The sequence below is a fragment of the Aplidium turbinatum genome, chromosome 1 (genome assembly GCF_918807975.1).
Source record: "Aplidium turbinatum chromosome 1, kaAplTurb1.1, whole genome shotgun sequence".
Taxonomy (NCBI): Eukaryota; Metazoa; Chordata; class Ascidiacea; order Aplousobranchia; family Polyclinidae; genus Aplidium; species Aplidium turbinatum.
Window position 1 is genome coordinate 14,158,506 of NC_137472.1, and position 144,179 is coordinate 14,302,684.

The following is a 144,179-nucleotide window of genomic DNA, read 5'->3' on the forward strand; positions in this document are numbered from 1 at the left end:
AAAATAATAATCATTATTTTGTGGTAAAAACGCTCTCTGCTTTGCACTTATTTGGTGTTTTTGATCTCAGAGTGTTTGTGCAGATAAGTGTGTTCTGCTTTCCATAGAGTGATATCTTAACAATACCTTGGGTAGGCTAAATTAGCTGTCTTGCAACAATTGAAAAACACACTGTGATGTTGTTTGTAAATCACAAACGATAAACAATGTTTGGCTGCATTCAGCAGTTGTTTTTCAACAAATTCTTCATTTCAATTAAAATATTTCCCCTGGAAAGTTATTTTTGTACTCATATAATTTTCTTTGTGGCTACGTCACTGCTTTCAACTCTGCACTATCGTATTATATAACTCAGGGCTTTCCAAACTGGGGGTCGCGACCCCGCAAGGGTTTGCGTAACGAACTTCAGGGGTCGCAGAGAGTATACCAATGTTACATAAAGTAGTACATATTATCCTATGGTACTTTTCAGACGTTTATTTTATAACGCAATTGTTAAAACTGATGTAACTGTTCAAAACATTGTTCTTAACTGAGTTGTAGATTCTGCGTATATAGGCCTAGCCCTGGTAGTGGGCTAACTTGAGGACTGCATGCTAGTAGCTAAATATTGAAAAAGTAAAACTAACCGAATCAATCGAAAGCTTCTTAAAAAAATCGAACGCTAACGATAATTTCGTCAATTTTTGCACGGAAGTGGAGCTATTTTGGAAGGACTGTGTTGGCATGTCTACTGAGGGAGCTTCTGCAATAACAGGACATACAGCTGGGTTTCATGCAAAAGTGCGATTTGCGAGTGATATATTGCATTTACTGTACACACCATGGGCTATGATTCATTGCGAGACCTTAATAGCTAAAAAACATATATACTGTATCTTCATCGAAATGCTATTGTGCAAGATGCTGTGAAAATATTAACTTTATTAAGAGTTGCGCGCTCAATATCCGCATTTTTGCAAGTTTATATGGTAAAACATAGGAATACGAAGCCGAGCAACGTTATCAAGTCATATTAAAGATTATCATATTTACAAAAAACACAAAACTACGCAACAATTAAATATCGAACGTTTTCGACATCACATTATGTCCTCTTCAGGAGTAACATATATAAAATTTTTACTACATCTGAATCAAATACAATGGTTATTATAACTATAAACAGGAAAAAGCAAAAACTGCACAGTACTTCTGACTTGCTCAAACTTAACGATACAGGCTCTGCGAGAATCAAAGGTTGCATCAAAAGGTGTTGAACAGATCACATGATGTGGTAGAAAGGCAAGGTGCGAAAAAAACTAATTTTAAAATACAGAGAGCAAGAAAGATGAGCCGCAAGCATACAATTGTCTGTTCAAAGGTGGATTGTTACGTTTTATGTACAAGGCTTCTAAGATTTTAGTTTGATACTCAGACCTGCCTCTGGACATAATCTCAAATTGTTTTATAGAAACGTTGTTTTTGCATACTGTACACGAGAAAATGTGATCTTTAATGGCACTTTTCTGTATGGAATTCAAATTCAAGTGTTCCCCAGCTCTAGTCGATAAATGTCTTGTTTGGCTTGCATCACGCAAACAACTGAATTTATACACAACATTAGAACATAGAGCAAAGGGCGTAAGTGACTTAAATTGGAAATATCTGCCTACTTTGAACGTTTTATATACAGGGTAAATGTCACAATCGAATTTCTTTTTTTTCTTTTTTTTTTCTGAAGAGGACATCGTGTGATGTCGAAAACGTTCGATATTTAATTGTTGCGTAGTTTTGTTTTTTTTGTAAATATAATAATCTTTAATATGTTAAACTTGATAACGTTGCTCGGCTTCGTATGCCTATGGTTCAACAAGACAAACTCTCTACCGAAGTTGTATTATATGGTAAAATGTAATGTGTGTACAGTTTAAATCCCTTTTACTGCATTGTGAAGTAAGATGGCTCTCAAAAACAAAACTTTAAAAATGCTATTAACATTGAAAAATGAAGTCGTGGTTTTTCCGACGGAAAATAATCAAACTTGGTCCGTCATTTCTGCAATGACATCTGACATTCAAAATTATGCTATTTGTATTGGAACTTAATTTATTCATCTAAGGAAAAAAACATCAATGTTTTTACATTGAAATTAAGAAATCAAAAACTTGAAGCGTTCGTTAAAAATTTAAACATCTAGAAAGAAGAAGTTGAAAATAATTCATTTGAAATTTTTTCATCTACAGTACTGTAGAGTTTTTGACTAACTGTGATGTGGAACCAAATGTTTAAGCCTGTGGTTATCGACCACTTGTCAAATCTGTTGAAACAGTGTTAACAGTATTTTCTTCCAGAATTAAACAATGCCAAATTAGATTGGATCCAAAACCTATTTGCAATACAAAAACAAAATACCGAGCACCTCTCTTCCAAATCTCAGGAATAGCCTAACATGTTGATCTATTTTCTGACTCTACGTTGCGGCTTGAATTTTCTGGAAAGTTTGGCACTTTTTGGCTGGTTAAAGTGGAATATTTATAGGCCTAATTATCTCACTCAGCAGTGGCTGCACTCCTGCCGTTTGTGTTCACGCGTCTGTGCGAGTCAACGTTATTAAAGTTGACGACAATCGCAAGAAAGTACCGTTCCAAACGAAGCAAGATTGAAACCGCCTTGAGGCCAGCAGTAACAAACATTGAGAAACGGCTGGATTTGCGTTGCAGCAGAAAGCAGTCGCACTCATCACACTGAATAAGTGTGTTTTCGGTTTTGTTTTGTTTCCAATAGGCTACCGTAGGCTACGTGTAAAGAAGCAGGTTCCGAGTATAGGTAGCTTGATGCTACTTCGAATTAAGCCTTTTAATGAATATCACAAATGTATATTTCGCACTGTTTATCATGTCAACTATAAAGGGTCGCGGAAAATTTTAGGAGATTAAAAGGGGTCGCGAGCAAAAAAGTTTGGGAAGCCCTGATATAACTTATATAAATTAAGATAAAATTAAATTCAAAATATACTTTCTACTTGCCACCTTATGTTTACAGATGCAATTTAATGAAGAATTGCGACAATTTGATCGATGAGTTAAATTGTTCATCTCTGACTCATTTTTACTGCGATGACGACAAAATATTTCTTCCAACTCATAAAGTGTTTGATGGAGTTTTTGATTGTGACGATTTCACCGACGAATGTCTTTTCACAAGCTCAAGTATTTCATCACAAACCGAACTTATTGGAAACATATCTTTTCGAGTTACTTTGTGGATCATAATGATATCAGCGGTGGTGGGAAACTTAATTGGAATCATCAAAACATCCGTGGACATTGGTGAAGCCAATCGAAACGCAAACGCTTCTTCAAGTACAGCTGGACTCTGTTTCAACATCATGCTCCTAAACTTAGCAGTGTCAGATTTCCTGATGGGGTTCTATCTTTTATTTATTGCCTCAAAGTCAGTTGAATTTTCTGGAAGGTATTGTGAGCAAAAACGAAATTGGTTGCTCAGCAATCAATGCGTGTTCGCTGGTGTCCTTGCTGTAGTTTCAAGTCAGATGTCGGTTTGCATGTTGATCGTGATGTCATCCTATCGATTGTATGTAGTTTGGAAACCTTTCAAAGCAAAGTTCATGAGTCGGAGGTGTCTCAGTTCCATAATTGCATGCTTGTGGGTCTTGTCAATACTTCTTGCTGTCATTCCAACTTTTCCATCAATCTCCAACAACTTGGCAACTGAAATTGTCATAGATCAACCTTACATACCACAGTCCGTCAGTACAAAGCAACTGCTGGAATTGATTGAAACCGCAAACAAGCTTCCTGGCGTAAGACAAACTGTTCTTGAAGTAACATCCCTGTCCATTTCAAGCTTTTGCAGTATATTCAACAAGTCTTCAGTTGTTCCTTATTATTGTGAGGAGCCCTCCCAAACCACATTTGGATCATTTGGATATTACAGCACAGATGGAGTTTGCTTGCCAAGGTAAGTGGCAAACTTTAACACCCTTCCTGACCAGCAGAAGGTGTTGGAAACAAAAACAACCGACTTGATTGAGGTCAGTAACTACTGCCAGTGCTGCCGGTGCAAGGCATCGAGGTCCCAGCGCAAGGGGGTCCGCATCGCTACATTCTATTGTAAAATATTTATGTTAAAACTAAAGTAAACTTCTTTTTTTTTATGAATCTGCACGCAGGCTGTCGTCTTTTTCGTCCAGGATTTTGTTTATTACTTTAGGTTTTTGTCGTAGCTAACTAGGGCCCCACTTCAGCCACTTACTGCTTCTGTTTGACTCGGCTCATTTTGTTCTCATGGAACCTATATGTTGATACCAAATCAAACAGCAGGTTCATTATTTGTAATTATTTTTTTGTGAAATAGTTACAATCACAAGTTTTCAATTTTTGGAACACGCTCGCTTTCATTTCGAATCTGACAGCAGCCTGCCTAAAACAACTGAGTTAAAGCTAGTGCAGGAGCCAGTTTACTACATTTGTTATTTCTTTTTAAGTTGTTATCTCTGCAGGGGTAATAGGTTTAAATTTATCAGCACCAATATTTTGATTGGTTATTTTTTTGGTATCCTGGCTTACACTTGATTGATGAGTTGACAATAGATCATATTTGAAATTTAGATAATTACAACAGTTACTGCAAATTTTAGTCGAGGCTTGACTAGAAATAATTGGCTGATTTTTGAACTAATTAATTGAAAATAGCCTTTTTGCGTAAAAAATGTGCAGAAAATTTGGCAACACTTTTGCATGAGACACTCTACTCTGAGAACCAAGATGGGGTAAGTTTTGTTTCCCGATACGTTCTTGATTTCCCTGAGTGGGATGGTTGGCGTTTTCAAGACAAACTACAGCTGATTCTTTGCCATGTTTGCCACTGTCGCACTAGCATGGGTTCCCAAACTTTCTGTTCATCGGTACCCTTTGGTCAATTTATAGATTCGCTCGTGTACCCCCAAAATTTTCTCATATTTTTGGCTTTAGAAAGTTTAGATATTGCAACAAATTAACAGTAGAGCTGCATTAGAAGACTGCATACTGTACTGTCTGTACATGATATTTTGTACCAATTAAAGCACACAAAGTTATTCATAACAATGTAATCCAAGGTTAAACAAACACTACAATCAATCAGTTTTGTCTTGTGTGCTGTGATTGGACAAAATAAGTCATGTGAACCTGGTGGTTACTGTAGTTGTAGTTAAAGCTTCTACTCGGGTGAAAATGTGACTTACTAAGGAGTTCTTAATCTCAGGTCTTCAAATTATTAACATCATCAGGTGATAAAAATATTTTAAGGCAGATTAGAAGTTATGGAAAGAATATGCTTATACTTAATCTATTGTACCCCTTGAAAAGTCGAAATGTACCACTGGGAGTACATGTACCCCAGTTTGGGAACCCCTGCACTAGAACATTGGAATTGATTCATATTGTTACATTTCGTAATTGTTAGAAATTTGCTTGCCTCAATACAAATACAGTCTCATCTCGTAACTTTGCCTTCATCTTTACCTCTGGCTTCAGGTAATTTCAATTGACAACTCGATACGTGTAAGTGAAGAGCCCGTTTCGATTTTAAGGGTCACGTGAAAAAGTTTTGAGAGAATTTTGTACTTTTCCTCCGACATCTCTTTGGAAACTAACTGTTGCAATTTATACCTAATTTTTTCTAACTATACCTATTAGCCTACTTATACTTCCGATACGTTTTTGTAAGCATGCATCTTTATTTTGCTATTCATCAGATATTACGGTGATTCAAACGAACCGGCATTCATCTACTCGTTTGGGATCCTAATGATGAATTTTGCAGCATTCTTCTACATGTTCATTGTTTATGTGATACTTTACTATTCTGCAAGTTACCAAAAGAAACAAGGTAATGCGTTTTTACTGGTAAATAATAATGAAGGTATTACTTATTTACTGTTGCATCGAACCTGCTGTTGTTATTTACGAGTGTCTCTTTTTCATTGGATTATATTTAAGATAGACAAACAAATCAAGGAAACTTTGCTCCACGACCCTTGTCAAACGTAATAACCTGTCTCTCCACCGGCAGTTATTCGCCTGTGGCTCATCGTTTCTTTTTTGTGGGTTCCAATTGTTTGTCACGTGCCTGTACTTTACACCTCGTGTGATCTGTTTCCGCCGTATAATTTACTTGTAATCATTCTTGTATCACTTGTTCAGTTTGTGGTTTTCAGTCCGGAGTGTCGTTACAGTTATGGTGCATAGTCAGATTTTGTTATAATTTTCATTTGATGTATATATATTGCAGATTTAAGTAATTTCTGATGAGGACACAATTACCCGTCGAAAACGTTTGAGTTGATGTTTTTAATTATGTTATATCTCTTTTTAATTAATCATGTTAAACCCGCTAAAGTTATTTTGTTTTGTTCAAATATTCAAATATTCAATCTTGTTCAAATATTCAATGTTTTTAAAATATTCAAATATTCAATCTTATTCAAATAGAATATACTCGTGATTCTATTTGAATAAGTTTATACCGATGAAGCCACACTTGTGTGGCGAAAGCTCTGTATTTAAATAAACCGATTCTTCTGATTTGGTGTGATATTGTTTACTTTATCTCTACCAAAGCTTTATCATATTTAAGATGTAAGACAATATTAACGAGATAACGACTTGTTCGCTCTGCTTCTCTTAAGAAGGTGCACAATTGGTAGCGGTTTTAAAGTTGTTGGTATGATCCGACATGGAATCGAATCTTGGTCCACTAGTATTATTTTCTGATCATAATTTAGTTATTAAACATTATTTTAATTCCACGAACAATCTTCCTGCCAAAGACTGCTTTGTATGTTCTGTTTTTCTTGGGTTTGCTTACTTGTTGTTTAATTTACATAAATATAAACAAAGTAATATACTCAACCTCCACTTATTATTATTATTATAGCTGCACCTAGACAAGGCAATGTCAACACCGTCAATCAAGCACAAGCCAAAAGAAGCAAAGACTTATCGGGAACAATTATGCGCATTATGATCACCGATTTCTTGTGTTGGATTCCTATTTGCATTATGTCCTTCCTGTCGTTTGGTGGATTTGAAATACCAGGCATGGCGTACCCGATAACTGCCATCTTTCTTATCCCGATCAACAGCGCAGTGAATCCTTGGATATATTCGTCGTTTCTAGCAAGAAAGATAAAGGAGATTCCGTCATTGATACGCATCCAAATGCAGCAAGCACAAAGTTCATGAGCAACAAATCACATGAACATGTTGATCACCTCTAGTCAAATTTAAAGTGTTCTTCATGGATATTGAAAAAACAAGCGTAATTAACAAGGTTTTCTAACGCGATACTGATGTTTTGCATGCAGATGCAAATATGTCTTCGGGATTACTTGTGGTTTACGTGATCAACAAATCACATGAACAAGTTGATCATCGATTTTTAAAACTAAAGATTTTGTTTACATTTAATGACAAACGATGCTTGATAACTAATATTTTATGACGTACCGTAATATTGATGCTTTGTACGCATGTTTATATATTGCTTCGAGATGGCTTGTTCTATATTAGTTTTCTTTACATTGTTGTAAAATAGATACATCGGAAATTGACAACTTGTTAAATTCAAAGTGCCAGTTTGCAAATGACGTCAAACCAATACAGACTATCGGTGCAAAATATCTTGTTCTGCGTAGGCTATAACTTCGTGGCAACTGATTTGAACAGCAATCAGGAACCAGCTTTACTTGGTTTGTTATTTATCGTCAAAGCCTTCATTGAAATGAAGTAAATAAGTGATACATTGTTTCTACTCTGCCTTTAATTTGTTGATGCAAGCTCACTCAACAATTCTGCCCCATTAAAGTCTAAGTTTTCTGATTCAGCAAAATATACCTAATGTCAAACACAATTTCGTTTCAATGATATTCATGATGCAATTCAAGTGCGTTCCATTTTAGTTTTTTTGCTCATCTTAGGTTGCACAACAATGGAACAGTCATTATTGTTATCGCTACCCTGAATCGAACCTGCGCAGACAAAGTCTCACCAATCATTCCAGAAAATGACCAATCCACAGAGCTCCAGACACTATTGAAGACCCCAAAACCTTTAGTACATGTAAGATGATCCACATATTGTACTGCTGTATCATTGTACAGTGTCATTCGCTTTGCTTTGTTGCATTTATTAATATTCGTCTATCGTTTCAATGCGTGCACACAAGGTCAACTGAAACATGGATGCATTGTGAGCTCACAATAATGCAGGAAGAACCACAATAGAAGGAAGAGACCTACTTGGTCAAAGCCACAGGAGGCGTCATTAATCACAACTTTTGGGAATGAGATCGATTCCAGGTGGGGTCATAACAAAGATTTTAAAAACGGTACAGATTGTGTTCTTTCTTGCATAATGCAGTGAGAATAAATCGGGTAATAATGTGATGACTAGGGCCATTTAAAGTCATTAAAGTCATATTTTTTTCTATGCATCAGTAAGTCGTGAAGTCAATTTTAATGCAAAAACCGCATCCCTATGAGGTATATTAAGAAAGTTATGAAGTCATATAAAGTCATATTTTCCTGGTTAGGTCATAAATCAGCTTTTTAAGTTATATAGTCATATTTTTGAGATATAAAGTCATACCGTTGTATACTTTAAATAAAAAATACCAATTTAAGCGGTGAAGCAATTAAGCACTAAGAAAGTAAGGCAATTTCTGATTGAACGAAGGCAAACTGTAGGATTAGCCTACATAACACTTATAGTCACAGACCTATATTTTATGAGGTCACACATTGAGGTCAACTTAATACTCAAAATGGAAAGTTGTACGTACACCATCAAAGAAGCCCATGCTGATCTAAATGCCCTTGATTTCGGAAAAGATCCGCTTGAGCTCAAAAATTACATTAAAGAAGCGATTGGACAAAAACGATGTGAAACAAATTATGGAGCTACAAAGACAAGACATTTCACCAGCGCTTTATGCAAAACTGCAGAAGTGTCAACCCACATCAGCGTCTGTGGAGCGCTCATTTTCCTTACTAAAGTCATTTTTACGTCCAAATCGTAACTTCAAAGACTCCAACATTCCACACTACTTGAAACTGTACTACAACAGTGGTTTAAAATAAAAATGGATGTGTATTACTGTTATGTTGCGTATGTTTTACTCTTTAGTTCCGTGAGTGACGTTGTTCGCATGTAAAAATAAAGATTTTCACATAAAGTCATATAAAGTCATATTTTCCAAAAAATAAAGTCATATTATTGATTTTTTAAGGTCATATAAAAATGGCCCTAGTGATGACATCGTAAACCTGATTTAAAAATGAGCCCTGTCCCTGTCGCTAAAAAACCTTAGCTGTTTTAGAGCGAGAATGAATAAAATCATAACATTATCATTAATTTGCAACCAAGCTGAGTCTAAAAAGGTTCTGAACCACTAGTTTAAACTTTGGCATGGTATATTTTGTGTTCTCAAATGTATGCTGTGATGTAATAAGCCTTCGTATGATTGCCTTGTTTTTTAGGAACTGAATCCAGAAATTACTCGGTCACTGAGCTGGTTCAGTCCATCAACGATAAATAACGTAAATGTGACGTGTAATAAAATCAATGGGATACATACCTAATTTTATTTTTGGACTCGAATAGTTTAGGATTTGAATCCATTAGTGCCCACCCCTAATACCAGTCCCGACTTCGGTGTCATCGCATCAAACGTCGGTATGAAAAGAAATGACAATTGTTAAAGCCGTTTTTTAGACAGAAACAAGTCCTTGGGATTTTCGTGCCAATTTAAAACGTGTGTTCATTAAATACAAGCCCCATTCCTTCCAGTGCTGCGGTGGAGAGACCTTTCTCCGCTGGGAAAGACATGCTGAAGCCAAAGCGGAAAGACTTAGCAACTCGCATTTAGAAATAATGCTGTTTTTGTAAGATGCGTAACAATAAACTTCACCTAGATTCCTAGAATGTGTTTTTTACAACAGCGTTGAAATGGCAGTGTAAACAAACAATATGGTCCCACAGGGATTACCACTTGACAGGACAAAAACTTTTTGTTTGGTGAATGCGTTTGACTCGCGGTTGAGCGCGGTCACTGTGTAAACTGTAAACAATGGGAAAGGCAATAGGCCTATGAGTCATTTTGTCGACGATTACCAAAATATGGAATTTAGACAAACTTTCTGCACAACCGGTGACAAAATGCTTATTGTGACGCACACAATCTTCCAAGAATAACCAAATCAGGTTTAAACAATGCGCAAAAAATAAAAGTCAGGACAAACCAGCGTTTTAGTAGGAACATTTTCTATGTAAAATTTTAAAGCTAGTGAAGGGAACGGTTTTTTTTTCCGTCTGATAGCAGGTCGAGTTAAATCGAACTTTTCTGTGAAAGTTTGAATATCAGGTGCAATTATAACTACTGTGTTTGCGTGTTTTCACGATGTTAAACGAAAACAGTTCAATGCATTGATGGGTTGGGTAAAGATCTCATAGTCATAGCCTACATAGTCATACAAACCCTTGTGTTGTAGGCTACGCTGGAAAGAGGTAGCCTAATCACTTTTTATAACCTATAGCAGGCATGGCCAAATGGCGGATCGCGATCCGGTTCCGGATCTTTTCAACTTTTTTTGTAGATCTGTCAAGTTGTCTCTGAAAAAAAATTCAAAGTAGCCTATTTATTTTAAAATTTGCTTAAATTTTTTTTTTAGTCTATAAGACCTATTTTTAAGGCTTTTATCAGGGTAACCTGTAAGAATCGCTATAAGTAGCAAGAAACCACGTTTCGATAGTATTGTGAAATCAAAGCCCATTCATCATTTTTCTCACTAATACCAGGCCTGTTTGTTACAGCACACGCTTTGTTTTAGATGTACACAAATAATTGCATGTTTTTTGTATGATGGCCTACAAAAGGAAAAATGCACATCTTCAGCTTATTGTGGATCTTTAAGTTGTCAGATTTGGCGGTAGTGGATCATGGCCAAAATTATTTGGCCATCCCTGACCTATAGTATAGGTTATTCTATTAAGAGCTTTTAAAGAGGTTATTCTTTTAAGAGCGACATTATTTCAAAGTAAGACGTTTCCCATCTATTGTACATCACTTTCCTGCTATTCAAAAAAAATTTATGGACCCATTCTATAGTTCACAGTAAAACTCAAAGGTCCGTGGAACCTCAATTGGGAACCCATGGACTGCCAGCACAAACTCAATACCGTAGCCTATTTCGCATTTGAATACATTATAAAGGTTAATGTTTTCCGTCTGAGACCTGCGTTCCACTCTTTCATTGTTTAGCAACTGATGTTACATAAAAATCCATGAATAAGATGTATCCGAACGATCGAATTTACAGAGAAGAGAATCTGCCACTTTATAAATTTATTTTTATAATACATTTAAGCCACTGCACAAGTTGGTTTGGTTTAGCATTTTAATCCTTGGACTGAAAAAAAAGTTTGGACCACTGACGCTGGGCATGTTACCGAAATTGGCAGACTGAAGCTTCCGATTATCGAAGTGTCAGTGAATTATTTTATAGGCCTGCAGTGGTTGCCGCTGAATGGAATTGGAGATCAGCGCTTTGAATACGTTGCTCAAGCGCAAACCTCGAGAGTCGAACCAGAACCGCTCAATCTTGAGGTTTCTTTGTGCACAAGTTCGGGAGCTTAACGAACTGAGCTATCGGGGCGGACGAGGCGGTTTCTCAGTATCTTGACTATCTGGTTGAAATAAAATAAAATTAATACTTCTATTTGAATAAGATATTGAACGGAAGCCGTTTTAAAAGCTGCAAAAGCTCATTAAAACAAATTACATGTAGCCTACGCGGCAGGTTCTCGAACATGTGTGATTTCATTGAATGTATCTTCGAGCTAGATAGAGTTAGCAGTTAGGTAATTTAACAGGCAATGCCCGTTGCCCAGGAGTAAACAACTCTTGAACAAACAATTCTATAAAGTGACTTTAACTGTTCACTTTCAGTTTGGAAAATTTAAACACACCGTGGTAGCCTATCTTGCGGTATTGAATCCACATGCAAAGGACATTATTCGTGAGCTAAGACAGACCGTTCAATCATTAACAATATAACTTTGTTTGCACTTCCAAAAGAATGAGTGATTAGAATTAATAGGTTTTGCTTACCTACAGCATTTCTGAATTTAATATCTCAGCATAGTGGTTCTTTGCAGAGGGTTAGCAGGTTTAACTTTTTACCGAAATTATTGGAACCTAGTGCTACTTTATGTTATTTGGGCTTCTATGCATTCTATCCTTCCACATCTACACTTTCAGATGTTAATTTATGAATCAAGTGCCTCGGTTGCCTAAATGCAGTTAGACTTTGGTCAGGAGTAGAGCACATCGCTGGCAGTTCTTACTTCAACTTAGATAAGTGATTTTTGCAGAGTCATGGAATATTTTACTTTCACTTATTTCAATTTGTATCGAAATAGGTCTTTAGTCTGGTGTCTTTTATATTTTTATTCTGTTTACCTCTACAAAACGCAAAACAGCAAACTCTTCTTTTACCTGACAACTAAAAGATGGACGGTAAAAAACGATCAAAACTCTGATGTAACCGGAAGACGCTGATGATGTCATAAATGCGTTTGTTAATACTTGGTTGGTGATAATGTTTTGAAAAACACCAACTTCATTAATACGTATTCTTGGAATGTCCCTGCTATTTCTAGTCTTGCATGCGAGTTTTCAAAGCAGAAAAGTCTCAAGGGCATGAATTGCACAATTTAGGGTATTGGTGACCCCCATACCCCTCCCCTAACATCCCCGATATTTCATAATTCAGAAAAATTTCAAATCAACTTCACGAAAAAAATGCTTTTTGAAATTTCAAACGACGCACAGAGAATCATTGTTGGCCAGGGGTGTCCAACTTTTTGGCCAAAGAGCCACGTGCGGTTTACGAATGAGTGCGTGAGCCACTTGAGTGTTTACTGCTAATTTACAATCTTAGAAATGGCTGTCTTATAATTTCTAAACAAAACCCTCACACCAAAATTTTAATCTTAGAAATGTGTATTATCCTCTTTTATAATTATAAGAACAATAAACACACCAAGGTATAGTACAGTCAACAAAGTTTTTACCACACGTCACCAGAAGTTATTTCACTGCTAAGCGCGTTTTGCGACGAGTTTCTGATGATGTCAGATGTACCTCAATGAAGCAAGAAAGCAAGAAATATTACTGACTCTTGAAGCATGACTACGATTGTGTAAAAAATGTGGACATAACAATGCGAAAAATGTGATGAGTAACAATGTGCAATGTGCATTGTGATGCAATAAAGTTAACTTGAACAGTTGTACTGGACAGGCAGCAAGCAATAAATGCCAATTTCTAGGAATGTAAGTTCGTCATAAATACCTAAGCGATTAAGTTGATAATTAAATATAAGTCATTTCAAAAAAAATACCGCGAGGGCCACGGAGAACCTTCCTGCGGACCACGGGTTGGACAATTGGACATCCCTGCTTTAGGCTAATACGCAAATAAAGCACAACCAATTTTTAAATGTCCTTATTTTTCACTCATGCTGCATATTCGGAAACTTTTGGGGACGTTTGAATTTTGAATACTTTCTTACCTTGTTCATTTTTTCAAACTTTGGCTAGGATATTGTTTAGACCAAAACTTTGCAACTCTAATACCTAGTTTTCGATGACGAAATCATAGATGTAAGAGCAAACTTCTTGTTCAACTTGTTTCTTGGAAATCGTTGCGAGTCTTTCAGCTCTAACCTTGCAGTTACTTATTTTGGCAATACGTCATTACAATACAGCCCAGTCCGCTTTGGGCATAAATGTTAGCTTGCTTAATATGGTCATTTGTCAGCAAGTCATGTGCCCAATTGGTTACGTTCATTCAACGTCTAACAACATCTTACCACAAGAAAAGTAATTTAGCAACGAAAAGTGCTTTCAGTATGAAGCAAAAGCTCCACATTCCAAGTCACAAGCAAATTTAAATGCTTATGCGAGCAACGAAATTAAATTTGCAAATATGACAAGACTTTGACCTGAATTTATATTTCATTCACTGTACTTTATGTTAGTGTTCTTTAATTTGCATCAGATTCTTTTGTATGTTTAATCCCAGTATAATTTTTCTGAGACTAGCGAGTGTGATGCATTGTTGTGTGCAGAGAAACTTTTTCACAATTGATCTGGGTTGGTCAACATTCAACTGACGCAATGGTCACATGTTTATACGCTTTAGCTCTGTCAACAAGAAACACATGAATATGAGTTGCAATTCCCGGTCTATGATATCACAGTTGCTCATCCTGAATGACAAACAGCACGCTCGTAAAAGTGTGCTAGTCTAATTCAAAACCGGATGCTTGGAATAATCATGTAATGCAATGAAGCCTATGCGCAGCCTACGTACTAAGCTGCTTTAAGTTAAGCCGCAGAACGTTAAGATGAGCAAGCAAGACTGAAGTTACAATTTAGCTATGTTTCAGAGTAGAATAAAAAAAAGTGTTTATTTCATCTGTTGTGAGGATAGTACAGCACAAGTATAATACAGCAGCATGAAAAAACAAAATTCCACAACAGACAGGAAGCAAGGAAGACCAGGCTTGAGGCTTATATCAGTCGTTTCTGCAATTACCACACTGCACTTGTTCAAATGCAACCCCAACTAGCAAAATCGGCCTTTTTTATGTCTTGTTAGCTGAAACAGTGATAGTAAGGGCCATTGAGATTGAGATATCTACCAGAGCATTAGGGCTAAGGCTAATGAGATGCTCATTTAGGCCCAGTACCAATGGCATCCGGTCCTCTAAAACAAGACACCGCAAAAACATGCACAATATCAAAATGCAGGCATTTTTTAAACATATTGGGGCCCCTCTAGAAACGCTTCGGTCCTTCGGACCTCAAAAATCATTCACGGTGCAAAAGTACCTTCTAAACCCCCTACCAACGTTACTGATGGGGGAGAATCCTATGGAAAGTTATATGTAATAATTGCATCCTGCTATGCTATACTGTATATACTTTGCATCAAAAACGAGTTAGTCGATCTATGGTATATGCATAGGTATATTTAGTGACATAGCCTACCACAAAAACTAGGGATGACGCTAATTTACAGGAACGGGAAAGTAACAAATAACTTTTGGTTGAAGAAGACGTTATGCACAATCGATCCGATGTAACCTAAGCCTGAAGCCTATGTAGGGGGTAAAAAGCAATATTTTGTATTGTGAAAAATGGTTCAAAATGAAGAAAGTCTGCATCGAAACGAAATGAAAATGTGTAAATATGTTTAGAACACCTTTATAGTTTTCAGCCTGCCAGCCTATATTACCTTTCTAGTTCATGGATATTCAGTTTAGGCTGTTTTTAAGCAAACAAGAAAGTTTGCTTAAAAACACAAGAAAGGGTTTAAGTGTAGACGTCCTGAAAATGTTTGATAACATACAAAATTAGATGACGTATGATGAAACCGTAAAGAAATTCAACTGTCTAATGTTAAATGCTGATACCACAAGCTAGTGTATTTTAATCGTGAAAGTAGGAAGTTATTTCAGTTTCAATATAGAAAATCAGCTTCAACGCCTCTACTGAAACTACAGCTTGCCTCACTTCCACTAAAATTTGTAGAAAAATAATAGCCTACGTTGAGGTCAGAGGTGCACAGGAGCCAGAGTTTTGGAGTATTTTGGATCCGGAGTCAGAGTGAAGCCGGAGTCGAAATTCTTGTCAAAAACAGGAGCCGGATTGGAGCAAGAATTTGATGTTTTGCCAGTTGATACTTTTGGCGTACAAATACTTTAGTTGTATAGCCTACTTGGCGCCGTTGTTATTTTTGTGTATTTCTATGGTTTTATTTGCCAAGCAGTAAGTCTTTCATTGAAAAATATGATTTTGTTTTCATGAAGGCATAGGCTAAGTGTTATACTATAAAAATTCTGGATTGTGATTTATGCTTTGCGTTTGAAATCGTATTGGAGTTTGGAGTCAATATTTCGAAATATTTGGAGCAGGAGTGGATTTTGAGTCACAAACTTTGGTGTTGAAGTGGAGCAGGAGTCTAAAAACATGGTCTCGAATATTAGCTAAAAGTCCTAAGTCGAAATTACATTGGTCTTCAGTCAGACCTCCAGTTCGCACGTTGTCAAAGCCTGTGTATATAGATCGCTATGGATCAGTGATGGATTGAGTGGTTAAATAGGTAACCAATTGGGCAAAAAGTAATCTTTTATTAAAAAGTAAGCTATTAATGAAAAGAGAAAATTGCTGCATTTTATGTAATTTAGGATTGTTAGCGTGTTATTTTTTCATGAAACATTCTCTGAATTGTTTAAACTACAGTATCAGCTAAAAGGCCAATTTAGGCGGTATAAGTGAACTGACTTTGGAATTAAATTAATTTCCACTGAGCTGGACAAGCCAAAAAGAACTGAGGAAAAGATCTACTTGCATCCGGAAAGCTGCCGTTGACTTTGGCTGTTGCTATCTGGGCAAAAAAAAATGATTCAGACAGAAGTTGAAAAAGAAGAAAATTGTCTTTGTGCGGAATGCTTTAGCCTTAACCCAGAATATGTCTCTCTTAACCTCGGTGTTTTCGTTTGCAAGAAATGTTCAAAATATCACAAAAAACTCAGCGTGGATAGAAATAATGTTGTCGCTGTCAGGACCCACATGTAAGTATTTAAATTGAAAAACATTTTAACTGGCTGTAGGATTCAATGATTTCAAACTGCATAACTCATGCAAACATAATTTTTAAAATGCTTTGTAACCGCAGACGTTGAATCAATGTAAAAATTACGGATTTTGCTGTCTGGGTACCCTCCTAACTAGTATAACGACATCTCTACGTTTAACGGCACCCAGTTGATGTTTTAGCTTAGACAGAACAAAACTTCACTTCCAAGTGAAAGCAAATTATAAGCTTCGAAAACCGGAATTACGTCAATGTTTCGAAACGTCTCCAAAATGAAGAAGTGACAGAAATATGCTTTGGACAGCTTGTATTCTTTTTCTTTTATACTAAATACTTTGACAATCATTCGAATAATTCTGTTTGATGGAACAGATATTATACAGTAGAACAAGGCCTTTAGATTTACGGCTAGCTATGCCACATTTTGTGAGCAATTTCTAAAAGGCCTACTTTTGTTTTCTTGATTTTTTTCAAAATTAAAGAGCTGTACCGTTTGCTGAGGCTACTAAAAACTTGAGCAACTTGTTGCAGTTGTTTTGACTTGATAATACAGCAAACAAAAATGGTAAAACTCCATGCATAACTAGCACCAATAGAGCACTGCCTGCAAATTCAAACAAATCTCGACCACTATAATGCAAAACAGGCAATCTACCGTAGCCTACGTGATTAAAAGGAAATTTCAAAAGTTTAGAAGGAAAATTTCAATTTTGTTGTATCTTAAAACCAGGATTAAAGTTAGATTTGAAAAAAAATGCTTCTTACTTCACCCATCCTACTGTAAGTGCAGATCCACTAAAAAATGATGTGCTATATTATAATTCATCATATCGATGTCACATAATCAAATATAAGTGATGTATAACCAAACTAAAATAACTACACAAGTTATGCGAACTGTTAGTAGTCTCACAAAACGCTACAGCTCTTTACTTTTAAAAAGATCAAGAAAACAAAATTAGGCCTTTTAGAAATTGCTCACAAAATGTGATATAGCTAGCCTTAACTCCAAAAGCCGTGAGTCGAAGCAATAAATTACGCAAACATGTTGCAATCAAGGTAAGCTCGTAAAGAGGTAGGGTTAACTCGAAAGCTCGTACAGAGTTTTATTCCATAAACCCTTTGTTTATCTCGTATCACTTATGATACATTTTTCAAACCTGTTTTTGCTCATTTTCCGATGTTGTCATCACGCATTTATCTAGTCATAATGTAATAAATATGACACTAGCAATGTCAACATACCGAGAAAAATGTAAATATAGTTATCTTTTCATTGCACTCCATTTAGTTTGTGTTTTAAAGAAAATATACTTAGTTAGCTCGGTTGGTTAGCGTATGACTTCGTGAACGAAGAAGCTTTAAAATCAAGCGGCGCTAGTTCGACTCTCGGGGTGTGCGCTTGAGCAAAGCGTTACAAGAAGTGCTCTCCACTCAGCGGCACCAATTGGATGAAATATTTGCTCGGCAACAAGACTTCAACAATCAACAATCGGAAACTTAACTCTGTCATTCTCGGTAACCGGGCCTGCGTCAGTAAGTGGTTCAAAGCCTCTACAAGTATGCGAAACTATTAGGATTAGCTCTCAACCAAGCTTTCCCAGTCTGAGGATAAGGATTCAATTGTTCAATCAAAAAATGTAAAAAGGTGAAAAGAGTTTAATCTTTGGCAGCTCGGTTTATGTCAATGGTAGGACGGTTGTTGCGTTTGAAGTTGTACAAACTGTCACCTCTGAACACGTCTTGTACGATTATGGGTGGTCAGAGATCTCCAATGTACATAAAGTAAGAGTAGAAATCTACATAAAAAACTCAAATTTAAAGCAGTCCTTTTTAAAGATGGACGACAAGCCAAGTCGAATTCATACAAAGTCGAGGAAACATTGTCGTCAACCAAACGTTTGAAAAGTATTTGCCCAAATATTATCACAGACCAGACCCTAATGATCCTACGTTAATTCGAGGTGGGTGTAGGTTTGTTTGTTTGTTTTTTCATTTATTTACCCTGCATTGCGGGAAAGCGGACTTGAGCGCTATGCATCGGTGTACGCCTTCCGACGCACACCTGACCCACGCTGCAGCCGACGACAATGTCTGTTTCCGGTTGTCTACTCTATGACTTAAATTTGGTACTACCCATTACTCGAAATCGATCACTGGGTAGAGGCAATAATCGTAAAGTTGCTTGCCCAGAGAAACAACAGCAAGTGCGGGTGGCTGGAGTCGAACATGCAGGCTCTCGACTGCGAGCCCAACGCGCTAACCACTCGGTCATTGCTGCCGACACTGCCGACATAGGTATTCTTGCTCATAGAGTAAATGTTTTTGAAAAGCAAAGTTTTCCATGAGAAGTAACTTTTTTATTGTGAACAGGTGATTGATGATGGTGAGTTAGTGTTGAGTAACACCATTCAAACAGTAGAAAAACGAACAATAAAACAAAATCGAACTTCACTCTGCTCCCAGGTCAAAACAGAAGTAGTGCGATAATAATCAAGTACTGTCCGGTCATTTAAAGAAAGCGGTAACTGCAAATAGCAAAATTCACGACAGCTCTGTGGTGTGGAGGCTACTTCTTAATAACGTCTGAAGGAGCAGGCATTTCTACACAACTTTATTTTAATGACAATGATGCTTGAAAGCACACAAATGTATTTTAGCTCTCAAAAAAAAAATGTTAGTTTAAAAAGTGACAAATGGGAAATAAAACTTTAAAATACTTTATGCAGTCAACTTTCTACTGTTTTTAAAGGGGTACTAAAGGAAAAACCTGACTTGGCGATTTTCCACGCTCTTTGTGTTTAACATGCTACCATAAAACGATTTTCAATAAAATTTTGCCCCATTGCGGTCTGACCACCATTGTGCGCGTGCTTTTGTCAGAGCTTTCAAAACGAGATTGAGCCTGAGCAACAAAGCGTGCGACTGTACAGTCTACGTCATAAAGGCTAGCAATCAACCGATCACGCAATAATTGTTACTGCGGGCGATTTGACTGTAGGCTATGTATGTATGTACATCAAAACAGCACATTTTAACATCAAAACAGCAGACAGTTTGCTCAAAACATCAGATGTGGTAACGTGGCTTTTGTTATTGCTGGCTTTTATGACGTATTCTCGAGCAGTGTTTGCACGTTTTGGTCATTTTAAAAAAAATGAAAATAAATGAAACACTGGACTTTGGGCCTTGCCAGCGCCATTGAAAACAATTTTTTTTCGGTAATTTTTTTTGAAATGTATTCTTGAATGTTCAGTTTACTCATTTTAATGCTTAATTCCGGTTTGAAATTTTCCTTTAGTATGCCTTTAACAAATTTCCTTATTCTGAATATGCGTAAGTTAAACCTTAAACATGCAAATAGGCCAATGTAGCTTAGATGGCGTTTTATGACACTATTTCTATGACCAGTGGCGTACGCAGGATTTTCTCAAGGGGGGGGGGGGGCATTGAGAGTAGCGTAGCCAGGAATTTTGAAAGGGGGGCTTTGACGACCGGCGGGCGAAGCCCGACAGCGTTTTCGCTTAAGACGACACCCAGCGGCGGGGAGTCTGGGGGGCCTCCCCCAGAAAATTTTGAAAAATTACTTTGAATTTGGTGCATTCTGAGAGCATTTTCAACAAAAATGTGGGTATAAATATTCCTGTAAAATGGTGCTGTCAGGTGGCATAGCAAAAGGATAAGATCATGTTTTCTTCGGCACTTTTCGGAAATAAAGCTAAGTCTCTATGTTTTCTTGTTGTTAATTCCTGGCTGAGATGTTTGAATGTTTGGTAATGGCAAAACTCGCTCTTTTAATGCAGTTTTGTTTAAAATTAGGCAAGTTTTTTTTAGACTGAAAGCATCCATCCCAAGCATAAAGAGACAAAGCATCATTCTCAATATCGTGACGTCACACGCGTGCCAAAGTGGGGTTGTAACCCCCCCCCCCCCCTTGGCTACGCCACTGGCCATTGATATCCCAGACGTCTTCATGATATCCCAGTATGGTTTTAGTTTAGACTTTATCCAATTCTGTCTCACTAATCACTATAATAGGCTTACAGAAAACTATTCTACATTGGCATACCTGGGGTGGGGTAGGTGGATTGGGCCATGTATTTCGTATTGGCTTAGTCTATAAAACAAAATTGTTACAGTGATTGCTTTGACAGAGCAATGCAAAACATATAAAATGCCTTAATCTACGTCGTTAACTACTAAACCATTTTTAAGGAGGGGGGGCATGGCCCAATGCCCCCCCCCCTGCGTACGCCACTGTCTATGACTGACAATGGGACGCAGCTCAATTTTGTAACTAGTTTAATCTCTGTTTTTAAAGCTACAGCTTTTAAAGCAATTTTAGTCTAATTGTTAAAATACTTTCTAGAATTCAGGGCTTCCCAAACTTTTTTGGTCGCGACCCCTTTTAATCTCCTAAAACGTTTCGCGGCCCCTTACGATTAAACCGATGAACAATGGGAAATATACATTTGTGATATTTATTGAAAAGCTTAAATCTAGCGAAAACTAAAAACAATTTACCGTTCTCAGTTCAGTTTGTTTTCATTTATTTCTGACCATAACAACAAAGCCTATGGGCACTGGGCAGCCTATTAGAAACAAAACAAAAAAGCAAACACATTTATTCAGTGTGAACAAAGCAAGTCCAGCCGTGGCTCAGTGTTTGTTAATGCAGGTCTCAAGGCGGTTTCAGTGTTATTTAGGCTGGTACGGTAGGTGAAGTGAGAACATTTTAGACAAATCATTTTGAAATGTTTGTTTCAAGATGTTCAATTTTCTTATGAACGCATCAATTTTAGATGTCAATGCTAAATATTGATGTTTTCTCCTAGGAGGTACAAATTAAATTCGTTCAGTTTTTCAAGCAAATCTGACATTTTGCATAATTTCAAAAGCTAGAAGTCATTGCAAAATGGTGGAGCAAGACTGAATTTTATTCTGTTGGAAAAATCACGATTTCGGTTTTCAACGCTAATTGGCTAACCATTTTAAAGCTTTGACTTTTGAAAGCAACCTCACTTCGTGACGCAGTAAAAGAGTTTTTAACTCCGATTCCATTTCACCTCATAAATTTTCAAAAATGCGGGCAGCCTATTGAGTGCCCGACTCTTAATAAAGATAATAACTGTCACAGCATTTCGCACGCTAGTGTTAATATTGTTAATCAGGGTCCCTGTTGTTAATACGCAGTAGCCTACCTTGTGCAAATTGGTATACTTTCTGCGACCCCTGAAGTTCGTTATGCGACCCCTTGGGGGTCGTGACCCCCAGTTTGGGAAGCCCTGATCTAGATTCTAGAAACTTCCCATAGCTTACTAACCGTTTTGTAGCCCATACAACGTTGTAACTGATATCCATAAAAGATATATAATGATCATAGTATTAGCACAATTTACAATTTCTTTGGGGCATTCACATTTCAAGCAATTGTAAATAAACTGTGCTAATAGTGAGATCTCTATAAAGTTACATATTATCAGATATCGTTGCTTGAAATAAATAAATACACCTTCATAAATGGTCAAAATAACTAGTTTGGGCATAGACATTTATTTTGACCTTATTGTATAAACATGTAGCCTGCCCAGCCTATTTAGCTATTTCAAGTAACGGAAAAGAGTAGGCGTTGGACTGTAAAATGTTGAGATAGTGGGGCACTACCAGCAGTTCTTTCAAGCGCCATAGCTTATACGCAGTTACGAAAGCCCATTAATAAGTGGCTTATCATTGAATCACTTGCCCTGTTTTTCGTATAAGAGTAACTTGAATAAAATATAACAGTCAGTTTCTTGCTTTTTAACGTTGAATTCACGTTTTTACGAAGATTCTACTAACAGCTAAACAAGTTATCAAGCATTCATAAACAATTCGGTGCTTGCCAATGAAGCAGCCAGCGTGATTGTTTTCCACGTCACGCGTCATTGCACAGAGCTGCGGGAAAGGTCTATTCTTATTGGCATTGTGTATTTTTAGAGCAATTCATTAAAGCAAAATACGAAAGAGAAGAATTCAAAGATACTCATAAGCAAAAAGGCTACAACGAAGGCTCCAAGTCCGGTGTTCTGTTCAAACGTGGAAAAGACAACGATAAGTAGGCCTACGCTGTGTTTGTGACAACGTTGAAAAATGTGGAAAACAAGAAAGTTTATTCTGCAATATGTTTGCATTGCGTGTACACCATGCATTAGTTTCCATTTTACTGTAATAACGAGATAGTAAATAATGGTAAAACGCTGGAAATTTAAATTTAGAAATTTTAGTAATCAATTTTTTTCGATATATATTTATAAAGCCCTGAAACAGATGTGGGCACTGCTAACCCTATATTATGTTTTAATCTCTTGGTGCAGCATGATTGTGTTGACGTAATAAAAAAGTGAGTCAGTTTTAACACGGCTTTTTAAAGGATCTGCAAAGGTGTTTTAAATCGTAGCCTACCTGGATAGGGCATCTCTAGCTGAGAAGAAAAGTGTTAGCCTTTCTGACGTACTGAAAGTGAAACAAAAATATGTCTTTTGCGTGCAAAATGTGATCAATCAGCTCCTTTAAGGTATATTTTTGACTTTTTGACACGCACCTCTACTTTTTCTACTGCAAAACAGTAGATCATTGATAATGCTTGATTTGTCGTAGTGGAATAAACGTTTGGGCAGAAGATCTATAATTTTGCTACGCCATGTTGGCAATGTTTCACGCACTATTCTTAGAGGCTGCAGAAAAAAAAAGTTTTTGTATTGAAAAGAAGTAGGCATTCTGATTCACCTGGTGAGCGTGGTATGACGCAAACGATTTGTAATATTGTTTAAATAATATTTTTCACATCTTTGCTCAGATTTCTTCAGCGTAAGTTCGTTCTGAAAGAACCAGAAGGCGTCTTGGAATATTACATAAGATCCACTGACAAGTCACCAAAAGACATGATCATTGTCAGAGTAAGTGGTTAAAAAGCACTTTGACACACAATTGAAAAAAGTAAATATTTTTGCAAAAAAAAAACGGCAACATTTCAACCGAATATTTGATAGATTGTCTTTAATTATGAGAATGTTTATCCTCGAACTGAGAAAACGTCTTTGAGAGCTTTATCCTGGCAGTTTCGCATATACTTGTAGACGTAAAGACTTTGAACCGCTTACTCAGGCCCGATCACCGAGCATGACAGAGTGAAGATTCCGCTTGTTGAAGTGTTGTTACTATTAAATTATTCCATTCACTAGGTGCTGCATGATGGAACGTTGTTTTTGAATGGATTGCCCAAGCACATATCTTGGAAGTCGAACCAGCGTCGCTTGCTCTAGTTACTGTTCCGTTCACAAAGTCAAAAGCTCGACTATGTATTACTTCTAGAGAAGCCTAGAAGTACATGGTTCAACAAACTGAGCTATTTTAATTGTCATTTATTTGGTTTTTTCATCGATCGATGGCAGCTGGTTTATAATATTGACTTTGTGTAAGAAGAATTCTTGTGTAGCATATGCTTTTGTAATTTGTAACACGTTAGAAGCGAGAAATTCAATTAACTTGAAAACTATTCGTTGTTTTTTATCTTTCACTGAGTATGGAGTTTGTCAACTGATATTTTTAGTTCCTTCATTTTTTCCACTGTTCATAGATTTTAGCCCCTTGTTAAATCTTACTTGGTATCTTATTTCAGTCTCTAGCACGTCTTCTTTTTTCATTTTTTGTTGCTTTTACTTTTTTAGATGTTTGCTGTTTCATGGAAAGCATAAGATCTTGTTTGGCCATCAGAAACATAATCTTTACAATTTATTCAAAATATAAAGAAAAAGATCTCCTTTTTTATTGAATTAACTTCTATAGACTTTGACGGAACGTAACAAATTTCGAACAATGAAAGTTTACTGGTTGTAACCTGTTGTCATATTATTGTTATTTATGTTTTGTTCTTCCGCTTTACAGATTGATCTTGTGACGGGATTTTCAATCTGTAGTTGTGTTGTGAGTTGGTTTGTTAACCGCATACAACATTTTCAATCTAGTCTATATTTTGCATCACTATTATGTATTTTTATCAACACAGAATCTTGTCAACATTTTTGTGGTCCCAGAAAAAGTCGGAAACACAAATGGGATGCAAGTTACCTATGAGAAGGATGGCGTGAGGAGAAACTTGTTTCTTTATGGAGAAAACGCGAAAGAAGCCTCAGGTAAGAAAGGAGGCAGAATGCAAGTCTGCAGTGTATAAATGGCAATAACATAGTGGCAAATAGCTTCTGGTATTTTTGGCCTCGACGGAAATGTGCGGTGAATGAGATAAAAAGCTAGGTATGAGACTTGATGAATACGGAATGGTATTTTGTTGGAGAACCAATTTTATTTTTATTTTCTACTGTATTTTGAAACACTTCTATAACATGCCTTGCTAATCGGTAGACCTACTGAGTTTATTTTAACATGGCTCTCAACTACAGTGACGGAATTTTCAAACGATTGACCCACCACAGAGAAACTAAACTCCTTTTCAGAAACCACTACGAATCTATCTAGTAGCCTATATATTCATTTTTAGTGTTATGAATGGCAAATTTCCTGGATTCAATTTGAAGCGTTTGCAAACGTCAGTTTAGATTCTGCTTTTTGGGCTTTTTGTTTATTCAGATTGAGCATCTCAACCATTTTACATCTAAGTTATCAACTTTTTTCTTTTGTGAGAACGAATACTACATAAGGTCATATACTTCATCTTGGTTTGTTGTAGACTGGTATCACGCCATTCGCGCCTCTATGGTACGCCACAAGTTTCAAAATTTTCCTGACGAGCAAATGAAGAAATACTTGAACACCAAAATAATTCGGGTGAGCGTTGACAAAGAACGTAATATGTATTTGAAAGGGATTGGAAACATGGGACTTCGTTGTTTCTCATAGTGATTCAAACCACTTGATGACAAACCGCTGAGTGCTCTGCTTTGTGGCTTTGAAGAATATAAATATTAACAAATGTTAAACATTTCAACAGCAAGTTAGTACATCTATAGAATTTAGTGTTCTTTATATTCATAGTGACGGAAGTGTAGTATTAATAGAAAGTGTTCATTTACTGTAACTTAATATTAAAAGTAATATAATTTTCGTCACGATTAATTATCATTAACTTCATTAATCATCATTTTTTATTGTTAATATTATTACTGCAGCGGTATTATTATTATTCTAGGAGGGTTGGATGAGCAAAACAGGACCCAAGCGTCAAGAAAAGTTTCGAAAGCGGTATTTTAGTCTTGTGGGGACCATGGTGTGGTATTACACAGCCCCATTGGATGCTCACCCCCTTGGATTCATTCCGTTGGGTTCTCGTACGTTTGGATATGGAGTAATGAAAGGATTGCCTTCCGGTATCAAAGTAGATGGTAAGAATACAGGGATATCGATAAGAATATTTCTGCAATGTTTCTTGTCAGTTGAAAGAAGACTGAGTGACTTTTAAGAGAAGTGGGTGTTTATTTTGTTTGTTTATTTTGCTATTCGAAAGTGCGTGGGCTAAGTCTACAGTAGGCTACAGTAGCACATATCGTATAATTAACTATTTCCTGGCTGGAAGTCTTAAAAGTAGATAATCAAAATGCTAAAATGTCTTACTCAAAAAGCATTGTCACAGTTTTGGAGTAAGTTTAAATGCTTTAATTCAGTGTGATGTTTGCGACTTTATCTGCAGCTTTGTACTATAAAAGCATCTGGACTCACATATTATGTTAAGGTAGTCATGTTAAGCCCACATCTGGTAGTTGCAGATTTTAACCAAATGTGCCTTCAAGCATATCTTTAAAGTATTTTGTCTAGGCACAGGCTAATGCCTTTGAGTGGTGTCAAAGCGACTCCCTTCAATAGAAAGGCGCATCCATCAATAGGTCATGCAGCATACACTGTAAAGTAACGTTGAAACAGTGCTGGATTTGGTGATATTTTACTGAAAATAGTCAATCACTTAAACATTGTAATATGCTACAACTACATATTTTTGAGCAGAAAATTCAACGTTTTTTGTACAGAATTGTCGCTAGCCCGCCATTAATCATAACCAACAGGCTTACAAAACTTATTCAAATTACTCAAATACCACATCACATTTTACAGTTGAATTTATCGATTTTTAGGCTACGGTCTGACCATACACACGCCTGAGAGGATATACGCACTCAATTGCGCAAGCCTCAAGTCACGTGATGATTGGGTGAAATGTGTCATTGATGTAAGTATGTTTTACATCTATTATAATTCAAACTGCAGTAGGCTATTTGTGCGTTGGCTTACGTTTTACGTTAGCTTACGTTCTGCGTGGCCTTGACGTTTGGCATTGGTCTACGTTCTAAGACGCTTTTCATTCGCTTAACGTTTTACGTTGGATTACTTTCTGGCTCTGTTTCGTTGCTTTGCAGTTTTTATGATAGTGGAGTTGATCGCACTTATAAGCATATGTGCTGAGCCTGAGTTTAACCTAAGATTATTCAGCGTAACCTATTTTATACAATAGTTAATTTATTGAGAGTTGTGATATGTGAGTGGAGCATAACATACAACACATGTTATAATCTAAGTGTAAAAAAATGTACATGTAAGATCTAGGATCTGATTAAAAGTTGTATCACGTGGAAAAAGTGGGCTTAAAGGGCCCAATAGTCTTGTGGGCTTAAAGGGCCCAAACGTGCCGAACCCTTAACAAAAGAAAATCCAAGTTCTTCTTTACTGAAAGGGATTTTTACCGGTCTGAATATACCCATGCTAAATCTAACACAACGCTCCTCCTAGCGACATCGATCTGTACATCGATCTGTAAGTTTTTTTTTAACTTATCGGTGTTTCAATTAGAAGCTTTCTTTATGTAGCACTCCTTGCCGCTTTCAATGCAATAGTTTGCTTTTCTACTTTTAAAGCAGAAAAAGTTTTTGTCAAAGCATAGAAACATATCTTGAGTATGCACAAGCTTAACCTGAAACCTATCTGATCTAGTATTAAGTAATTTTATAGGTTGTCCTGATTTTATTTAAATCTGCTTGACTGGTGATGATTTGGCAGATGAAAATCCATATCTAGCCAAGTAACTTTAAACTGACCACAATAGAATGAAAATAAAATTAATTGTAATAGTTTAAAAAATTATAAAGTTTGGAACACATACTAACACAAAGTTTAAATTTTGTTACAAGTTTTGTTTTATGGCAAGGTAAGTTTTCTACAAGTGTAAATTTTGATGTTTTGTTTCGAGTTTTGCTATAAAATCGTGCAGCAGCAGCGTATTTCTCACCTTTAATACCGCAAAGCCTTTCAACAAGTCACAGTTGTTGTTATAAGAACATACATTTCGGTGAAATGGTAAAATGATTCATCATATCTCTCAGGACGTGATGTATTTCATTATGATTAGGTGGTACACCTTATATGAACTGGGGTCGTCAAAACCCTGGTATGCTGCGTTAACATACTTTTGTAAAATCAAAACAACTTGTTTTTCGTCTTCTGTATCTGCTTTTCTCTTAAAACGATTGCTAATAATTATAGCATAATGAGGAGTCGAAAGATACAGCTCCCCTTTATGACATTGTGACGTCACAACAATGGAATATTATGGTTATTATTGATACATGATGACGTCACACATGTCTCAGAAGCTGAGTGATGACCCTCCATCTCCATGGTTACGCTACTCCATAGACAGTAACGTCGGTGTGACGTCACGATAACTGGATCTGCTATAACAATATTGTTATTATTATTATTATTAATCCAATATGATGACGTCACATACTCTTAAAAGCGGAAAGAAGGGTGATGGTAACTTCAACTCCCCTGGCAATACTACTACATAGATGTGGTAACCTTCTTCTCCAACAGATTGGTCATGTTGTGATCTCCCATATGAACTGCCTCCATTTTGCTCTGTCTTTTTTTATTAGTGCTTCCGGCATGCTTTTTATTCTCGTAATTTAATACCTTGTGGTAACCTAGATGAATAAAAATCTGAGTTTATCGAATTTAATTCTAGATGTAGCTGGAGATGTTCAAGTGGAAGTCATACGTTCTTGTTGAGACACGTTGATAAGATAAATTTATATCTGCTTTGAAATAAAACTAAATGTTTTTGAATGGGGTGGCGTCGTAAAAGGATCTTTTAAAGTGCCATAGAGATTTTCAATCTTAGCATCACTATTATTGTAATGGCAATTTTTTTATGTATTTTCTCTTCCACGGAACAAAAAGGAATCATCTGCTATTTATCACAACCACACAGATTGAAAAAAAATGTAAAATTACAGTTTTTCATGTTATGGTTCTAGATATTGGATTCTTGTACTACAGTTTGGTCGCAACCAGGAGTTGGGAGACTTGGAAGTGAAAAAAAGAAATTAAATTCTATCAATCCGGATAGTGACCCAAATGCTTCTTCCCAAACCAACAAGCTATCAAGCAACTATGTAGATAGCTCGAGTTAGTGTAAACTGTTTTTCGAATAAGCTAAAAGAAAACAAGAAACAAAATTATATTTAATGAATAGTTTTCTAACACATTTAGCTAGTTGGTGTAGTAAATTAGGCCGAACGCACACATCTTGCAAGCTGGATATTCGCTTTTTATTTTGATGGGAATCAGCCATCAGTGTTTGTGCTGTACTTGAATAGGTATAGTTGTGTTTTAACTGACGTAGCAGGCTTGGTTACCCTGATACAATACTGTACATCATTGGCAGAAGCGTAGTCGGGTGGAGGCAAAGAAGGCAATTGCCCCCCCCAAAAAATTTTAGATAAAAATATCACACTTTATTACAACATCACTTGACTAAGTTTTACTATTGCTTTAGGCTTAAAGTGCTCCTAGAATGTGCAATTTTAAGGCATTTTTTCAACATTACATACACTTATTCACCCCCACCTCGAAATTTTGTACTGGCTACTCCCCTGGTCATCGACCAAGTTCAAACGATTCCTTATCTGCCTTACCAAACCACAGTTGTGTGTTATCGATGGCTGTCCAACTTACTTTCTTTTGAGCGTCGACTTTTAAATGTCTTCATCACTTCCTATACTATAGCTTTCTTTAATCTATCTGTATGACATAGGCCAGGGCTACTCAACTGGCGGACCGCGGTCCGAATCCGGACCTTCTGGGTGTTGAAGGTGGACCTCGGGCTTCTGGAAGAATAATCTCATTGCCACATTTTAGGGCCTCTTTAAACAGACTTCCATTAGGGAAAACACTTTTTTGTAATTATCCAAGGAGCTAGGGGCTTCGCCCCCAGACCCCCCAACGCTTTGCCGTCTTCTCTGATGTGCGATCCACACAGCTACACTACAAAGAAACACAATACATTTTTCCCTTTTTTATTTCTTTGTTTGTGTCAGACAAAAATCCAAGTCGTGTTACATACTACCTGAAAAGTGCTTCGGTGCTCGTAGGCTACTGGTTCTTTAATTTTCGTGGTTGCATATGAAATATTCACCGGACCGCAAAAATATTCAACTTGTCAAAATGGACCTTTGCTAACATTAGTTGAGTAGGTTTCTCGGCAGCCGATTTGTAGCAAGAATTAGTTGAGTAGCCCTGATATAGGCTAACCGGTGCGGATTTTCCGTTTCCATAATGATTCTTTAAGCATCCTTTTCTTGTAAACTCACGTATTCCATGTCCTCAATGTTTCTTCTATTTTCGTTTTGGTCGTCTGCTTTTATTTCTCACTTTTTTCACCAAGTTACCAATTTAAAAGCATTAGAACTTTGTATACACAAGTAGGGTTAATTGTAAAATACTGTTGTCTTGTATATTTTTGCTCAACATCTTTATTTTTTATTTTAGATTCATCTGCACCTTCTTCTTCAGGCAGTCCAAATTCTTCAACAAAAAAGCCATTGTTTGAAAAGGTAAGAATGAGTCTAATCGAAGTTGATCCGGAAAAGAATTTTTATCATTATCATAAGATAAACGGTGTATCATTTTATAGTGCTGTGCAATAAACGTTTTTTTCTGTTAATTTTTTTTTACTAGGCTATACCCCATTAAAATCTCTGTACAGTTATTTTTAACAAACAATTTTGCAGTAACAACGACATTTGTTAGATTCAACGTTGTTAGATATCGAATATATAACTAGAGGTTTTGAATTAAAATGCGCTGTCTAAGCTTTTGCTTGGTGACAAAAATTATATTAGTCTGATCCCGTCTTCCTTTCCAGCTTACCATTACGAGGTTTACCAAGACATGTGTTAATTGTTTCTTACGGGAGTCGATCACAAGTTAGGCAGCATAAGTTATCTGCCTTTTTATCAGAAATTAACGCACCCAAAAGCTTTGTAAAACACAGCCATGTTAGATTGTTAGTGTCAACAATAAAAAAAACTGATATTTTGATGTCTATACCGAGGTCAAGTCTGTTTCGAGGTTAATGGTAGAACATCAAGCGTAAAACATCAAGTAGATGGGAGCTGCTCAGCTTTATTCCCTAACGGTTCTTGTTCAAGTTCATAAACGAGAACGTCTGCTCACACAAATATGTTGAAGCGAACAAGCTCAACATTTTTTTTTCTGCTAACTTTTGCATTTCTGGAAATTTGTTTTATCCAGCCGCTGGTAAAAAGGTACGAGAGAAGGATGTCGCTGTCGGCTTCGCAAAGAAGCTCAATTAGCAGCGGTCGTTGAATTTGCTGACAAGAAAATGAATGAATGCTCGACTGTATCACTTATTACAACACTCTCAGGCAATAATAGTTGATTTTACGATGATGAGACATCAATAATTAATTTTTTTCGCCTGAATTTAAGGGTGAAAAAATACTGTCTTCAACAATTTAAAAAAAATGCAAATTGAATTTGCATGTGTCTGCCGGCCAAAAATAACACATTGTGCAAAATTAGGGGTGGGCTGCACAAAAAGTATCGTAGGCCGGACTTTGGACAATGGACACCCCTGCTTTAGAGTATATAAAATCCAATTTGAAGTTTTCAATGTTACAACAATTTGGCGTTAATGTTTAGAAGACAAATAAAAATGCTGCTGTTGGAAAATACACCAAAGCAAAGGAAAGCCTGGAGCGGAAAAGAAGTGCAAAAAAGATTCAAGATAATCAATGTTTTGATGGTAAATAGCTCTATTAGAGTATTTTTGGGTGCGCTGTAAACGATCATATTACTGTATAGGCCTAATGCATTAAATTATTTCCAACGCAGTAAATATGCCCCTTGATGCTCTGAAAAAGTGACTAAGCATGTTTTTTTGTCAAAGCATCAATATTGTTGTGTCATTTTAATTTTTTTGCTTGATCAAAAGTGTCATTTTGAGACTTAAATATTTCTGAAACTACACTCCTCAATTGGAAAGGTTGCGAGGTATATAGAAAAACATAAATTAATGTCGTAATTAAAATGGTCACATCTTAAAATGATTAACAATTCAGAAAGCGATGGTTACTAAATACTCTTGTTTATTGGAGGGCAACGAAATCAAACGTCATATTATTCTGAAGTGATAATTGAAAAGCAATGAAATTATTCAGCTGATGACCAATATGAAGACGATCAGTCTGTGGAAGAACGAGAAATCGTTGCTCCAAACTCTTCAAGGGGTAACAGTGATGATTCTGATGATAATTCCGGTGATCATGACTGGAGCGGACATGATTCTTCTTCTTCCTCTGACAGTGATGAGTCGGAGACTTACATTGTGATGTCAACGTCGTCATCAGGTAAGAAAATAAGTTGAAAGGCTATTCCAGGGAAAGGCTATACAAGGGCAAGTGCAGAGAATGGAACTCGACAAATTCAACTGTAAAAATGGTTCTGTCATGAATCTTGTGCATATCATTGACATGTGTAATTTAAAAATGAAATATTGCGTATGGTTTTTTGATATAATATAATTTTGGGAGAGAGTTTGCTTTCTTGTATCAAAGACAGGCAAGACACAACAATACAACAGAGTTGAGCATTGTAACAAAATATTTTACATATTTACAAATAGTGTAACAGTCAAACGTTTTCGGCTTAACTTAAGCCCTCATCAGGAACCTGAAAATATTTATAAAAATGCAATAAATTTCAACTTCTTGTCGGTAACTAGCTAACTGACTATAAACACCAAGAAAGACGCATCGATTAAAAGCAATAGTGTAGAAAACTAATGCTCAACCCTGTTGTATTGTTGTGTCTTGCCTGTCTTTTTTGATAATGTTTACACTGATGAATGTTTTCGGGTGTAGCCTACTTGATTATGTTTACCTGACTAGAAGCAGTGGTGTGTCATTGTGTCAAAACCTTCAGAGTTTACTTTTGAATTTGTTTGAATAACGTTATTCAACTTAATGCCTTTGTGCTTCAATCACCTTTGTCATAAAGCTAAATTATTTCTGAAGTTATAGGCTTACATATAATGCTTTGTTAGAAATCGCTAAAGCAGACGACTTTGATCTTATGAACGAAATTGAAACTGCAAATCCGTCAACTAAAGCTCCTATAAAGCCTCCAAGACAGCGGACACCACAGCCAGGTTCATCTGATGCTGCCACCAGTGATGCTGACAGTGCATCTATGACATCACAAGCTAGGTACAAAACTGCTAACACGTTGAAGAAATCGACATAGCTAGAGGTTTGTCCTGAAGGGAGGGCGGCCTTGCTGTAACAAACCTACTACCGCATTTAGTCAACTGCAAACCCCGTTTTGGAAACTTTTTTTGTGATAATTTATGCGGCTTATATTCGGGGCGGTTTTTATAAAAAAAAAATTCGGTACCGTAATCAATTTCGTTTTTTGTTCATTATCGCAAACATAAGCAGCCACAATAATCTACTGCATAGTGCATATTATATAATATTATATGGTATTGTAACGATAACTATTACCACAAATCTAGGGAAACGAATACTACCAAACTCATTTAACTTTTAATATTGACTTTCTTCGTGTATAATGTTTTGCCTTTCTTGGTTGATATGTTTAAGCATAAGCGGAGTACGGAGGTTAAAGCAAGTGCAAAAATAAATGATATATACATTGTAGGCCTACAGGGTTGAATAACTATGCTATTGTACTAATATTAAATGCACATGTATTGTTCGTGATGAAGTCCAAGAAGAAAGTGACCAGATGTCTTGGTTTTGTCTGACAACTAATTACCTTAATGCTGTTTAACCACATAAACAGCTGAGATATCAATAATGCTTTTGTTTTCTATGTGTTCAGAACTACAGACTTAGCTGTAGAAAATGAAAATCCGTATTCTTTTGCTGGTAAGTAGCCTATTCTATGCTTTCAAAATAACGTAGAATATTTGGTGTGACATGGAAATAGTAAAACAGTAGCGTGTTGAATTTCAATAGCATCTGAAGACATCTATATAACACGACAATTGGAAGTTTAATCAAATGAACTCACTCAGCTATCTTCAAGTGTTCTGTCTAGGGACGGTACATTACGGGACGCGCAACTCCGTTGTTCCTTCAACATTAGAAGGGTCAATTGCCAATTTGACATTTTTTTACGCTTTACTGCAGGCCTGCTTTCAACTAAAAACATTAAATTACTTTAAAACCAACTTAACTCTTCTTATATAACCCATAAAAAGTAAAATATTTTGTAAATTAGGAAAAAACGTAACCCTTCTAATGTTGCGGATAAGCCAAAAGCGGATGAAGTTTCGCATCCCTATGATTTACAATCCCTAGTTTTGTCGAGCAATAGCTAATCGATAAAAATTGGGAGCACGTAATCAATGTCCCCCTGCTATCGTTGCTGGGAAACACAAGTACTGTTGATATTATCCTTAAGTGTTTCGTTTATTGAGTGAACAATCGAGTGAATATCTTATACGTCACAAATCGTCGTCGTCGTCGTGTGAGCCTCTCAGGCCGAGAGTCTATCCTTTTACCACCCCAGATTTACGATGTTCCCGGACTACACTGGAAGGCTGCTAGAGAGCAGCCGGTCTTTGGTTTCATCATTCATGGCATGCAGACCTTCCACTCCGTTAGGTGGCTTGAAGATGGAACAGTCATTGATGATGTGGTCTGCGGTCTGTTCCTCGGCACCACATTCACAGGAGGAGGAAGAGGCCATTCCCCATTGGTGCATGGTTGAGCGGAAAAGCCCGACGCCCGTACGGAGACAGTTGAGGCGCACCCATGCCTGTCTTGGTAGTGTTAGGCCGATGGGGCGTGTGTCGGCGTCGGGGATGAACGAATAGAGTCTGGTGGCGCTTAACTTCCATTCAGAACTCCATTCACAAATGAAACAATATAAATGCAACAACCAAACTATGCTGGAAATCATTGGGAAATAAAAAGACGGAGGGCGACCACCAAAATCTCGTAACACTCAACCTACAGAGTGCGATACAGCTTTATCACGTTTAAAGAATATGGCAAAACATCGAAACCTATCGGGTTATCCATGATTCCTCAGATAAGGATGTGTGAAATAAGATTTAAAAGTCCTTGGGAACAACGAACAATAATAAATACAAATAAATAAATGATTTGATAGTATGGATGATTTTAATCATAATTAAATAAATACAATATTTTTAGATTGCAATACATGGTATATTTATACACCATACACTAGATATAAAATACAATTATGCAGATTCTATGTCATCGCAACCGTCTGCTGAAGCTTCAACAGAAACAGACAATATGAAAAAAGATTGGAAAAGAGCTACTTTCTCACAATCCGTGCGTAACATAGGAGGACATCAGGTGTGTGACATATTAAAAGTTCTTACCGGCAATGCATTCTGTTTAGTGACTTAACACTTCAAGATTGCCAACCACGTTAACAATACAGTAGGTTTTTTATTTCTTGTAAGATTAAATTATTCCTTTTTTTTACAATGTTGCAGAGTGTCCAGCTTTCTGTTGCTGTAAATCACATTATATATTTCTTTTCATAGGTAGGCTACTTATTTAAAATACTTGGCCCAAGGACATCGAGTGATTGAGAATGAGTTTCTTACTGTTTTATTTATTGCTAAAAGCGTAGAAACTGTTTATAGCCTATGTAGCCTACTAGCTTACATATGCTTGATAATTTAAAAGATTTTTACTTTAGAATTTTTTTATAAATTTTTGTAGCCAACAATTAATTAACTTTGATTTTCATTATCATCAACATGTTTTTTTCCTCGTATTGAGGGTTGATGAGATGATGACAATGCGCCATTGTTCACGGTCATGAGCTTTTCGTACCTCACTTTCCCAATTAAATTTTGTCCTTTTAGAGATGTTAGTTGTGCTTTATTCAACTTTAAATCAATGTAAATGTGTGTCCTTTTGTTTTAAAAGAGCAAAAACATTTTTTTATCCATATATATGATGTTATTGACGTTTAGAGAATATCGGTGAAGCAGAAGGTCCCTCAGCGCGACAACTCCATCTCTAAGGTTACGTCATCGGTCAGCGGTGACTCGAAGGAGCCCAAACCAAAGCCAGTGGACGTGACATTAACAAACTGTAAGTATGGCATAGCCTTCGATTTATGATTAGCCTACTTGCTTCAACGCCAATACATATGCATTTTACTTTTGTAACTGGAGTGCTATAAATGTTCACAAATCATTGTAGGCTATGGCTATAAAGTAAATTAATAATTATTATTGCATTGTAAAAAGTACTTTTGAAATAAAAATTTATAGCCTACATATAGCAATTGTTATACATGTATACAGTATATATATCATTTGATGTTTTCTTTTGGTGTTATCGCTGATACCAAGAGTACCCAACTTGTATGATATGTTCTATATGTCACATGTTTATTTTAGAACTTTTTATTGTGCTATTACTAACACCGAATGTGTGGAATAGACGTACACATTCCAATATGCCAATCTGCCATATTTTTTTCGGCAGCCGATTGTAGCAAGAATTGTCAGCGATAGATATCGTGTTTCGCCCATGAGTCCACTTCGCCTATTTTTAACGCTAAGTGGAAGCACAGGTTTTATATTTGCTATATGGAGACGGTTTGGCTTTCAAAGTCTTGTTAGCTAAGTTTTTGCATGGAATATGTTGTGTGTCTATCTCTGTCACCAAGATTTATAAACTAGGCTGCCTCAGCATTAGCAACACGAGATTAGACTATAATGAACGTGCATTCTGTAATATTGATAGCACAGTATAAAATACGTAGAAAGTGCATCAATATTAACTAAAGAAAGAGTGAAAAATAACGTAGGAGCACGCTAACATGACTGAGATGGTATTGTCGAACCAAACGTATTGGCGATAAGTAGCGAAGTAAATTAAACGTTGTGAAAGTCCCAATGCGCAATTGGATGCAGTATGACATATGACTCGAAACAAATTTTGCTTTGAAGCAAATCGTTTTTGTATTCCTTTTACTTTTTATTTACGTTTTGGTTTTGGTTTTACTTTATTTCAGTCAAATAAAACTTGCATCAAATACCCCTAAAACACCATTGGTGGAACACAAGTGTTTGATATCCCAACCATAAAAAAGAGACATCACGTTTTTCTTATGAACCAAAAAAGTTATTGCGTTGCATTTCAGATACAGAAAAGGAAACATGGTTCGTTTTGTTTCAAAGTGAAGTTGAAATTGACGAAGAAGAAAGTTACATTACACCTTGGATTGGGGGCCAAATAGCAGAGGTAAGTCAAGTGGCTCTAATCCAGGACGGCAAAGTATACCCAATATTGTCTTTTTTGGGACTTTATAAGAAGTATTTAATGTTTATGTAGAAACTAAATACAAGATTTATCGGATATAATTAAAATCGTGGGGCTGCATAGCCGAGTGGTGAGAACCCTGGAACGGCAATCGAAAGGGCGCCGGTTCGACACCGCTCAAGAGCATGCGGCTGTGTCTGTGGCAGGACACTTAAAGGCATGCTTGAAGGTGGACACGAAGATTGGCTTCCTTGCCTTCCCGTCCACTTAATCTAAATCTTCAACCACCGGGTGTAAGCCTGGATACGGCAAACAAAAAAATTGAAATATAATTAAGATTTTTTGCTTTTTTTTGTCCTATCAAGGCCCGTTGTTTAAAGATTTCGATTTAAGTGGAAGAAAGACGAGGAAGCCAATTTTTGTGTCCTTCGTCAGGCACGCCAGGACACGAAGATTGGCTTCCTTGCCTTCCCGTCCACTTAATCTAAATCTTCAACCACCGGGTGTAAGCCTGGATACGACAAACAAAAAAATTAAAATATAATTAAAATTTTTTGCTTTTTTTTTGTCCTATCAAGGCCCGTTGTTTAAAGATTTCGATTTAAGTGGAAGAAAGACGAGGAAGCCAATTTTTGTGTCCTTCTTCAAGCACGCCAGGACACGAAGATTGGCTTCCTTGCCTTCCCGTCCACTTAATCTAAATCTTCAACCACCGGGTGTAAGCCTGGATACGACAAACAAAAGTATTAAAATATAATTAAAATTTTTTGCTTTTTTTTTGTCCTATCCAGGCTTACACCCGGTGGTTGAAGATTTAGATTAAGTGGACGGGAAGGCAAGGAAGCCAATTTTTGTGTCCTTCTTCAGGCACGCCTTTAAGTGTCCTGCCAAATACATAATTGCCTGTTCTTGAGTTCATAATCATGCTCCTGATGGGTATCGAACCAATAACCTTGTACCACCGTGCAGACGCTCTCATCACCCAGCCACGAAGTTGACAATCCAGTTGATAATGACGACACATGTTGTATGATAAGAGAATAATAGTCCAGTTTTATTCTACATTGTTTTAACGTCTCCAGGCTTTAAACCAATGCACAAATCATCAAGTTTTTTATCTGAAAGAATTCATCATTTTGCAGTCTCCAGCATCGGTAGGTCCGATGAGGATTCCTCCAGGAATTGAAATTGCTGTAATAGACACTGCGCCTGGGGTGTTTGGACTTTTGAGAACAACTGGGCCCTTCTTTGCTGAAGCAGGGGACGTTTGGGAGATTGAGATAATCGAAGATGGAAAATCACCTCCAGAATTATTTTTCCGTAATTTATTAAATTACTGTTCCTATTTTTTATTGCTAAGTTTTGTAAAAACAATAGTGGGGTAAAAATTACCCATTTAACGTAATGACGCACAGTTGACGTACACAAAATTATGTAAAGGCGTAAAGATGCAAATTTAGCGTAATGTGGCAAAAGTAGTCGAGTGAAGTAACGAATCTAAATGTCAGATACTTAACACCAAGTCAAGTTAATTTTGCTAGTTTTGAAGCAAGTTTGTTTTTGTTTGTTTTATTATCTTTATCCTGCATTGCGGGAAAGCGGACTTGAGCGCTATGCATCGGTGTACGCCTTCCGACGTACACCTGACCCACGCTGTAGCCGACGGCAATGTCTGTTTCCGGTTGTCTACTCTACTTATGACTGAAATTTGGTACTACCCATTACTCGAAATCGATCACTGGGTAGAGGCAATTATCGTAAAGTTTCTTGCCCAGAGAAACAACAGCAAGTGCGGGTGGCTGGAGTCGAACATGCAGGCTCTCGACTGCGAGCCCAACGCGCTAACCACTCGACCACCACTTGTTAAAGAAAACAACTGATTTGGTTCGCTCAGAGCTACACTGGCAAATAACACTGTCAAGAGTTGTCATCGTATTATATACTGTAAACACCAACTGTGTTTCTCCAGCTAATCAATGTTGTTACTGCTCTTCAGATGAAGGAATGCAAACGGACGATGGGAGCGTGTTAGTTTATGCTAATGCAGACAACGTCAAAAGTTGCGAAGTCGCTGTCTTTAAAAATGGAAGAAAACTTTTCAGCAGAAAAAACGTCAAGGCCGGAGAAGCCGTAAGCTTGAAAATGAAGCAAGCACTTCACTTTATGGCTGTAAGTTTTCTTGGTTGTAGCTGTCATCACCTTAGCTGTAAAAACAGATACGACTTATATTTCCAAGTAAAATGTGTCACTTAACTGAAATCCACAAGGTGAAATGTTTCATTGATACAAAATTAGGAAGCCAAAGGGTTAAAAATATAATCGAAATGGTAAATGTTGAAAAACCTGAACAATGCTCTACCTATACTAAACATAACATCTTTTCAAACGCATGATACACGCATCTAACAGATGGACAGATGGAAAAGACCGTGGTGAAATCTCCGTTGCCGTTGCATATTGAGTTGCTAGTTGTTATTCAATGTTTTTTCAAAACATTAGCATCTTCCTTTGGGGGTGATTTGAATGTAGGAAATCATGTACAAACTCACCATGGCCATTAACTTGAACTGAACTACTAGGGCGCGTACTTCACCAGCACCCACGCCAAAAGGGACTTAGTTTTAATGACTTATTGGACAGGAATTTAAATCGATTTTTTTCAGGTGGATGAAGACACTTTCCATGATATCGAAGAACAAGATCTCAATGCCAGCGAGTACATTAAAAAGTCCTCTTCGATTGATATTGACTTCCGACAACCTCGGATGAAAATCAAGATGAAAAAGAATGACGAAGATATAATTTTCACCAAGTAAAATACTTTACTAAGAAAGAATTAAAACTATAAATTAAATTTAACTTAATTTAATTTGCAACGTAGTTAGAAGTTAAACAGCAAAAAAAATTTCTTGGTTCAAAAATCGTGTCGAAAATTAATCCACTTTTTTTTCGCTTTCAACAATAATAACAACCAATTTTCATTGGCCGAAACACGTATTTTATATCGCCATTCTTGCTTCGTTATAGACTACATTTGACTACCAAGCACAATCTATTTTCCGGCACCTAGTTGTAAAATATCTTAAATATTTTTGAAAGCAACAGTGACACATTGGCCTAAAAGAGTTAAATTGAATTTTTTCACTGAAGATGGCAATTGCCTGTTAGACCGAGAGCCTACGACAGAAGATTTCACCCCATAAGGTACAAAAGGTTTGACCCCTTGAAGTTACTGGGGTCAACCATGTCACTCACAAAAAGTATGGAAGATTGACCGCACCGGGTGGATCTGGACCCTAGAGCCCCCTAAAAAGCCCAAAAAGGGGGTTAATTTCACCCCATAAGGTACATGGACCAAACTTGGTGAAAACGAAGTTCTATGTCAGGACATCACAAAAATATCAAATCTAACAATATTTTCGAGTGGAAAGGTGATGTAAGACTCCCCCCAAAGTGACCTCCCAGGGGGTTAATTTCACCCCATAAGGTACATGGACCAAACTTGGTCAAAACGAAGTCTTATGTCAGGACATCACAAAAATATCAAATCTAACAATATTTTCGGGTGGAAAGGTGATGTAAGATGCCTTCAAAGTGACTTCCCTTAATGTGACCCCCTCGGAAGGTTTATTCCACCCCATAAGGTACATGGACCAAACTTGGTCAAAATGAAGTCTTATGTCAGGACATCACAAAAATATCAAATCTAACAATATTTTCGGGTGGAAAGGTGATGTAAGATGCCTTCAAAGTGACTTCCCTTAATGTGACCCCCTCGGAAGGTTTATTCCACCCCATAAGGTACATGGACCAAACTTGGTCAAAATGAAGTCTTATGTCAGGACATCACAAAAATATCAAATCTAACAATATTTTCGGGTGGAAAGGTGGTGTAAGATGACTTCAAAGTGACTTTCCTTAATGTGACCCCCTCGGAAGGTGTATTTCACCCCGTAAAGTACATGGACCAAACTTGGTCAAAACGAAGTCTTATGTCAGGACATCACAAAAATATCAAATCTAACAATATTTTCGGGTGGAAAGGTGATGTAAGATGTCATCAAAGTGACCCCCAGAGGGTTTATTTCACCATAGAGTACATGGACCAAACGTGGTCAAAACGAAGTCTTCTAGGGCACCACAAAATATCAAATCTAACAATACTCTCAGTTGGAAAGGTGATAAAAGACCTACCCAAAAGTGAATCTCCTCCTATAGTTTAATTTACTTCATCCCTTTCTCGAACCAACCTTGGTGTAACGAAAGTGCTATGCCAGGATAGTACGAATGGATTAAATTTAAAAATATTTTTATATAGGTTTTGATGAAATACATTCACAAGCTGTCCCATGATGCATGAAATGGAACTATAGCCTACTTTACAAAAAGTTTTTGTATAAATCATATTAAGTCAATCGAAAAAAGGCAACAGGACATGACAATACATGGCTTTGTAACACCAAAAACAGAAAGTACGTAAGAAGCATATAGGCTACAGTAGCCAGAAAATTGATCCAAGATCTTGATACCACCACTAAATGTGGACTTAATCGAACAACTGACTATCCAAATCAAAACGTTTCGAAATGAATCATTTGGAACGTTAATTTAGGCAGTAATGAACATTTTCCAGCTGCTACAATAAATAACCCAATAAACCCAATGTAGTAAATTTTTGTTTAATGCCATTTGCTTCATGTCTCCAATCAGTTATTGTAACTGTTCATTCATAAACAGAGATTGTTTGTGTAAATGTAAACGGTAACTCAATTGGTTAGCGCGTCACTTCTGGAACGAAGAAGCTTCAAGATCAATAGCGGCGCTGGTTCGACTCTCGGGGTGTGCGCTTGAGCAACGCACGTTAAGGGCTGCTCTCCATTCAGCGGCATCTAATGGATGGAATAATTCCCCGACAACAAGCCTTCAACAATCGGAAACTTCACTCTGTCAATCTCGGTGACCGGGCCTGCGCCAGTGATTCAAAGCCTCTACAAGTATGCGAAACTGCCAGGATTAAGCTCTGCAAGAAGCTTTCCCAGTCCGAGGATAAAGATTCAATCAATCAATCAATCACTGGTGTCGCTTTTACTTTCTTCGTCTTATTCTTCAGATTCATACAATTCTCCTGTTATATACAGAGAAATAAAGACTGTACGAAACAATTGCTATTATGCACTACAGATATGCGTAACATACAATAGTAATTTTATTATCTTTTACAGACGTCTATTTTTCTTCGAATAATGCAACATTGCAACTTACTATTAACTGGAAAAAGTTCAACATTTATTTGTTATTTAGTGCACCCAGGCATTTTTCTCAAGATTGCAGAAACTATTGGTTATAGGTTCCTAAAACGAAACTTTACAGCCAGTTATTGGCTAATGTTTACAGTAAGAAAGTAAACGACTGATAGACCAGGAGAAAGTTTTATATTTATAAAGGGTAACCCAAGCGACATCCAATGCTGTTTACCTTCTTCTTGACTTTCCTGGATGAGATCAGATTCCACGCAGAGACATCTAAAGATGCTTTATACCTTTACCTTCAAACCACACCACTTTATAAGAACCTCCTTCTTCTTTCCAGCCATACTCTAGCAGCAACGTTGCTGCTTGTTCACTTCTAGTTGAAGATAACCACCATCTTGTGATGAGATGTGTGCGCCTTGTCTTCTGGAGAAGTACTCGTAAACAAAGTGGTAGAGTACTACTATCTACAGTAGCTTCTGGTATGCATGATATCCTTTCATTTTCTTTTTTGGGTTTGTAGCCGTCTAAAAACATTTGTAAACGGACTTCGTTGACATAATTAATTTTCTTGTTTTTGTACATGTTACACACAAAGTTCTCTATGGCGATGATAGTGTCTTCACTAATTTCTTTGTCGTGTCCGAGTTGGCTAAAAGCTGCCTGCGCTTCGTGGTTTCCTTGGAGTAATTTCAGCGGCCGCACTTTCCCTTTCCTGCTAAATGACGAGGTGTAATCAGAATCTGTAAAGGCATGATATGCAGGTAAACACTTGCAAATCGTCACTCCAAGTGCGGTAGGCCTATGCAGCTGGTTGATGTTGATGTACCGCTGCGTGTTATTGCTTTGCAAGCCAGCTTCTATCCATATCTTTAATGAAGGATCAAAAGTTCCATAGCAACCTAAGCCAATTACAAGACAGTCAGTGTCAGACGTGCGGATAACCACATTGCTTGGGGCTGGTACATCGCAGACAGCTTGCTTTATCTCTGTATATAACAGGAGAATTGTATGAATCTGAAGAATAAGATGAAGAAAGTGAAAGCGACAGCAGTGACAATGAAGAATAAAGAAACGACCGTTTACATTTACACGAACAATCTCTGTTTATGAATGAACAGTTACGATAACTGATTGGAGACATGAAGCAAATGGCATTAAATAAAAATTTACTGCATTGGGTTTATTAGGTTATTTATTGTAGCAGCTGGAAAATGTTCATTACTGCCTAAATTAACGTTCCAAATGATTCATTTCGAAACGTTTTGATTTGGATAGTCAGCTGTTCGATTAAGTCCACATTTAGTGGTGGTATCAAGATCTTGGATCAATTTTCTGGCTACTGTAGCCTATATGCTTCTTGTGTACTTTCTGTTTTTGGTGTTACAAAGCCATGTATTGTCATGTCCTGTTGCCTTTTTTCGATTGACTTAATATGATTTATACAAAAACTTTTTGTAAAGTAGGCTATAGTTCCATTTCATGCATCATGGGACAGCTTGTGAATGTATTTCATCAAAACCTATATAAAAATATTTTTAAATTTAATCCATTCGTACTGTCCTGGCATAGCACTTTCGTTACACCAAGGTTGGTTCGAGAAAGGGATGAAGTAAATTAAACTATAGGAGGAGATTCACTTTTGGGTAGGTCTTTTATCACCTTTCCAACTGAGAGTATTGTTAGATTTGATATTTTGTGGTGCCCTAGAAGACTTCGTTTTGACCACGTTTGGTCCATGTACTCTATGGTGAAATAAACCCTCTGGGGGTCACTTTGATGACATCTTACATCACCTTTCCACCCGAAAATATTGTTAGATTTGATATTTTTGTGATGTCCTGACATAAGACTTCGTTTTGACCAAGTTTGGTCCATGTACTTTATGGGGTGAAATACACCTTCCGAGGGGGTCACATTAAGGAAAGTCACTTTGAAGTCATCTTACACCACCTTTCCACCCGAAAATATTGTTAGATTTGATATTTTTGTGATGTCCTGACATAAGACTTCATTTTGACCAAGTTTGGTCCATGTACCTTATGGGGTGGAATAAACCTTCCGAGGGGGTCACATTAAGGGAAGTCACTTTGAAGGCATCTTACATCACCTTTCCACCCGAAAATATTGTTAGATTTGATATTTTTGTGATGTCCTGACATAAGACTTCGTTTTGACCAACTTTGGTCCATGTACCTTATGGGGTGAAATTAACCCCCTGGGGGGTCACTTTGGGGGGAGTCTTACATCACCTTTCCACTCGAAAATATTGTTAGATTTGATATTTTTGTGATGTCCTGACATAGAACTTCGTTTTCACCAAGTTTGGTCCATGTACCTTATGGGGTGAAATTAACCCCCTTTTTGGGCTTTTTAGGGGGCTCTAGGGTCCAGATCCACCCGGTGCGGTCAATCTTCCATACTTTTTGTGAGTGACATGGTTGACCCCAGTAACTTCAAGGGGTCAAACCTTTTGTACCTTATGGGGTGAAATCTTCTGTCGTAGGCTCCCAGACTATGTGGTCTTGGTAATATTTCACTTCGTATGATATTTTTAGCTTTCTTTGTTCAATTTTGTTTCACAAAACGCTGCAACTATGCATTATTTCTAATACCAGTAATTTATAGTTTTCTGTTTGAGGTATGGAATTCACTCCCATTATATGCAGCTTGAATATTGTAGCTATAGTGATACATTTTCCTTTTAAAGTTTATGTGTTTGTTGGCATTTTATTTGCGACAAAGTAGCAGTAAAGTTTAATTCGGGAGAACACAAGACTATGTGAAGCCTAGAACCTACAACTATATTCGAAAAACTTTGGGTTGGCCTACAGATGTAAAAATTAGCTTAACACAATGGGTGAAAGTAGGTTTATCATTTGAAAATACCAGGCCTGTCTTTTTATGCATTTAATTCCATTTAACTCGCAAATCAACTGTTTATTCTTTTATCAGACTCTCTCCACTAACGAAAGTAAAACTTGGGTTTAAAGGTATTGGCTTGAAAGAAGCGCTGTACGATGTCTCGATGACAAAATAGGTTTTGATAATAATTCTGTTATAATAAACCAAGCTCAAGTTCGACTTCACCTTACCTTTTCAGACAATGCGATACGGCCTAAAATATAAATTAAAACATCTAAAATTGTAAATGCAGGCTAGTGATGATAAAATGCTTCCTCGTTTGCTTTTAGATCCTAATACCGGGGAATTTTCAAAGCAAAAAGGAAGAATTGAGGATGACAAAAAAAGAACAATATTTTGCGAAACAAAGTTTTACAAGTTTTTATTTGCAAAATGTCCGAGTGTGAATTTTATTCTTGATTGTATTTTGACCTGCGTATCCACAACCTATTTCAGTGTTTGTGATTAAAGGTGATTGAAAAATATATCTTTATCATTCGGTTTTAGTCGTCAGTGATGTTTGCTCGTTTAATCGTTAGTGGTGTTTGCCTATTTTTGTGGTCTTTTGATGTCACTGTCAATGAGCATGGCAGTTTTCTTTTTTGCATTTGTAAGTAAGTTACAACAACCTATCAAATTGAAACTTGAGCTATTTCCTATGTACATATTAGGTGGCTTGTGCAATCTTTTTTCCTTTAATTTATGCACTATGAATCAATGTTAACATATTCGTAAAGTAAGCGTATTCTCAGTTTTTATTATGACGTAACTTACAACATCGGTACAGCTGGAACATCACACAACTAAGACGAAAGAACCATGTCCATTGAGTCCTGTCTTTGTCATGAGTTACCAAGGGGGGTGGGGGGGGGGGGACTTATATACCAGTCCCAGGTATACAAGTTCTCTCATTTTTGCAAATCATCATTTTTTCCCGATTAGTTTTCTTTTTTCAATTTCTCTTTCGCCAGAGTTGTGTGATGTTCTAAGTTTTTCCTACAACATCCTGTTCTAAACTTATATCGTACAAACTAAAAGAAAAGTAAACTGAATGTGTTAAGAATATGCCATTTGATATAAAATGAAAAAGGTTTAAGAAACACTGTGTATCAGTTCATGGTTTTACTTTCAAAACCTTTGATTTGTCTTTTTACCACTCTATTTTATCCATCTTTTCTTTGTTATTAAAATCATAGGATAGCTGCCTTAGTAAAAAAGGAAATCTCTATTCGGAAAACTGAAGTTTAATGTTTAGATGAAAAGTAATCGGATGTTAAGTTTCCAAACAGAAACAAACTTTTCAAGTAGTTATGCCATTCACACAGGTAATTTTCCATTGAAATGAGGACCTTTGTCGTTTCTTTATTAACGATTTCTTTAGCTGGCCCATTGAAGAAAATTGACAAACCTAGCTTTGTAAACTTACACTCATACCCAGACAGATCAACCATTTTTTACATTGATTCAACGTCTGCAGACGTTAAATCAATGTAAAATGCTTGATTAAATGTTCGGGTACTTTCATTCTTTCACAGGGTTGTGTTTTGTTCATAATTAGGTACGGTACCGTTTTAATAAACATTAAAACTAATGGTTGCACAATGCACATGGCACGTAGCCTACTGGATCAACAAAAGCTTACTCACGTATTTCTAGAAGCTCTGTTTTGGTAAATATGGTAAGTTAGTTGTCTTAGACTTAAAATATCTTGTGATGACATGCGAGCAAAACAGTTCTTTGTGACGGAATAAAAAAAGGCAGAAGACAAGTTAGTTGATATCGAGATTTTTTTTGCCCGATGTATCGATAGATTGTAAGAATCTTTATCCTTTAAGCTTTCTCAGATTGAGAAAGCTTCTTTAGGCTAAGAGTTAATTCTGTCAGTTTCGTATTGCTTACTTGCAGAGGCTTTGAACCAGTAGCGCACCCAGCATGGGGCTAAGGGGGCTCAAGCCCCCCCCAAACCCGCCACAAAAAATAAAGTTTTTGTATGTTCTCCATTTAAGTTATACCTTTTGCTTACAGGTTAGATACGAATAAGACACAACAATACAACAGGGCTGAGCATTATAACAATATATTTTACATATTTCCAAATAGTTTTAACAGTCGAACGTTTACGGCTTAACTTTAAGCTCTCATCAGAAATCTGAAAATAAGTTAATTAAAAAATGCAATAAATTTCAACTTCTTCAAGGTAAATTTACATTAGGAAAAAGCAACAACATAAATAACTACAAAAAAATGTGCACCACAGGGAACGTAATATATCAAGTAAATGTTAAGGAAAATGGACGCGCCTCCAGCAAATAATTGTTTGTTTGAATTTGGGTTGTAGCGTTAACAGTGCTTCCTGAATTTTGGTGTCAAATTGGGATTTGCCTTTGCGTAAAATTTTAAATGAGTCAGCAGAGAATTTTTGATCTATGCAAAAAGAACTCTCCATGGTATGGTCTTTGATGGCACCTTTCTTCAACTCTATCTTAATACGAGCTGTTTTCGTATTCGGTTAGCACGTCACGGGTTATCTTAGTCCCGGGCTAATTAATCGCTAATAACGGGAGCTATGAAAATCACAGAGCCAAAATATTTTACAATAACGATGTGTATTGTGCGTATAGAAATTAAATTTTTACCCAACAAATTTATTGAAATAAATTGTTTGAGATGAAAAGACGTCAGAAAGTCGGTTTTTATTCTATTTTCCCAAAAATAGCTTCAAAATTGAAAGTTTTGAATTATAACATAAAGTAATGCTATACTAAACAAAAAATTACTTTTGCTCATAAATATAAGGCATTTTTGGGCGTTTTTACATTTCAAAGTAATTGCAGTAACATTTATATTGCATTTACATTAAATTATATATATCTAGCATTGCACGAAAATTTCTATAGCCACCTGAGACGAAATGCTTATTGTGAAATGACCAGTGTAGGTTTAAAAAATTCGCAAAGAACAAAAACTAAAAGTCAAGAAGTTTCACATTTCTAGCATATTTCCTTTTGAGAAATATTTCACTACTAGAGTGGGGCGTCCTAATTAAACCCTGTATCGCTACAGCTAGGGTTAACTCCCTAAAGTTCAGATGCTCCCGTACTCTCGTGGTGTAAACCTGTATACGACATTGGAGCAGAGAGACGAAGGCGTCTGGAACTTTAATTGAAAATACGAACTAATTTTGAATGTTTTGTAAGTAGGAAAAATGTCCACATCAAATTTACTGTAAAATTAGTGTTTTGTTCAAACTGTTTTCGCACTTATTTGTGTTGGCAAACGGAAAGCTAATTCTATTTTGTCAACATGACGAAAAAGTCGAGATATATAGAAGATTGCGAGAGTGGACGTAGGAATGAGGATGCTGATGGTGCTAGTAGCATGGGGTTCACTAGGCCAACTTGTAATCTGATTGAGAGAACGAATCTTGATGTATCGGCAACCGGTGGGTTGTGGGCCGTGAGTGCCTTTAAATATTAATCAAAAAGATGGGCATTGGCCTACTGTCAGTATTGTCGCAAATCACTCGGCCTAGATTTCTGAATTAGCCCCCCCCTAAATTTTTTTCTGGGTGCGCTACTGCTTTGAACAGTGGTTTTCAAACTGTGGTACGCGGAAGTCTTCCAGGTAGTACTCGAGAAACTCACTAAAATTGATAATACCGGTAGTTTGTTTGTTTTATTATCTTTATCCTGCATTGCGAGAAAGCGGACTTGAGCGCTATGCATCGGTCTACGCCTTCCGACGTAGGGGGAGAGTGGGGCTAGTCGGAAAGATTTTTTTTTAAAGTAAAATTTAAAGCAATTGGTGCATAACCTGACAACTTGAAGCGGCTTAAACTATCACCTATGGTGTCCTCTATCATACAACCAAAAATAAGTATTGAGTCAATTAAGCTTTTAATAAAAATTTTAAATAAACAAACATACAATTGATTTTTCAACTAACCCCATGCCTGGGGTTAGTTGAAAAACGTCAGTTTGATGCCCACCAATGAACTGGATACTATTTTTTCAACCAATAAACATTTACATGGAGTTGTAAGCAAATATGTTAACTTGCTTTAAAATCAAAATGCAATGAATTCTACATCAAATGCTCGTAAAAACATTTTTTAATAAACGCATTGTTAAAACTTGTGATGCCGCATATATAGCACTTTCCAAGTTATTCAAATTAAAATTTTACAATGTATGTCTGCTTAAAACAAGTACATTGGAGCTTATACTACTTATTATCATACCACGACGATATACTCGTATCGTACTACATAGTCATACCGTTATCAAAACGTTTTCCAACTAACTCCACCCACTATTTTCCAACTAGCCCCATTAACATACGACAAACTATTTTCTTAAAATATTGAAGCATGGTGCGTTGGACTAAAATTTGTTTATTTCTTAGTGTTGTAGAACACCTACAGCTGACACACACCAAAAAACTTCTGCCTATCTTTAACGATATCGACGCATAAGATGTTTTTCAATACGCCAAAAATTTTACTTCGAAAGTAAGAAAATACAAAATTGTCAGCCAAACAGGTATACCTTGACTCAACAAATCGAAACTAACATGGATTATGTGTTTTTATAAACTACTTCACATGTTGGCAGTAAATATTTAAAAAAGTTCTCGAGAGTTAAAAAAATGACCACTTTTCAACTAACCCCGCCTTCCAACTAACCCCACTCTCCCCCTACACCTGACCCACGCTGTAGCCGACTGCAATGTCTGTTTCCGGTTGTCTACTCTATTTATAACTTAAATTTGGTACTAAAATAAAATACCGGTAATAGAATTTGCTCACTTTCCGATTACACAATGTACATTATTGTGTCATAAAGACTCATAATTAATTTCATTCTGAGGAGGATTCAAGCGTTTATGACGCAATATTTTAGTCAGTGATTCTCAAACTTTTTTCGTTGTCACGCTTTTTGAAAAGTTTGTTTGATTTGCCACCTGACCAGATATAGGAATGTCATTCATTTTTATTTGCTACAGTTTGAATGATGATGAGTTCTAATGCACAATTGCACATGGGAATAATAGACTAAATCCAGGGTTGCCAGATCCACTTATGGAAAAAATGCCAAACAACTGGCCAAAAAATGCCAAATGACCTAAAAAAATGCCAAATAGACAAAACGCTGCAAAATCGAAGGCTTCTTCATTAATAAGTAATGGATTCGGTAAAAAATGGACCGTGAAAATGGGTAAAACTGCAACAAAGCTCAGCCTACACTTGCTGCAATTGCACAACCTAGTTATCTTCATTCTTGAGAGTATTCTTCAGAAAAAAGAATTTTGAAAAATAGCCAAACAGGATTTTTTCATGCCAAACAACATAAAAAAATGCCAAATTCGTGAAATGTGGCATTAAAAATGCCAACTAATTAAAACTAATGCCATTAAAAATGCCAACCTAGCATCCCTGATGCCAACAACAATAAAAAGGAGTAGGCACTTTAACCACACTACAGTCTCTATATAAAGACTAATATAGAGACTGTGCTTTAACAAGCAGATTTCTAATAAACCACGAACCAATCAGAAGCTACGCTGTTCTTGACGTCATCAAGGTTGCGTACAGGAAGAATAAAGGAAAGAAGCAAATTCTAGCTAAATTAAATCAATGCTTTGCCATCGGTTGACTTGGCGCATTGGGTTAGGGCGGTGGTAGTCATTACATTGACGTGGGTTTGATTCCCACCTCTGCTATTGCTCTTTTTTCTTCTGTAATTTCCAAACAAAGTTCAAAGTAATAATTAATTCTCTGGCTGAATGCTGGAATGGTCACTATTGGACAGACAACGTAGCATCTGATTGGTTCGTGACTGGATTGGACAGAAGTCCATGGATTGGATATCTGCATGTTAAAATGCCTTCCATGAAAAGGCCAAAAATATGCCAAACTATGACGTAGGCTATATGCCAAACAGCATTTTTCGATGCCAAACCACTTTAATCAAGGCCAAATTTGTGGAATTTGGCATAAAATATGCCAACCTGGTAATCCTGCTAATATCTGTAAGCATTATTTTACAACAATTGATTTTAAATAAGTTACGAAAGGAATCGATAGGATAGGAAGACTTATAGGACAAGCTCCTTGATCGCAGGAGTAGCAAGTGTTTTCGACAGCCTTGAGAGACGCTCCAGATGTTTTTTTTCTTTGAAGTAGCAAACTTTGAGGCAACAGTCTCATCATTTTTCTACGTCGGATTGGATTTGGCTTGGAGTATGGCAGTGTTGGGCGCGATAACTCATTTTTCAGTTAAGCGATAACGATAATCGATAAACGAAAAATGCCTAAAGCGATAACGATAAACGATAAATCAAAAAAAAGTTAAGCGATAACGATAAACGATAAATTATCGCCGATAATGTCCGATAACGATAATTTTTTTTCTCGATTGGCGCTGCCCCATCCCATGCAGCACGAACTGTTTTCATCAACATGACGAAAAATCGAACATAATATACTGTAAAGGGACAAAACTTTTTGTAAGTTATGCATGAATAGAATCGCAACAGCGGCAGTAGGTATCAATCTTCAACCTCTTGATTCAGAATCAAACCACTGAGGTAACCGCCGTGCTTATAATTATACCTTCAGATACCAGTTGGATGCTTTTATCAATTGGGTTACACTGCCGCTTACGTGCAGTAGGCAAAATAATTAAATCAAATGAAACTACCATAAAAAATTTCAAACTTTGTATTTTGCTTTCTGCTTAAAGGGCTGTTTACAGCAAAGTCAGCAATAATTAAAAAAATTCCAAAAAACGCAAAATGCTTGAAAATTTATCAGTAATCTTAAGCGTTATTGGTAGTAAAAATATGCATACTGTGAAATCCATCAAACTTGTCAAATTAGTCGTGTTTGTTCAAGAACAATAACATAATTATCGTAATATACTGATAATCTCAGATAAATTTTTCTGTTTTCTTTGTGAACACCATCAAACAATGGCAGAACGCTGAGTTGTTGAAATAAGAATTACAATATAGGCACTGTATTATTAGTGGAAATAAAAATATTTGATTGAGCGTTGGCTATGTCGCATAGGTAAATCATCGTCGTATTCAGGTTTACGCCCGGTGGTTGAAGATTTAGATTAAGTAGACGGGAAGGCAAGGAAGCCAATCTTCATGTCCACCTTCAGGCATGCCTTTAAGTGTCCTGCCCTTTCGATTGCCGTTCCAGCGCTCTCACCACTCGGCTATGCAGCATAAGTAAATGAGAAAGGTTATACTGTATTTAGCATAATTTTACCACGCAACTCGATACGCAACTGTATGCTCATGAGCGGTGTCGAACCGGCGCCCTTTCGATTGCCGTTCCAGCGCTGTCACCACTCGTCTATGCAGCGTAGGTAAATGAGAAAGGTTATACTGTATTTAGCATAATTTTACCACGCAACTCGAACTCGATGCGCCTATTGTAATGCAAAAACTACTACAAGATGCAAAAAGTGTGATGTCGGTCTGCATGTCAAATGCTTCAAGCAATATCATATTCTGCAATGACTTGTTTCAGTGATGGTGGTGCGAAAGACCATGTTTCCGATGTAAAAGCGGCCTCGTATTGCGACACTTTCATAAACCACTTGCCAATTTTTTTCGCTTCGCTTCAAAGGAATCTGTACCGCCTGTGCGCTTACATTTTAATTGTAAAATTCACTCGCGATTGCCGATTGCAGCAAAACAACTAGAGACTTGTTGCATGCATTTCATTGCATTGCAATTTGCAACTCTAAAAATTATTGTGTTGTCAGGGCCGTCGCTGCAGGGGGCGTGCTCCTCCCATGACAACGACCTGTACACACACACTTCACGCACTGAAGATGAACTGGTTTTAATTTTAGTTTCATGAACTAGGTGGCTAGTAAAAGTATTACTTTTCATTGTCTTTCCACTTGTGTGTTGATCCGAAATAAAATTTATCGGCGATTAATTATCGGCGATAATCAAATATTGCCTTTGGCGATAACGATAACTGAAAAAAATAATTAAGCGATAACGATAAACGATAAAAATTTATCGCCGATAATTATCGCCGATAATGCCCATCACTGGAGTATGGTTTATGGAGTAGCAGTGGAATCGAAATCTCAAAAATCACCTCCCTTAACACTGAAACAATTACTGCATAGAAGTGTTGCCAACCTTGCGGTTTTCTTGCGTTTGGGGTTGTTGTTTCCGAGTTTGCGTAAATTTTTGAATTTGTCGGTTGGTTGTTTTTGGGCTTGTTTTTTTGTCAGTTTAGCTTTTTCTAAACTTGTTTTTGATACTGAAATTAACAGTTTTTTTATTGTAATCAACATTGCATCCTTTTTTATATAGTCATTGGCTCATTGCATATAATTGTCATTCCTGAAATAAACGTGATGTATGAACTTCAAAAGTTATGTTTCAAATTTTTAATTATCAAACTGCGTGCTTGATATTGATTGGTATTTGTTGTAAATTATTGGACTTGTTTTTGTACGGTAATGATTTGCCTGTTTTGGGGTTGCTATTTAGATTCACCGAGGCTTGTAGGTTTTAAGCCACCCATTTTATGAAAGAGGAATACAAAAGAGACGTTGCCAACCATTGGGCGCGGGTGGCTTAAAACCTACAAGCGCCGAAAAAAATATTACTGAATTCCAAATGACATGTCAGTTGGAGATGAGTAGCCTAGGAGCTGTATTTCCAAAGCCGGAGTTGGCAGCTCATCCATTCCATCACCCACCAGGACAAGAAACAATAACTTAAACTGGATATCAAACCTCAATCGTCTTAGGCTACTGTGTGATGTGCAGTCTAACCATAGAAAGAGCTCAACACCTGCTCTCCTGGGCCACATCGAAACGGGCTTTTGCCTGAGGATGGGTTTCTTTTATGTCCGGTTTTCTTTCTCCATCCTATTATTATTATTACGACTGCTCATCCACATCAATATTGGAACTGGCAAATTCAATCCACAACACTTTTCATTAGGCTGTCATTCACTACTACATGTGTGCTTCTCTCTGTTTTTGTTTTATTTTTTGCTATTTGTTTTTTTGGTTTTGTGGCCGTGCTAACTACTGATATATAGCCTACTACATAATTTTTCATTCAGGCACGTTTTAAACCTTTCAAGGTTTTGCCACCTTTTCCCGTTCATTAACGTGCTGGTAGGTCTATACTATATCGATTTTTGTAGTTAGTATCTTTTTCGTCCCGGACGCGTTAATGACGAAAAATAAAATGATTAATTGATTGATTGTTTTCAACCGGAGCCTAAATTTTTGTTATAAAATTGGAGCCGGAGTGGATGCAAACATACTGATTAATTCTTTCTAGTCTTGTCAACCGCGCATGAAAATCTGAGGATATGAACAAAACTAAACAAGATGTTGTTTTAAAAATCACATATGCTCACCTGGAAACACAACTTTTGAAATATTGTTGTCTCCTCTGGCAACGCTGCTATTTTTATTTTTACAATACAGTAATAGTAATATTTGATGTTGTAAGCACTGAGGTGCTTTTTCATCATTCTGATATACATTACGCAATACGCATTTGCTGTTAATTTTATGATGCAAAGTTTGCAACTTGCCAGTGTTGAGTGAAAGGTTTCAGTTTTCAGCAACATTCGGTTATTCCATTCAAAGGCAAAGTTTTGAAGGGAATGATGTAAATTGGTTGGTTTGGTTTTTGAAATTTTATCCTCGGACTGACAAAGCCTTGATTGGTTATTCCTGGTAGTTTCACATTCTTGTAGAGGCTCTTGATGCAGGGCCGGTTATCGAGATTAGCAGAGTGAAGCCTTCAGTTTGTAGAAGTGTTGTTGCCAGGGAATTATTCCATTCACCAGGTGCCGCTGAATGGAGAGCAGTCCTGAAATGCGTTGCTTAAGCGCACACCCCGAAAGTCGAACCAGCGCTGCTTGATCTTGAAGCTTTTGCGTTCACAAAGTTATGCTAACTGAGTTACTTCATTATGGAGGTAAGTTTTGCCCCAAACAACAGGATGCGGAGCACATGTGGAGTGAGTTAAGTTCAGAACCGGAGCAGATGCGTGGCCTGAAAATCCAGACTCCGAATCTCTGATGTCAATGTGCAAATTTAACATCCATGTCAATGTCATTTAAAACTCAAGTGCACACCGAAACTAGGGACAGTAGAATATTGGGACGACTCACTTTACTGATTTTTCCTACGAAGTAGACAACTGGAGGGTTACTAAGAAGTTCAAAAATTAGCATAACTGCACAACGTTTTCTTTTCTTTTAGGTAAATTCATTCTCATCAAATGAATTGCTATATTTGGTTAAAATTTTGGATGCAAGAAAATCTGCAAAACCTCACTGCAGGAGTTTGAGGCTACCTACTGTTGCGTGAAGTCTGTTCCTGCATTATCATGACTTGAATACTATGAAATGAACATGATATCACATATTCCCTACATTTATTTTGGCGATACACATTTTGTACACATGTGGGCAGGTCATATAAACTGCACCTGAGTATGCGACTTATGGCAGTAGACCTCAAGCTGTAGTTGCATCAAATTTTGTCGTAACATTGTGACCCTCCAATTGTCCACCTTACTTTTGAGTGAGCAATCCCCTGCTTCTACCATCCCTAACCGAAACTATAGCTCACTTCATGTCATGTAGCTTGTATAGGCTACTTATGAGGAGTAAAATCTGGCTAAGTTCTTAAATAGTTTTATGCACTGTTTTCAACATTTGATCAGCTGCAAAAATTTTGAATCCTGTCCTGATCCTGCTTTTTCCCGAAAATCAAGATATATCCTGATCTTGCCAACTTTCAATGATCCTGCCTGATCCTGTGAATATCTCTGCTATATAATATAGCTTCTTCTACCAAAAACTTATGCACTGAACACTGTACGGTCCGTATACATAGGCCTAGTCAGTAGTCACTTCCCAATAGCTTAACTTATTTTGTAGCTTAACATTTGTGGTATATTTACTATTTTTGCTTTCATTAGGTTTATTTGTAATATAACAACCATAGATATTATCCTATATATATTTCCAATATGTTCATTTCATTAATTCGTCCAATTTCATTGTCATCTTCCAAAGCGAAGGAAAAAGCACTCAGAGCAAGTGACTGTGAGGTGTTCTTGGAAACTGTGCACTCATCTGAAACAGCAGCATCTAATGGATTGTATGTATTAGAATGAATTACTTTATTTTATCTGGAATATGTATTTTACTATGTAATTTATGAGTCATTTCATTAAAATTTTAAGAGAATTCATGATTCCTTCCCTATTTAACCAGGGCTGCTTTTTGTATGATCATTTCTGTGTATGCAATAAATTCAATTTCGCTTTTAGTAACATAAACGTTGCTTACTTCACAATGTAGATATTAGCAACCTGTTTTAGCCTGATGCTGCGAGTTCGTTGTGTGTTGTGGTAATAGCGAATTGCACTAGCTTTCGGAACATAGTGTTGAAGTCATAACAATGCAGAAACTCAACAGACAGCAGCCTCAAGCCAAACAAAAGAACCACATAGACCCACTGACTTCAACACCATTCGTCATAGCACTTGACTAGGAAACTGTGTTTCGAAAGCTAGTGCTATTCACTATTACCACAGCGAACCCGCAGCATCAGGCTAAAACAGGTCAGTATTATCTACATTGTGAAGTATTTCTTCGTATATATTAAAATTGAATAGAATGTTGGACTGTTGGTTCATCAAAAGAATAGCCTACGTAGCTAAAGAAAGTTTGAGACCCTCTAGTCTAGACCTAGACTAACTTATGGTTGAAATGTGTTAGGTTTTGTATCAACCAATTAATAACTAGATGTCACACATTTAAGAAATTTTTGCCCGAGTTCAAATCATACCAGGAACACACTTTATTCTAACTGTTGTACTGTATACTATATAATAGTTATGCTGGTACAAATTTTTAGTCACAAACCAGTATGGTATCTTGAGCTTAACTGTGAAAACAGAAATAGAAAAAAATATGAGACTTTGATGTTGTTTTTTAAAACAATGGAATAGTTTGAAACAAAAGGAGTCGTGGATGTTGTGCAAAGTGCTCTGTATTCAATACTAATCAAAACAAATTAACACTGCATTTCATTCTATTTGAATAAGCTTGAAAAAGATGCTATTACTATAGCGAAATTGGTTCTTAATAAATTACTGTACGGTACTCTAAGAGGTTAGATTGTTGTGCAAATGCCAGCATTCGATGAATGCAAAATAGTATTTCATTGTGATTGCAAAATTCTTTGATTTAAACTCAAGAAATATATTTAGTGCTACTTACACTTCGATTTTATTCAGGAAAAGTTTGCCTTACGTGGAAGGCGTGACTTCAGCAAGAGAAAGCAAACAGGCAGTTATTGATTTCATTTCCCAAGTAAGTTTTTTTTAGTGTTCAGGCAAGAGCGTTGAATTTTATAGACTCCACTTTCTGAAGTTCTTTGAGTGGAGTGTTCTACTCAATTCTATCTTTTTTTTTATCTCTGCTAGTCTTTGTCAGCTGCTGAAGCCTAGGTTCTATCCTTTAACACCCCAGTTTCACAATGTTTGGCATATTGTTTTCGGTTGTGATGGTCATCATCATGTGCCGTCTTCAAGCAGAATTTGTCTGTTGATGCTTCCACATGTCACGTTCTTTGCTACTCTTTTTGCTTCTCCGATGCTTAAAAAGTCTGCCCTTTGTTGTACATCATCTCCCCAAGTTCGTCTCCTTCTTCCCCTGCACCTCTTTCCTTCTACCATTCTTTCAATAACCAATTGATGTAGCTGACCTATCGATCCTTTCAAAATATGTCTCGTAAATGACTGATAGTCACAAATCAACAGAAAGTGTTATTGAAAGATCTTCAGAATCCATACCACCACGTTTTCTTTTTTATAATATTATATATATGTGAATACAGTAGCATCAAAAAAGATCCTGAAAAAAGTAACATATCAAAAAATAAAGCCCAAAGTGTAGATTCTAAACTCATGTTAGCTGAACATGAGTTTAGTAGGCTATCCACATTTTAGGCTCTTTATTTTTTGATTAGATTAACTAGGCGTTCCGACCATTTTTCTCCAAAGTAACATATGTGTTAGTTTAAGTACATTGCTACAAAAGCTATTTGTTTTGTTTACATTTGATCCATGGTGAAATACTACATTTACTAAATTTTTAATTTTGTAGATATGGTATTGGTCTTGTCTTATGAAATATGAATCATCGCATTGTTCAATTTTACCTTAGTTTGTCTGGTAATACTTTGGTGTCACCGCAATCATTCCGCAAATAAAAGTCATTGGTTGCTTCTTAAACTATTTACATACAGTATATACCTTGTATTGACAGAAAACATATTCCAAAAGCAATGCAATACCAGGACTCAAAGTGAAGAAAGTCATCCTTGCTGAAGTACCAGTAGCTCAGGTGCTGAATGTTATAGTTTTAAAAAACTAAAAAAAAAAAAAAACTTATTTTTACCTACAATTCTTTTAAGTTTGCAGTAAAAAAACTTTTTTTTTCCAGTTTTTTCTTGCAATATCTAGGAGGTGGGCAATGTTACATTTCTTAACTGATACTTGTAATTAAATACCCAACACCACTGTCCTGGAACGTTTTTACTCCCTGAGCATGCACCTTCTCCTCTGCCAGCGACGTCTACGCTGGTTGGGGCTTGTATCCAGAATGAAGGATGGGCGCATTCCATAGGACATTCTGTACAGTGAACTTGCCACAGAGAAACGCCCAGTAGGACGACCTGCACTGCGTTACAGAGACGTTTGCAAACGAGACCTGAAGCTAACTGACATAGACCCTGCCAGCTGGGAACTGATCGCAGCAAACCGCAACAGATGGCGCTACGAAGTCAGTGCGGGTCTAGCAAAGGGTCAGTCGAGGCAGAGGAAGCAACTAGAGCAAAGAAGACAAAGAAGAAAAGAGAGCCAGCAGCCTCAGAACTCCTCTGATTTCATATGTCCAAACTGTGGACGAGACTGCCACGCCAGGATTGGACTTCAGTGCCACATGAGAAGCTGCTGTACCCAGAGTGCTACCATCATCTGAAAAGATGGAAGGATGCCTACTACTACTTGTCTACTACTTGTAATTCAACAATTGATTGCTTAAGTTTAAGAATTATCTACTTAAATTTAGAAGAGAGTTTTTGAAAAAAATCAATGTTTTTCAAGTTATAGCGAGTAACATATTGAATGACATAGTAGCCTATGATTCGATGTGACAAAATCAATCCATTTACAAACAATGTTCACATGGGAAGAAGTTTTTAAAATAAAATAGGCTAGTGTAGGTAAATGATAACTCGAAATTCTCGTAAATGATAACTCGAAATTGCAATTATGCGACTCGAGTAATTAAAAAATAGAGAGCCCAAAATGCTCATGCTCAGCAAACGTTTCAAAAACTAGATTGTTCATTTTTGGTACTGCAGTTTTGATAAAAAAACAGTCTAGTTTTCGAAACGTTTTCTGAACATGAAAATAGTATCTACAGTCTACACTCGGGGCTCTTCTTTGACTGACACTGACAGTGTAATATTTAAACTCATATTTTCAGTTTGCCTTTCATTCTTTTCTTTACTTCTCTAACTATTTTTGTTTTTGCTTCATTTGCAATCGGACAATGCAAATATAGGCTATTCCAAGCCTTAAAGCAGCCGGCGGCCATGGCCGCCAAGTAATGCTTGAATGACCGCCGGTGCTACCTTCTCAGTCGGCCAAGTTTAGCCGCCGGTTTTTTCTCTAGTCAATTATTTAATTTCGCAATAGAATGATCGTGGAATTAGACGCAGCTACGCAGAATTAGTTTAGCGCGTCATAATCGCCACTGTTGTATTTTGCGGGAACGTTTCCTATTGTATATATGTATGGAATACATCCAGCTGCAATCACCAGCTCTGTAAGTCTTGTTTGTAATTCCCGACGTTTATTTTAACAAAGTGTTAATCCGAAGTGCACCTAATTCACATCCTCTGGCAATATTGTCGTTTTTATGTCGATTCAATGTTGTCGGACATTGAATCCTTGTTAAACAGAAAAACTTGGTTAGTTGACATCCGAGGGGAAAACACGTGTCTTCATAGTTGAGAATTGTTCCCGCTGTGAGTTAGTGACTTCACAGTTCACACCCTCAATGGTGACATCACAACGGAATAAATGGTCAGGTTTTATGAAAGGCGGTATGCAGTTGAAACAATTTACTGAGCTGGGAGCAGTTGAAACAATTTAGTGTGGTTAGATGGTCCGGTAATACCGGATTACAATCCCGATAAAAGACTTATTGCGTGGTACAACGATTCTATTGCAGGACGTCGCCCAGACTTTAACAGACGCTAAGTGATCATTTTAGCATTGTTGCAAGTTTAATTCTATTTACGTGTGCTATCGTTATTTGTATTTTGGCCTCCAAGCACGCAGATTTGGCCGCCGAGAAGGAGCTCTCGGTAGGCCACGATGGCTGCCGGAAAAAAACACGAGTTTTAAGGCCTGCTATTATGAACCATTTCTTTTTAACTATGGTTTTTTACAGAATGGAGAAGAAGGTATGAAGTTGTACGTTGTTCCCCTTACAACAAAACATGACATAGCGTTTCGAGATGATAATGCGCAGATGTACGCTCTGTCAACTGTTCTTAACGAAAGCGTAATGCACCAAAACGTCTGCACCAGAGAAACGCTGCGGGCATTAGAGGGATTAGATAGGTATGTAATGTTAACATACAGTAGATAGACTAGAGTCAACTAAGTTTATTCAATTGCCTGTTTTAATTCATTACCTGGCACTTTTCAAAACTACTTTAAAAAATGCAACAAAATTCACAACCTTACTACTCGAAACTCGACCAACCTAGATTACTATTATTATCGATACACAATCGCTAAACTAAAACGCTTTATAAAATACACTGGCACAAAAATTTGGAATAATATACTAGTTGAAATTCCTAAATCCTCCTGCACAACTGCTAAAAGAATGCACAAAATCAAAATTATTGACACACATTAGAGAAATGCTAAATTATTGATCAGACTTGCAATTGTAACATAGGCTACCTAAATTTTTAATTTCTTATCATCTTGGACAGCTTTACTGTTCTTTATTTATTTGTTTCAATTAGCCAATTATTGTTATCATCGATGAGTTTACGGGTGGCCTTAAATGGTCACTTCGCAGCCTCCCGCTGCTGTGATGCTATTATCACTTCTTTTTTTTTAGTAATCTTTTCAACAGTTTTACTGTACATTGTTTCTTGATTTATCGTACATTTTTTTCGCAGCAGCCAATAAACATCTATTTATCAGCTTAAAATAGCCTAATGATTTTAATTTTATTGCGAGACTTTAACAGTAATTAGATACGCATTGCTTTTTATAGTGTGAAAGTTACCAAAGCCTGTAAATTATTGTAGTAATTGCTTGTATTTTGTAATTGTAGCATTTTGCTTGTACTCCTTATGAATCTCAATGTCTCTACTTATTTTCCGTTTAGTGGCTTGTTTTCCGTTTAGTGTTTTCCGTTTAGTGTTACTTGTTTTCCGTCTTGTTTTTCCGTTTATTTTCCGTTTAGTGCTTTGTGTACCTCGTTAGTGTCTGTTTCTAGAGACTAACTGTCACTTTCGAAAATGTTGGCAAGCAATGTTTGCAACTGCAAGGTTCGACCGCTTTCTAAGCCCTGCTACTATTCTTAATTTTAAACTTACTAAAAAGCTATCATTAATACATGCAGAGTTCTTATTGAAACACAGAAAATTAAGCATGTTAATTAAGCAATTAGAAAATTTATTAAAGCATGTTAATTAAGCAATTAGAAAATTAAGCAATTAAGCTCCGATTGATAGGAGCAGAAAATTAAGCATGTTACTACTGGATTCAGTTTTAATTGAATATAATAATCACAGTTCTTGTTTTTAATATGCCTGGTAATGCTTCGGAGTTATATGGATATTTTATTGATAATTTTCAAGTGTGGTATATTTTATTTAGGTGGTTGAAAAGACAAATCTTAAGACCATTCGGATGGAAGGCTTTGTTCCGTTCCTCAGCATTGGAACGCATCCATGAAAACGTCACTAACCCTGCCTACTCCGCCAAAACTAACAGGTGATTATTTAGGTCTGAGATTCCGAATTATAGAAAGTTTGTAGTTTTTCGGTAGCGCATTACTTAGATAGCAAATCAACGTTTTTTTTTACACTGATTCACAGACAGCAAATAGTTTTTTTCGTTGATTCAACGTCTGCCGACGTTGAATAACAATGTAAAAAGGTTGATTCACCGTCTGGGATTACTATTCTACAAAAAAAAAGAAAGATTAAAACAGATATCCGACCAACGCCACCCTCTCTGTGAACACAAACCCACTATGGCTCAAGTCACGCAAGAGCTTCGTCACAGTTGGGTCTGCTACTATTCGGTGAGTCCGATTCGGTGAGTTCTTAACCTCTAACCCCTAACCCCGAACCCTAAAACGGCAATGATAATTAGGCTACGGTACCCGATAATTAAAAAAAAAAATTAAAAAAATCCCCCGTTAAGGGATCGGATTCACCGAAACGGGCCATTCCGGTCACAGTTAGCCCATTGGAACACAAGCGCGGCAACTGCGCGATTAGAACAGTGGTCATCCGAGTTTGATATCACACAATATCCTGCTATCCCAAGTCCTTCCGAAAGCCTCCAACAAACTCCTTCCTTGAGAGAAGAGAGTGGTGCTTCTTGAATAGAACCCACTGCGCGGTCGGGAAAAATAAAACCAATTGTCATTACGACCGCAAATGATACGTTTTTTTTACAATAGAGTTGTTTTTCATGTCATGGGGGTAGTGTATTGTGTATAGATGGGCTAATATTGTAAGCACATTTTGACCCCTCGCATATTGTAAGCGCATTTTTCTGTACATTTGAACCCTCGCATATCGTGAGTGCTTTTTTCTGTACAATTGAACCCTAGCATATTATGAGCGCTTTTTTCTGTACATTTGAACCCTCGCATATTGTGAGCACATTTTCCATTAGAGCGCTTGGCTTCCTGTATATTGTGAGCTGTACATTTGACCCCTTGTATTTTGTGATCACATTTTCTATTAGAGCGCTCGCCTTCCTGTATATTGTGTGCTATACATTTGACCCCTTGTATATTGTGAGCACATTTTTCTGTATATTTGAGCGGAAAATTTTATGTTGTTTTCAGAACTAAAAGTAGTGTTGATTTGATGTTGTACCTTCTGCTACAAACTACAAAGCAAGTCCAACCGTGGCTCGATGTTTCTTAATGCTGGTCTCAAGGCGGTTTCAATGTTGCTAAGACTGGAACGGTATTTTATTTATTGTCGTGAACGTTGACTTGCACAGATACGTCGAAACAAACGGCAGAAGTGCGGTTACTGGGCCAAAAAATAAGCAACTTCTTCTTGAGGTTTCGGGAAGAAGTTGCTCGGTAGCTTACTTTGTTTTTAGTTTTGGTTTAGTTTAGTTGTAGACGGATAGTTGATGGTTTCGTCATTTTTTGGTTTAGTTTAAATGAATAAAACCTGGTGTGTCCGCCGTGAGACTTAATTTGTCCGCCGAGATAGCTCAGACCGGACACGTTTGTCCGCCGTCAACAAAAACGAATTTCGAGGCCTGACTTATCACACTTTTCACGTATTTAATCGAATAAAATCTCGCTAGCGGATATCGCGCTAAAGCAGTGGTCGGGATTCGGGAACCTTTTTAGGTAAAAGAGCTTTCAAAGCTACATTTTTGGAAATACATTTCCATGAGAACCATAGGTTACACTGCTTTAACATTTACCACAACTAACATTTGGTGACACTGGTGAATTGTGAAAGTGGGAAGTGGGAACGCATGTTTGCAAGACAAGAAAAACAGCGAAGGGTTTGGGGGGTCTTAATTACATTTAATTTGGTGCATTCTGAGCGTATTTTCAGCTCTGAATTGTAATGAAAAGTTAAGATAAACTTTCGCGGTTTTCACTTTAGAAGATTGGATTTTTTTGTGAGCCAGATGCCGTCGTTAAAAGAGCCATATATGACTTGCGAGCCATAGGTTCCCGACCCCTGCGCTAAAGGGTCTAACTCTGTTTGAGCCTTGTTGACCAAACACCATAAATCGTTTGCTGCGCACAACTACAGCACACAAACATGTATTGGATCTTTTTGAAGCAAGTCTACAGTAGATTAATCAAGTATTTGCGATATGGGAAGGCAATTCCAGTTAGAAACTAGATCCTTTTTTACATGATTTACGACGGAAAGTAAAAACTGGATTGACAAAACTAACCTTCATACAATAATAATATTTCATCAATAATGCGTGCTGAGTGCTTTGCTGGAATCTTACTCTTCCCCAGCCAGAAAATCAGTCCTTTTTTTACATTGATTCAACGTCTGCAGACGTTGAATCAATGTAAAAAAGAACTGATTTGCTGACTGGGTCCTGGATGTTCGATCTTAAGTTGAAGTATGGTAATTAATGCGTTATACCAACATGGTCTGCATGCTATTCTTGTGCAAATCCGTTATTTTTTTTTTATTTAACGTCTGCAGACGACGAAAAATATACTTACCGTAGTTGTAGGCTTTTTTGATATTGATTAGTTTTTTCCTTAATTAGAGGCTCTGGTTATCGAGAGACTCTGAGTCTCTAGCTACAAAAGAATAATTTATGCTTTCTGTTTAGGGGTACGATTGCCAACAAAATTAAACAAGTTAAATGTAATGTTAAATGTACTGTATTTATTGTTAGGTCAAAATTATAAACTCATATTCGGGAAATTTAGAAATAATTATCCTGTCTAACTCTAACCAATTTAGTTTATCGACCGGAGTCAGAAAAGCGACATTCTCCCGTCGTAAATTTTACCTTCTTGTTCTAGAGTCGTTCAGAAAGTCTGTCCCTGAGTGTATTTTTCTATTCTCCGCTTATCTCATAATATTCTATAGTGCCTTTTTATCAGTAATAGCCTGTATCGTGGGAGTTATGAAAGTGAAACGGTTACACAGTTATGTCGTTTCAGAAATACGGGTGTGGTGAGCTAAATTTTGTGAGAGTGGCATTTGTTAACAGGAAGTGTGACCTAAATTCCGTGAGAGCAGAATTTAAGTTTTGAATTTTCATAATTGAAGTGCATTTACAAATTGCAGTTCTCACAGGTTTCACGGTTCACCCTTTGCGGGAATAAGGCTTTATACGAAAAAGAGCTCCACATTGGCTGATGTTGGCCCAGTTGCTAGCCTCCTGCCATAATTAAACTCGCACATTGGCAGCAACTTTGTCTTGACCCAGTGGGACAACTAAGGCAGGAAACTTCTTGATTTCAATGGCCTGCGTGCTGGAGTTTGGCCATGCATTGGGTGTCTCAAAATCCATGTTCTGACAAGATCTTTCCTTTCGGTTGGTCACGCTTGTGTTGGTATTGGTGGGAGCAATTCCAGACAGAATGTGTAGTGACGTGATGTGGTGGGTTTGAGACAACCTGTAATCAAACAGCAGCGTTGGTTCAATATTGGGTCGATTTTCTCGGCATATGTTGAGCGTTCCCACAGTGGGCATGCATTTTTGCAACCGAATAGCATTATAAAGCTAAAACAGTTGACCGTATTGTATCAAGAAGGGAACCCCAATCAAATTTTCCAAGTTTCTGTAAGATATTATTTTGAAAAGCCACACCAGCTCTTACTTTTCGATATGAGATTTGTATGTAAGGGACCTTCATAGTTTGACACCGAGGTATGTGGGATTGGTACAATGTGTTAGTTTTGTTCCCTTCCAAGAAATGTTTGGTCGGCGTGATGCATCCCGTATCTAAGGTTGAATGCGCAAATTTGGGTTATGTTGGTGTTGGCACGCAGGTGGTTCTCCGTGTAGTATGTTGTTAGCCCGTCCAGGGCATCGCTGAGTACTCTCTCCGTGGAAGTGAAGTATTTGTGTTGCGTTGTTATTCACATATCGTCAGTGTTTAAGAAGCTGGTCTCAGAATGGATTGGTTGGTTTTTGGTATATTATATATAAATGTTGTACAAGATAGGCGTCACACGATACTTGATACGTCACAATCGTCACATCCTATGGTGCAAATGAGTTAAGTTTTTCCTGATCTAATTCAATTCGTTTTTCTTCTGTCTGTCACTTTTCCACATTGCTGGTTTTCGATGGCTGTGTTTTTCTCTTTGTTTAGTCAGTTAGGTAATTGCGTTTCAGATGTTGAAGTTTATTGCATTTCTTAAAAAAAAATTCAGATTCCCTAAGAGGACTTTAGTTAAGCTGAAAACGTTCGACTGTTGAAACTATTTGTAAATATGTAAAATATATTGTTATAATGCTCAACCCTGTTGTATTGTTGTTCCTTGCCTGTCTGTGATGCCAAATGGATAATTGTGTTATGTGGCCCCTTACCATAAAAATTACAACATTGTGTTTTTGTATTTTTACCCCCTAGCTTTCCCATTACCCGTAAGATCTCTGCCAACCCTTCAAAACGAGTTAACGAAAAAAGACGTTTAATTTTTGTAGCTTTCCAAATACAGAGCTGTTTTGATTCATTTTTTGTGTACATTTTTTGATCATTTTTAGATCATTAAATAGTGCTCATTAAATACTTATCTTGATGATAAATTAGTTAACAGTGATGACATGGAAAAGTTTGATGCGAAAGGAAGTTCCTTGTAGTCGTTGGTTACAGTATCAACTTGAGTGTGTTTCTCATCAATCGACTCAGTTAGTTAGTACACGCTTTTCCGTCCTGTGCTTCCAGGATTACGAGTGTTGGACGCCAGCAAATTTCGATCCGGCTTGATAACGGCTTTCCACGTACGCCTATCTTGAACGTTGACCGCCACTAGGTTCCCCTTTCTGTGGTCACTCCGCATGCTATCGCACCACCTCTTTAGCTGTCCGCGTGGCGTAACAATTTTACATCGATAAAAACTTATGGATACTTTGGGGTGTAGGAGTTAAACGATAAAACCGTTTATACGTTTCACCCCGTACGCGGTTTTATCTGTGGTCTGATATGCAGAAACTAAACCGTTGTGCCTTTGTTTTCAGAGAGTCATGGCTGTTGTTGGAAAACTCATTAACGCCAGATGAAGCAATGGAAAGGATGAAGGAAAGAAACAAAGTAGATCTACTCGTTTCAAATCCCCTATTTGGCACCGATTTACATCCGTACAGCAAGGTGCAATGCTTACTGTGGAAATAGCTGATGATAAAACATGACAGTATTTGCTATAAATTGTTGTTCGTAACTAGTTTGATTGTACCGTCTGTTTGTCATTGTTCGTGCGGTTTGCACCCGGGTATGGCTCCCAATCCTGGCGGCTTTCATGTTTTTTTAATTCAATCTGAAAATCGTCTCATTTCTCTGTAACTGACTCATCAAAGAAGTCAATGATGTCCAAGTGTTGCATATTAGTTAACTGTAACTGAGTCCGTACATACTCAAAGGACTCGGATAAAAACACTCTCAAGGGACCCTTGATGTGACTGAAGTATGAGAGAACTCCGGCCTAACATTTTAGAGTATTCCAGATAGCAAATTAGCCCTTCAGATGTCGAATCAATGTAAAACGACGGATTTGCTGTCTGAGATCGAGCTAAAATATGTCAATAATTGTCCGAGGGTTGAATCAAACAAGCCGCTGTCATTATATGGTTTCGATGTATTGGTCGGATCAATGAAATAAAAAAAACTTCAGCTTAAGTACGTCACCACTTATCCAGCTTAAGTACGTCACCACTTATCCAGCTTAAGTACGTAACCACGTAACAGTCAATTTAATTTATTGGACGTATCGTACTTGTGCAGAACGTTTAACAGATTGTAGTTTACATTTACCATTATGCTTGGCTTACAAGCGGGGCGGCTTCCAATCATTTTTAACACTGTCACACGCTGCTCAACTAACCGAGTGGATTACAATCTAAATGTAATTGAGAATCATAATTGTAAATGACATTGACCCTGATGTTTCGGAATGAAGACCAGGCTTCTTTGAAGTAAAATGGAGAGAGAGAGAGAGAGAAATTACATGTTTTGCATTTCAGATAAAGATGTTTTTTCCATTTATAGGTTTTTAATTTTTACAATAACTTCACTTGTATATTGAGTAGCTAACTGTACCAACGACAACTAAATGCAGTTTTCAATGAAAAACTTAAACCCATTGTTTTTCTGTATTTTTTTCTGCTCTTTCCATAAAAGTACATTTTTCCATAATCTTTTGTAGGTTGATTTCTTGGTAGTCAACTCATTTTTCGGCCAAAAACCTCCCGATTATTCTAAGATAAAGATCCCGGATGGCGAATCATGGTTCAAAGGTCAAGAGTCGACAGATGAAAACCAGTGAGAAAAAAAAATAAATTTTCAAACTAAACAAAATCTGTCCTTTAAACTAATTCGACATTAGAAGAAGTTAAATTAGTATGAAAAGGACAGGTTTTCCTGTTCCAGATACAGTAAATATAACTTATTAATAACGCTTTTTAGAAAATAATAGAATATGGTGTAAATTAAAACAGGACTGCAGGTGAAAATTTAATGTTTAGTTTTTCAGCAATTTGACGTAGTTAATTTTTCTAAAAATGAAATGGGAAATTTTGTTCAAGCACAATAGTTAGCTTACGTACCTTTCGTGTGTGTTATGAACTTTTTTCCAAACACAAGTAAATCGTACGTTGACAACCCTGACAATTCCGGATATCCTCCAGGCCCTTGTCAGAAAATAGAATGTACCTAAACACTTAACCAACAAAAATGTGGTTTGCTTTATTGCTTAATAAAGAGATCTCAAGTATGTATCTAGGCAGCGTATTGTACACTAGCAAGAATTGATAGCGATAGACAGAGACACGTCTTCCCATGTCTCCCATGAGACTGAGGTCATCAGTAATCCCTACTTGACCACCATATTGTGGTCTGAAAAAAAATTCTACTGCATCACATAACGCAAATGTGATGTTTATTCAGGGAATTGAGCTGGGTTGAAGAGTTTCCCGCCCACCGTGCGGCAGCCGATGGTGACGTAGGCGCACTTTCACAATTCCTTCAAACAGACTCGTGCAGGGTTGAAATGTGGGACCACGATGGATGGGCGCCCGCTCATTATGCTTGCTGGTAGGTTCGGTTTATTAATTTGCTGGTAGGTTATGTTAATTAATTTGCTGGTAGGTTCTGTTTATTAATTTGCTGATAAGTTCTCTTGATTAATTTGCTGGTAGGTTATGTTAATTAATTTGCTGGTAGGTTCTGTTTATTAATTTGCTGATAAGTTCTGTTAATTAATTTGCTGGCAAGTTCTGTTGATTAATTTGCTGGTCTTCATCAAGTTCTTTCCTCTCGTTGAAGGTTGAAGACAATGGAGCGCCAAGTTTCTCTGGTGTGAGATTTTTTTTGTACTTTTGTAATCAAGACCTGACCAGCTCTTAGTATCATTGTTCCAAATTCCTAGTGGTCTGCCCCTATTTCGCTTTCCATTCATTTTTTCCTTCTTATAATAGCTGCCTTTGAATCGAATTATTGCGATTCATATGGCAAAACTATTTCAATTTTTTTTTTGTAGAATTTTCATGTTCATTTGCATTCTAAGTAGGTAATGCGTTTTCGTTAGTGATTTTTTTCTTCCATGAAGGTTTTGTTAATTGATTTGCTTGTACCCAGACTGCAAATCAACCGTTTTTTACATAGGTTCAACGTCTGCAGACGTGGGAGATTAGTGATAGCTTCGTTCTAAGCCAGTGGTTCTCAAAGTGGGATCCTCGAAGTTCTCAAAGGAACCTTGAAGTAGATGATTTTTGCTATTCGAGCTTTGCTGTTTTTGTTTGTTTCATTGCAGCCGTTTTTATAAAAGCTGTTGGAATGTCAGACCGAAAAGCAGCGGTCTATTTTTGTAAGAATTTGACATTTTCTTCTATTTTCTTTTCCTTTAATAGATGAACCATGTTTGATCGGCTGTGATCTCCGATATGCACTCCCTCCATTTTGTTCTGTCTTTTGTTTTTATTAGCACTTCCGGCATGCTTTTCATTCCCGTAATTTGCCTGATATTGTCAAAATATTTCTTTTTTTGTTCTTTCTTTTGTTCGTTTGCCTTATACCATCCAAGTCAACATTAAATTTTTCAACGTGTTTCTTGCTATGTGTCCGAAATATCTTAATTTTCTGAGGTTAATGATTCTTTTGCTATTGGTTCTAACAGGTATCGGGTTGATTTCAATCTTGCCATAATTTGTATTGATGCTAAAATATCCATCAAACCTGTGTTGGATAGTCAGATACATTTGTCTAGTGCAAACTGGTAGCATAGGTTTTGCAAATTTTCTCTGATTGATAGATTCTGGTTCGATTCAAAGTAATGCTAGACTTGATTCCGTTGGTTTTCACTATTTTATGCTTATAAGGTCAGTGGATTGAAAAACAACTTAGCCTATGTGTTGGCGACGTTTTCAGCGAATCAATAAATGTGTTGTTTTCGTTTATTATTGTTTCGTAGGAACAGTTTATGTTTTATAACAAGATTTATTATCTACATTGCTAGAGTTGATGACGTTGCCATGCTTTCATAAAGATATTTTATGCGTTGCTGACTTGGCGGACAATTTCCATTATTTTTTAAAGGAAAACACTTCAGTCTCATTTGCCTTTTTCTTCATTTTGTCCACATGTATACGGATCGTGTTCTGTAGTTCGCATAATGAAATTTTGCTTGCTTGGGTCGGTCGTTTGTTGATCACATTTTTTCTGGAGTTATTTGGCTTAGGCAGGCTTTCTTACAAATATCTTTATTACTATTTCTAGGAATTATTCGCTATAGAAGACTCGGTAGCATTATTTCGGTTTAGTTTATATCAAGTTACTAATTTTGCTTCGTTATTGTGGATTTGGCGATGCTTTGCTGTCGTACACTTCGCTTTTTACATTTAGAGTTAGCAAAGCCCACGTTGTTTGGTGTCAAAGTTACGCAGCATATCAAATACTTTATAAAGCATAATAGAGTTTTCGTTATTGATTTTAGAACACTTTAGATAACACCCTATTTGTTAATGTTTCCAGTTTTATAAAACTTGTTTAGGAAATCAATGTAGCTTGTACGAGGCGAGTGTTGGATCGCGTTTGATTGAAGGTTAGATTCTGTAGTAATAGTTGGTGATCTTTTTGTACCGTAGTTCTCAAGTAATCCTACGGCTGGAAGTATCTTGAGATCATTGGGTGAGGTTTTCATTTGAGGTTGGTTGAGATGCTCTTCGAATAGGTTTTGTTAAAGATTCTTAGGTAATGCAATAGATTGAGTTTCGTTTTTAGCAGCATGATCGTTGCTTACTTTACAGTGTGGATATTAACGACCTGTTTCAGCTTGATGCTGCAGCGAACTCGCAGCATCAGGCTAAAACAGTTCGTTAATATCCACATTCTTAGGTAAGTTACATTGGAAGTGTTCTGTGGAGTTCTGCAAAAGGTTCTCGATTACGTATTTTTTAGCAGTGTTTGGTTTGTTAAAATAATAATTGTCAAGTAGATATCCTCATTTTAACCACAACTGCGTTTCTTGATATCACAATTGTACAAATCGTCCGCTAAATATATATAAAAAAAATTGAATATCCAATATGAATAAGTTTTATGCCATCATCCGTAAGTGAGACCTGGCCTTTGTTCATGCCAACGGCGGCCGGCTGGTTTTTACAGTCCCTTGGACATGTTGTTCTGCTGTTGGGAATTACAGTGGCTGAAAATTGTTCGTGTAATGGTCGCTTTATGTACCAAGATGTTCAGTTTATGTACCAAAAAAGATACGGTGTTTTAAAATTGTCTTCACTGTTGTGCCACGTTTTAGAGTTATGAAAACTACAAAGTCAAGTTTTTATTCACCCACCTGACCTGTTAAGAATGTTACAGCTTTATTTCCATCAAAACTAATCGAATTGCAGAAAAAGGTTTGGTTAAAAAAAAATAAAACTGAAAACAAATTTTCTTTTGTAGAATGAATTAAGTATTAAAATTAGCCTACAAGAATTGAGATAATTTATAATAGAGCAGTTTTTTTTTTTAAATGGAATCGTTCACACAAACAGAATGCCGAAATCAGCTTTCTGACAAACACGGTACGTATATCAATACGCTCATTAGTGATTTCAAATATCTTGTATTGCAAGAGTTGTTTATAAAAGTTGTTTTAGTCCTTGTAATGCAAGCTGTTGCCTGCTACTTAATCCAGTTAGCAACAGATGGCCCGCCAGCGAAGTAAGTCATAAAGCGAATAATATTCAGAGTCGCCAATGATGTCTTGTCATGAACTGTCACACACAGAACCAAGTTGATTTCGTATCTTACAGACGTTGAGTGGTCATTATTGTATGCGTGGAATTATTAGGTAAGGTATATGACTAAATTCATGCTCAAATCGAGAAAATTTTGGGGTCTTTGCAGTTGTTTATATACTTTCTCCATATTGCCCGAGGGCAAGAAACATGACTATGCATGACTGTGTTTTAAGTAATCTTTGTCCACGAAATACCCCACTTTAGTTAAAGTGGCATCATCTGGTGTCGCGATTAATCGATATGAAACGGAGAGTTGTGTTCGAACGACAATCCTTTGCCTTCCCAAGCAGAAAGCCTGGAAACCTTCTGTCTCAATGTGCTTGCAACGGTCTTGAAGTTACCGGGGTTTCCAAGAAAGCTTTCTAAATAGGGTTTTCTAAATAATTTATTTCTTGATGTCCTTTAATTTTTCCTGATGTACAAAAACGTAAAATGAAGATTCATAGCTATTCGATAGTTATTACAGTAAAATTAAATTAGAAGTCAACATTTTGTCTTCATTAAAACGATTTTTACGATTTCCACGAAACAATTTGGGGCAGCATAAGTGAACGCTTTCAGTGTGTTTCGGACTTGGCCGTCGCTCTTCACTGCGAATGTGCCAATAGATTTGAGGCGGTACTCCACAGTTTGTTTTCGCATATTTTGTCCACTTTTGCGCCATAAGTCATGCAATTGAAATTTAAATTCGCTGTGAAACGACAGTGATTGTTGCATCACATAAAGTCGCTGCAAATCGCCATTTCCGGCAATGGCAGAAATCTTTATCGGGCTATGATGTGTAACTTTGCAAGAAAAAGTACGACGTTGTTGCAAGGCAAAAACGTAGAGAAATCGCTAGAAGTAGCGCAATAATTTTAGGACAATGTTGAATGCAATACAAAGGCTCCAATGAAATCATGAAAGATTATAAAGCTGCTAAGAATAGTAACAGGGAAAGGATTTTGCTGATTGATTGCTTCCTTTCGGAGTTTTGGGTGAATTGCACTGAATTGCGTTTACTGTAGTGTTTATTTTTATTCTCGCTGCATGCAGGAAGTGGTTTATTTTGACCATTGACCTAGTTTCTTGCGCAGTGCAATGCAAACATCTGTTGTATGCAGTAAATGGAGATATTCCGCTTTTTAAAGTAAAAACTAAGCAATCACTGAACGCTTTCCAGACGCGATGTTCCGATCATCTGGTTTCGCAAAATCAAATGTAGTCTTTTATTGGGTACGTACATCATGGTGCCGTGTCACCACGTAAGTTGAAAAGCGAAGTAGAAACAACGCTTTCTTCACAGTGTCTTTTCTTTTTTATGACGGCATATAAATCTCTTTTCAAACTTGCTCTATCTTGCATAGACGGCTAGCGTACGCTTGTAAACGAAAAAGAAAGAAATTTTGCTCACAGATGTACAAGCTCAACCATTACTTCGATGATCCATACCGTTGATATTAGGGAATGGGGATTGGGGTTATGTATTTTTGTCCCTCCAAACGTGCATTTATCGTGTATTTACATAGGTGCTTTTCTGTTGCAGGTACGGTCGGCTGGATGCTATGAAGCTATTATTGAACAAAGGCTCCTGTGACCCCAATATGCGCAACAGGAATCAGACAAGTCTGTTACATCTCGCAGCAGGCTGTGGAAACGTTGCAATCGTTAAGCTTCTATGCGAACATCCTTTCATTGACAGGGTGAGAATTCAAAATTTTTATTGTAGCAAGAATTTATAGCGACAGACACACGTTTCGCCCATTAGACTGGGCTCAGACTTCGTGTTGTTTTTTTTTTTATCAGCGAATTTGTTTTGTTTGTTAGCTGATATACATGTTTCTTTATTAAAAAAAAAAAATCTTCATGAAAAACGGTGAACAGCCTACTGCACCTGTGCTCATACACAAGTTTGATGTGTCATTCATATTCAATATCCACTTCAGCCATTCATCACAATCAAAATATGCGTCTAACTGAAGCACTAATTTAAACGTCAAGTAATGTAAGTAATTATTCGTCCGAATGAATTTTGGGCTGAAATATTTACTTTTTAGTAGGGTATTCTACTAAAAATTTAATTTGATGCTTTGTGAAGAACGTTTTTTCACCTATTATCGTTATCACTGACGGAAAACTTCATTGGGATGAAATTTAGTTAAATCAAACATTTTCCCTTCATTTCCTAGTCACCTTAGTTTGGGTCGTCGGACCACTCGGCATGCGACAATTCAGCAAGTGCTTCAACTCAGCAAGTACATTTCGGCTATTACCAAGTCAGCAAACGAGATTTTCGTGCCCACGTCGGACTTGCTTGGTCATCGCTTCTTAAACTGAATTTGCTGACTTGTGACATGCCAAGTTTTGGCCTGCTCAGTTGATCATTTACTAACATCAGCCACTTGCTCAAATATTGCTAGCTCAGTTGTCGCTTGCTCAGTTCACAACTGCTGACTTGGAGGAGATTCATCAATTTGAATTTGCGTCGGCTGCATAGCCGAGTGGTGAGAGCCCTGGAACAGTTATCGAAAGGGCGCCGGTTCGACACCGCTCAAGAGCATGCGGCTGTGTCTTTGGCAGGACACTTAAAGGCATGCCTGAAGGAGGACATAAAGATTGGCTTCCTTGCCTTCCCGTCCACTTAATCTAAATCTTCAACTACCAGGTGTAAGCCTGGATACGACTAACAAAAAAACAAAAATCTATTTGCATCTTTTTAGCACGTGGTAGACAAACAAGGAAGATCAGCTGCAGAATGCTGTGAACAGGTCCGTTCCAAGGATTGGTACAAATGTATGCAGCATCTGAAGGAACTCTCTCACAAAAGTTATCAAAAACTGCTCGTTCACAGGTAACTAACAATAATTACTGCATTCCAATAAACGCTGCTAAAGTAAACTTCTTCATTTCTAATTTGTGGTCTGTTGTATACTGTAACCTTTGGTCTTTTCTGTGATTCCAGACTCAAGGTCTCCACTCTTTAGCCTTTTTTACATCGATTCAACGTCAAATCAACCTAAAAAGAACTGGTTTGGTTTTTGAATCTTTATCCTCGGACTGACTAAGCCTTGACTGGTTATTCCTGGTAGTTCCGCATACTTGTAGACTTGTAGAGGCTCTTGACACAGGGCTCTTGACTTGGTTTCCTGGCTGGAATAATGTTGCACCTCCCCTGACAGCAAATCAACCGTTTTTTCCATTCTGCAGATTCAACGTCTGCAGATGTTGAATCAATGTAAAGAACGCGGAACGCTTTGAAAGGCAGTCAACAATGGAATTTTTTCCGGCGATCCTGTATTACTGGAAACCTACGTATGTGTTACCTGTTTCCGGAAACCTACGTACTTAATAGGTTCCTAAACTCGATACATTCCCAAACCCCCCTGAATACTTTTTACAGACCTCCAAAGTGATTCCCAACCTTAGATTAAGAACCACTGATCGGAAACCAACAAAATTGAAAACATCTGTGCAAGATCTCTAAGCGATTTTGCAGCAGTTTTAAAATTGTTGTTTTGCAGTTTCTCATTAACTCATGTGCTTCGTTGATCATTTTAATCGCCTCATGCGTTCTAGAATGGACGGTTCAGAAAAGTCAGTTGAATTGAGGAACGGAAGCAATACCAAAGTCATTGACGTCATCAACTGTATGAACTTTTCCAATGAAGCTAAAATGTACTTCGCGCTATGGATCACGTCGAAAAGCTTACGTAAGTTTGCGATGTCTCGGATTGGATTTGGTCCGGATTGCTTTGTCTCAAGTCAATGCCTTGATTAATAGTGTAACCAAAGCATTGCCTCGTTTTGAAAAGCTTTGAATGAAGTTTGGTTTAACTGGTTTAAACTGGTTTAACCGACCTACAACAAGTAAAATGAAAACCTTGATATTCAGCACGGACATGATAAGTTGGGAACAAATGTAGAGAAAAACGCTTTATCCGATCACAATGCTGCATTACAGCAGTGCGTGCTCTAAAAGCAAACGTACCGGAAATAGGCTGCAAACAGAAGGACGAATTGACAGACCTACAAAACCATTCAATGAAATAAGTTGTACGGACAACCGCCCTTTTTAATAAGCACCGCAAATCACCGTATAGATGGGGTTTCGCTTTTGGCAACACAATTGTTATTTACTTTACAACTGTATTGTAGATACAAACGACCTGTTTGAGCTTAATGCTGCGGATTCGCTGTTGTAGCAACGGTTTAACGGTTTGCACTAAACTAAATGAATGACGAATCATCATTGCACAATGCACATGACTATTGATCATTCTTTATTACAAAATACATGGAAAATCAGCAGAGCCCTATTGGCATATGCATTTCGCTCTAACTGTAGAGCATCTTTAGTGCCTAAAAAGCAAACATAAGAAAGCAAAACCTAAAAACTGTCACTAAATAAATAAATAAATGAATCTGCAGTAGCCTAAGATACTGACCAAGACTAACTGCCAAAACTAAGTGGTAGAATACTGCGTAAATATTAACTGGCTGCGTAAAATATTTATAGGCAAATTTAAACTATATTTAAACTAAACTACACGAACCTAACTACTATGACAAAATAATGATGACAATGCGCAAAAACAAACCAAGGTTGATGAGAGTCGAATGGCTAAAAAAGCAATACGTACAAAATGAAACTGTGTGAAGATAGCATGTCAAAATAAAACTAAGTGACAGAACATGACAATTACACATGACTATTACACATGACTATTACTTTACTTTATTTACTTTATTACTTTATTTTTATTATTACATGACATTACTTTTACACATGACTATTGACTAGGCCACAGTGTTCCGAAAGCTAGTGCAAACCGCTGCTACAACGAACCTGCAGCATCAGACTAAAACAGGTCGTTTGTATTTACAATTGTAAAGCAAGCAACGATCACGCTGTAAAAGCGAAACTCAATCTATTCATCATATAGATGCTTGCACTATGAAACGATATAGAGTTCTTCTAATGGATCGATAGTTTAACGTCGATAAGCAGGCTTTTAACCCATAATGATAATAATGGTATATTTGTTACATGAACTCAAATGTTGCACTCATATTGCCGCATCTTTTGTATGGCTAAAGTAACGTTGTACTGACCCGAAAACTCTTGTTCCTAATTTGTGTGATCTAAAAGCGAAATTGTACGTTTTGGTATTGGTGCATTTTCAACTTGGATGCAGACCGCCGGCTATAACCCAACAAGAATATCAGCTTTTTACTTTGATTCAACGCCAACAGAAAATGAGATGGTGCGACAGTTATCAGTTGAGTTATTAAAATTTGTTTGTCTTCTTTTTTGACTGCTGCAGTTTCACGTTATTTGACATTGCATTAACTTTGTTAGATCTCCAATTAAAGCCGGAACACAGCCCACTAATAGAGATTGAAAAGTGGCCGGAGGTAAGATGTTTGTTGCGTAAATTCAACGCTTTTTTATAATAATACAACGGACAAAAATGAGCAGTTTTGCAGAGCACACTCTCGTTCTTTTCTTTTACTTTTCAAAAAATCAATTCTCCAAAGAAGTGCTCGATCGGTGGTGTGGAAACGTGTCTCTCTAAACTCCTCAATTTCTTCCAGATCTTGAGACAGTTGGGTGGAATCCACTCGGAAGCTTGCCAGAATGAAAAACCAACCATCGTACTGAAGAGGGATGTCCGTTTGTTTCCCAATGTTGAAGAAGAAGTATGTGATGGTGTCCTTTTCCTGATGGAAGACATTGCTTTTAAGTTATGACACCTAGAATTGATCAAAATACATGTTTTACCAGTTACGGATTTACCAAGTATACATATTTTACCAATTTACTCGACATGGCATAAAGAAAAGATTCTTTATAATTTTTTTATGTGTGAATTTGCTACAGCAATGCATACACTATTGGGAGGATCACCTCAAGAACCCACTAATGGTGCAAAAAGGCGTCACTGTTACTTCGATAATTGTGATTTGATGTACAGTTCTAAAATATTTTCTGCTTTACATTGTACTTGGCAGAAAGCGCTCTTTCGTTGGATTAGTATATTTGATTAGATTTGTCGTTCCATGTAAACAACTTGAAACGTATCCCAGGTGGCGGACATCACTTCCATTCATCTGCTGTACGAAGAAGCGCGCATACAAGTACTGAGGGGACTCTATCCTTGTTCTGACCAGGTTGCTGTTGCTATGGCAGCGGTGGTGATGAGGATATTGCATGGACCGTATGACGTAAAAAAGCACAAGCCTGGCTACTTCAGGTACAAGTGATCCCGTTTTTGTTTGGTTTTTTAAATGTGGTTGCCTTTACCTTTTTTAAATCATCTACGCTATTGCCTTCTATAGTTAAATAAAATCATAACTTTCCTACTCTCACCCAATATAGCAATTAATGTTAATAGTGTAATATTATCAATTAGTAAATATGTGTAATCTGAAATAAATTTCTGCTTCTTTCAAGGGTTTTGTCTCCTTTTTGTTTAATGGTTTAAATTTAAAAGATGCACTCACTTTTTTGTGTAGTGACGAAGTGTTGCGTCAGCTCATTCCTGTTTGCAAACTGCGCATGCGCGCCGTGGGATGGGTGAGCAAGATTATGAGCAAGCACAAAGAGATCAGTGAGCAAGGCCCGGGCGAGATATCGCAGCTACAACTTCTGTATTTACGGTAAGTTTTGTTCATTTTAGCGCATGATTCACATCGGGAGTTTCGTTGCCGAGCGATGAGAACGCCCTTGCACGTTGGTTCAAAGAACGCGGCTTGACACTTCGCGAAAACACCCGACTGCTGCTTCTTAGTCAGGAGATCCCCTATCCTTAATGAAACTCAATAAATACACCCGACTGTGTTTTGGCAAGACAGGTGTGTTAATAACATCCACTAAGATGGATACAAAAATTTGTTTCCTTTTCGACTGTGTCTATATAATTATTTTAAACATTTGTTTGCTGTATCCAGGCGTACGCCAGGTGATTGAAGATTTAGATTAAGTGGACGGGAAGGCAAGGAAGCCAATCTTCGTGTCCACCTTCAGGCATGCCTTTAAGTGTCCTGCCAAAGACACAGCCGCATGCTCTTGAGCGGTGTCGAACCGTCGCCCTTCCGAACGTCGTTTCACGGCTCTCACCACTCGGCAATGTGGCTTTAAACATTGTTGATGTAGCATTGATAGATTTGGTTGTTAGATTTATAATTTTTGTCTTGTTTTTCTTGCTCAGTGGCGCTAAGGCTAGTTTTTTAAATGTAGCAGCTACTGATGATTTAAACAGCTTTTCAACGACATTGGTTAGAGTGCCAAGTACTGAATCGGCAAGCGTAGGTTTGATACCTCGTCAAGTAGTGAACCTTATTCCTGTTTATTCGCGTGATTTCTGGAGAAGATAGTGTGATTTGTACCTCGAAATGGTTGCAATACACTGAAATTATTTGCTTTTTAAAGTAAATAGAACAATTTTTTCCTGTGATAGACACAATAATTTACAAAAGCAGATATTTTTAATAAGTAATTACTTAGTTACTTTTCATAAGTAATCACTTAATTAACTTAATTATAAATACCATTATCATTTGATCAGTTTTAGTAGAAATAACTTTATTTGGCAGATATTGCTGGACGCAGATTCCACCATATGGGTCAGCGTTTTTCACAGGCTATGCCTATGCCACTGAGCAAGAAGCAGGTGAAAAGTACCAACAGATTGTGCCTCTTTATATCGGCTGTAATCACAGAGGAGTGCATTTCATCAAAGTTGAAAGCAAAGTAAGTGACATCACAGATAGCAGGGTACGTTTATACAAGTGATTGTCAATAGGAAGAAACTGTCTGTACAATATGGTAGAAACAAATTAAATTAATTTGTTCCTGTTTCATTGAAATTTCATTCGCTTTAATGTTTTTCTTTAAAAGTATTCTCTTCTTTCATTGGAATCTTCAGCATCTTTGTCATTACTCACATATTTGTATTTAGAGGTGAAACTGCGTTTGCAACAACGACATACAGTGTATGGCTGTATTTTAAACACGCTACTCAGCTATTCGATGTATACGTTGTCGTTTATTTTAGCTTGTTGTTTAATTTCAGCTTTTGCTTGTGTCGGTGAGCTATCATTTGCTAACATGGCAGTTGAATGAAGAGAGAAGAATGTTCCAGATTTGCACGGAAGACGGCAAAGTCAACATGATCATCCACACGCCCCAAGCGGCGCTTGTGTGCAGTTTAATGACCAAGCTAACTCAAGCTGCCAATCCACTTGCCACATGAAGAGTTATATGGAAGGACGGTACCGTATGGCTGTTTGGGGTAGAGGCTAAGGATGATTTGTTGAAATCTTTATTGTGGTGAATGGAGTCATTTAAAATGCATTGAAAGTGTTGATGACAAATGCTGAAACTATACAAGGGACAATTTTTCTACCTCACTTTTTAGAAAGTTTATATAATTTCATCGTGTAACGATGAAACAATGTAAATTTTTTGCTATAATGTCAAATTTTTTATTAATTTTTTCGATTTTATCACAAACACTAATCTATGCTGCATATTGGGTATGCAAAAGATTTTCACAAAAACAACACATTTCCGTTTTTGCGCTTAAATTCATTCTTTTAAGCCTGGAAAAGAAATGGTATAAAAACTATATGTTGTATCTTACTTTTTTAATGCAATACTTTGGTTACTAGGAAGCTTTAAAGTAAGTTACGACTTACTTTTGACCATCTTTGTGCTAAGTTATTGAGAAATTAACTTTTTTATTTTTTGTTTTTTTAATTGACGATACATCTGAGCTAACCGAAAACCATTGATTCTACAATTAGTTGTCTCCGGTTAGTTGACGTCAACAATATATTTTTCTCTGAAGCTTTTTGACGTTGTCCACACCAAATCATTTAAAAAGTCCTTAAATTGTTAATAATAATGACCTTAAAGAAAGGAAACTTTTTCCTTTTGAAATAAACTTGAGATAACTTGAAAGATCGAATGACAAGAGTTTACTGAAGTAAATATTAGGAATCAACGCACAATTTAAAATTGTTGCAATAATTCACAGCAAACCAACAAAGTTCTGGGATTTCTCATAATTTTGCGCTTTTTCCTTTTCCTCCCAATTAACGTCTCTGAAAAGCAAACACGTCTCTGAAAAGCGTCTCTGAAAAGCTGAAAAGCAAACACGTCTCTGAAAAGCTGAAAAGCAAACACGTCTCTGAAAAGCAAAAAAACAAAACAGCTCAACTCAATTGGAATACCTAGGACAGTTAGTAAGGCAACAAAATCAAATTTCACCTGTGATCAATTTAATTCAGTGTTGCTAATAAAACAGTTAGTTTATTTAACTTACTTTCAGAATTCTGGATTAGGTAACTCCTTAGGTTCATTGGAACCTTTCTTTCCTTCCACTCTCCTGAAATGAATGAATAAATAAGCAAGCAACTCAAATTAATTAATTAACGCTTAAATTAATATTGGTAGTACACCTTCTACAAACTCCACATTTTTAGTTGCCGGTACGCTTTTTGCCACTCCAACTGGGTATAATTTTGACAACCGGGAATTCTATGATAACTGATGTGAACGAAACAAAACAAGTCTTTCCAGTAGATCCAGCAACGAGACAGGTGAAAGGTTTATAGTTGCAAATGAAGCAAAACCAAAACACAATACCTTATTTATTATTGAGGAAGCTCCAGGAACTGCAATATGAGCTTCTTGTAAGGCAGCAATGACGTCAGAGATAAAATGTCTGTAGCGGACGCTGCTTTCAGCATATCCACCCATACACAGCCATCAGTGGGATGGCAACATTCCTGGGCAAAGTCGGCAAGGAATGATAGGACACGAGGTCGATTACGCTGCTGTATTGTTTACTAACTCAACTCAGAAGATCAATGCTTGCTCACAACGTAATTGTTTATAGTTTTAATCTTCGATCCAGCAACACAGAAAGTAAAGGAAAACACCGGAATATTAAAGCTCCACCACCAACAACTGGATACGAAATGTTGTCGCTGCTACATTAACAATAAACTGATCCAAACGTCATCCTGGCAGTGCCAAAAATAGAAAACGGTAACAACAACGAAACTGATATATTGCTTTAGAATTACCAAGACTGATTTCTTGATACTGGTTTTAAGTTCTGACTTTTGATATTGCATTCAACTGATTTCCATATTGAAAGAACCGACTTTTCATATTGAACAAAAACTCAACAAACTATTGATTTTCACATAGCAAAAACTTAACACACTCTGATTTTTACATGTTGTAGAACTCTACAAAAGACTAAGATTTCACATAGCAAACGACTGATTGATTGATTTTATAGCAAGAACTGATTTTACATATTGCAAGAACTTAACAAACGACTGATTGATTTAAAATCATGAGCTTAACTTCTTTAAGAAGGTACTAGTGTGAGATTGCGAGTTTTACATATGATCACACAACGCAACACGACTGCAATTCTACATAACGATGAACCAAGGTAGGAATTCGGCATAGTGACGTTGATTACAGAAGTTGAATTCCCGATTGCTGAATTGAATTCCCGAGACGTGCAGTTATGCGCTCAAGGCGGAGTCTTCTGGAAGATTCTAGTGACGTGTACGTGTGACGTCAGAGACGACAGAGCTCTCTGGCGCTACAGACACCTCCGCAAGAAGGAAAACGGGGTAGCCGTTTGACTTCTGATGAGATGTTTGCAGCATGAAATGAAACAGGCGAGGCACAAGATGCGTATTATAACATAGACACACGGTGAACAACAAGACGGGGTCGGATCCCCTCCGCACGGCGCGAGCGCTAACAGTTCCTCTGATTCCGGGGAGCGGCTGGTCGGCTCTCGATTGGTTGAAGCAGAGGTCTCGTGCGGCGGACATCCGGCTTCGATGAGACTATTCTGTGCAACACAAAAATGCGGTTAGTGAGGGCGATAACAATCATGAATTACAATTACATACAGGTTACAACTACAACAACGAGGTTACAACTACAACGAGGTTACAACTACAACAACGTTACAACTACAACTAACTTACAACAAGGGTACGATCTAAACACAACGATTACAGCAGGTGAGCACTGTGGAAGCATTTAATGTGTGTATGCAGTGCTGCAGGTACAGGGACCAAACGATAGATACACTGAAAGCATGATAGCTATGCGAAGCGACTGCGCGGAGAACCGGTCCAACAGGGCAGGAAGCAGTGGACAGATGAATGCGAGTAGCTGTGACGAAACAAGGCCAAAAAGGCAGAAAGCGACGGGCAAGCTAGTCGCAAGCAACATGTCGGCTTATATCTATGACAGCTGGGCAACGAAAGCAGGACAATGCCTATAGAGCAGAAAGCGACGGGCAAGCTGGTCGTAAGCAGCATGTCGACTTATATCTATGACAGCTGGGCAACGATAGCAGTGGCAGGACAAGGCCAAAAAGGCAGAAAGCAACGGGCAAGCTAATTGCAAGCAGCATGTCGACTTATATCTATGCTACCACCTTGACAAGCAAGATCCTAACAGTGGCTACAAGGGTGAACAACGAGGCGCTACGTGAACAAAACAACGGTGAACGGACAAGGATTCTAACAAGTACTATATACAGGAAGTGTGCTGCGTCGCACGCCTATATGAGGAAGCGCAGCTCCTAAAGACAACTACAGAGCAGAGAACTACTAAACGAGGCAGTGATTAACTGAGGATGGATGGATGCAGTTTTACGTCGTACCCAGGACGGAGACTGCTGTAATTCCTTTGAAGACTGTATGCAAAAACGATGACTAAGCTAACTAAGGAAAGGTGGAATGGATGGATGAATGGATGCAGTTTTACGTCATGCCCAGGACGAAGACTGCTGTAATTAATACGATAACTTTATGCAAGAACGGCACCTAACTGATGAAAGATGGGATGGAGGGATGCAGTTTTACGTCGTACCCAGGACGGCTGGATGGATGCAGTTTTACGTCATGCCCAGGACGGAGAACTAAACAGTGAACGTGTAACAAAGCCTAAGATACCTACAGGCACCACAGTCCAGACGGGGGCGAAACACATTGTCATCGCTGCTGTCAAGACGCCCCGATCGCGAGCCACGAGTGGGGCAACGACCAAGGACGACAACGGCGAGGGAGATTAAAAAGCTTACGGCTACTACGATAATGTAAAAAGAGTATTCAAACATCATGAATTAATGTTACTTAACTTGAGTCCCACGCCGTCGTCGTTGAAGGAGCATCCGATGAAAGGCAGGCTTGTTATAATCCGTGATGTAATCCAGAATAATCCAGTGCATCCAGTGATCAGTTCACATTCAGTCAATTCACAGTTAAGTCAAGTAATTAATTCACAGTAAGATCACGTCGTTACAGCTCACAGTTAGCAAAATCACGTCGGGGTCACCAGAAATATGTAGCGGACGCTGCTTTCAGCATATCCACCCATACACAGCCATCAGTGGGATGGCAACATTCCTGGGCAAAGTCGGCAAGGAATGATAGGACACGAGGTCGATTACGCTGCTGTATTGTTTACTAACTCAACTCAGAAGATCAATGCTTGCTCACAACGTAATTGTTTATAGTTTTAATCTTCGATCCAGCAACACAGAAAGTAAAGGAAAACACCGGAATATTAAAGCTCCACCACCAACAACTGGATACGACATGTTGTCGCTGCTACATTAACAATAAACTGATCCAAACGTCATCCTGGCAGTGCCAAAAATAGAAAACGGTAACAACAACGAAACTGATATATTGCTTTAGAATTACCAAGACTGATTTCTTGATACTGGTTTTAAGTTCTGACTTTTGATATTGCATTCAACTGATTTCCATATTGAAAGAACCGACTTTTCATATTGAACAAAAACTCAACAAACTATTGATTTTCACATAGCAAAAACTTAACACACTCTGATTTTTACATGTTGTAGAACTCTACAAAAGACTAAGATTTCACATAGCAAACGACTGATTGATTGATTTTATAGCAAGAACTGATTTTACATATTGCAAGAACTTAACAAACGACTGATTGATTTAAAATCATGAGCTTAACTTCTTTAAGAAGGTACTAGTGTGAGATTGCGAGTTTTACATATGATCACACAACGCAACACGACTGCAATTCTACATAACGATGAACCAAGGTAGGAATTCGGCATAGTGACGTTGATTACAGAAGTTGAATTCCCGATTGCTGAATTGAATTCCCGAGACGTGCAGTTATGCGCTCAAGGCGGAGTCTTCTGGAAGATTCTAGTGACGTGTGACGTCAGAGACGACAGAGCTCTCTGGCGCTACATGTCCTCTGAGGCGAACCCATGCTCACAATAAAGTCTCTTTTTCTTCAAGGGAATAAAATGTAACAACCCCACATTTCCGTTTATAGCACTAGTTGCAACGTTCCTCTGGTGAAAGTAAATACGAATGAAAACGTTCAATCAACTCCTTAGTGGGTTTGTTTTTAGGGTTTTTTTCATCAGAGGAGCAACGACTTTCCAATTCTTCAAATACATACGCTTAGATAGGCGGCCACATGCGGTGATAGACCACCCTGTTCTGTGTAGAGGTCTATCTATCCTTGCAACACTTTCGTGGCGATTAGCAAATGTTGCATCCGCTGAGCGGCGCATTGAGTCAGCATTTATAGGCAGCAAACGCTCTGTTGAAACGAATCAACAATGAACTCGCAATGTTTTGTTTAGACCTGCCTACCAAAGAAACATCACAACCAACACGAGGATTTTTCATAGTTTATTATTAATCCAAAGTGATGGCGAAGTTCACTTTTTTCGTCCTCGTCTTCATCGGTGTAGTTTTCTTTTTCTGAGAAAAAATCATAATAATTAAAACAAATCAATGGATGGATTAGTGAATATTGCTCTGTTTACTTTAGCTATTGCAAATAGTTTCATGCTATCTTTAAAGAAAAAGTAACTGTTTAAGACAGATAAAACACTCACAATATTTTTTCTTCGGTTTAATTTGTAGCAAAACAAAAAAAAATCATTATCATGAAAACAAATCGATGGATGGATTAGTGCATATTGCTCTGTTACTTTAGCCATTGCAATAGTTTGACGCTATCTTTAAAAAAAAACTAACTGTTTTCGGAAGAAGTCTAGAAAAACACATGAAAAAACCAAAGTAAAAAAATTTAAAGAAAGATAAAATACTCACATATATAGTCCCCCAGCATCTGTCGATGTGGTCATCAACGAGGATTTACTTTTATACGACTTGTAGCAGAAAGGGCAGTAACCCCTTTCCCGATGCTCCTTTAGCATATGGGGGACATACGCCTCCCATTCACTGAACCTGTCACTACACTCTTCACAGGTTCTCAGCATGTTGTTGTTTGCAACAGTTTCGACAAGCTTTTGGTTTATAACCTATTGATTTTGATAAGAAATATCAAAGAATTTTTTTTGCTGGTTTAAAAAATAATTGTATTTTAACAACAGGTCAACAGTCGTTCACACAGGTTGAATTGAAGCTTGCTTCTGTTACAGCTTCATATCCAACTTTTTTCTTTTAAGAACTTTGAAGTAGGCCTATTTTGAGTTGCGTTTGGAAACATATTGTTTCCACAAATTAAACTTTTCGGTTGAAGTTTGGCGTCAGTAGTTCACGTCATAACTTCAGACCAAATTGATCATTTTCTTAAAGAATGAGTTTTTTTAGTTATTTTTTATTACTTTGACAGTTTTCAAGGCGTCATATAGGTGGATATTGTTATCTGTCAGTCCGAGACAGTTGACAACCAAACTGGACGTTTAATAGTACACAAGCAAAAAATTTTGAAACGGTGCAAATCCCAAAACCTGAACTAATCGCGGCAACACATTGAAATGTTTTGATTTTGAGGTATTGCAACTCCCACTTCTTATTTCAAATATGTTACGAAACTTGATAATTTGGCACTCTTTTTGAGTATAAAAAAAAGATTACACTAGGAAATAATTTAGTACAGAGATTCGCTGCTATCGATTTTGTTGATGAGTTGAGTTTAGAATGCTCTTTTTGTGTGATATTTGTGGCAAGAGTTATGCAACAAAGGAAGGTTTGAATAGACATTCAAACGACTCATGATGAATAACGAGAAAAATGTTTATTTTGTGCAAAAGAGTTTACAAGGAGACAAAATCTCATTGCTCATAATAGACAGTGTTTTGAACGTCCTTGTTCATCTTCGACAACATCGGGTCCACATTTTTCGTTTGATTCTCTTAGACCACCAGAAAACGCACCGCAATTCGTTGTGGATCACTGGAATGCCGTGCGGACACGTGTCATACATCTTGGTCAACGTGTTAACGCTTATAACTTTCGTTTGAACAACGACGATGAAGTGTCTATTCACAACGCGATTGATTTCAATGCCATGTTGCAGCAACAAACTACTGCATTTAAATTGACATATTCTTTCGGCTACCTATTGCGTCATAGAATAACCGGAGAAACGCGTTATTTTCACCCGAGTTCAAATGATTCTATATTGCAAGCACCACTTTTAGTGCGAAACCGTCTCGATTTTGAGGAGTTTCAGGAAGAATTCAACAATATATACAGATTTTATTACACTCGTTCGTAGCAAATGTCCAGACAGCAAATGGTTTGTTGAGAAACTACTAAACGTAGGATTTTATTTATTCTTAATTTTTCACAGACCCATAGGTAGCGAAACGGAGCTTACACGATTTCTCAAATGCAATAAAGGCGTTGCAGGTTTGGTAAAAAGTTCGAAAACAGGAGGTGTATTTCAAAACAAGTTATGTTTTTTTCGAGCTCACGCACTCTTTCAAGGCTTTCCTAAACGATCGCTTGAGCGCGCTGCTTTGCGTTTGTTTCACCACAGTCAGGCAGGTGATCCAAAACAATTTCAGGGTGTTTCTTTGAAAGATCTTCCTTCATTGGAAAAGGTTTACGGTGTCAGTATCATGGTCTACAAATTGCGTCAGAACAATGCTGAAAAGTTGTCGCCTCACTGATCCAACAAAGCACACACGAGGTATTACACCCGAAAGATCCTTGTTATTTGTAGTCGATTTACAATATTCTGGAGTTATTTACACTCACAATTTAACAAGAAATAGGTAAAAATTAATAATAGGAAAATCGATAAAAGAATACTTATGTGAGTTCTACTGCCACAGATTTATCACGTTATTTGTAATCGATTTGCGATATTCTGGAGTTATTTACAAAATGACAAAATTTAGTTTGAAAAATGATTTTAATCTCTATCTGTGGAGGTTGAGATCTTGTTGGAGGGTTTTGAACACTCTAAAACAAGTGAAATGAAATCGTTTAGTTTGCATACCACTTCAATCGTAAAGAATCAATCAGACTTTAAAACTAAATGTTGTTTTACATAGGAGGAGGAAAAAAAAGAAGTAATAAGGGTTTGATTTAATTTATCACGTTATTTGTAGTCGATTTGCAATATTCTGGAGTTATTTACACTCACAATTTAACAAGAAATAGGTAAAAATTAATAATAGGAAAATCGATAAAAGAATACTTATGCGAGTTCTACTGCCACAGTTGTTTAGGTGTTTTATCAAACACCCGTAGCGCTTATACATTTTCGAACAAAATGGACAAAACCCTCGCTCCCCGTGCTCTTTCATCTCATGTTGGGTACGGGCTTCCCAGCCCATGAAAGTAGCTCTACACTCCGTGCATGTTCCACTCATATTTTTAATTTCCAGGTTTGAATAAATCTCGATAGCTCTACACTGCGTGCATGTTCCACTCATTTTTTTATTTTTTAATTTTCCAGGTTTGAATAAATCTCGACTAAACCTTGGTATTTAAATCGTGTTTGAGGCGAAAGAAACAAATCAAGTTTTTGAAGTCGCTTGATTTTGTTACAGGTTCACATCCAACTTTTTTTTCTTTTAACAATTTTGAAGTAGACCTATTTTGAGTTGCGTTTGGAAACAGATTGCTTCAATAAATTAAACTTCTCGGTTGAAGTTTGACGTCAAACAAAAGAATACTTACGCGAGTCCGCAATTGTTGTCGTGTTTTATTAGACAGCCGTACCGCCTAAGCATTTTGTCGCAGAAGGGGCAAAAACCCTCTCGCGGTGTTCCCTCATTTATTTATTTTTTCTCATTTTATATTTTGTTTGGGCCTTCCAGTTATCGAAACTCGCACGACATTCTGTACAAGATCTCATTTTTTACCTTAATATTTTGCCTTTAAGCTTGCTCAGGTAGCCATTTTCTTCATTCCTCAAAAAATCGTTTTTTAAATCACGTTTAACAACATCCTCTAAAGATGAGGCACTGATAGCAAAGTTTTAAAAAATCACGAATTCCCAAAACACTCTTTTCGACTTTAATTTTTTTATTTAATTTTTCTCAATTTAGAATACCCTGCGAGCTTACCATAGGTGTGAGGAGGTTGCTTCCTCTACCTCAACAAACACCTCATCAGGTAGACTCTCCCTATAATACAAAGAAAATTCAAAAATTTACTTATTCTCTAAAGCACTAGAACAAACTCTACCATAAAGGCATTTTCTACGACAAAAACATATCTACCAAATCGCTGATCAGCATTCTGTTGCCATAGCCTCCTGCATTTTGTGTTGGGGTTGGTTGTGCTTGGATTTTGTGTGTCGGCTCAGCCCCCTTTTTCTTTATATGTGCGCCCGCAAGTTGGACATGGGTGTCTGATTGATTGATGTTTGTGCGAAAGTTTCTCCTCTCGACTGAAAAAAAAACAATCAATGAGCTTAATCACAAAAACACTTCCCAATGTGAACACACAACTAACCTTTGAAACAAAACATCACATTTGCAACACACCCCGCAAAATTTTTCATGTCATCTCACTCCCCAATGCGTTTTGAAAACTTTGGGCCAGAACCGACACTTGAAATGTGCTTGTGCACATAATATTGGCTCATCTATACACAATACACTACTTGCTATTGTTTGCAATGAATGTTACAAAGTAACAAATACATTGTCCACTGAAATTCTTATGACGTTGAAACTAACGTCATGAACAAGGGTCATAACAGGCTTTTTGAGCTTCTGCTTTCAAGGTTTTAACTGGATGGATCCCCACCATATTTTTGCATCTGCTTGAGAAAGATTTCACCATGAAACACAAAGCAGTAGTAACAACCTCGCAACCTTCAGTTAACCCATATTAACCCATCAATCATTAACAAAATCTTCCTGTCAAATGCATGCAGACATGAAAAACGCATTTTTAGATATTTGCTATCAATACCAGTTGTTTTATCTAAGTTCATGGTTATCTTTTTCAAAGTCTTTACCGAAGGCAGGATCAGCAACTGGTGCTCCAATAATCGTTCATATGCTTTGGAACTGGTAGCATGAAGTACATATGAAATCAAAAGCAAGTCAACCGAGTATCTGTGATACTTCGTAAATACCATTTTAATTAGGGTGTGTTCAACAAAACTTTAGAATCAAAATAAAAAAACTAACTGTTTTCGGAAGAAGTCAAGAAAAGCACATGAAAAACCAAAATAAAATAAAAATTAAAGATTCACATATATCGCCATCCAACATCTTTCGATGTGGTGCATTAGCAAAGCTTTCCGCTTGTAAGGTTTAAGACAGAAGGGGCAATACCCCCTTTCATGATGTTCCTTTATCATGTGGGAGATGTACGTCTCCCACTCATTGAATCGCTGGTTGCATTCTTCGCAATTTCTCATGTCGTTGTTTGCAACAGTTTCGACAAACTTTTGGTTTATAACCCCTGGATTTTGATGAGAAATATCAAAGATTTTTTTTACTGGTTTAAAAATAGAATTGGGCTTTAACAACAGGTCAACAGTCTTCACATGTTGAATTGAAGCTTAAGCTTGATTTGTGTTACAGCTTCATATCTAACTTACGATTTTCTTTAAGAATTTAACGTATTTTGAGTTGCGTTTGAAACATATTGTTTCCGTAAATTGAACTTCTCCGTTGAAGTTTGGCGTCAGTTCACGTTATAGTTCTAAACCTAATTGATCATTGGAACAGAGTGTTTCCTTGATTTGTGTTACACCTTCAGATCTAACTTACGATTTTCTTTAAGAATTTAACGTATTTTTTCAAATTGAACTTCCCCGTTGATCATTTCTTTAAAGAATGCGTTTTTAGTTGTTTTTTGTTACTTTGACAGTCTTCAAGGCATCGTATAGGGGGATATTGTTTCCTGTCAGTCCGCGCAGTTGACAACCGAACTGGACGTTTAATACTGTACAAGCAAGAATTTTTGAAACGGTGCAGATCTCAGCCTGAACCAATCGCGGCAAAACATTGAAATGTTTTGATTTTGAGGTGTTGCAACCCTCACTCCTGATTTCACTCCTAATTTCAAACATGTTGCGAAACTTGACAATTTGGCGCTCGTTTTGAGTATAAGAAAAAATACACACTAGGAAATAATTTAATACAGAGATTCGTTGCTATCGACTTTGTTGATGAGTTGAGCTAAGAATGTTTTTTGTATAATGTTTGTGGCAAGAGTTATGCAACAAAGAGAGGTTTGAACAGGCATATTCAAACGACACATGATGAAAAACGAGAAAAGTGTGTGTTTTGTGCATAAGAGTCTTTGAACAGAAGTGACATGACCAGCGAATATTTTTGTGTTTGTGCATGTGACGACGTAATCCTCTCTCACACTTAAAACCAACACCACAAAGTTTGCAATTATACATTTTAAACACTTCCTAAATTTCTAAAAAAAAAACACTTTCATTTAAAAAACAGACGAAACACAACACAAAACAAACACAAACTTGAAAACACATACATTGCAAAACAATTAATTTAAAATTCTTGTTTCATTGCATTTCGGGCTATAGCTTCGTCTAGAAGTTTTGTGTATCCATTTGGGACATTATGGAGGATAGCTGAAAATTTCCTGAGGGACCAGCCATCTTCTATTAACAATACAAATGTGTTAATATGACCGCCTAAAAAGGTGGCTAAAAATGGAGTGATCCCCTCTTTCCTTCTCCCCGTCAATCTCTCTACACAGCTTGCAAGCCTGCATATTTCTCCTAAAAATATATGAAAGTTATGAATTAGAAATGTTGACTTTGAATGCCTGATTAACAGTTTAACAATTGATTTAGGTCAATGGGAATCAAACAAAACGAACCTTTGTATACAGACAGAAATATATCTGTTGTATTTTTAAACATTACAATAGAACTGAAGTAAGCACGCAAACAAATAATAATAATTCGTCAACCAAGTAAATGAAAACCACTGACCTCTTGTTCTTACTCAACATATTGTACAAAAGCAATGCAATATATATCAACAAAGAAACGCAAAGCATGCAACTGAAAAACGTGGTACAGAACGCTTAATTGATTACGACGCGCAGTGCGGTGGTAACCAATTCCAACGTCTGTACCAGAAAACGCTGAATGTGATTATGTAGTGAGGCTGGTCACAAGTCACATAAAATCAACGTAAATTAAATAGCGACTATAACAATATCGTTGCAAGAGATTTCTTTTAGGGCGTCTGCCTCGTCTAGCAGACCCCATTCTTCATCTATGTGAGACTGCAGATATACCTTGTTACTCTAACCTTGCAATAGTAATTGAACAGCACGTGATTTCAATCACATTGTTCAAACACTTTGGCTATGACGTATTCGCTAGGTGTCGTATGGAGAAGCGAAACATGAAACACATCTCGAACGTTGTTAATGTTGTTGCTGGGAGGCATTGTCGCGTTGTTTATCTACCCCAAAATTATTCTTTGAACAAAACCACACACACAAAACAATTCATTATATGTTTTTATTGAACAGTTTCTTCCAGTCGCCTCCTCCACATTCGTAATTTTCGATGCTGAAAAGACAAAAATAATTGTAATTTTGATAGAATACTATCCTAAAGTTTTTTCTTAACTGAAACAAAGATTAAAACAAAAACGTTACACAGATTGAACCAAACGTTTTCAATTTTTTTCAAATTTCAATTTCTTATTAATTATTAATTCTATTATTATTATTAATATTATTAATTATTATTATTAATTATTATTATTATTAATTAATTATTATTATTATTAATTATTAATTAAATATTAATTATTATTAATTATTATTAATTATTTACTAATTATTATTAATTATTTACTAATTATTATTAATTATTATTAATTAATTATTATTTATTCTTATTAATTTCTTATTTCAAATTAGTTTTCAATTTTTTTCTTAACTGAAACAAAGGTCAACAAAACGTTACACAGATTGAACCAAACGTTTGAAAGATGTAATTATTTAGACAAAACAGAAAACTTACTTCTTTTTTAATTTTTAGCAGACATAATTTTCCGCATGTGTTTTACGTCTTATTCAGTCAATACAAGTGTCGAAGCGTAATACTGAAGCATCCTGTAATCCTTATCTATAAGGAATCGAATGAACATTGCGAAATTTTACAGTGTAAAAAAAAAAGCATTGACACCCTGCGACGTCTGACCGTGCAACAATAATTGAACAGCATGAAATTTAGGGTGGTTGACATTACCCAAAAGTTTTGGCTATGACACCCTCGCTAGGTGAACTGTTCAATCTTTCAATGTACTAACGTTTTGAACCGCAATCCTGAGGTATCTGACCAATCTTACAAGGATAATTGAGAAACACGTGATTTCATTCACATTGTTCAAACAACGCTTTGGTGTGGCGTATTCACTAGGGGTCGTATGAAGAAGTGAAACATCAAACACATCTGGAATTATGTTTTATTGATGAATGAAAAAAATGAATGAAAATATAAAAGTCGTCGAGAGATGGTGAATGCGATGGATGGCTGGATATGGATATTTGTGTTCCCGTGGTTATCTGTAAAAATAAAAAATAAAAGTAAACATCAACTTTGAAAAATTAACTGTTTTAAATCGTCAAACGTGGAGAATTGTTTCAAGAATGATACCCGGCTACCACCCTGCATCTCGGATAACGCAATCGGTTGTCATATCCACGAAATAAAAAAAAATAAACATCTACTTTGAAAAATTAACTGTTTAAATCATCCAACACGGAGAATTGTTTCAAGAGTGTTTCCTATAGGCTACTACCCTACACCTCGCATAATGCAATCGGTCCTCATATCCTTGAGCAATAAAATAAGTCCAAAAAAAAGTTGAAAGTTAAGAAAATATTCAAACTTACTTAGTTTGAAAAATGATTTTAATCTCAATCTGTGGAGGTTGAGATCTTGTTGGGGGGTTTTGAACACTCTAAAACAAGTGAAATGAAATCGTTTAGTTTGCATACCACTTCAATCGTAAAGAATCAATCAGACTTTAAAACTAAATGTTGTTTTACATAGGAGGAAGGAAAAAAAGAAGTAAGGGTTTGATTTAATTTATCACGTTATTTGTAGTCGATTTACAATATTATGGAGTTATTTACACTCACAATTTAACAAGAAATAGGTAAAAATTAATAATAGGAAAATCGATAAAAGAATACTTACGTGAGTTCTACTGCTACAGTTGTTTACATGTTTTAACAAACAACCGTAGCGCTTATACATTTTCGAACAAAATGGACAAAACCCTCGCTCCCCGTGCTCCTTCATCTCATGGTGGGTACGTGCTTCCCAGCCTGTGAAAGTCGCTGTACACTCTGTGCACCTTCCACTCATTTTTTTTAATTTTTTTTTTTAATTTTCAGGTTTGAATAAATCTCGACTAAACCTCGGTATTTAAATCGTGTTTGAGGCGAAAGAGACAAATCAAGTTTTTGACGTCGCTTGATTTTGTGACAGGTTCACATCCAACTTTTTTTTTCTTTTAACAATTTTGAAGTAGACCTATTTTGAGTTGCGTTTGGAAACAAATTGCTTCCATAAATTAAACTTCTCGGTTGAAGTTTGACGTCAAACAAAAGAATACTTACGCGAGTCCGCAATTGTTGTCGTGTTTTATTAGACAGCCATACCGCCTAAGCATTTTGTCGCAGAAGGGGCAAAAACCCCTCTCGCGGTGTTCCCTCATTTATTTATTTTTTCTCATTTTATATTTTGTTTGGGCCTTCCAGTTATCGAAACTCGCACGACATTCTGTACAAGATCTCATTTTTTACCTTAATATTTTGCCTTTAAGCTTGCTCAGGTAGCCATTTCATTCCTCAAAAAATCGTTTTTTAAATCACGTTTAACAACATCCTCTAAAGATGAGGCACTGATAGCAAAGTTTTAAAAAATCACGAATTCCCAAAACACTCTTTTCGACTTTAATTTTTTTATTTAATTTTTCTCAATTTAGAATACCCTGCGAGCTTACCGTAGGTGTGGGTAGGTTGCCTCCTCTACCTCAACAAACACCTCATCAGGTAGACTCTCCCTATAATACAAAGAAAATTCAAAAATTTACTTATTCTCTAAAGCACTAGAACAAACTCTACCATAAAGGCATTATCTTCTTAAAAAAAAAACTATCAATGAGCTTAATCACAAAACACCTCCCGATGTGAACACACAACTAACCTTTGAAACAAAACATCACATTTGCAACACACCCCTCAAAAATTTTCGTGTGATCTCACTCCCCAATGCGTTTTGAACACTTTGGGACAGAACCGACACTTGAAATGTGCTTGTGCACATACTATTGGCTCATCTATACACAATACACTACTTGCTATTGTTTGCAATGAATGTTACAAAGTAACAAATACATTGTCCACTGAAATTCCTGTGACGTTAAAACTAACTTCATGAACAAGAGTCATAACAGGCTTTTTGAGCTTCTGCTCTCAAGGTTTTAACTGGATGGATCCCCACCATATTTTTGCATCTGCTTGAGAAAGATTTTACCATGAAACACAAAGCAGTAGTAACAACCTCGCAACCTTCAGTTAACCCATCAATCATTAACAAAATGGTCCTGTCAAATGCATGCAGACATGAAAAAGGCATTTTAGATATTTGCTATCAATACCGGTTCTTTTATCTAAGTTCATGGTTATCTTTTTCAAAGTCTTTACCGAAGGCAGGATCAGCAACTGGTGCTCTAATAATCGTTCATATGCTTTGGCACTGGTAGCATGAAGTACATATGAAATCAAAAGAAAATCAACAAAGTATCTTTGATACTTTGTTCTACTTCGTCAATACCATTTTAATTAGGGTGTAATCAACAAAATTTTTGAACCAAAATAACTCCCAATGAGCATTCGTCTTGGCTTGGATAATATTTTATTTTTTTCTGCAAACTCCTGCATTTATTCTCCTATGACCTATATCTTCCCTGGATACATCAACATTTTTAAAAATGGGGCAAAATTTAGAAAATTGTTTTTTTTAAATTGTCAGGAGTCTCAATATCACACAACACCATTCCAAAAAGTTTGTCTTGTTTGATATAAGAAAGAATTGTGTCCTGAGTCATGTTGTGTAAAGGTTTAGTGACGTTTAAAGTTTTGGGAAATTGTTTGACAACACGCGATTTCTTTTCCTGAAGCCAGTCACACTCGTAGATCTCGACCACAGTGTAGCCCAGACATTTAATGTATTCAGTAATTTTGATGGTGTTTTCCCTAAGTTTTTCCATTATCTTATCATTGGAGGAGTTTACTGCCTTCATCGTACCAGTGACAGGGTCAATATTGAAGGTGCACTGAAGCCCGTGCCAGAAACTTTTTTGTTCCACCCCATATGCTTTAATGAATTTGTCATATGAAGATCCAGCAGCCAAAAAATTGGAAAAATCAAGAAACTTTAAAGTAGATGTTTTGACACACATAAAATTATTATTTTGTTTCACTACAGACACAATGTCAGGTTGAGGAAAAGAAAAAAATTCTGTCTTGACAAGATTGATGTCGTACCTTCCGAAATTGAACCCTAAAACAGGTATTTCTTTTAAAAAACTGCGAAAACGTTCCATTAATGATCGAACATGCTTGTGATGGGATTGGACTCATCAGGACTACATAGGCGCTCAGTTCCTCAAATCAGTCCCAATTTTTATACTCTTGTCGGCAGATTTTCATCTGTTGTTTCCAGCAAGGAGTCAGGGTTCAATTTCAAACGAGGGTAAATTGATGGAACAAAAGGGGTTAAAGGAGATATAGCCGTTTCCTGACCGTAGGCAGGAGGAGCTGATGGTTCTGGAATAATCGTTTTGACCGGCATAGTGGTAGAAGGTAATTTTAGAGGATAAGGCAGTAGCCAATTTTGCCGCTCTTTTTGTCAAGTAATCCAGCTCCTTTTCAGCGTCCTTGGAGGCCACCTTTGCTTCCTTAGCTTCTTGTTTTATCACAGGTAGGGCTTCCTCTAATTGTTGTAGTCGTAAGGCATAACGATCAGCGCGATTTTGAAATTCTCGCTGTTGGACTGAGACTGCCCCTGCCACTTGTAAATGGCTTTGAATTCGGGCTAAGTCTTCTGCACCACGATTTTTAGCTCTTTTAAACAATTTCCTACCTGGAATCATACAAGACAAGCTTTCCTTCTTCGTTCAATTTTCAATTCCGGTCTCTTATCGGGCGCCAATTTTTAATAAGAAAATTTTTACAAAGAATGTCATAAGCGTGTGCCGATATTTTGTTTAAATAATCCAATTTTTGTTTTACCAAATCGTGTGTATTCCCTGTGCTGAGAAAGCAGACAGGAGACTGAAAGTTGGAAATGTTACTACTAATGCTGACAGAACATGCAACATGTTTAGCTCCCCATTGAATCGTAGTAGTAGGATTGAGAAGTTGTTCTTTGGAATACAAAGACTCATAGTCGTAGGTCGCTCTGAAATTATAATAGCGGTCCGATTGTGGTACTGAAATTCCCATGTCCTCAAGTTGTTGAAAAATGGTAAGAGGAGTATGATAAGACCCACCAACATATTTATACTTTACATTGAAATCACAGGTTCTGACGTGTCGATTATAGTTGTGGTTGGTCGTCCAATTTTTTTTTGGCATTTTGAACATTTGTATGAGTTGGCATAGAAAGTCATGTTGAAAATGTAGCTGAAGTGGTTTGTGTCCTGAAAGTGACAATGACTCCGTTGCACAAGACTTGCTACAGCTCTCTCCCCATCCCATTCTAACGAATATACAAAAACGTTGACTTTGAATAATTTTCCTACTTCCCCAATTTGACAAAGCTCTACCCCTTGAAATTTTGTGGGGTCTTTGTGAAAGTGTGTGCTGTAGATGTGAAAGTATTGTTGTGCTGCGGTCTCCAGGTTCATAAGTGTACACCCACAAAACTAGGCTAAACAGCGGAAAAAACAAAGATGGTCCGAGTATTGACGTTTGGTGTGTCTTGATGTTTAAAGCATTTACCCCAGGGTTATTTAGAATAAACTCTGGCAGCTCGACCCCACACCCAATGAAAAATTTAGGTAACTTATATACAAAAAAAGTTACATTTGTCACTTTCTCAACCACCCACAAACTATCTGGTCGTTGCTGCCTTGCAAATTCTAAAAAATCCTGGTGAAATAAATCATTTAAAAATTCCAAAAAATCCTCTTTGTTTGATATTAATTTTGCTGACTTTAAAACAGTGTCTGTGCCATGTGAAGCATGGAAAAATTTTAAAGAATTGTTTAGGCGATGGCGTAAAATAAATCCAAAACTGTAATTAATTTTAAAACGACGTTTTTGTTGTTCAAAAATAATACGAATTAACTGGTTGCTAAGCTCTTCTATATTTTGATGTGATAATGAAAAGTTGAAAACATCTTGAATTTTGTTTCCAACCTTTCTTGAATCCACTATGCTGGAGTGATGTTGTGTCATAAACGTTCTGAAAAGAAAATATTCCTGTGAGACATTGGTAGAAACTTTAACGGGTTTAACATTTTCATCACACTAAAGAAAATATGCAAAACCTTTTGTCTTCAACATTATATCTCTTACTTTAATTGATCGTCGATTGTCTCTTCATTTACTTCATCTCTGTCTGCTTTCTCACCTGTCCTGCAAAAGATCTTAAATGAAATTTCACCGAGTTTAAAATTTTCTCATTGCTGTTTCTATCAACAGTTTACCACAATAAGAATTCCAATACTCACTCCTCAACAGCAGGGTTTGGTTCCTCGTTCATGTTGTCACCAGTTTGATTTTGCGACCAATCAATCTCCCTGTCAATATTTTACAATTAGCGCGCTGTTGTAAATAAGACATACCACACCAAGAATTTAAACACTCACTTCCAATACTCTGGATTTAATTCCTCATCTATTTTGTTGGCAGTTTGATTTTGGGACCAATCGATCTCTTCCCACAGGGCCGGATCCATGTCATTTTCAGCAATTGCTGTTTGTCGTCTACAAGAATTTAACACGTCACAAAGTGGGGCTAAAGAGCTATTTTGCAAATGGCTTGTGAGAATTTTTATTTGAAATTTCTATATACTTGTAGAGATTTGAACAAGCATTACTTTGTAAAGTCAAGCGTTTAACCATGTGTTTCTTTAGCATACACCCCGAGAACTGGCGTTATTTTGTCAAGTGTTTAGCAATGCGTGTGAACAACTATGATCACATCAATAAGACGTGTTTACAGCTAGTATAATCAATTGGTTTGTTGATGCACACACACTTACTTTTTGCATCGTTTGGCATGCAGAGATCGACTATAGGTTTTCGAAAACGATTGTTGACATAACTCACAGGTCCATCGAATATTGAAATGTTTTTTCCTATGTCTCTTTAAGCTTTGTTTTTGGGTATAAGACCGACCGCAAATCTCGCAAGGAAACATATTGAATGAAATGTCACTGACTCAAACGCGCGATTTTTTATAGACCTCACCTTTTTTTTTCTTTTTCCTATATTCAACTTAAATGTTATGGTCACAAGACCACAAGATTTCCATGAGATGGTACAATCCTCACTGCTAAAAATAGCGTATGTCGTCATACCGAATTGTCATTGTCAACGCGACCTCACTATTTCTGAAGTTTGAAGTACCCTATTGATTAGATGTTGCTGAGATTTCCATGTGAAATATTCACTGCTAAAAATAGCGTATGTCGTCATATCGAATTGTTCTTGTCAACGCAACCTCACTATTTCTGAAGTCTGTTTCATTGATTAAATGTTGCTGAGATGTATCTACCACCAAATAATTCTTTGCACAAAACAACACAAAATTTTGTATGTTTTTATTGAAAATTCTCTTCGCGTCTCTGACGCCTCTTTCTAATTCTTCTTAACCTTCGATGCTGAAAAGACAAACTTATTTTAATTTTGGTAGGATATTATCTTAAATTTTTTCATAACTAAAACAAAGATTAACAAAAACGTTACACAGATTGAACTAAACGTTTGAAAGATGTAATTATTTAGACAAAACAGAAAACTTACTTCCTTTTGAACTTGTAATAGGCATAGTCTCCCTCTCATGAGGTTGATGAGTTGCCTCATCATTATTTCCGCACTAGGATTCTGAAAAAAAAAAACAAAAAAAAAAGGCCTAATAATCATATTGCAATCTATAGTCAAAGCAGATGTAGTAGCAACACATTATTATTCCTTTTCAATATCAACCTATTTGAATAAGCTGAAGATGTTATGACTCTAATCGATTCTTATTAAATTGCATTCATCAAATGTCAGCATTTGATGAATGCAAAATAGAAGTGCTCTTGAACATAAAATAATAAACTTTTAAAACAAAATTTGGAAAACTTACATGTGCGGAATGGCGCATCTCTCTGTGATGCACGAGTTCATCACAGATTGCTTTCATTATTTCCACGTTCATCATGTACTCCTGTTCCATCTTGAATTGCAGAAATGAACCGTATGTGTAGTGTTTCCATACTATAAGACGATTTTTCCCTTCAAATCGAACCAGCGCGCGTTTCCAAATGGTAATGTCATGCTCGATTGAATTCTTTCGAAAATATTGCATTCGATATAAGTCACAATCCATGAAAGTGACTAGTTAAAAAGACATATCACTCATTTGATTTATACCCCATTTGATTCACTGCTAAAAGCGAGCGTATGTCGTCATACCGAAGTGTCCTTGTCAACGCGACCTCGCTTTATTTCTGAAGTGTGCGGTGTATAAGTACCTTTCATTGATTATACGTTGCTGAGATGTATCTACCACAAAATAATTCTCTGAACAAAACCACACACAAAATTTTGTACGATTTTTTATTGAGAATTCTCTTCGCGTCTCTGGCGCCTCCTCCGCAACCTTCTTAACCTTCGATGCTGAAAAGACAAAAAATTATTTTAATTTAGGTTATTATCTTAAATTTTTTCATAACTGAAACAAAGATTAAAACAAAAACGTTACACAGATTGAACTAAACGTTTGAAAGATGTAATTATTTAGACAAAACAGAAAACTTACTTCCTTTTGAACTTGTAATAGGCATAGTCTCCCTCTCATGAGGTTGATGAGTTGCCTCATCATTATTTCCGCACTAGGATTCTGAAATGAAAAAAAAAAAAAAAGCTTAATAATCGTATTGCAATCTATAGTTAAAGCAGATGTAGTAGCAACACATTATTATTCCTTTTCAATATCAACCTATGTGAATAAGTTGCAGATGTTATAACTATAATCGATTCTTATTAAATTGCATTCATCAAATGGCAGCATTTGATGAATATGCAAAATAGAAGTGCTACGATGGTGATAAAATAATAAACTTTTAAAACAAAATTTGGAAAACTTACATGTGCGGAATGGCGCATCTCTCTGTGATGCACGAGTTCACCAAGGATTGCTTTCATTATTTCCACGTTCATGAGATATTCCTGTTCCATCTTGAATTGCACTAAAAATAAAAACACCAACTGATACATCTGCTCATGATGCCTACAAAAAATATAGAAATTTGCTCACTCATATTAGGGAACGAGCAAAAAAGATGCATTACAACTTTTTAATTTCAGAGAGCAAACACAACACTGGAAAGACATGGGAAACCATAAATGATATTATTAAACACAAAAAGAAAAATGCAAAAATACCAAAAGAAATAATCAATCTTAATAATGAAATCTTATCTGAACCAACACAAGTGAGCAATTGTTTCAATGATTATTTCACTGAAATTGGTCCTTCAATGGCATCGAAGATTCCTTTGTCAACCACTGGGTCTCCACTAAATTTTCGAAGTGTTCCATATTCCTTTTTTCTGTCACCCATTACTGAAGAAGAAGTGCTTAAACATCTGAACAATTTGTCGTGCTCTAAAAGTACCGGCTTCAATGGAATACCTATGAAATTTATAAAGTTATCCTCATTAGTAATAGCACCCATCCTCACTAATCTATTCAATGAATGTATTAATCAAGGTGAATATCCTGACATCCTAAAAATTGCTCAAGTGACTCCTATACATAAAAATGGATCTAAAAAAAGCTGCAGCAACTACCGACCAATATCAATCCTGTCACCTTTTACAAAAGTATTTGAAAAATGCCTGTTTGACCAAATGCACAAATATCTAGCAAAAAAAGACCTTATTACACCTCACCAATTTGGTTTTAGGCCAGAGTATTCCACTTCACTTGCTGTTTCAAACATTTGTGATGACATTTTAGCAAATCTTGATAACAAAAAAACCACCTGTTCGGTATTTCTTGATCTTGCTAAGGCTTTTGATACAGTCGACCATACTATTCTCATTAAAAAAATAGAAAAATATGGATTTCGAGGCCATTCCCAACAGTTGTTAAAAAGTTACATCAGCAACCGTCAACAATACACAGTTGTTAATGGTGTTCCGTCCACTTCTAGAAAAGTTACCTGTGGAGTTCCCCAGGGTTCAACATTAGGACCTCTCCTCTTTTTGTTGTATGTAAATGATCTGCCAAACTCAACAAAAATGACTGTTAAATTATTTGCTGACGACACAAATCTAATGATGGCAGACAAATGTGAGAATGACTTACAACAAAATGTAAACACAGAACTCGAAAAGGTTCTCACTTGGATGAAACTTAACAGGTTATCAATAAATTTTACAAAAACAGAATACATGCTTATTACAAACAAAAAACAAATAAGAAATGTTAACATTAAGATTGGGAGTAAACCAATTCAGCAAAAAGATCAAATCAAGTACCTTGGTGTCTATATTGATAATAAGTTAACGTGGAAACACCACATAGAACAAGTCTGTGGGAAAGTTGCAAAGGGTTCTTGGGCACTATTAAAACTGACAGATTATGTGAATTCAGACACATTGACAACCGTTTATTATACTTTAATTTACTCCCACCTTCAATATTGCATTACTAGCTGGGGTAAAGCTTGCAACAAAGTTCTAGACCCTCTCAGAAAAATGCAAAAAAGAATAATAAGAATAATCACAAAAAGCGATTATAGAGCCCATACCAGTCCATTATTTTTTAAAATGAATATCTTAAAGCTGGAAGACATATGTACACTGGAAGTAAAAAAACACATGTTCAGAGTCTGCATGAACTTGTACCCTTCTGCCTACTGTGCATTGTTCACAAGTTCTTCACTCATCCACAACCATAACACTAGATATCAAGCAAACAATAATTATTTTGTTAAACGCACTAATACAGAATTTGGCAAAAAATCCATACAAGTATTTGGACCAGTGGTGTGGTCAGAGGTTCCAAGCAATCTCAAAAAGTTATCTTTTTATGATTTCAAAAAACATAGCAAAGCATCAGCCTTGCAAAGTTATGATACTTGATAAGTGGGTCTTCATTTGGCCTAAGCTCTTACATTCAACAATGTCTATTGTCATGGTGTCCAGTGTCCACTGATTTTCATAATTACTATTTGTTGGAAAATCTCGCACACAATTTTATGAAGCTGACAATTAATTGTAAGCTACTAGTCGAAGTATTAGTCTTGTTTGTGTTTTCTTTTTTGATTGTAACTAATTTGGTTAAATTGTTGATTAGTTTCATAACTCAAATTATTCTTTCCAGGGTGGCAACTGACTAGTTGACCGTATGGTCGTTTCGTTGTCTCCCTATCAATAACAAAACCTCAACATTGTATGTATTATTGTTTTATGTCACTTTTGTGTTTTGTTTTTTGATAAATAAACGATTGATTGATTGATTGATTGATTGATTGCAGAAATGAACCGTATGTGTAATGTTTCCATACTATAAAACGATTTTTCCCTCCAAATCGAACCAGCGCGCGTTTCCAAATGGTAATGTCATACTCGATTCAATTCTTTCAAAAACATTGCATTCGATATAAGTCCCAATCCATGAAAGTGACTAGTTAAAAAGAAATATCACTCATTTGATTTATACCCCATGCATGTACCAACTGCAAAACTCTGATACAGCAAAAACCTCATTCGTTTTTTATCACAATTGAGTCCACACGAGTTTCTGCAAGCTGCAATCATTTCAAAGGCGCAAAATTTAAAATCTATCATGTGGTGACGAACTTTTACAAGTACATTTGATACCTTGAAGACGATCATTGAAATACTTTCAATGTTGAAAAGTTTTGACCAATGCTGGTGCAACAACACTCCAGTGTACTCTAACTTTAGAAGTACTTCAGTTCGATTACATTTGATAGTATGAGGACGGACATTGAAGTTCAAAGTTTTTACCCATGCTGGTGCAACACTTGTAATCTTGGCTTTGTGTGTCGAAATATATCTTCACCTGTTACTAGGAAATGATGTCTTCGCGTTTCTGCCTTAAATATAGGATTTTCTGTCTATCGGTTTCAAACATGCAAGCTTATAATCGATTCAAACTATAATCGATTCTTATTAAATTGCATTAAGAAGTTAGACTGTTGTGCAAATGCCAGCATTTGATGAATGCAAAATAGAAGTGCTCCTGAACATAACGATGGTGATAAAATAATCAATCCGGCTCTTCTTCTCGAGACATTTGAGAATATTTCTATCAAAAACTTGTGGGTGGACGCCATGACACTTTCACCCTTATCCTGAATAAAAAAAAAGATAAAATGCATAAATAAATTAATTTCAAGAAGTAGGGATTCTCCACCACCACCCTCTCCATCAAACCAAACTCGTTAAATCAAAAATAAATAAAATAATAATAATAAATATACTGTTTTATAAACTTACAGATCCTAATAATGTGATCAACACTCGACGCAGCTCTTTTATCTCCCTTATGACCTCCTCTAATCCTTTCTGCAAAAGCAAAATTTACATTAGAAAAAAGAGACTGAGCGACATTATGATTTCTTTTTATTTTAAAAGAACTCACGCCCTCATCCTCCCACTTGATTTCTCGGTATACCCTCTCCAGACGCTCCATAAACCAATCGAGCTCCACTAATGCTATTTCCATTTTTATGAGCTAGTTAACTAAAAAACTTGTTTTTTTTCTATAAAATTTCTGAAAAAGAAAACAGAAAGCTGTAAGTTAACAAATTTAAAGAAAAAGTAAAATACTCACAGATATCATCCCCCAACATCTGTCGATGTGGTTCTTGAGAGATTTTTTTTTTTATATGACTTGTAACAGAAAGGGCAGTAAGCCCTTTCCCTATGCTCATTTACCATATGGGAGACATATGCCTCCCATTCGTTAAAGCTGGCGCTGCATTCCTCACATGTTCTCAGAGCATGTTGTTGTTTGCAACAGTTTCGACAAACTTTTGGTTTATAACCTATAGATTTTGATAAGAAATGAAAGAAGCAAATCAAGTTTTTGACGTCGCTTGATTTTGTTACAGGTTCACATCCAACTTTTTTTTTTTTTAACAACTTTGAAGTAGATCTATTTTGAGTTGCGTTTGGAAAATATTGCTTTAATTAATTAAACTTCTCGGTCGAAGTTTGACCTCATAGAAAATAATTACGCTTTAACAACAGGTCAATAAGGGCTACCACCCTACATCTCGGATAACGCAATCGGTTGTCATATCCACGAAATTAAAAAAATAAATAAACATCGACTTTGAAAAAATTAATTGTTTAAATCATCCAACACGGAGAATTGTTTCAAGAGTGCTTCCTATAGGCTACTACCCTACACTTCGCATAATGCAATCGGTCCTCATATCCTTGAGCAATAAAATAAGTCAAAAAAGCAATAAAATAAGTCCAAAAAAAAGTTGAAAGTTAAGAAAATATTCAAACTTATTGAATTTGAAAAACGAGTCTAATCTCTATCTGTCGAGATTGAGGTCTTCTTGTGGGGTTTTGAACACTCTAAAACAAGTGAAATGAAATCGTTTAGTTTGCATACCACTTCAATCGTAAAGAATCAATCAGACTTTAAAACTAAATGTTGTTTTACATAGAAGGAGGGAAAAAAAGAAGTAATAAGGGTTTGATTTAATTTATCACGTTATTTGTAGTCGATTTGCAATATTCTGGAGTTATTTGCACTCACAATTTAACAAGAAATAGGTAAAAATTAATAATAGGAAAATCGATAAAAGAATACTTATGTGAGTTCTACTGCCACAGATTTATCACGTTATTTGTAATCGATTTGCAATATTCTGGAGTTATTTGCACTCACAATTTAACAAGAAATAGGTAAAAATTAATAATGGAAAAATCGATAAAAGAATACTTACGTGAGTTCTACTATCGCAGTTGTTGACGTGTTTAATCAAAGATCCGTATCTCCGGTACATTTTAGTACAGAACAGACAAAACCCGCGTTCTTTGTGCTCTTTCATTTCGTGGTTTGTACATGTTTCCCAGTCTGTAAACACTGCTCTGCACGTGGTGCAACTTCGACTCATTTTTTTTTTAATTTCCAGGTTTGAATAAATCTCAACAAAACCTCGGTATTTAAACCGTGTTTGAGGCGAAAGAAACAAATCAAGTTTTTGACGTCGCTTGATTTTGTTACAGGTTCACATCCAACTTTTTTTTTAACAACTTTGAAGTAAACCTATTTTAAGTTGCGTTTCGAAAAAGATTGCTTCAATAAATTAAACTTCTCGGTTGAAGTTTGACGTCATAGAAAATAATTGCGCTTTAACAACAGGTCAATAGTCTTCACACAGGTTGAATTGAAGCTTGATTTTGTGTTACAGCTCCATAAGCAGATTGCTTCTGTTTGAACTTCTCGAAGTTTGGCGTCAGTGGTTCAAGCTTGCCAAGAACTTGACGTATTTCGAGTTGCGTTTGGAAACATATTGTTTTCACAAATTAAACTTCTCTGAAATATTCACTGCTAAAAATAGCGTATGTCGTCATACCGAAGTGTCCTTGTCAACGCGACCTCACTTTATTTCTGAAGTGTGCGGTGTATAAGTACCTTTCATTGATTATACGTTGCTGAGATGTATCTACCACAAAATAATTCTCTGAACAAAACCACACACAAAATTTTGTACAATTTTTTATTGAGAATTCTCTTCGCGTCTCTGGCGCCTCCTCCGCAACCTTCTTAACCTTCGATGCTGAAAAGACAAAAAATTATTTTAATTTTGGTTATTATCTTAAATTTTTTCATAACTGAAACAAAGATTAAAACAAAAACGTTACACAGATTGAACTAAACGTTTGAAAGATGTAATTATTTAGACAAAACAGAAAACTTACTTCCTTTTGAACTTGTAATAGGCATAGTCTCCCTCTCATGAGGTTGATGAGTTGCCTCATCATTATTTCCGCACTAGGATTCTGAAATGAAAAAAAAAAAAAAAAGCTTAATAATCGTATTGCAATCTATAGTTAAAGCAGATGTAGTAGCAACACATTATTATTCCTTTTCAATATCAACCTATGTGAATAAGTTGCAGATGTTATAACTATAATCGATTCTTATTAAATTGCATTCATCAAATGGCAGCATTTGATGAATGCAAAATAGAAGTGCTACGATGGTGATAAAATAATAAACTTTTAAAACAAAATTTGGAAAACTTACATGTGCGGAATGGCGCATCTCTCTGTGATGCACGAGTTCACCAAGGATTGCTTTCATTATTTCCACGTTCATGAGATATTCCTGTTCCATCTTGAATTGCAGAAATGAACCGTATGTGTAATGTTTCCATACTATAAAACGATTTTTCCCTCCAAATCGAACCAGCGCGCGTTTCCAAATGGTAATGTCATACTCGATTCAATTCTTTCAAAAACATTGCATTCGATATAAGTCCCAATCCATGAAAGTGACTAGTTAAAAAGAAATATCACTCATTTGATTTATACCCCATGCATGTACCAACTGCAAAACTCTGATACAGCAAAAACCTCATTCGTTTTTTATCACAATTGAGTCCACACGAGTTTCTGCAAGCTGCAATCATTTCAAAGGCGCAAAATTTAAAATCTATCCTGTGGTGACGAACTTTTACAAGTACATTTGATACCTTGAAGACGATCATTGAAATACTTTCAATGTTGAAAAGTTTTGACCAATGCTGGTGCAACAACACTCCAGTGTACTCTAACTTTAGAAGTACTTCAGTTCGATTACATTTGATAGTATGAGGACGGACATTGAAGTTCAAAGTTTTTACCCATGCTGGTGCAACACTTGTAATCTTGGCTTTGTGTGTCGAAATATATCTTCACCTGTTACTAGGAAATGATGTCTTCGCGTTTCTGCCTTAAATATAGGATTTTCTGTCTATCGGTTTCAAACATGCAAGCTTATAATCGATTCAAACTATAATCGATTCTTATTAAATTGCATTAAGAAGTTAGACTGTTGTGCAAATGCCAGCATTTGATGAATGCAAAATAGAAGTGCTCCTGAACATAACGATGGTGATAAAATAATCAATCCGGCTCTTCTTCTCGAGACATTTGAGAATATTTCTATCAAAAACTTGTGGGTGGACGCCATGACACTTTCACCCTTATCCTGAATAAAAAAAAAGATAAAATGCATAAATAAATTAATTTCAAGAAGTAGGGATTCTCCACCACCACCCTCTCCATCAAACCAAACTCGTTAAATCAAAAATAAATAAAATAATAATAATAAATATACTGTTTTATAAACTTACAGATCCTAATAATGTGATCAACACTCGACGCAGCTCTTTTATCTCCCTTATGACCTCCTCTAATCCTTTCTGCAAAAGCAAAATTTACATTAGAAAAAAGAGACTGAGCGACATTATGATTTCTTTTTATTTTAAAAGAACTCACGCCCTCATCCTCCCACTTGATTTCTCGGTATACCCTCTCCAGACGCTCCATAAACCAATCGAGCTCCACTAATGCTATTTCCATTTTTATGAACTAGTTAACTAAAAAACTTGTTTTTTTTCTATAAAATTTCTGAAAAAGAAAACAGAAAGCTGTAAGTTAACAAATTTAAAGAAAAAGTAAAATACTCACAGATATCATCCCCCAACATCTGTCGATGTGGTTCTTGAGAGATTTTTTTTTTTATATGACTTGTAACAGAAAGGGCAGTAAGCCCTTTCCCTATGCTCATTTACCATATGGGAGACATATGCCTCCCATTCGTTAAAGCTGGCGCTGCATTCCTCACATGTTCTCAGAGCATGTTGTTGTTTGCAACAGTTTCGACAAACTTTTGGTTTATAACCTATAGATTTTGATAAGAAATGAAAGAAGCAAATCAAGTTTTTGACGTCGCTTGATTTTGTTACAGGTTCACATCCAACTTTTTTTTTTTTTAACAACTTTGAAGTAGATCTATTTTGAGTTGCGTTTGGAAAATATTGCTTTAATTAATTAAACTTCTCGGTCGAAGTTTGACCTCATAGAAAATAATTACGCTTTAACAACAGGTCAATAAGGGCTACCACCCTACATCTCGGATAACGCAATCGGTTGTCATATCCACGAAATTAAAAAAATAAATAAACATCGACTTTGAAAAAATTAATTGTTTAAATCATCCAACACGGAGAATTGTTTCAAGAGTGCTTCCTATAGGCTACTACCCTACACTTCGCATAATGCAATCGGTCCTCATATCCTTGAGCAATAAAATAAGTCAAAAAAGCAATAAAATAAGTCCAAAAAAAAGTTGAAAGTTAAGAAAATATTCAAACTTATTGAATTTGAAAAACGAGTCTAATCTCTATCTGTCGAGATTGAGGTCTTCTTGTGGGGTTTTGAACACTCTAAAACAAGTGAAATGAAATCGTTTAGTTTGCATACCACTTCAATCGTAAAGAATCAATCAGACTTTAAAACTAAATGTTGTTTTACATAGAAGGAGGGAAAAAAAGAAGTAATAAGGGTTTGATTTAATTTATCACGTTATTTGTAGTCGATTTGCAATATTCTGGAGTTATTTGCACTCACAATTTAACAAGAAATAGGTAAAAATTAATAATAGGAAAATCGATAAAAGAATACTTATGTGAGTTCTACTGCCACAGATTTATCACGTTATTTGTAATCGATTTGCAATATTCTGGAGTTATTTGCACTCACAATTTAACAAGAAATAGGTAAAAATTAATAATGGAAAAATCGATAAAAGAATACTTACGTGAGTTCTACTATCGCAGTTGTTGACGTGTTTAATCAAAGATCCGTATCTCCGGTACATTTTAGTACAGAACAGACAAAACCCGCGTTCTTTGTGCTCTTTCATTTCGTGGTTTGTACATGTTTCCCAGTCTGTAAACACTGCTCTGCACGTGGTGCAACTTCGACTCATTTTTTTTTTAATTTCCAGGTTTGAATAAATCTCAACAAAACCTCGGTATTTAAACCGTGTTTGAGGCGAAAGAAACAAATCAAGTTTTTGACGTCGCTTGATTTTGTTACAGGTTCACATCCAACTTTTTTTTAACAACTTTGAAGTAAACCTATTTTAAGTTGCGTTTCGAAAAAGATTGCTTCAATAAATTAAACTTCTCGGTTGAAGTTTGACGTCATAGAAAATAATTGCGCTTTAACAACAGGTCAATAGTCTTCACACAGGTTGAATTGAAGCTTGATTTTGTGTTACAGCTCCATAAGCAGATTGCTTCTGTTTGAACTTCTCGAAGTTTGGCGTCAGTGGTTCAAGCTTGCCAAGAACTTGACGTATTTCGAGTTGCGTTTGGAAACATATTGTTTTCACAAATTAAACTTCTCTGAAATATTCACTGCTAAAAATAGCGTATGTCGTCATACCGAAGTGTCCTTGTCAACGCGACCTCACTTTATTTCTGAAGTGTGCGGTGTATAAGTACCTTTCATTGATTATACGTTGCTGAGATGTATCTACCACAAAATAATTCTCTGAACAAAACCACACACAAAATTTTGTACGATTTTTTATTGAGAATTCTCTTCGCGTCTCTGGCGCCTCCTCCGCAACCTTCTTAACCTTCGATGCTGAAAAGACAAAAAATTATTTTAATTTTGGTTATTATCTTAAATTTTTTCATAACTGAAACAAAGATTAAAACAAAAACGTTACACAGATTGAACTAAACGTTTGAAAGATGTAATTATTTAGACGAAACAGAAAATTTACTTCCTTTTGAACTTGTAATAGGCATAGTCTCCCTCTCATGAGGTTGATGAGTTGCCTCATCATTATTTCCGCACTAGGATTCTGAAAAAAATAAACAAAAAAAAAAGGCCTAATAATCGTATTGCAATCTATGGTCAAAGCAGATGTAGTAGCAACACATTATTATTCCTTTTCAATATCAACCTATGTGAATAAGCTGAAGATGTTATGACTCTAATCGATTCTTATTAAATTGCATTCATCAAATGTCAGCATTTGATGAATGTAAAATAGAAGTGCTCTTGAACATAAAATAATAAACTTTTAAAACAAAATTTGGAAAACTTACATGTGCGGGATGATGCATCTCTCTGTGATGCACGAGTTCATCACAGATTGCTTTCATAATTTCCACATTCATCATGTACTCCTGTTCCATCTTGAATTGCAGAAATGAACCGTATGTGTAGTGTTTCCATACTATAAGACGATTTTTCCCTCCAAATCGAACCAGCGCGCGTTTCCAAATGGTAATGTCATGCTCGATTGAATTCTTTCGAAAATATTGCATTCGACATAAGTCACAATCCATGAAAGTGACTAGTTAAAAAGACATATCACTCATTTGATTTATACCCCATTTGATTCACTGCTAAAAACGAGCGTATGTCGTCATACCGAAGTGTCCTTGTCAACGCGATCTCGCTTTATTTCTGAAGTGTGCGGTGTATAAGTACTTTTCATTGATTATACGTTGCTGAGATGTATCTACCACAAAATAATTCTCTGAACAAAACCACACACAAAATTTTGTACGATTTTTTATTGAGAATTCTCTTCGCGTCTCTGGCGCCTCCTCCGCAACCTTCTTAACCTTCGATGCTGAAAAGACAAAAAAATATATATATATATATATTTTAATTTTGGTTATTATCTTAAATTTTTTCATAACTGAAACAAAGATTAAAATAAAAACGTTACACAAACCAAACGTTTGAAATATGTAATTATTTAGACAAAACAGAAAACTTACTTCCTTTTTGAGGAGTACAGAAGGCATAGTCTCCCTCTCATCAGGTTGATGAGTTGCCTCATCATTATTTCCGCACTAGGATTTTGAAATAACAAAAAAAAAAAAAGCTTAATAATCGTATTGCAATCTATAGTTAAAGCAGATGTAGTAGCAACACATTATTATTCCTTTTCAATATCAACCTATTTGAATAAGCTGAAGATGTTATGACTCTAATCGATTCTTATTAAATTGCATTCATCAAATGTCAGCATTTGATGAATGCAAAATAGAAGTGCTCTTGAACATAAAATAATAAACTTTTAAAACAAAATTTGGAAAACTTACATGTGCGGAATGGCGCATCTCTCTGTGATGCACGAGTTCACCAAGGATTGCTTTCATTATTTCCACGTTCATGAGATATTCCTGTTCCATCTTGAATTGCAGAAATGAACCGTATGTGTAGTGTTTCCATACTATAAGACGATTTTTCCCTCCAAATCGAACCAGCGCGCGTTTCCAAATGGTAATGTCATACTCGATTCAATTCTTTCAAAAACATTGCATTCGATATAAGTCCCAATCCATGAAAGTGACTAGTTAAAAAGAAATATCACTCATTTGATTTATACCCCATGCATGTACCAACTGCAAAACTCTGATACAGCAAAAACCTCATTCGTTTTTTATCACAATTGAGTCCACACGAGTTTCTGCAAGCTGCAATCATTTCAAAGGCGCAAAATTTAAAATCTATCATGTGGTAATGAACTTTTACAAGTACATTTGATACCTTGAAGACGGTCATTGAAATACTTTCAATGTTGAAAAGTTTTGACCAATGCTGGTGCAACAACACTCAAGTGTACTCTAACCTTAAAAGTACTTCAGTTCGATTACATTTGATACCTTGGGGACGGACATTGAAGTTCAAAGTTTTTACCAATGCTGGTGCAACGCTTGTAATCTTGGCTTTGTGTGTCGAAATATATCTTCACCTGTTATTAGAAAATGACGTCTTTGCGTTTCTGCCTTAAATATAGGATTTTCTGTATATTGGTTTCAAATATGCAAGCTTATAGTTCAGTAACTGTCCAACTGAGAAAACAAGCTGAAATCGCGATGGAGCACATGCCCAACCTACCTCACACCAGTTGTTATGAAGGACTGGTTGACATCACTGCATCGTGCTAGTGCGTGAAATGGTGTTTATTTTTATTACTCGAGATTGAATAACAGATCAATTATTATCTTATTAATCGTTTAAAAAGAAAAAAATAACAGATGAACAGTCTTCAAGGCATCGATTGAAATCTCCACCGTATTTCTTTGTCGTCAGTTAATGGTGTATAGGTTCAGACCTTATTTATCAGTTCTTTAAAGAATTCGATGTATTTTTGAGATGTATAGGTGGATATTGTTTCCTTTCAGTCCTCTGAGAAGAATTTCCTTTCATCCTCCAGATGCGTTTTTATTTTATTTTTTTAGTTACTTTGGCAGTCTTCAAGACGCGTATTGGTGGATATTGTTTCCTGTCAGTCCAAGACAGACATAATCAGGCAACTGCATCACATTTTGTAATAAAACAATACAACTCACCGATGCATTCTTTCTTCATGTCTGTTCCTGTTGTCACTTCGAGAAAATGTTTTTGAACAGAAGTGACATGACCAGCGAATATTTTTGTGCATGTGGCGCCACAGTCCACTTTCACTTTTAAAACCAACACCACAAAGTTTGCAATTATACATTTTAAACACTTCCTAATTTCCTAAAAAACGCTTTCATTTAAAAAACGTACGAAACACATCACAAAACAAACGCTTCAAAACACATACATTGCAAAACAAAAACCTGCCAAACAACATTAACAATTCACTTTTCATAGTTTATTTCGAGCTAGAGCTTCATTAAGAAGTATGATATATCCCTCAGGGATACAACGTCGGATTGCAAAAAATTCCCTAAGAGACCAGCCACCTTCTAATAACAATATAAAACTGTTCATATGACCGCCTAAAAAGGCGGCTAAAAGTGGAGTGATCTCCCCTTTCTTGCTGCCTATCAACCTCTCTGCCCGACTTGCACGTCTGCATATTTCTCCTAAAAATATATGAAAGTTATAAATTAGAAATGTTGACTTTAAATGCCTAGTTTAACAATTGATTTAGGTCAACGGGAATCAAACAAAGCGAACCTTTATACACGGACAGAAATATGTCCGTGAAAGTTATTTCTTTCAGGGCATCTGCCTCGTCTGGCAGACCCCACTCTACATCTATGTGAAACCTGAAAATAAGCATTGCAATATTCTGGAGTTATTTGCACTCACAATTTTACAAGAAAAAAACTACCGGTAACTGTTTTCGGAAGAAGTCAAGAAAAGCACATGAAAAAAACCAAAATAAACTAAAAAAAAATTAGTGTGTAGTAAACAAATCGATATATTAAACAAATCGATGGATAGGTCATTGCATATTGCTCTGTTTACTTTAGCTATTGCAATAAAAGCACATGAAAAATCAAAGTAAAAATTAAAAAAATATTAAGAAAAAGTAAAATACTTTATACAATTTAAAGAAAAAGTAAAATACTCACAGATATCATCCCCCAACATCTGTCGATGTGGTTCTTGAGAGATTTTTTTTTTATATGACTTGTAACAGAAAGGGCAGTAAGCCCTTTCCCTATGCTCATTTACCATATGGGAGACATATGCCTCCCATTCGTTAAAGCTGGCGCTGCATTCCTCACATGTTCTCGGCATGTTGTTGTTTGCAACAGTTTCAACAAACTTTTGGTTTATAACCTATGGATTTTGATAAGAAATGAAAGAAGCAAATCAAGTTTTTGACGTCGCTTGATTTTGTTACAGGTTCACATCCAAATTTTTTTTTTAACAACTTTGAAGTAGATCTATTTTGAGTTGCGTTTGGAAAATATTGCTTTAATTAATTAAACTTCTCGGTCGAAGTTTGACTTCATAGAAAATAATTACGCTTTAACAACAGGTCAATAAGGGCTACCACCCTACATCTCGGATAACGCAATCGGTTGTCATATCCACGAAATTAAAAAAATAAATAAACATCGACTTTGAAAAAATTAACTGTTTAAATCATCCAACACGGAGAATTGTTTCAAGAGTGCTTCCTATAGGCTACTACCCTACACTTCGCATAATGCAATCGGTCCTCATATCCTTGAGCAATAAACTTACGTGAGTTCTACTATCGCAGTTGTTGACGTGTTTAATCAAAGATCCGTATCTCCGGTACATTTTAGTACAGAACAGACAAAACCCGCATTCTTTGTGCTCTTTCATTTTGTGGTTTGTACATGTTTCCCAATCTGTAAACACTGCTCTGCACGTGGTGCAACTTCGACTCATTTTTTTTTAATTTCCAGGTTTGAATAAATCTCAACAAAACCTCGGTATTTAAACCGTGTTTGAGGCGAAAGAAACAAATCAAGTTTTTGACGTCGCTTGATTTTGTTACAGGTTCACATCCAACTTCTTTTTTTTAACAACTTTGAAGTAAACCTATTTTAAGTTGCGTTTCGAAAAAGATTGCTTCAATAAATTAAACTTCTCGGTTGAAGTTTGACGTCATAGAAAATAATTGCGCTTTAACAACAGGTCAATAGTCTTCACACAGGTTGAATTGAAGCTTGATTTTGTGTTACAGCTCCATAAGCAGATTGCTTCTGTTTGAACTTCTCGAAGTTTGGCGTCAGTGGTTCAAGCTTGCCAAGAACTTGACGTATTTCGAGTTGCGTTTGGAAACATATTGTTTTCACAAATTAAACTTCTCTGAAATATTCACTGCTAAAAATAGCGTATGTCGTCATACCGAAGTGTCCTTGTCAACGCGACCTCACTTTATTTCTGAAGTGTGCGGTGTATAAGTACCTTTCATTGATTATACGTTGCTGAGATGTATCTACCACAAAATAATTCTCTGAACAAAACCACACACAAAATTTTGTACGATTTTTTATTGAGAATTCTCTTCGCGTCTCTGGCGCCTCCTCCGCAACCTTCTTAACCTTCGATGCTGAAAAGACAAAAAAAATTATTTTAATTTAGGTTATTATCCTAAATTTTTTCATAACTGAAACAAAGATTAAAACAAAAACGTTACACAGATTGAACTAAACGTTTGAAAGATGTAATTATTTAGACAAAACAGAAAATTTACTTCCTTTTGAACTTGTAATAGGCATAGTCTCCCTCTCATGAGGTTGATGAGTTGCCTCATCATTATTTCCGCACTAGGATTCTGAAAAAAATAAACAAAAAAAAAAAGGCCTAATAATCGTATTGCAATCTATGGTCAAAGCAGATGTAGTAGCAACACATTATTATTCCTTTTCAATATCAACCTATGTGAATAAGCTGAAGATGTTATGACTCTAATCGATTCTTATTAAATTGCATTCATCAAATGTCAGCATTTGATGAATGCAAAATAGAAGTGCTCTTGAACATAAAATAATAAACTTTTAAAACAAAATTTGGAAAACTTACATGTGCGGGATGATGCATCTCTCTGTGATGCACGAGTTCATCACAGATTGCTTTCATAATTTCTACATTCATCATGTACTCCTGTTCCATCTTGAATTGCAGAAATGAACCGTATGTGTAGTGTTTCCATACTATAAGACGATTTTTCCCTCCAAATCGGCTCTTCTTCTCCAATCCGGCTCTTCTTCTCGAGACATTTGAGAATATTTCTATAAAAAACTTGTGGGTGGACGCCATGACACTTTCACCCTTATCCTGAATAAAAAAAAAAGATAAAATGCATAAATAAATTAATTTCAAGAAGTAGGGATTCTCCACCACCACCCTCTCCATCAAACCAAACTCGTTAAATCAAAAATAAATAAAATAATAATAATAAATATACTGTTTTATAAACTTACAGATCCTAATAATGTGATCAACACTCGACGCAGCTCTTTTATCTCCCTTATGACCTCCTCTAATCCTTTCTGCAAAAGCAAAATTTACATTAGAAAAAAGAGACTGAGCGACATTATGATTTCTTTTTATTTTAAAAGAACTCACGCCCTCATCCTCCCACTTGATTTCTCGGTATACCCTCTCCAGACGCTCCATAAACCAATCGAGCTCCACTAATGCCATTTCCATTTTTATGAGCTAGTTAACTAAAAAACTTGTTTTTTTTCTATAAAATTTCTGAAAAAGAAAACAGAAAGCTGTAAGTTAACAAAAAAAAGCCCATGAACCTAATCCTCACAAAAGAAAATAATAATAACAACAAAAAATAAACACAGCAAAACAAAAAAAACTTGATAACGCCACAGTATTGTTATTTTTTCATCGTCATTTTTATAAATACTTCCATAAGAAACTTGTGCGTGGATGCAAGGTAGGGTGGCTCATTTTCCTTGATGTTCTTCAAAATTTCTGTCAGTTTGGAATAATGTTCCATTTTGCTCACTGATATTTGTAAACCAAAAATTTTTGTTGGGTTTTGACCTTTGACCCTGGTTCACCCAAGGAGAAATTCTGAATTTTTCTGAAAAATTAGTAAATTTCGAAGTGGTTTGGCAATATCTGAATAGAGGATTTCTCAAAATTTGACCGTATCGTAAAAAAAATCGTAATACAGTGTGACCCAAAAAGATGCGTACCCATGTTTTATTCAATTTTTTCACATTTGGAACACATCTTTGCAAAGCCATAAATTGACTAAAAATTGACAGAAAAAGCTTAAACTCTGGTCAATGGTCTTCCATAAACTGAATAATTAATGTGTGGTTGTAATTTGAAATAAATAGCTTTTCAATCAAAGTCACAATTGAAATTTTCATGGTTACGCATTTTTTTGGGTCACCCTGTAAATAAAACAAATCGATGTATGGGTCAGGGCATATTGCTCTGGTTACTTTAGCTATTGCAATAATTTCACTAAACAAATCAACATATGAAAAGCCAAAAAAATAAAAATTAAAGATAAAATACTCACATATATTCCCATCCAACATCTTTCGATGTGGTTTAACAACGAAATTTTCCGGCTATACGACTTAAAACAAAAAGGGCAATACGCCCTTTCCCGATGAGCCTTGATCATGTGGGAGATGTACGTCTCCCACTCGTTGAATCTCTGGTTACATTCTTCGCAATTTCTCATTTTGTCGTTTGCAACAATTTCGACAAACTTTTGGTTTATAACCCATGGATTTTAATAAGAAATATCAAAGAATTTTTTTTTGCTGGTTTAAAAAAATAATTGTGTTTTAACAACAGGTTGAATTGAAGCTTAAGCTTGATTTGTGTTACAGCTGCATATCCAGCTTTTTTCTTTTAAGAACTTTGAAGTAGGCCTATTTTGAGTTGCGTTTGGAACAGATTGTTTCAAATGGTTTCCTTAAATTGAACTTCTCGGTTGAAGTTGTCTGGCCTTGCATTTCTAAGTTTACATAATCTAACCGTTTTACGTCATATTCAGTCAATATAAGTGTCGAAGCGTAATACTGTAGCATCCTGTAATGTGGCGATTCGATAGAGCATCGACAAGCAATGCAGCACATAATTTTACTTTGAGTATTGAACTTTTCTTCTACTCCCTTCGCGTTGCCGAAAATGTACACCAAAGCTGCATCCGCTGAGCGGCGTATTGAGTCAACCTTTATAGGCAGCAAACGCTCTGTTGAAACAAACCAACAATGAACTCGCGATGCTTTGTTTAGACCTGTCTATCAAAGAAACATCACAACCAACACGAGGATTTTTTATTGTCATTGCTCTAAAGTGATGGCGAAGTGTAGTTTTCTCGTCCTCCCCACCGGTGTTGCTGCTTTCTTACGGATGTTTGTGTTCCTGTGGTTATCTGTAAAAATAAAAAAAATAAAAGTAAACATCAACTTTGAAAAATTAACTGTTTTAAATCGTCAAACGTGGAGAATTGTTTCAAGAATGATACCCGGCTACCACCCTACATCTCGGATAACGCAATTGGTTGTCAATTTGTCATATCCACGAAATAAAAAATAAAGATCTACTTTGAAAAATTAACTGTTTAATTAACGCAATCGGTTGTCATATCCACGAAATGAAAAAATAAAAAATAAAATAAACATCGACTTTGAAAAATTAACTGTTTAAATCATCCAACACAGAGAATTGTTTCAAGAGTGCTTCCTATAGGCTACTACCCTACACCTCGCATAATGCAATCGATCCTCATATCCTTGAGCAATAAAATAAGTCAAAAAAGCAATAAAATAAGTCCAAAAAAAAGTTGAAAGTTAAGAAAATATTCAAACTTACTTAGTTTGAGAAATGATTTTAATCTCAATCTGTGGAGGTTGAGATCTTTTCGGTTGAGATCTTGTCGGGTTTTGAACACTCTAAAACAAGTGAAATGAAATCGTTCAGTTTGCATACCACTTCAATTGTAAAGAATCAATCAGACTTTAAAACTAAATGTTGTTTTACATAGGAGGAGGGAAAAAAATAAATAATAAAGGTTTGATTTAATTTATCACGTTATTTGTAGTCGATTTGCAATATTCTGGAGTTATTTGCACTCACAATTTTACAAGAAAAAAACTAACTGTTTTCGGAAGAAGTCAAGAAAAGCACATAAAAAATAAAAAAAATAAGCTAAAAAAAAAATTAGTGTGTAGTAAACAAATCGATATATTAAACAAATCGATGGATAGGTCATTGCATATTGCTCTGTTTACTTTAGCTATTGCAATAAAAGCACATGAAAAATCAAAGTAAAAATAAAAAAAATATTAAGAAAAAGTAAAATACTTTATACAATTTAAAGAAAAAGTAAAATACTCACAGATATCATCCCCCAACATCTGTCGATGTGGTTCTTGAGAGATTTTTTTTTTTATATGACTTGTAACAGAAAGGGCAGTAAGCCCTTTCCCTATGCTCATTTAGCATATGGGAGACATATGCCTCCCATTCGTTAAAGCTGGCGCTGCATTCCTCACATGTTCTCAGAGCATGTTGTTGTTTGCAACAGTTTCGACAAACGTTTGGTTTATAACCTATGGATTTTGATAAGAAATGAAAGAAGCAAATCAAGTTTTTGACGTCGCTTGATTTTGTTACAGGTTCACATCCAACTTATTTTTTTTAACAACTTTGAAGTAGACATGGAGGTCATGAACATTTTATCTAATTAATACCGTATGTAATTTTTCGTTCGTTTTGGTTCACTAGTGCTGAAATCTATTGATATTGTAGGCTAATTTTGTTTCGAATAATTTTTGTTTCGGTCCAGTTGTGCTGAAGAGTTCTAATGAACGAAAACATGTTCCACAACATAAATTAAATTATATTTATTGAAATACTATTGTGAGTGTTAGCATGGTCAAATGTTTTAAGGTTCAGACTTTTAGGAAAAAAAGCTATTGATTTGTTTTCAAAAGAATACTTACGCGAGTTCTTATGCTGCAGTTGTTTATGTATTTGATTAAGCACCCGTAGAGCTTGTACATTTTGTAACAGAACGGACAAAATCCTCTCTCCCCATGTTCCTTCATCTCATGCTGGGTCAAGGCTTCCCAGCCAGTGAAAGTTGCACGACACTGTGTACATGCTCCGCTCATTTTTTATTTTTGAGGTTTGAATAAATCTCGACTAAACCTTGGTATTTTACTCGTGTTTGAGGCGGAAGAAACAAATCAAGTCTTTGACGTCAGTTAACGGTGTGTAGGTTTCCTGTCAGTTCGAGCCGTATTGTTTCCTGTCATTTCGAGCCAGTTTCTGAGCGTTTTAATACTACACAAGCAAAAATGTTTAATCTATCTATCTATCTCCCATATGACCTCCTCTAATCCTTTCTGCAAAAGCAAAATTTACATTAGTAAAAAGAGAGAGAGGCTTTATGATTGTTTTAAAAAGAACTTACGCCCTCATCCTCCCACTCGATTTCTCGGTATACCCTGTCCAGACACTCCATAATCCAATCGAGCTCCACTACTGCTATTTCCATTTTTATGAGCTAGTTAACTAAAAAACTTATTATTTTTTCTATTAAATTTCTGAAAAAGAAAACAGAAAGCTGTAAGTTGACAAAAAAAGCCCATGAACCTAATCCTCACAAAAGAAAATAATAATAATAACAAAAAATAAACACAGCAAAACAAAAAAAGTTGATAACGCCACAGTATTGTTATTTTTTCTTCGTCACTTTTGTAAATACTTCCATAAGGAACTTGTGCGTGGATGCAAGGACACTCTCGCCCTTATCCTAAAATACATATATAAATAAATTAATTTCAAGGAGTAGGAATTCTCCACCACCACCCTCTCATCAAACCTATCTTATTAAATAAAAAATAAATAAAATAATTAATTGCAATAAAACAATAATTAATAATAGATAAACTTTTTATAAACTTACAGTTCCTAATAGTGTGAGCAGGGCCCTACGCCGCTCCTCTATCTCCTCTGTGAGCTTCTGTAATCCTTTTTGCAAAAGAAAATCTACATCAGAGAAAACAAAGAGTGAGATATTATGATTTTATTTTATCTTAAAAGAAATCACGGCCTCATCCTCCCACTCTATTTCTCTGTATATTTTCTCCAGACGTTCCAGCACCCAGTCCAACTCTACTAATGCTATTTCCATTTTATTTATGTTTTTTTTAACAATCAATTCTAACAAACTTTTTGATTTTTTCTATAAAATTTCTAAAAAAGGAAAACAGAAAGCTGTAAGTTAACAAAAAAATGCACAATAACCTGATCCAACCGTTTCACGTCTTATTCAGTCAATACAAGTGTCGAAGCGTAATACTGTAGCATCCTGTAATCCTTATCTATCCTTGCAACACATAATTTTACTTTGAGTTATGAACATTTCTTCTACTCCCTTTGCGTTGCCGAAAATGTATAGCAAAGCTGCATCCGCTGAGCGGCCTATTGAGTCAACCTTCATAGGCAGCAAACGCTCTGTTGAAACGAACCAACAATGAACTCGCGATGTTTTGTTTAGACCTGTCTATCAAAGAAACATCACAAACAACATGAGGATTTTTCACAGTTTATTATCGATTATCTAAACTGATGGTGAAGTTCAATTGTCTTCTTTTCACTTGTGTTGTAGCTTTCTTTTTCTGAAAAAAAATCATAATAATTAAAACAAATCGATGGATGGATTAGTGCATATCACTCTGTTTACTTTAGCTACTGCAATAATTTCATGCTATCTGTAGTTTAGATAAAAAACTAACTGTTTTCGGAAGAAGTCAAGTCACAAATATCGCCATCCAACATCTTTGGATTAGTGTGTATTAAACAAATGGATATATTAAACAAATCGATGGATAGGTCATTGCATATTGCTCTGTTTCCTTTAGCTATTGCAATAATTTCACGCTATCTTTAGTTTAGATAAAAAAAACTAACTGTTTTCGGAAGTCAAGAAAAGCGCATGAAAAAACAAAGTAAAAAAAATTTAAAGAAAGATAAAATACTCACATATATCATGCCCCAACGTATGTCGATGTGTTGCATGAGCGATTGTTTTCTTTTGTATGATTTGAAGCAGAAAGGGCAATACGCCCTTTCTCTATGTTCTTTTTTCATGTGGGAGACGTATGCCTCCCACTCGCTGAACCTCTCGCTGCATTCGACGCAGGTTCTCATGTTGCTGTTTGCAACAGTTTTGACAAACTTTTGGTTTATAACCCATGGATTTTGATAAGAATTATCAAAGAATTTTTTTTGCTGGTTTAAAAAATAATTGCGCTTCAACAACAGGTCAATAGTCTTCACACAGGTTGAATTGAAGCTTAAGCTTGATTTGTGTTACAGCTTCATATCCAACTTTTTTCTTTTAAGAACTTTGAAGTAGGCCTATTTTGAGTTACGTTTGGAACAGATTGTTTCTGTAAATTGAACTTTTCCGTTGAAGTTTGGCGTTAGTAGTTCATGTCATAGCTTCAGCATTTCTTTAAAGAATGAGTTTTTTAGTTATTTTTTTTTTTTATTACTTTGACAGTTTTTAAGGCGTCGTATAGGTGGATATTATTTCCTGTCAGTCCGAGGCAGTTAACAACCGAACTGGACATTAAATACTGTACAAGCAAGAATTTTTGAAACGTTGCAAATCTCAGCCTGAACCAATCGCGGCAAAACATTAAAATGTTTTGATTTTGAGGTGTTGCAACCCTCACTCCTAATTTTACTCCTAATTTCAAACATGTTGCGAAACTTGACAATTTGGCGCTCTTTTTGAGTATAAAAAAAAAAGCAGTAGGAAATAATTTAGTACAGAGATTCGTTGCTATCGATTTTGTTAATGTTTAGCTTAGAATGCTCTTTTTGTGTGATATTCTTGGCAAGAGTTATGCAACAAAGAGAGGTTTGAACAGACACATTCAAACGACGCATGATGAAAAACGAGAAAAGTGCTTATTTTGTTCAAAAACTTTTACAAGAAGACAGCATCTCATTGCTCATACTAGACAGTCTATGGAACTTCCTTGTTCATCTTCAGCAACCTCAGTCCACATTTTTTGTTTGATTCTCTTAGAGACTTAGACCACCAGAAAACGCACCGCAATTCGTTGCGGATCACTGGAATGCCATGAGGACACGTGTCATACATCTTGGTCAACGTGTTAACGCTTATAACTTTCGTTTGAACGACGACGATGAAGCGTCTATTTACAACGCGATTGATTTCAGTGTCATGTTCCAACAACAAACAACTGCATTTAAATTGACATATTCTTTCGGCCACCTATTGCATCGTAGAACCACCGGAGAAACGCGTAATTTTCACCCGAGTTCAAATGATTTTATATTGCAAGCACCAGTTTTAGTGCGAAACCGTCTCGATTTTGCGGAGTTTCAGGAAGAATTCAAAAATACAGATTTTATTACACTTGTTCGTAGTAAACGCCTAGACAGCAAGTGGTTTGTTGAGAAACTACTAAACGTAGGATTTTATTTATTCTTAATTTCTCACAGACCCGTAAGTAGCAAAGTGGAGCTTCCTCGGTTTCTCAAATACAATAAAGGCATTGTAAGTTTGGTTAAAAGTTCGAAAACAGGAGGTGTATTTCAAAACAAATTGCGTTTTTTTTTTTGAGCTCTTGCACTCTTTCAAGGTTTTCCTAAACGGTTGCTTGAGGGCGCTGCTTTGCGTTTGTTTCACCAAAGTCAGGCAGGTGATCCAAAACAATATCAGGGTGTTTCTTTGAAAGATCTTCTTTCGTTGGAAAGGTTTACCACGTCAATATCACCGTCTACAAATTGCGTCAGAACAGTGCCAAAAAAGTTGTCGCCTCACTGATTTAGCATAGCACACGCGGGGTAATACACCCGAAAGATCCTTGCATGCTCTTGAATCTTTTCGAAAACCATTTTTTACTTATAACTGATTTTAGACTTTAGCTGATATTTCACAACAAGCAAACTATATTTGAAAAGTTGGAAGAATGGGGGTCTTTGTGCCAGAACCATTGAAATATTATTGTTTCAGAGCAACTTTTGACATTGAAACGTATTTGAACACAGACCAGTGCCCACCTCAATCAAAGCAAACAAAGTTTTTAGGAAGACATGAACTTTTATCAATAAGAGTCGCTAGCAATTCCACAGAGTATCTTGCTCCAAAATGTTTGATTTCCAAAGGTGACGCATATCAATTGGTTTGTCAAACAACGAGCTATTTGGAAGAATTGCAACGTCACATATTTGCTTTGTTGTCAGATTGCTACGCTGCAATATTTTAAACAATATTGAAGACGAATTAAACCAGCAGCTTTTACTAGAACCTGCTATGGAAAATCTTGAAAAACATCCTCTGCACCAACTCAAAAACAATTTGCTGGCCTACTTGGCAAAACTCTCTGTGATATCTTTTAATGGTGGAAAGTATGATTTAAACGTGTTGAAACCCTTGTTTGCAGTTTATTTTCACTCGCAAGAGGTTAAGCCTCATTTGATCAAGAGGGGAAATGAATGTCTTTGCATTTCCACACCTCGATTTAGTTTTTTAGACATCACAAATTATTTAGCACCAGGGATTTCTTATCAAGGTTACTTGAAAGCGTACAAATGCGAAGGTGAGAAAGGTGTGTTTCCGTACGATCACATCACCAGCCTTCAAAGCCTTGAAGAAACATGTTTACCGCCTAAAAGCACCTTCTTTAATAATATGAAAAACACCGCCATAAGCGATGAAGACTATAGCATATGTCAAAAAGCCTGGGAGCAACACAACATGCAAACCCTTCGAGATTTTCTCATCTGGTACAATAACGCCGATGTCATTCCGTTTTTAGAGACACTTGAAAAACAAAGTGCCATTTACCGTGAAAAAGGGGTAGTTTCAACCATGACGTCATTGTGACATTTAATTGTTCCTAACAGATTCCATGATCTGATCTTCTTTCTTGTGGTGTTCATTCTTTTTGTTGTTTTTATATTTTAACTAATTTTTTTCTGGAAGATATTTTCTTGGTGATAAATACATTGAGCCCGGTTCAAACATTCTTCCGCCGTACATTCTATATTCACTGAACCCAAACATTGTTTTAATAACATTTTATTTAATGATATGCACAATACCTTGATAAAATGAACAGTATCATGAAAAATACATTTTTTCGTCAATAAAAGAATAAATTGCTTGAAAGTGCACCTCATCACATGAACAAGAAATCACACAATCTGCATTAAGTTTTTTAACAAACTGTAATGAAATCACAATTTCATCAAAGTAACTCTGAGGTTTAATGAAACGATTTAATTTAAAACTTGAAACTCTTTCGATCTCAGCAGTTTAATAATTTCTTCACACTGATACGTCCGTGGCGAAAATGTACTGGAAGGGTCATCATCACTATCCCAGAACAATAAAAACAAAAGTTGAGCTTTTTCCATTTTCAAACGGATGAAGGGTTTATTATTACAACAAACAGAAAATCGTTTTTTTTACAAATTACAATTACACGGAATTGAGTTTCGGCCTTCCAACAAAGTTTTAATTTCAGAAACAGATTTCTGCCAAGGCAACTGATTCAAATACTTGTTGCTTTGCCTTACATTTCCAATAAACCACATCTAATAGCCAAATTTTTATAGAGCATTTCTAAACGTTAAAAGTATTTACAAGTAGTATTTATATACTACTTTTACAAACAGTTGACATCAGAAAGTTTTTGATCAATGTTTCATTAAAAAAAAAACACCATCCCCAAACTGCAGCATTGATAGTTGGTTATTGGTACTAGCCAATTGTGGTAAAATTTTGCGCTATACTTTTTGCTGACATTTTGTTTAAACATGAACAGATTTACGCTGTTGTGCTTTGTTTTGTTGTGCTATATCTTTTGTTCTCAAATACCATTAAATGTAGACTGGGGGCGTAAAGTAAATGTGACGTCATTCCGCCTGTATTGTTATAAGGGATGGCAATTCTTGTTAAAACAAGTAGCTATGATTCGCAATGTGAACAAAGCAGATTACATGTGCAATCGTTAAGAAACACTGTCAAAGTTTAACATCGTACCCTCGTCCCATCTAAAGCTAAGTTTAATGAATAGAAGTAACTTCACAAAATATAACCCAATTAGTTGTCAACTGCAAAACATGCTTTATAATTCCCAGTTAGCATGAAGATCTTATGTTCTTTACTTTGACTTTCGCTAGTTTCAACTTTGCAATGGTGATCATGATGATCATATAATGAGTCATAATGATCCCTATCCCTGTGGTGGCGTTTTAATAAATTCAAAAAGGAATTCTTATTTGTGAACTTAAAGCTTGGAAATCGTTTGTTCATTTAGGGTTTGTTCAAATATCATAAGACGTATCATCAGGCATACCATCAGAGCATCAAATGACATTATACAGCGCCAATAGTGTTATCACTACTGAATTCCACAGTAAAATAAACGTTGATTTGCAGTAAGTGTCGGATATATCGAGGTCTTTAGTTATTTTGATGTTTCCATGTTATTTTATGGATTTTACACATTTGGCATGCTCTGTGGTGAAAGCATTTTTGTTGCTCAGCTACCTCTATTGTACTACACAGTATATGACAGAAATATTTCTTATTTTGCAATCAAATTTCTTCAATGTTTTGTAACAGATTTTATCATGTTGCGCGACAAAGTTTACCAGTAATTTCTAGATGTTCATCTTTCAATTGTTATTTGTGTTCTTTTCCTAGATACCAAACAACGGGATGTGTAGTTATCATTTGACAAGAGAAAGGCCATCAGATTATATCAGTACTTCTGACAAGAACATTTATATGCAGCTAATGTCATCTATGCTTGATTTCACTTAATAAACTGCTGCATGAATACTTGCCAAAGATTTCCCGTTGTCTGGTAACCTGTTTTTTTTTTTATACAAGTGTATTTTTTTCGTTTATTTTGTTGAACTGGTGCTTGAAACCCGTCAATCATGATCATAAAAAATGCAGAACAAATTGTGCTTCTTCCTTTTGCCGCAAGATGCAGCAGTTACTTGAACCGCTATAGGAAGTGGAATCACCCACGTCATGTTTGCTTTAAATTGGCCTATGAACAATATTTAATTCTAGTGTTTGTGAGATAATAATATAAACAAACAGAATATGTCTAAAACCAGGTTTTTAAACTTAGTTTAGAAGTAACTTTATGTAACCGTTACCAGATAAAACCAATTTATCTGCTTTTGTGTTAAAAACTCCATTTCTTATAGCAAGTCGTGCGCAGCTCCTTAAAATCGACTACTAGCCAAGTAGGCTTATAAGATACTCCGCACGACGCTCTAAATCAGGAGTTTTCAACCTGATACAATTTTGGTAAAGAGGTCACTTTCTTTAACCACAGACATATACATTAATATACAACCAAGCAACCACACGGCATTTAACATAATCCATTAAAATTGAACATAAACTATAAGCTACAAACGATTTCGGCCATACACACGTTAGCCCTTATCAAGGTCTTTAGATAGCACAAGATATTTGTTCTAATTTTGATAATTTTAATATTGAAGTCAATCGTTTACGGTCTTATTTTATTGCGAACAACTACCCCACATGGTTTTTCAATAAGGTGCTGAGGGGTTTTTTTGGATTCACGTTCTACGCACTCTCAAGCGGACGAACGTGAATGGAAAAACTGTCTTACAGTTCCCTTTGTGGGTAAAGCATCGAGACGCTTTGTCAGTAATATGTCAAGTTTTATCAAAATGAAGTTCAACGTGGATGTTGTTCCTGTGTATAAAACGTTCAAAGTTGGCTATTACTTTCAGCTTAAATCTAGGACTCCCTCTTACTTGTGTTCAAATGTCGTGTACAAGTTCACTTGTTCGCATGACGCGAATTGTACATACATCGGTATGTCTACGCGGCATTTGGCCACGAGAGTGAGGGAGCACTTAGATTTAACTAATTTGAACAAGCAAAGTGCCATTAATGATCACATATTCGATTGTCAAACATGTTCTAATAACAAACCATCCTTGGAGTCGTTTAGAATTATGCGTAAATGTTCCACCGAATTCGACACTAAAATCCACGAGGCTTTGCTAATAAAATCATACAATCCTCGCCTCACTACACAGTTGTTTGCCTCAGGTGCTTCTTATTTACTCAACGTCTTTTCTTGATACGTCATATGATGCGTCTTTGCCTCGTGTAATTTAAACGCCATGTGATGTGCCTTTCTCCTATGCTACGGTATGCCGTTTCATTTTGCATTTCGTTTTTTCAATTCAGTGTTTAGATCAGTTATTCATTTTCAGTGTAGATATGATAAGCAGTTATTTTTTTGTTACTTGATAAGGGCTAACGTGTGTATGGCCGAAAACGTTTGTAGCTTATAGTTTATGTTTCAACCTGAAGTTCGCAAACCTCCAGAAGGTCACGAGAAGGTTTTCAGGCGTAGGTTACTTACTACTGGGAGCATGACGTACGTGTGTGCTTGTCTTATACCTAGAAGTGGGTATCCGCTACTTTAAAAGCAGCGCGCTACTGCAACTCGGGCAAATGTAGTGCGCGCTACCAATACTTTTGTCCTAACTTAAACTGACACAGGAAGCAGTTTGTGACGTCAAAATGACCTTGAAAAGGAATGATATTCGTTTGCACTGCCATTTCAACGTCGTATTACAGGGTGTTTCAAAAAATTCGACATCATTTGAGACTTAATCTCTCAAAAAGTATGTATTCCAAGTCAACACTTCCAGCGGGGGGTCTGGGGGGCCTCCCCCAGAAAATTTTAAAAAACTCTTCCAATTTGGTGCGCTCTGAGAGCATTTCCAAAACAAAATCTTCGGACTTTCCCAGTCCGAGGATAAAGATTTAATCAATCAATCAAACTGGGACTAGTCTAGAATGTTGGCTGCGTTTTTAGACTGAGCACAAAAACTTATTGTCAATGTCACCTGTAAGCATTTAAGACATGCATTGGACTGGTGCACTAGTAAAGAGCAAATAATTAGCCTATAAATTAAGCTAGTCCATTCTTGAAGAACACAAGTAAATTTGCTCTGAACTTGTGATGCCAGTCTATTTGAATTCTAAAAGAATTGTCTAAAAGAATTTAAAAAACACTTGTGCTGTTTCAGTAGCCTACTGGTTGGTTAATGTAGCCTACCCTTTGGAATTGCATGTTTTATTGTAGAATCTATGTTTTTTTTGGTAAGAGAACCAGCTTTATTTTCAGCGTACTCAGTAGCCTATAGTTACAAGCGCGCAAATCACTCATGCGTAGAGGTTGTATTCCTTTCGTCTGAAACCAAAAGCAGCCGCTATGAGATACGCATGACGTCACTGGGAAAGCACAACTAACCATACCATAATTATAACACATCTGATTGGCTAAGCAGCTGGTGACGTTTTGCAAAACGATTGAGGATTGGATAAAACGAAAGCGTTTTTTGACATTTTTGAACCTGGGAAAGCAACTTTGAAAGTTGATTTCCCTGGAGCTTCAGTGATGGTTTCTGACAGAAGCGTTTGCGTTAATTGGCATTTATAGGCAAGACATGCGGTTTGGTGAGGACTTAGACTACTCACAAGCGTTACGAGTAATTCTAGTCACGAACACAGTAATTTTCAAGTTAAAATAGACTTAATAAAAATAATAAGAAGTTAAACCTAGAATTCAGTCATTATATTTTGCATAGTTTTCGCTCAGGTAAGCACTGCTTTCCTTGCTTTCCCTCACCGATCGTCACTGGTCATATCAGTAGGATCATTACATTACTACTACAAAAGGATTAATGCAATGAACTACTGTTTGTATCAACTAAAGAATGTATAAAATTCGATTTCAAAAATAATATAAAGTGTAGGCTACACTAACACCAAAACTTATTTGATGGAGGCCTGTAGTTGAAGTAGGCCTACAGAACGACGAATCCAAAGGATCAAGGAGTAAAAGAATTCAAAAATAGCCTGCTGTTGTTTTTTGGCCTTTTGCGTAAGCTACTTCAAATGGACCATAAAGTAAACGAGAAGTATTTGATAAAACTGCCATTCAACGTTTTATATAGGCAGAGAAAACTTTTTCTCTAACCGTTGAAAATTTCATGATCAGATCTCCGCTTCAATGTCTTCAAGTTTTCTCTGCCTATAAAACGTTGAATGGTAGTTTTATCAAATATTTCTGGAAACTTCCTTGGTTTCATATTATCCAAACCAGAAGTGTTAAACAATCAGTGAAATGTGTTGTTGTATCATGATAAATTTCTTCACAGACCAACCCAGTACGAAATCAATTTCTTTCAACCTTTGCTTTCGTTTAAGATGCCATAAGAACTAACACAAATAATCATTTTGAAAAATTTTTCAGCAGCAAACAAAATAGGCCACGACACGACTGCACAAATGGATTACAAACAAAATAAACAAATGTTGCAAGTGTAGACCCTACAGGCACTAGCGTACGCAGGGGGGGCATTGGGCCATGCCCCCCCCCCCCCTTAAAAATGTTTTAGTAGTTAACGACGTAGATTAAGGCATTTAATATGTTTTGGATTGCACTGTCAGAGCAATTAACAATGTTGTTCTATAGACTAAGCTAATACGAAATACATAGCCCAATCCACCAACCCCACCCCAGGTATGCCAATGTAGCGTAGTGTTCTGTAAGCCTATTATAGTGAGAAAAAAAAACCATACTGGGATATCATGAAGACGTCTGGGATATCAATGGCCAGTGGCGTAGCCAGGGGGGTTTGGGGGTTACAACCCCCCCTTTGGCACGCGTGTGACATCACGATATTGAAAATCATGCCTTCAGTCTCTTTATGCTTGGGAATGATGCTTTCAGTCTAAAAAAACTTGCATAATTTTAAACAAAACTGCATTAAAAGAGCGAGTTTTGCCAATACCAAACATTCAAACATCTCAGCCAGGAATTAGCAACAAGAAAACATAGAGACTTAGCTTTATTTCCGAAAAATGCAGAAGAAAACATGATCTTATCCTTTTGCTATGCCACCTGACAGCACCATTTTACAGGAATATTTATACCCACATTTTTGTTGAAAATGCTCTCAGAATGCACCAAATTCAAAGTAATTTTCAAAATTTTCTGTGGGAGGCCCCCCAAACCCCCCGCCGCTGGGTGTCCTCTCAGGCAAAAACGCTGTCGGGCTTCGCCCGCCGTTGTCAAACCCCTCCCTTTACAAATTCCTGGCTACGCTACTGTCAATGGCCCCCCCCCTTGACAAAATCCTGCGTACGCCACTGCCTACAGGTCACGGCAGGTAAGTTTATTGATAGCCTACACTTTTCTTAGTCCGCTTAGGCCTACTGCTTGCTACTGTTTGAAATCAATTTTTAAGATCAAAGCCTCTACAAGTAGCCTATGCGAAACTGCCAGGATTAAGCTCTGCAAGAAGCTTTCCCAGTCCGAGGATAAAGATTCAATCAATTTATGTACCGTAAACCTTTACACAGCTGTGCAAAGAACAGTGACCCTACTAGAGTATAAAAGTGGTTTCAGTTTAACAGAGTTTCCAATCCTGTAGTTATAGATATCCCTGACATAAAATTAAAGTATGACTGTGCGCATTGCTCATTCAAAACTGGGTTGCTTAAGGTAGCTACTTTAACATATTACGGGACGCGCAACTCCGTTGTTCCGCCAACATTAGAAGGGTCAATTGCCAATTTGACATTTTTTTCACGCTTTGTTGCTCGCTTGTTTTCAACTAAAAACCTTAAATTACTTTAAAACCAACTTCATTCTTCTTATATAACCTATAAAATGTACATTATTTTGGAAATCAGAAAAAATCGTAACCCTTCTAGTGTTGCGGATATAAGCCAAAAGCGGATGTAGTTGCGAATTCCGATATTCTACTGTCCCTACTTTAACATAACCAACTTTTGTGAGAGCCAGTAAAACTTCGAACCAATCAGAAGTGCACATAGAATAGCGTTTCTACCAATTATAACTTAGAGACAGAACAGAGAGAAAATGCAAACAGTTTTCGTAGAAAGTAAATTAAGTAAACGTTCCGCCGTCGCCAGCGTGGCCTAGAGGGTTAGACATTTCGATGACCTGAGTTCGATTCGCACCTCTGTCATAACTCTTTTTTCTTCTATCATTATCAAACAAAGTTCAAAGCACGGATTAACTCTCTGGCTAACAGGCTAAGTGCTTGAAGGGTCACAATTGGACGACAGTCACTTAAACATGTTCTGATTGGTTGAGATGTCATTGCTGGGTCTTACTCGGAACTGAATTGTTGACAAACATCTGATCGATGTTCGCAAAGCCTCTGTTTCTACAGGTGGCTATAGTAAAACACTAAATAGCTTGTCCAGTGGACAATGTCCACCCTGTTAGCTCAGTGGTTACGCGCCCGACAAGATCAAGCGGCGCTGGTTTGCTGTCAGGCCTGTCAGGGTGTGCTCTTGACAGGGCCCGATTAACCATGAGGCATACGAGGCACAGGCCTCAGGCCTCCTGGTTTTGGGGGCCCCCAATTTTTTTAAATTAGTAGCCTACTGTAGGCGTAGATAGTGAAAGTTGTTGTGCCAGTGAGTGCACAGTTGTTATTTTTGAGAAACGATTTCAAATTGTGTAACGATTGCTAAATAGAATAACCAATCCGAATCGTCACGCTTTGGCGAAGTTACTGGCTATGCTAGGCAAAAGTTGACCACTGCTGCTCTGCATCGAAAACGATTGCCAATAGGGGCCCCTACACTTAGCTGTGCCTCGGGCCCCCGTGAGCCTTAATCAGGCCCTGGCTCTTGAGCAACGTATTTCAGGACAAAACCAACCAAACCAAAGACTTCTCCATTCAGCGACACTTGGTGGATGGAATAATTCTCGGCAACAACCATCGGAGTCTTCACTCAGTAAATTTTGTTGACCGAGCCTGTGTTAGGGGTTCAAAGCCTCTACAGGTAGCCTATGCAAAACCAGCAGGTTTAAGCTCTCTGCCCAGTGCCATTTTAAATCTAGCCTATTTGTTTTGCTTTGTTAAGCGCTATAAAGCAACATATAGGCTGCCTGGAACTGACAGGCTACAGCGTTAATCAAAAACAAACGAGTATTGTTAAATTCATGACATCATTGCTGTAAGATTGAGACAATGTGTGTTTTAGAAATGAGAAAGTTTCTCAGAAAATTTAACTCTGGCAGCTTTACACATTTGAGAAGACTTTGAACCTCAAACCCTGTTAATGAAGCTGCAGTGTAAAGTTCCATGCATTTGTCTGTAAGTTATTCCCGTCACTAGGTACCGCTCAAGGGGCAATTAACAAAATAAATCAGATTGGAAATTTAATAACAAAAGCAGCCACACTTTAGCCCACTAAAAGACAGAAAAAACATCTACAATCAATGGCGTACGCTGGCTTTTCTCAATGAGAGGGAGGGGCATTCGACTTTTTTTTCGAATCCAAACGAAAACGAATTGAAAAACGCCCATGTGCTAATAATAACCAATAGGTGATATCCTGTAAGATTAGTCAACCATACTCAGCTTGCATTGGCGATAATTTTCAGTTTGAAGCAACTAGTTTACTCAATTGGATAAATTTTGTATTAAAATAAGAAAATGTGATAGATAACACTCGTGACGTCGCATACAATGTTTTACGTAGACGACGTAGTTAGCTCACTGAACCCAATGAAACCACGCGTATTGAGGGTAGCCTACGTTCAGTGGTTTACGCAGGATTTTCTTACTGGGGAAGGGGAGCGTTCGATATAATTTGACATTTTTTTATCAAGAGTAACCAAGGGCAACTTTATAGTTTGAACAAAGTTCAAAGTAGCCGAGGTTATCTATTGGTGAAATATAAACTCTCACAGTTTTTGTGTATGTCACTGTATAGTTTTGGATTGCATAATTAGATATGTAAATGTGAAAAGTATTATATTAAAGCCTAAACAGATAAGTAAACACTGTAAGTGTAATACTTCAATTAACAGGTAATGTCCTTAAATTAAGACATAAATCGAACCTTCTTGTGAAAGTTTATACGGCGGATGCAATTTATTAAGGTACGGTAGGCCTACTGTAATCAAAAAAATCGCACTCTGGTTGGACATATCGAAAAACCTTACAGGGCCATGTGAGCATCATCTCGCCCCAGACCCCTTGAAATCTATTAGTAGGTTTTTAATTTTTAGTAAAGGTGCCTAAAGTGTTTTTCAAATCGTTGGTTGTCAATTCGAATCCAAAACATCAGACTGACGTTGAAAACTTTACATCAGACTGACGTTGAATGACGTTACAATCTGTTGAAAACTCATAATAATGCAAAGGCCTATGGAGTTTAACTAAAAGATTTTGCGCCTTCTTTATAACCCTGATAGTTCAGTTGGTTAGCGCATGACTTCTAGAACGCAGAAGCTTCAAGATCAAGCAGCGCTTGTTCGATTCTCTGGGTGTTTGCTTGAGCAACGCACATTAAGGACTGCTCTCCATTCAGCGGCATCAAATGGATAAAATAATTCCTCGGCAACAAGACTTCAACTGAAACTTCACTCTGTCAATCTCGGTAACCGAGCCTGCATCGGTGATTTAAAGCTTCTACAAGTAAGTTATCCGAAACTGCCAAGATTAAGCTTTCTCAGTCCGAGGATGAAGGTTCAATCAATCACTTTGGCGAGGTGGTTTCCTGCCCTATGCAAGCACTCACCCCCCGCCATTATTGAACATCTTCGTCGTTTCACGAGCATTTAATTTGGGACAAGTCTTATGCTATCAATCTTTGAAAGACATTTTCTAAGAAAGCAAGAGCGTAGTAGTAGGTTTATTTCTTCTGTAAACTAAAACAAAATAATAGATTTACTGGCTTCGCTGATTTAAAATAGTCATTCCAAATGATGATCATGCAATAGGCTACGAAACCGGATGGATGCAGCCTAAGCTATGAAATTCAAGTTTTTGTAGCAGTAGATAATCACATCTTTTTTATTTAAAATCGACGAAAAACGCTGCACTAACCAAATATGAATATGGGTGGGCCACTAAACAGATATGTGCGCCCGCCAACTTGGGTTTTGGAAGTAGGGCCTTGCGTGGTTTAAAATATTGAATGTCGAGTTTCTGTGGTAATATTTTACTTTACCTATTTTACCTTATTTTATATAACCAAAAAACATTAAACAACCTCAAATGAGTAGCCCTTAAACAGCATGCCTCCTCCCTCCGGGGGGTACGAGAAACGGTTAATACGACCCTGCTGCCCAAGATTACTCTTCAACAATAACATGTTTGCACATACACAGTCACAACAACGCTAAAAAAAATCAACATTTTTGAAGGAGAGGGGCATGGCCCCCTTTCAAACCAAGAGAACCCAGACAAATCAGCCGTTTTTTTTATTCATTTAAAAGGTCCAACAACAGTCAAGGAAGTCGGAAATTGAAGGTACGGCGACCCTCAAGGCGCTTAACAAGGTCCAAACCTTCAAATCACTAACCAGTGCTTGCACCCGCTTCCCCTACCAGAATAGCTGAACAATGACAGTAACTTACGATGTATAATGATGATTAAAAGCCCGGTAAACGAGCTTGGCTTCTTACGGCATGCCCTTAATTTTTCAGCATCCATGCATCTCCTGGTAAGGGGTATCACACCCTTGGTTAAGAATTCCTACCTTACACCTATGCAACATTTGAATGTCTGGAGACGTTGTAAAGACGATCAATTGCGCGAGTGAGGTGTGAGCGATTCTTGCTGCCTTTCAGCTAAACAATTAAACAATAAACATGTTTCTAAATCATTTCTTAAATTTCACTCATCATCATTATGTTCCTTCCTCGTATTGAGGGTTGGATAGTGGATACAATGCGGCATTGTTCTCGACCGTTCGTACTGCATTTTAATAACTTAGTTTTGTCCATTTAGTGATGTTTGATGTCCAAATCATTCTGGGTCTGCCTTTGTTTCTTTTACCGTTTATCTTCCTCTTCTATTAATGATCTCTGTAAGGAGTTTTGCCTTATTTTGCAATTTGACTATACAACTACAGAAGAATCAAGAATTTTGCAACAAGTTATATTTTTTGCACCGGTGGTCAATGACTGGTAGTTAATTAGTCGGTAAAAAATGTGCTTTTAACAAAGTTAAACACAAACATGCAATTTTCCAGCTACTGAACGTGAAAACAAATTAACTTCAAGCTTAAAATAAAAGCAACATTGGTTTTTCGAAGGGTTTTAACGTTTGACACGTTTTCACGAACACCAAAACGAAGTTCCTGCATTGCAAAATTGTTTCATGATTTTTTAAAATGCAAATATTAATTATTTTTTCTGATAGGCTAGCCTACTGTGGCTTAGCGTAGAAAAATACAGAAAACTTCGATTCACATAAAGCGGGGTCAAACTTTAACCATCAGGCTAGTTTTGTGTTTCACCCTTGGCATATAAAGCATCTATAATTCTATATGTCACAGTATTTGAACACAGGTGGAGTTAATATTGTTGTACAAGAAGTTTACACTCTGACAGAACAACGCGAGAAAAGACTCGTCTACATTTGAGCTTCGCAAGCTTGTACATAAAATGACAAAATAAAAACGTCGCATTGGGAAAAAAGAGCATTGATAAAACATAGAATAATGAAATAACCTAATCCAACTGAAATCAGCTCACTACAAGAAAAACATATTAAACACATAACTTTCTAGCCGGCATAAAGTGTGTTTTTTACATCCTTTTTAAGTAAGTAGACGTTTAGACGATGTAAAAGTAGAAACTTTTGGTGTCTGGGTTGACGTCGTAAAATCATTCACATTAAATTAACGTCGAAATCGTTTCATTTATGATTGTAGAAGATTTGATCAGAAATTTCGATTTCAGGTTCAAATTCTCCGTCAAGACTTTTTTACATCGATTTAAAGTTCGAAACAGACAAAAAAGTTGCGGTTTCTTTGTCGTCGTCGTCTAGCGACGTTGAAACGATGTAAAAATGGCAACTATTGCCAGCTGAAAGTTTGAAATCAGTTCTTGAACACAGTAGTTTTGTGGATATTCATGCTAGCCGATAATTACGGAAATATCACTTCAGACTAAAAACAGATGTGGATTTTAGCTACAAATATTAGCGCAAGATGAACCTAAACAAAAAATTAACTGGTTTTTACATTGATTCAACGTCTGCAAACGTTGAATTAATGTAAAAACAGTTGATTTGCTGTCTGGAAACTTATCTCAGCCAGAAAATCGGCCGCTTTTTACGTGGATTTCAACGTCTGAAGACTTGAAATGATGTGAATAAGAACTGATGTGCTTGTTGGCATAGCCTAAGACTGAATAGAAATATGTACAGCTTAATAGGAGCTTACGAGACATGGTGCTTACGGGAAAACGAATTGGCGATTTTAAGAAGAACTGAGAGAGCGATGGTGAGAGCAATGTGTGGTGTAAAGCTGATGGACAAAAGGAATACCGAAGAACTTATGAGCTTGCTTGGGTTGAATGAGAGTGTTGATAAGTTGGCAAAAGCGAATGGAGTGAGGTGGTATGGGCATGTTTTGAGAAGGGATGAAGATGATGTTTTGAGAAGAGCGCTGGAGTTGCGAGTGGAGGGTCATAGAAAACAAGGAAGACCAAAGAAAACATGGAAAAAGCAAGTTGAGGAAGAAAGCAGCAAGGTGGGCTTGACAAGAGAGGACGCGCTAGACAGATCGATGTGGAGGCAGGGTGTGAAGACGATTGCGGCACTTGGAGGTGAATCCGGCCACCCTCGGTAACGGGGACATCACCGGATTAAAACTGGACTACTACTACTACTACTTAATAGGGATAAAATTAGTAAAAATATGTTAAATCTATGAAATGAAACGTTATTTGTCACACGATCAATCAACATGTAATTTACTTGTTAACACTTCGATTGGAGATTTCATTGAAAAAAATAAAAATGCTACATATGGTAGAACAGCAAAAAATACTATAGAAAGGCATAATTCGATTCTTTGACTTAGTTAAAATTAAAAATACTTGAGACGTTTTTGCTACGGAAACATAAATCTATAGACATAAGATTGCAAACTGCGAAAATCATTGCGGGTTGTAAGGGGTGGTGGGCGTCGGAAGCCCACGTAGGAAAGAACAACATTCACCCAGATAGCAAAATTCGTCCTTTTTACATTGTTTCAACATCTGCAGACAACGTAAAAATGACGGGTTTTGCTGTCGAGCAATTGAAGCGAAAACACGTTCTGCATGTGAAAAAAAAAACATTACTTGATCAAAGATGATAAGACGCAGCAAGAAAATCAGTCCTTTTCAGCGTTGATTTAACAAATTAACATCTACATTCTACAGACGTTCGGATGTACTGTGGATGTAAAAAGCACTGATTTGTTGGTTGCAAAATTTTGTGTATAAAGATAACTTGTAGTAAAAATCAAGTTGGAAATTGAAACAAATTTGAGACATTCATCGGTCCTGGACATCAGTATGACCAAGATATTCAACCGTTTTAAAATTGAGCTTAAAACGTACTTAAACGTCTTACTAGCATCATCATTAAGGCTTTTAATAGCCTTTAACCGCGGTCTTTGATGAAATATGGTGAGATAGAAACTCATTTAACATCGATGATTTGCTGATGTCTTGTAGAGATCAAGAATCATGGAATGTATCGAAAAAATAAAAACTACAGAAAACACACGTCATTTTATGTTTCCCCAACGCTACCTTTTGTTACAACTTAAAACTACGACATGGTAAACGAAACGTGACGTCACAAACAAATTACAATTCGCAAACGAACGGCAAAACTTAACTGCATTATATACTTTTTGCACGATATGTCATTTATTACATTGAAATAGCAAACGGTTACACTGATGCAATGAAAAAAAATGACAGATTTTGCAAAACAGCGCTGACACAAGTGCTGTGCACGGAACCACCTAAGCCCAACTAGCAGTATTGCCATTTTTGCGTCGCAACACGTCGCTCGTTGAAAACGACAAGAAATGGCAATATTGGTTGCTGGAAAGTTAACAAGGGTGAATTCATAATCAAAATACACAATTTTTACCTGAATTTAACTGCAAAACAAGTTTTTTTTGCAAAAAAGTGTAAAAAGAATAGTTTTCAAACACGAAAATACCAGACTGACAACATTTATTTTCTTGAATATGCAAAAGTGAAAGACTTCGGTGAATCAATGTCCGATAGTACACAGTTGGTTTAAGACATTATTAAAAAAGCGGATTTCATCAACTGCAAAATAGTAAGCCTACTGTAAATGCATAAAAACTATAATCAACATTAATGGCAAGTTAGGAGAAGGTTTTAACTGTACATTGCAAGAAAGTCGTTTCCACAAAAAAAATATTGCTTGAAGCAAGAAAATGAAACCTCTTTGTAGAAAAAAAAAACGCTTTCCAGTTTAACAACACTGGAAAGCATGCGGTGAAAGCAAGCGCTTGTGTGAGAAAGGAGGTTTATTTCATTTACTTCAGGCCCACCTTAATGGGTGTCCGGTCGGCAACTCAAAACTAGTTATATTTGAACGAAATTATTCAGAATGAAACTGAGGATAGTTTTTGAGTCAAAACGTCGCTTGTTAATGTTTTCTATGTGTTTTTGTATCAAACGCCTCGAACAGATCACTTTTTCAACTTTGATCGCAAGCTTTCTGTGTTTAATTAAACGGTTACGCTGCTTCAGCGGTCATGTCAAAGAAAAAAAAGCATCAATAAAGTTACAGTTGATTCTATTACTCACTAGCAAAATACGCAGTTTAGCAGTTATTCGTGGCACAGTTTTTTATATTTTTTTTTATAGAATGTTAAAGCATAAAGGAACTCATAGTATAGGGGTTACACGGCGTATCAAATAGTCTTTTTGTTAGTGAGAATTTTTATCTTCGGACTGAGAAAGCTTCCTTGAGAGCTTAAGTCTGGCAGTTGTCGAGGCTTTGAACCATTGACGCAGATCCGGTCACCGAGATTGACGATGTAGAGGTTTAGCTGGTTTCTGCCGAACAAATATTCCATCCTCTAGCTGCCGCTGAATGCAAAGTTGTTTTTAAAAGGTATTGCCCATTAGCCCAAGCGCACACCTCAAAAGTTGAACGAATCTTGCCGGTTTCCCACCTGACCACAACTGATCGATCTAACACGGTAAAGTGAACTAAATCACGTTAAAGCCACGTAAGGATATTTTTCACCGTTTTGGACAACAAATTTTACTTAAAATTCACATAATACAAGGCAGTGCATCGTAAACACAGTGGGCTTGCACAAAACTATTTTACAGCCAGGATCCGAGATATGGTCTATGCATGTCTCTTCATGTGTAAGGCTAAGTGGTCAGAACGAGAAAAACACCTGAAAAAAAAGAATACGATTTTTCGACATGTCGGTAATCATCATTAGACTTACTAGCACTGTAAAGGAGTGAATTAGACAAGCCAATACAAGGTTTATGAATAACTTTAAAAATATATATATATTTTTTTTCTAAAAACAAAACGGTATTATAATAGATTGAGTTTCGCTTTTAGCAGCATCATCGTTACTTATTTCACAACTGCACAACTCCACTCGTCATTCCACATCACTAGGGAACTGTGTGCCGATAGCTCGCGATAAACCGCTGCTACCACAGCGAATCCGTAGCATCAGGCTAAAACTGATCGTCTATTATTATTATCAATTCACATTGCAACTGCGTAGATTGTGCAAGCAAGTTTTCAAGGGGATGCTAACACTAAAAAAAAGACAAAGTAAAAATTTTTCAAAAAAGTATTAAAAACTTACCGGTCGCACTGACTGCACTTAAATGGTTTGGCTCCGGTGTGTTTCCTATAATGGCGAGTTAGTTCATCGCTCCTAGCAAACCTCCACTCGCAACCTTCCCAATTGCACTTGTAAGGCTTTTCGCCTAAACAAGAAAACAATGACTGTAGACACAGACTTCTACGTTCATAAAACAGCACATAGTTTTTGAAACATTGTATAAAACAAGAAATGCTCAATGCTGTCAAAGTTATTGCGAAAATGCATTGAGAAGCCTAAATCTGTAGTTCTCAAATCTCAAACTTCATGCACTGTTGCGCTCAGACAGAAATCGAAACATTATCACTTCTCTCATCAATGCAAAAGATACAATGCAAATGCAATGCAAAACATCTGCTCATACGCCGATGAATGCAAAAGATGTAAAGTTACAAACAAATTTATTACAAGACAAATCACAGCTTCACAGGAAATGTTCTTAATTGACATGGATGAGCTTGGTGATCCGCAATTAGATTTTTTATATTAAGAAACATTTCGGTCAGGTGCACTCGTGAACTACAAAGTTCGCTGATGAAAAGACGGTTAATTTGTTTTGATTGCAGTAACGTCTCGGCTATAAACCCTTTTTCGACCAAATAAGACGTCGAAAATGAAAGAATCCATGGCCGTACTTCGTTACATATGAGCGAGAGTTTAACAAGTTTCGCGACCATTAAGGAGGCGATATCACCCGCTTTGAGAATCACTGGCTTAAACAATTTTATAAAACTACTTGTGGTATTATCTATTATGTAATATATTTATTACATCGGGATAGAGTTCGGGTGTTTTATATCTAACTCAGCTGGCAAAAGTTGCCCAAGGTTTCTTTGTCAAAAAGATGTGGAAAAGGCAATTTTAGCCAGCCGGAAAGACAAGCAAAGCAACACAACCCACATAATAATCACAATGCTTAACCTAATTTGTATTGTTTGCCTCTTGTTTTTCTTTCGCTTATCAAAACTACAATTATTACTTTCTACAATCAAAGCGGCTGTGAAATTTGCAATGGTTTGTGTTTTAATTAGCACTCTGGTATGTTATGTTTAACCCAGTCAGCTGAAAGACGAACTGTTGATATCACGCGTCGCATAGTTGTCAGTTAGGATGTAGCACTGAGTCATTTCCGCATGAGCATCACATGGTGAACTCAGGAAACGGCAGAAATCAGGGGTGTCTAAAACGTGACCAGCAGGCCCCAATGCCCCATTTAACCCAAAAGATCAGTATAGTGATAATGAAATCAGACTTATTCAAACACAAAATACGATTGATGCACATATAGCTAATTGATGGTTGCATTAAAAATTTGACCCAAAAAATTCAAAGTAAATACTGTAACTACCAGTTTGGGAAGTGAAATCTAATGATAAGGTTGAAGACCGCAAAGCATGTAAAGTACTTTATAGGCTTTTCAATAATAGGAAAATGTGCCCGTGCTTTTATTCCAATGTTGATGTAATGTTAATTTAGACAGTGTTCCATGCACATGCAACTTTAATAGAACATCATACTTTCATTTTCAACTAAGTTTACAAAACGTCACATGCCAAACAGCACCATGATGACAACAAAAAACCCAGCTGGCAAAACGATGCAAAAACAGTGGCAGACGTTAAATCAACATAAAAAAAAAAACAGTTCAATCAGCTTCCTTGTACAACTTTTTGAACATTTTGGAATCACAAGATTAACATGGAATGTCTAATGTTTCATAACCAAAAAGCAGCCACTATCCAAACACTTGT

At 36.5% G+C, this 144,179-nt stretch overlaps 3 protein-coding genes across 3 annotated transcripts in view; 2 read left to right on the forward strand and 1 right to left on the reverse strand.

Moving 5' to 3' along the window:
- Nucleotides 1–16,335: 16,335 nt before the first annotated feature.
- LOC145773328 (uncharacterized) lies at nt 16,336–47,251 on the forward strand. Its single transcript, XM_082584797.1, has 21 exons — nt 16,336–16,687; nt 18,550–18,674; nt 22,687–22,804; nt 23,546–23,645; nt 24,755–24,881; nt 25,433–25,530; nt 25,892–26,084; nt 26,829–26,923; nt 29,007–29,157; nt 30,520–30,584; nt 31,696–31,798; nt 32,214–32,402; nt 33,098–33,260; nt 33,898–33,944; nt 35,299–35,411; nt 36,044–36,164; nt 37,225–37,325; nt 38,486–38,663; nt 39,340–39,512; nt 40,007–40,155; nt 45,787–47,251. The coding sequence occupies exons 1-21, from the start codon at nt 16,515–16,517 to the stop codon at nt 45,791–45,793; spliced, it is 2,589 nt and encodes an 862-aa protein (XP_082440923.1). The 5' UTR covers nt 16,336–16,514; the 3' UTR covers nt 45,794–47,251.
- A 5,306-nt stretch (nt 47,252–52,557) lies between these two features.
- Nucleotides 52,558–82,864, forward strand: LOC145779803 (krev interaction trapped protein 1-like). Its single transcript, XM_082591488.1, has 20 exons — nt 52,558–52,568; nt 56,518–56,673; nt 57,818–57,893; nt 58,851–58,928; nt 59,211–59,366; nt 61,047–61,219; nt 62,501–62,617; nt 67,565–67,694; nt 68,746–68,861; nt 69,486–69,632; nt 74,361–74,517; nt 75,535–75,665; nt 76,391–76,524; nt 78,174–78,229; nt 78,410–78,514; nt 78,902–79,068; nt 79,331–79,474; nt 80,411–80,567; nt 80,890–81,088; nt 82,720–82,864. Exons 1-19 carry the CDS (start codon nt 52,558–52,560, stop codon nt 81,067–81,069), a joined length of 2,391 nt encoding a protein of 796 aa, XP_082447614.1. The 3' UTR covers nt 81,070–81,088; nt 82,720–82,864.
- Nucleotides 82,865–139,408: 56,544 nt separating this feature from the next.
- Nucleotides 139,409–144,179, reverse strand: part of LOC145774839 (Krueppel-like factor 6) — a 6,408-nt gene continuing 1,637 nt past the window's right edge. The window contains exons 3-4 of the mRNA XM_082586168.1: nt 142,411–142,534; nt 139,409–141,978 (exon numbers count right to left, since the gene is read on the reverse strand). Of these exons, the coding sequence (XP_082442294.1) occupies nt 141,927–141,978; nt 142,411–142,534 (176 nt within the window). The 3' untranslated portion in view covers nt 139,409–141,926. The remainder of the gene's footprint in view (nt 141,979–142,410; nt 142,535–144,179) is intronic.

Coding starts and splice junctions, on each gene's coding strand:
- LOC145773328 (XM_082584797.1), top strand. CDS start 16,515: ATGATTCAGACAGAAGTTGAAAAAGAAGAAAATTGTCTTTGTGCGGAA. Junction 22,805..23,545: donor CGTGGAAAAGACAACGATAA/GTAGGCCTACGC, acceptor ATCTTTGCTCAG/ATTTCTTCAGCGTAAGTTCG. Junction 35,412..36,043: donor GTAACATAGGAGGACATCAG/GTGTGTGACATA, acceptor ATTGACGTTTAG/AGAATATCGGTGAAGCAGAA.
- LOC145779803 (XM_082591488.1), top strand. Junction 56,674..57,817: donor ACAGCAGCATCTAATGGATT/GTATGTATTAGA, acceptor GATTTTATTCAG/GAAAAGTTTGCCTTACGTGG. Junction 67,695..68,745: donor ATTTACATCCGTACAGCAAG/GTGCAATGCTTA, acceptor AATCTTTTGTAG/GTTGATTTCTTGGTAGTCAA.